This window comes from Saccopteryx bilineata, chromosome 4 (genome assembly GCF_036850765.1).
Source record: "Saccopteryx bilineata isolate mSacBil1 chromosome 4, mSacBil1_pri_phased_curated, whole genome shotgun sequence".
In the NCBI taxonomy this organism is placed as follows: domain Eukaryota; kingdom Metazoa; phylum Chordata; class Mammalia; order Chiroptera; family Emballonuridae; genus Saccopteryx; species Saccopteryx bilineata.
This window is the reverse complement of record NC_089493.1, coordinates 44,934,834-45,079,012: the sequence shown is the minus strand read 5'-3', so window position 1 is coordinate 45,079,012 and position 144,179 is coordinate 44,934,834. Positions and strand designations below refer to the sequence as shown.

At 42.3% G+C, this 144,179-nt stretch overlaps 2 protein-coding genes across 4 annotated transcripts; one reads left to right on the top strand and one right to left on the bottom strand.

Annotated features, from left to right (window-relative positions):
- Positions 1–33,651: 33,651 nt before the first annotated feature.
- Positions 33,652–51,735, top strand: LGALS3 (galectin 3). The gene is made up of 6 exons (XM_066276254.1): positions 33,652–33,788; positions 40,948–40,969; positions 42,934–43,278; positions 45,779–45,867; positions 49,594–49,759; positions 51,431–51,735. Exons 2-6 carry the CDS (start codon positions 40,952–40,954, stop codon positions 51,584–51,586), a joined length of 774 nt encoding a protein of 257 aa, XP_066132351.1. The 5' UTR covers positions 33,652–33,788; positions 40,948–40,951; the 3' UTR covers positions 51,587–51,735.
- A 5,640-nt stretch (positions 51,736–57,375) lies between these two features.
- On the bottom strand, positions 57,376–102,725 carry DLGAP5 (DLG associated protein 5). Of its 3 annotated transcripts, XM_066276629.1 has the most exons (20): positions 102,602–102,725; positions 100,517–100,752; positions 99,217–99,363; positions 94,745–94,935; positions 91,251–91,313; positions 89,697–89,781; positions 89,483–89,605; positions 87,756–87,826; positions 85,473–85,732; positions 83,126–83,253; positions 82,617–82,740; positions 80,690–80,775; positions 80,041–80,201; positions 74,877–74,969; positions 71,047–71,266; positions 66,467–66,659; positions 64,241–64,301; positions 63,208–63,454; positions 62,347–62,393; positions 57,376–57,773 (listed from the first exon to the last, which is right to left on the bottom strand). In XM_066276629.1, exons 2-20 carry the CDS (start codon positions 100,749–100,751, stop codon positions 57,639–57,641), a joined length of 2,670 nt encoding a protein of 889 aa, XP_066132726.1. In that variant the 5' UTR covers position 100,752; positions 102,602–102,725; the 3' UTR covers positions 57,376–57,638. The 3 variants fall into 3 exon arrangements, with proteins under 3 accessions (XP_066132726.1, XP_066132727.1, XP_066132728.1); XM_066276630.1 differs by lacking the exon at positions 99,217–99,363; XM_066276631.1 differs by lacking the exons at positions 99,217–99,363; positions 100,517–100,752; positions 102,602–102,725 and adding an exon at positions 96,117–96,253.
- Between the last annotated feature and the right edge of the window lie 41,454 nt (positions 102,726–144,179).

Sequence of the window (144,179 nt, the reverse complement as noted above, 5' to 3'; positions counted from 1 at the left end):
TATTTAAAACTCTTTTTCAAAACTATAATTAAAAACAGAAACATGCAGTTGTTAGCTACCAAATTAAAACACAATGGAAACCAATGGCACCTACACTTGTGCTGACAGATTTTTGAGCCAATCTTGAGATAAATTTCTTGAGCCCTCCCTCCTTTCCCTCTCTCTTTCTCATAAAAAAACTTTTTTTTTTAAATGAGAGGAGAGATAGAGAGACAGACTCCTGCATGCGCCCCGACTAGGATCCATCTGGCAACCCTGTCTGGGGCCAATGCTCAAATAACTGAGCTGTCCTCAGTGCCTGGGGCCGACACTCCAACCAGTTGAGCCACTGACTGCAAGAGAGGAACAGATAGAGAAGGGGGAGAGGAGAGGAAGGGGAAGAGGAGCAGATGGTTGCTTCTCATGTGTGCCGTGACCGAGGATCAAAACCAGAAGGATCCTCTACCCACTGAGCAAACCAACCAGGGCCAGAACTTTTTTTTTTTTCACTATTGATTTTAGCCAGAGAGGAAGGGAGACAGAGAGGGACAGGAACATCGATCTGCTCCTGTAGGTGCCCTGACCAGGAATCCAACTGGCAGCCTCTGCGCTTCAGGCAGATGCTCTAACCAATGAAGCTATCCAGCCATGACATCCTAACAGGACTTTTGTTTTTTAAAAGGGAGAGAGAGAGAAACATTCATTTGTTGTTCCACTTATTTATGCATTCACTGGTTGATTTTTTTAATAATCTGTTTTTTATTGATTTTAGAGAGAGAAAAGGTGACAGAGAGAGAGGGAGAGAGGGACAGAGAAAGAGAGAAACATCAATTTGTTGTTCCATTATTTATGCATTCATTGGTTGATTCTTATATGTACCCTGACCGGGGATCGAACCCGTAACCTTGGCATATCAGGATGACATTCTAACCAACTGAGCTACCTAACCACAGTTCCTAACAAAACTTTAAAGTATACATTTACTTCTGGTGAAATGCACAGTTCTTAAGTGTACAGACCATGAATATTCACACATACATTATACTACACTCCAATAACTACCATCGAGCTATAGACAATGTCCAGCACTCCAGAAAGTTCCCTTGTGGCCCTTTCAAGTCACTATTACCCCTGCCCCCAGCACTAATCTGACTCTAGACCCACAGACTAGTTAATCAGAAGCCACTGATTAGGAAAATTGTGGGTCTGCACAGAGGTGGATTAAGGTCAATTGAGGCCCCGGGCGTAGAAGAAAATATTGGGCCCCTTAAAAAAAAGAGAGAGAGACAGGAAAAATAAAAATAATGTTAACCATATTTTTAAATAAATAAAAACTATTATGTACTATTAATGTTAAAATTGCACATATGAAACTAAACTTGGTGTCATAAGAAAAAAATATAAAGTTGGGGATTTGCGGGGCCCTTCAGGAACTGGGGCCCAGGGTCTGCCCACTGTTAAATCCGCATCTGGGTCTGCGCTGGCCTTTTATGTCTCTTCCAAGAATGCAGCGCTCAGTAAACTGCCACACAGGCTTAGAAGATACATCTGGGCTCGGCGAGCTTTCACAAACCCATGTGTAAACTGACACATGGCTCTACTGCTTATAAAAAGTATTGCGTACCAGTATTTCATGTTTGTCCCCCCCCCTTTTTTTTTTTGAAAGAAGAGAGGCAGACAGACAGGAAAGGAAAGAGATGAGAAGCATCAACTCATAGTTGCAGCATCTTAGTTGTTCATTCATTGCTTCTCATATGTGCCTTGACTGGGGGACTCCAGTTGAGCCAGTGTCTCCTTGCTCAAGCCAGCAACCTTGGGCTTTAAAAAGCTAGTGACCTCTGGGCTCAAGCCAGTAGTGATAGGGCTGTGATCCCACGCTCAAGCCAAAGACCCCACACTCAAAGAGCCCACACTCAAGCTGGCGTCCTTGGTGTTTCAAACCTGGGCCCTCAACTTTTCAGGCCAATAGTCTATCCACTGCGCCATCACCTAGTCAGGTTTATGTCTGACTTTTATATCTAGGACAAGAACCTTGCCTGACCAGGCGGTGGTGCAGTGGATAGAGCATCGGACTGGGATGCAGGAGACCCAGGTTTGAGACCCCGAGGTCACCAGCTTGAGCCGGGCTCATCTGGTTTGAGCAAAGCTCACCAGCTTGGACCCTAGGTTGTTGGCTTGAGCAAGGGGTTACTCAGTCTGCTGAAGGCCCGCGATCAAGGCACATATGAGAGAGCAATCAATGAACAACTAAGGTGTCGCAATGAAAAACTGATGATTGATGCTTCTCATCTCTTTTCATTCCTGTCTGTCTGTCCCTGTCTATCCCTCTCTCTGTCTCTGTCTCTGTAAAAAAAAAAAAGAAAAGAAAAAGAACCTCAATAGTCTTAATGATAATTTGATTTGGAAATTTAAAGATGTTCTGTGTTCTGGTGTCAGGTAAATACTAGACTTATCAGGGTGATCACTTTGTAAGTTATATAGCATCTAACCCCTATGTTGTACACCTAAAACTAATATAATAAAGATAGAATTTTTAAAAATTCAACAGCTGTGAAAAATGCAATAAAATCTAGTATGCTTTTAAAAAATGTAAAGACAAGTTTTTAAAAAAATATTTGCGCCTAACCTGTGGTGGTGCAGTGGATAATGCATTGACCTGGAATGCTGAGGTTACCGGTTCAAAACCCCGGACTTGCCTGGTCAAGGCACATATGAGAAGCAACTACAGTACTGTACTACGAGTTGATGCTTCCCACTCCTTTCCCCTTTCTTTTTCTCTCCTCTCTCTAGAATCAATAAGTAAAATCTTTAAAAAATATTTGTTTACTCTTTGCAACTAAAGTAATAGAAGTAAATTAAATGCTGAGCTTGAGCCTGACCAGGCAGTGGTGCAATAGATAGAGCTTCGAACTGGGATGCAGAGGACCCAGGTTTGAAACTCCGAGGTCGCCGGCTTGAGTGTGGGCTCATCTGGTTTGAGTAAAGCTCACCAGCTTGAGCCCAAGGTTGCTGGCTTGAGGAAGGGGTCAGTTGGTCTGCTGTAGCCTCCCAGTCAAGGCACATGTGAGAAAGCAATCAGTGAACAACTAAGGTGCCACAATGAAGAATTGATGCTTCTCATCTCTCTCCTTTCCTGTCTGTCTGTCTCTCTGTCCCTCTCTCTGTCTCTGTCACACAAAAAAAAATTTTTAAAAAGTTGAGCTTGATATAAGGTTGCAATGGTTAGACTCATATTGATTATTTAAAATGCTGATATTCACCAAAATAGTAATTTTTTCTCATAAATTAACTTTATAATAAGTATATGCTAAATAAAATTTAACTTAAAATGTATACAAGTAAGTTATTTTTAAAAATATTTTAAAATTAGGGTTGATATAAGATTTGTCTGAAAAAGTTATACTACTAAACAAGTTTGCAACCCACATCCTAGGACATAATTTGTCTGGGCATGGAAGCTTCAAGTAGCTGTTTTTTTCTTTTTTTGACGTACAGTTTATCTCAGACTAACTCTTCTGGACTGCCCGTGGTCTTCCTGTTCTCTTCCTATTGGGTGTGAAGCACTTCCTCTATTTGGGGGAAAAATGGAAGCGAAGTAGTTAATACTCTGCCACCTTCCCCAGGAGAGCCCTTCCTTGTAAGTCTGGGTTGTGAGTGTGTGTGTGTGTGTGTGTGTGTGTTATTAACAGCATTGGGGGTTGTCATTCTTGTTCCTAAATGCAGGTGAAAAGCATTTTACTATTCTTTTAAAAAGAGAGAGAGAGAGAGAGAGACCATTTTCAAAGGTCATTTCCTGAAATAAATCGGGGAGGAAGGATGGGCCTGGGGGTGGTGAGTCATCAGAAGGCAGTGTGGGAGGATGTGGGACTCCTGCACGTAGTCTGGGGAAGCCCTGCTTAATCCCCAGATGACCAGGTCGGGGAGCTGAGCTGGACATCGGGATCTTCCGACATGAGGACCGGAGGGGCAGACATGTAGGATGGTGGTCAGGGAAGGTTGTTGGAAGACAGGTCCTGAAATGTCAGCTGGGGCCCCTCAGCTGCTGAGGTTCAGAAAGTTGCTTGAACTGTGTGAAGTTGGACTTAGGCTAGAACCAACCTAACACTTGGTTAGGTATCACACAGCACCGGCACACTGAACAGGGCCCTGAACTGGACCACGGAAACAGACAGGACTTCAAAAGTGGGAAGTGGGAGAAGAGAGTGGGAGCAGAAGGGACAACTCAGGGCAAAACCTGAGGCCCTGAGAGAAATCACAGGGCTACCGACCTGGATTCGACTTAAGCAATTGCTGAGTAGAAAGGCCAAGAAGCAGCCAAAAAGGTCTAACCAGAGTGAAGACTGAGGAGGAGGTTGTGAAGGAGGCTGCACAACCCACAGTCAGGCAAGGAAGGGAACCCAGTTTCACCCCCATTGGCTAAAGCTGGAGCGCATGACTGTTGCATCCAGCCCTGTAGACAGTGGGTATGTGGGAAGATGATTTTCTAGATAAAACCTAGACCAAGTCCCACTAGAGCTTCTAAGAAGGGATTAAGGAAGTGAGATCACAAGATGCCTGGGTCCACATGTGACATCACCAGTGACTTATTCTAAGCTTTGTTGTGGTTAACTGCGTCCCCACACTTGCTACCTTTGTTACCTTCTGTTTCTTTGTAGTTATCAGTTCACAGCAGTGTTTGTGGTCATCAAGATATCAGACTGGCCTGACCAGGTGGTGGCTCAGTGGATAGAGCGTCGGACTGGGATGCGGAAGGACCCAGGTTCGAGACCCCGAGGTCGCCAGCTTGAGCGTGGGCTCATCTGGCTTGAGCAAAGAGCTCACCAGCTTGGACCCAAGGTCACTGGCTCCAGCAGGGGGTTACTCAATCTGCTGAAGGCCCACGGTCAAGGCACATGTGAGAAAGCAATCAATGAACAACTAAGAAGTCGCAACGCGCAATGAGAAACTGATGATTGATGCTTCTCATCTCTCTTCGTTCCTGTCTGTCTGTCCCTGTCTATCTCTGCCTCTGTAAAAAAAAAAAAAAAAAAAGATATCAGACTGCGTCTGACCAGGTGATGGCACAGTGGATAGACATCAGACTGGGACGTGGAGGACCCAGGTTCAAGACCCTGAGGTTGCCAGCCTGAGCATGGGCTCATCTGGTTTGAGCAAAGCTCACCAGCTTGGACCCAAGGTCGCTGGCTCGAGCAAGGGGTTACTCGCTCTGCGGTAGCCCCACGGTCAAGGCACATATGAGAAAGCAATCAATGAAAAACTAAGGTGCCGCAACGAAAAACTGATGATTGATGCTTCTCATCTCTCTCCGTTCCTGTCTGTCTGTCCCTATCTATCCCTCTCTCTGACTCTGTAAAAGAAAAAAAAAGAAAAAGATATCAGACTGCCATGCCAGACCCATGGTGGTGCAGTGGATAGATAGATAATTGACCTGGAACGCTGTGGTTCCTGGTTCAAAACCTTGAGGTCGCTGGCTTGAGCATGGGGTCGCTGCCTTTGCTTGAGCCCCATGGTCAAGTCACATATGAGGAGCAATCAATGAACAACTAAAGTGAAGCAATTATGAGTTGGTGCTTCTCTCTCCTCTCTTTCTCTCTCTCTCTCTTTCAATCTCTCAAAATCAATTAGGAAGGAAGGAAGGAAGGAAAAAAGGGAGGGAGGGAGGGAGGTTGGAAGGAAGAAAAGGAAGAAAAGAAAAGAAAAAAAGAAATTAAACTGCTTGGTTTCATGTTCCAACTTTTCCACTTACTGTATAAACTTGGCCAACTTGTTAAATGTCCCGAGTTTCTAATTTTTTTCTCTGTGAAGTTGGAATAATAATAGGACTAACTTATGGAGTAAATATGATTAAATAAGATCATGCCTATAGCTCTGGCCAGATGGCTTGGTTGATTAGAGCATCATCCTGATACACAAAGGTTGTGGGTTCAATCCCTGGTCAGGTCACATACAGGAAGAAATCAGTGTTTCTCTCTCTCTCTCTCTCTCTCTCTCTCTCTCTCATGATAATGCATGTAAAGCCCTTGGCACAGCATTTGCTGTAGTGATGGTGAGGGTAGAAATAATTGTAGCAGTAGAACTAATGATGACAAACCAAACGGTGGTCATGTACTTGTTTCAGAGGAGGCAGAGTAGAAGAGAAGTTGGAAAATGGTGCCCTATTGGCGTGGGGCCCAGAGGAGTCTGAGAGGAAGAGCTTCCTACTGTGGTTAATCGCTCGGTACTTCATCATTTCAGGTTGGTCTCCACAAGCCTGCCCACAGCTCTGGACATCCTCCCTCCTTCTGTATCAAAACCATCTCAGTAGATTCTTTTTTCCTGCTGGGAACCTGGCTGACCCAGTACCTGATGGTATTGTGTGTCTTTCCATCAGTCTTTTGTGCTAGTCCTCAAACGACCCCTTCTCCCAACTTCCCTCCTTGGCTGTGGGTACCCGCATTCTCCAAACACCTGAGTGTGACTTTTAGTCATCTCTGAGTGGTTCTTTCCTCTCCCTGAGCCCCTACAATCCACACATCCTCTCATCCTGAGACCTTTACCCCATGGAATCCCTCCTCCCCCTCCTTTCCCTTCCCACAGAGTCTCCTTATCATTCAGATCCTTTTTACGTCCACTTGGGCTATAACAAGAGCATCCTAGACACCCAGCCTCCCAGTTCCTCTTCTGCATTTCTAACTCAGCCTACGGTTTGCCACCAGATTAATTTCCCTAAAGCTGGGACTTTCAAACTTTTTTGGTTATGACTCTCAATAAGAAATATATTTTACTACCCAACCCAGTACATACATAAAAAACTCACAAAGCAATGCTGCGCCTTGATATTGTTTTTATTTATGACCCATGAAATTGACTTTGTAACCCGCTAATGGATCGTAGCCCACAATTTGAAAACACTGTCCAATGTGGTTCTATAATTAAGTCTCTATCTTAGTGAAAGCTTTCAATAGTCCCCATCATTGACTGAATTAACTGCAAGTTATTTAACCAAGCATTAAAGGCTTCTATGGGATGAGCCCACTTTGTCTGTCTAACCATTTTGCTCCCTACCTCCATTCATGTCATTTAATTTCTCTGGGCCTTAGTGGTCTAATATATTAAATGGGAAAAATATTTCCCCAGCCTGAGAGCCGGAGGTATAACTGATGAATCATTTAGTTCCTTCAATAGGAGCTATTATTCTGGGATTATAAGTGCTCAATCTTCAATAACCAGACATTTCTCTGGTTTCCATACACCCCCATATATGTCTTTGTTCATGTTGCTCCCTTTAGTCATCTTCCTCTTTCTCCTTCTCGCTTCCTACATTGAAATCGCATTAAAAGCAGCAAGAGCAAAGGGCACAGGAAGAAAAGGTCAGGACATACGCAAAGAATACAATAGTCCATTAACTGTGGAGCCCTAGGGTGGTGTGTTACACGTAGGTGGGAAGAAAGATGAAACCAGAGAGGTGGGCTAAGCTGGTTCATGTCAAACTGAGACCCTCAAACTGAGATTTCTTCTTAATTTAGAGATCATCAGAGTCATTAATAGTTTCTGAGTAGGTGTGACATGATCAAAGGTGAGGTTTAAGATGGCTGATTTGCCTGGAGCTGGGGCCAGCAGAGGTTACTTCAATTGTAATATTGACATAGCCTGTATGCAGTTGGTATTGGGACCGGCCAGACCAGGGGTGGATCTTAGAAATCCAGGCAGGCAACATCTAGGAGGTTCAGCTTTGGCCACAGATAAGCATACTGGAGAGCAGAAGGAACATAGTGTCCAGATACAAGGGACAGACTTTGAGCAGAGGGCCAGGAAGGTGCCTGGCTTCTGCCAACTCTACAACGCAGCACAGGGAGACAGCCAGGAACTAGGGTTCTGGAGCAGAAGACATCCCTGGGAGGGCTGCTCAGAGCAAAGCTTCTGCTGGAAAAGAAAAAAGAACCAGCCCTTACTCAGGTCCTGTATGGCAGTGGTCCCCAACCTTCGGGCTGTGGACCGGTACCGGTCCGTGGGCCATTTGGTACCGGTCCGCAGAGAAAGAATAAATAACTTACATTATTTCCGTTTTATTTATATTTAAGTCTGAATGATGTTTTATTTTTTTAAAATGACCAGATTCCCTCTGTTACATCTGTCTAAGACTCAGTCTTGACACTTGTCTCAGTCACGTGATACATTTATCCGTCCCACTCTAAAGGCTGGTCCATGAAAATATTTTCTGACATTAAACCAGTCCGTGGCCCAAAAAAGGTTGGGGACCACTGCTGTATGGGACAGTTTTTTTTACCAAGCTCTTTCGCACGTTTGTCTGTTGGACTCCACAGCCTGAAGTCCGAAAGGCATCAGACTGCCGCCAAAGGCACTGAGGACTAGAAGCAAATTCTGTCTTCTCCTGGGACCCAAATGAGTGAAGTGCTCATACAGAGTAAGCCTAGATAAACTAAATAAATGTTTGTTGGATTGAATTGAAAGGGGATGGTGATCTCTATCACCCTACGGTTATCACTGCCTGTTTGTCCGTCTTCATTGGTGATACTTGGTGTCCTGAGCCTTACACTGTTTACCTGAAAAAGCCTGAATCCTAAAGATCAATGGTGGATTATATTGATACTCTGAATTCATTAACCTGAATGTATTTCTAGATGAAAGGCTGGAGGTGATGCTGTGTGAGCTGCCAAGGGAGAAACGAGAGTTCCTGTCGTAATGAGATTTGTATCACTACCCCTGTGCAAGGAGAGAACCCAGCAGTATTCTTATGTCTCTTGTCATGTGCTGTCTTCCAGATAGACCATAAACATCTTGGTCTCCCCGTACTCAAGGCGCTGGGCAGGTGGGTGGAGCCACTCAGGGAGTAGCCAGTGTGGGGAGGAGGCTGAGACTTGTGTTGGGGCTGCTGGAGTCTGCAGGGGTCCCACCAGAGTGCTGGCAGCCCCGCCACAGGTGGAGAAGCTGGCTGTCATCCCTTTGGAGCAGCACAGTCCTGGGGGTGAACAGAGGGCATCTGGCTGCCAGGAAAAGGGCACCAAACTGTTTCTCCTGGGCCACTCTCTATAAGCATGCATTTGTCAGAATCCATGGCTGCTAGTTACTCAGTAAACACTTACAAAAACCCTTCAGCCAGCAGGAAAACAGAAGGAAGGCAAGTCAACCCCACTTTGAAGCTCCTAGTACATGTTTTTCCTTTTTTTTTTTTTTTTTTTTTTTTTTTTTTACAGAGACAGAGAGAGGGATAGATAGGAACAGACAGACAGGAACGCAGAGAGATGAGAAGCATCAATCATCAGTTTTTTGTTGCAACACCTTAGTTGTTCATTGATTGCTTTCTCATATGTGCCTTTACCGTGGGCCTTCAGCAGACCGAGTAACCACTTGCTCGAGTCGCTCGAGCCAGCAACCTTGAGTCCAAGCTGGTGAGTTTTGCTCAAACCAGATGAGCCCACGCTCAAGCTGGCGACCTCGGGGCCTCGAATCTGGGTCCTCTGCATCCCAGTCCGATGCTCCATCCACTGCGCCACCGCCTGGTCAGGCTGTTTTTAAACGTACAAATGGCTAAACAAGATTTAAAAATCATAGTATATTTTAATGTTTGTGGTTTTTAAATTAATTAATTTAGAGAGAGAGAGAGAGGGAGGGAGAAAGAGGGACAAACAGGAAGAGAGAGAGAGATGAGAAGCATCAACTCATAATTGTGGCACCTTAGTTGTGTGATAAGGTGCCAAGGAATTGAAAAAATTGTTAACATTAGTATTTTAAAAGGAAGAGTCAGGCCCCTTACCCCTCCTTTCTGAAGAAAAAAACCCCCAATAGAAAGAGATTAAAGGGGCAAAAGTTAGTAATTAATCATAATTTACTTTAGTTCTCTAGAAAGATTTGATGGCACTTGCTAGACAGCAAAAAAGGTAAAACTTATCTGAAAACTTCCTCTTCTTCTCTTTCTTTTTTTTTTAAATTTTATTTATTTATTTTTTACAGAGACAGAGAGTGAGTCAGAGAGAGGGATAGACAGGGACAGACAGACAGGAACAGAGAAAGATGAGAAGCATCAATCATTAGTTTTTCATTGCACGTTGCAACACCTTAGTTGTTCATTGATTGCTCTCTCATATGTGCCTTGACCGTGGGCCTTCAGGAGACTGAGTAACCCCTTGCTGGAGCCAGCGACCTTGGGTTCAAGCTAGGGGGCTTTTTGCTCAAACCAGATGAGCCTGAGCTCAAGCTGGAGACCTTGGGGTCTTGAACCTGGGTTCTCTGCATTCCAGTCTGATGCTCTATCCACTGTGCCACCGCCTGGTCAGGCTTCTTCTCTTTCTTTAAGAGCCTTTAGGAGACAATGTTTACATATCTTAGAAATTCCTACACTGATTCTAACTCTTCCTCCCCTCCTAGAGTTCTGAGAGTGATTTATACCTCTAGACAAAGGGATCACGAGCCCACTCCCCTTGCTTGAAAAACCTGCATTCTGTAACATTTTATATGATTTCTAATAATCATCCCTTTTGAAATTCTTTATATGTGTAAGACTTGTGAACTAAGCAAGCGGGGACTAGCTTATTCGGTTTCCTAATAGGCCCCAACACTTTTTAGCAAAGGTAGTTTCATTTAACTTCTTTCCTTATCCTATGCTAAACATTTTGTAGCAACAGGGATGGGTGGTAGATCCTAGAAGATTTGGGAATGTCTTTACCGGGTATGTAAAACATTTATCACTACTGTGTTATCTTGTGGTCTTGATGTGTGGGAATGCTTTTTTCCTTTTTTTTTTTTTTTTTTTTTGTATTTTTCTGAAGTTGGAAATGGGGAGGCAGTCAGACAGACTCCCGCATGCGCCCCACCAGGATCCACCCGGCACGCTCACCAGGGGGCGATGCTCTGACCATCTGGGGCGTCGCTTTATTGCAACCAGAGCCACTCTAGTGCCTGAGGCAGAGGCCACAGAGCCATCCTCAGCGCCTGGGCCAACTTTGCTCCAATGGAGCCTTGGCTGCGGGAGGAGAAGAGAGACAGAGAGGAAGGAGTGGGGAAGGGGTGGAGAAGCAGATGGGTGCTTCTCCTGTGTGCCCTGGCAGGGAATCGAACCCAGGACTCCTGCACGCCAGGCCGACGCTCTACCACTGAGCCAACTGGCCAGGGCCGCTTTTTTCCTTTTAATAGATCCTATAGATAAATGTTGAGGATGACGTCAGAGTAATGGCGGAGTAGGAAGCGATACCGATAAATCTCCCCCAAAACTCAACAAGATCTTCAACCAGAAACAGAAAAACCTATACTTGGAGCTTCCAGATTCTTCGCAATACACCCAAAGGTATGATTGAGTGAAAAATTGGCTAAATATATAACCAAACCCCGAAGGAAATAGGGAGTAAGAAATGCTCCGCCTTCCTCACTAACCTAAACAGGGCGGCTTTTTCTGGTAACTGTGAATATAGAAACTGAGGCGGGCAAAGGGGGTGAATAGATCCAGGCCGCCGCAGCAAAAACGGCCGAACCAGGCTGTGGCTCAGAGATCCAAGCCGAGGAAAATCTGATCCTGTGGCAACCCGGGCAATACAAGCTAACACTCGCACCAAACCCAAACAAAGAAAGACAAGCGGAGCGGCCATTTTACCCGGTCTCCTGGTCGGTGCGCAGTTAGTGGAAGAGAGATTTCTTCCTAAGCCGCGGAAGTGGGTGCCTGTGTTGCCCCACGGAGAGGCAGGGTCAGAGGCCTTTCTGTGGGCTGAGGGCAGAGTCTCTGGGCAGCCCCAGCGCCCTGGGAAAGCCACGCACGGGAGGGAGTGAGAACTAATCCCAACGGTGGAGATTTTCCGTGCTGGAGGGTGTTTCACTCAGAGCGAAACGCGGCCGGCCTCATATCCTGGTTTGCGCGCGCAGATAAGGAGTGAGCGATTCCTCCGAGTGCCTCGGCAGTGCGTGCCCGTGTTATCGCACAGAGGGGCAGAGTCAGGGGCCTTTGTGTGGGCCAAAGCGGAATCTCGGGCCGCCCCAGCGCCTTGCAAAAGCCGCACACGGGGACGGAGCGAGACTCAATTCCAACGCTGCAACTTTTCCCTGCGGTTGGGGGTTTCACTCAGAGCGTGAGACTGCTGGCCGGATATCCTGGTTGCAGACAGTGAGTGAGAGTTTCCTCCAAGCGCCCCGGAAGTGGGCGCCCGCTTGTGTTACCGGATAGAGTGGCAGAGCCAGAGGTCTTCGAGTGGGCGGAAAGCTCGCCTGATTATGCTAGCAGCTCTGACTGACTGAGCCTTACCCAGAGCCCTGTGCTGAGTGGAAATAGAGTGGGGAGTTGCCAGCAATTTGAGCCTCTTACTATCCAGGCAGAGGCAGCAGCAACCCCATACCTGGACTATCAGGCTACTAATTGAGGAAGGAAAGACTAGGAGAAAGGCTCCAGGAACACGGACTCTCTCACTGTCGGAGCCTATAAATGCTAATGAGCCTCGACTCCCAACGAGAATAAAGCACAATACATGACATTGCCATAGAGACTTATCAACTGCAAACCTCTACCTGAGCGTGCCAAAGGGGCAGAACCCGGGGTACAGAGTCACCGACCAGGAAGAGGGAGAGAAAAGAAAAAGCAAGAAGATAACCTCTCAAAATCAAGAATAATCTGCAGACTTTATAACCTATCCCATTTTATTATATTTGTTCGTTTGTTTCTATTATCTTCATTCTTGAGACTTTTTTTTCCTCCTCCAATTTGGCCGATTAACTCTCTACCGGTCTTACTCTCTCCTCTCCCTGAACTACACTACCCATAAGTGTTACATCTCCCATTATCATTTCTCTTCTCTTCCTTTCTCTCTATGAGGGTTGCACTCCAAAACCCTTAACTCTCTCTCTCTCTCTCTCCTTTCTTTTTTCTTCTTTTAGTGGTTCCCTCTTTTTTTCTCTCTCTCTCTTTCTTTTCTCCCTCTATATTAGTTTCTTCCTTTCTCCTTTACATCTCCTCTCATTCAAACCTCAATAACAAACAAATTATCTTATCTGGGACTCAAACCTATGTTTGTGGCATTTTGGGGGGTTTTTACTTCACCTTTTTAACTCACTAGCAGTGCTCCCATCCCTGGCTCTCCATATTATCTAGTTCTTGTTCCACTAAATACAATAGTAAGTTTTTAATTTGTCCCCCCATTTTTCCATTTTCCTCTTATTCCTCTCATCATAACTCTTAGAAAACCAACACCTAAAAGCAAATCATTTTATTCTTGACCCAAATTTTTTCCTTATTTGCTTTTTGTGGGTCCATACGCTCTTTTTTTTTTTTTTTTTTTTTTTTTTTTTTTCTTTTTCTTTCTCTCTTTTTTGCCCCTTTATTATTTTTCCCCAATTCAGGCCCTCCATCACAGGCATTGTTTGTTATAACTCACAGTCCACCACAAGATTTTCTCAAGAAAGAGGGGAGAGGAGAGGAGAGGAAAAAAAAGAGGGGGGGAATAATTTCCTTTTTTAAAAAATTTTTATTTTATTTTATTTTTCTTTATTTCATTATTAATTTTTTTTAAAAAAAACAACTCTTTTCGATTTGTTATTTTTTTATTTTTTTTAACTTTTTATTCTTTATTAAATCTCATTAATACTATCAACAAAACCACCCTCAGATGCCATTAAGGAAGAGAAAATCGAATATCATGGATACAAAAGAAAGAGAGGTAACACAGCTAGATGAGGAAAAAATCTATGGAGAAAAAATTTAATATATTGGAAACCTTGGAGCTAAATGACAGAGAATTCAAGATAGAAATCCTAAAAATCCTCCGAGATATACAAGAAAACACAGAAAGGCAATATAGGGAGCTCAGAAAACAACTCCATGAACACAAAGAATATATGTCCAAGGCAATTGAAACTATAAAAACAAATCAAACAGAGATGAAAAACTCAATTCACGAGCTGAAAAACGAAGTAACAAGCTTAGCTAATAGAACAGGTCAGATAGAAGAGAGGATTAGTGAAATAGAAGAGAAGCAACTTGAGGCACAACAGAGAGAAGAAGAAAGAGACTCAAAAATTAAAAAAAATGAGATAGCCCTACAAGAATTATCTGACTCCATCAAAAAGAATAACATAAGAATAATAGGTATATCAGAGGGAGAAGAGAGAGAAAATGGAATGGAGAACATACTTAAACAAATAATTGATGAGAACTTCCCAAGCCTGTGGAAAGAACTAAAGCCTCAAGTTCAAGAAGCAAACAGAACTCCAAGTTTTCTTAACCCCAACAAACCTACTCCAAGGCATATCATAATGAAATTGACACAAACCAACAGCAAAGAAAAAATTCTCAAGGCAGCCAGGGAAAAGAAGAATACAACATATAAAGGAAGGCCCATTAGATTATCATCAGATTTCTCAGCAGAAACTCTACAAGCTAGAAGAGAGTGGACCCCAATATTTAAAGTCCTGAAAGAGAGGAACTTTCAGCCACAAATACTATACCCATCAAAGCTATCCTTCAAATACGAAGGAGAAATAAAAACATTCACAGATACAGAAAAGATGAGGGAATTTATCATCAGAAAACCCCCACTCCAGGAATTACTAAAGGGGGTTCTCCAATCAGATACAAAGATAAATGTTGTAAGCTTGTTAGTAATTGACTATTGTATCATGCTCCTCCTCCTTACTCACCCCAATCAGTACTTGATTTTGTATAAAAGTAGGCTCAGAACTGTATGAGGGCCTACATGATTTGGGACCTTGCCCCATGTAGCTAGCCGGCTACTTAATAAACTTCTCAAATTTTTTCTGTAACCTGCCTGGTGTCTCTATGTAACCCGTGGATTGCAGTACTTTATAACAGTTGTACACTGATTACTTTCTTATATGTGACTTGACCAGGGGTGGGGGGGAATGCAGCTGAGCCAGTGACCCCTTGTTCAAGCCAGTGACCATGGGGTCATGTCTATGATCCCGCACTCCAGCTGGTGGCCCTGTGTTCAAGCTGGTGAGTCCGTGCTCAAGCTGGATGAATCTGCACTCAAGTTGCGACCTCAGGGTTTTGAACCTGGGTCCTCGACGTCCCAGGCTGACGCTCTATCTATCCACTGCTCCACTACCTAGTCAGATAAATGTTTGTGTTTTTAAAATTAAAATTGCATGATGAATAGTGTTTTCTTTCCCTCTGTAAGTACAACTTGAATTCATAATTTTATTTGCAGAAGATACAAAAGTCCAAACTAAAGGCTCTTAATAAATATGGGGCCTGGATCTCTTGTCCCCCCACCCATCCCCAATCCCACCCCCCAAGGCCCCCCTCCCAGGCCCTGATGCACAAGAGACTGAACTACCTCTCATTATGGTTTTGTGCCGGGGTCCAGCCCCGGGGGGAATCCAGGAGTCCCACAGGAAGAGACGGCATTGGCGCAAATTGAGTGAGAGAGCCGAATTCTTTTTTTCTCTTTAGCATTTACTGCCAGGCATCTCTGCCAATGGCTGATCTAGCTTTATTTTTATACACACACATTAAGTTATAATCACATGGTATTCAGAATACATTGATTAATCATTGTTTTTGTTTCACTATGGTTACATATTTCTAGGTAACAGTTAAATTCATTTCTATAAGCTATAAATCAGGTGGTAAGTCATTCAAAGTACAGTTATACAATAACTTGAATAGTAATAACAATATTGGTACAAACTTCTAAAAGGTCAGTACTGATTAATAACTCTATCTTACCTAAGATTCTATTATCTAATCAAATTTTATTTATCTACTATATTCATACACTAGTTAAGTTCTAACTTTATTCTTCTCAGAGTGTTCCACCACCTGCAGGTCAGGTATGCAAGAAGAAAGGAATGTTTCTTTACCACACGAAAAGGCTAGGGAGGTAAAGTAATGAATTAAGTGAAGGCTGAAAGGTGCTTCTGTGTATAGTTACTGTTTCCTACCTATTCTTAAGTCATAATCTATTTTTTCTAACATGATTAATAAGAAGAAATTCTCCTACACACTTAACCCTTTTCAAGGGATATCATAACCAGCCTCTTATGTCTATGAGCCCAGGCAAAGGGGCTTACAGGCTTTTCTGTGGAACTCACACCCTCTGTCTCATTTCCAAAGAAATAACTATGAATCTGCAGGGAAAGCACGGTACTATTATCCCTGTGCCATAAATGATAGCTCACACCCAGAAAAGGGGGGATATAAGGCCAAATTAATTCAAAAGGTCAAAGGGGAAAGTATCTTTGTGCCTTTTCTCTGCGGTGACTTTGTCAACCAGCAGCCATTGGTCTTCTCTAATTGATTTGACTTTGTCAATCAGCAGTTTTGGATCTTCTTCTGCTGTGACCTTGTCAGCCAGCAGTTGTGGATCTTCTCCTGCTGTGACCTTGTTAGCCAGCAGTTGTTGATCGGCTCCTGACAGTTTTGATTAATGCCAGATGGTCCACTGCTTCCATTCGACCACAGAGGTTTCCTTTGACTTCGAATCAAGCCTGGCACTTTGATCTGCTCCAAGAGGCTACACCCAGGTGTGACTCTGTCCTTGTCTGAAAGCAGGTCTCCTGGGTTGTGAGAGCCTTTACTGCCTACTCAGCCAATAAACCATGCTACTTGGCTTGAGTTCTATCTTTGATTTCTCCACATGCACTAAAATTGTGAAAACGCCCTATTTCTAAATGCTTGGACACACTCACCTGTAGCTACAGGAAAAGAAAAGTTTCCTCAGAGAGTCTCGTTGGTGTAGGCATGTGACAAACGCCTCTAACCCCACTGAGCCAGCAATAGGAGGTGCCCTGATGTCCAAACACAGAAGCACATGATTTGATCTCATTGTAATAATAAGAGGAACTGCAAGCACCCTCGTTAAAAGAACAGCTAAAGGACACAACCCAAAAGATTAATGCATCTACTTTCTGAGATTCTGGTGTTCGGGAGCAACGTCAGAGGCACACATTTGTTTGGCACAGGCTTCTTTTCCAGCTCTGGGGAGGCCCACGCTGGGGGCTCCTACAGGGCCAACTTAACTCTGAGTCAAAACTGTGCTGGGTTCTCTTTATTTCAGACTTTGCCTTTAAGAATTTCAAACCAGTTTTGAAAGAATTGAGGAGTTGGAAATCAACCCTTACAATCTCCATGAAGAACAGGAGACCTTGTCCCTTCTACAAGTGGGAAATCTGAGCCCCCTGGGGCCTGTTCTGTGTCCTTGGGTGGTGGGCCTGATTTCTGTCCCAGAGTCCAGTGACAGCAGAAAATACAAAGAGGTGGTGAGGAACGAGGAATGATGCCGTTAGAGAGAGCAGTCTAAAGAACTCGGTAACCTGGCCCTGGCCGGATAGCTCAATTGATTAGAGCATTGTCCCAACATGTAGAAGCTGTGGGTTCGATCCCTGGTTGAGGCACATCCAAGAACAGACGGATGTTTCTGTCTCTCCCTCTCTCCCTCCTCTCTCTCTAAGAAAAAATAAGTAAATTAAATAAGTAAGTAAGTAAGTAAGTAAATAAATAAATAAATAACTTGGTAACCTGAAAAGTATTGATGTGTAAAAATGCCTACTCTTCTGAAAAAGCAGATAATCAGATAAGAAAGAGCAGAAGGAGTAACATAGAATCTATGACATCATTAAAGGAATAAAAATATTTTTTCATATCAATCTCATCTTAATTACAAAGAAATACAAATATGACGATGTAGCTGCCACTGTTGTGGTTCTTGGCAAACAGCTATGTAATTTTGTTGTCTCACAGGATGTAGCAAAGGCAAACATTTTTTTTCTTTTTTTTTTTTTACATGGACAGAGAGAGTGTCCGAGAGAGGAATAGACAGGGACAGACAGGAACGGAGAGAGAAGAGAAGCATCAATCATCAGTTTTTTGTTGCGAGACCTTAGTTGTTCATTGATTGCTTTCTCATATGTGCCTTGACCGCGGGCCTTCAGCAGACCAAGTAACCCCTTGCTCGAGCCAGCAACCTTGGGTCCAAGCTGGTGAACTTTTGGTCAAACCAGATGAGCCCACGCTCAAGCTGGCAACCTCGGGGTCTCGAACCTGAGTCCTCTACATCTCAGTCTGATGTTCTATCCACTGTGCCACCACCTGGTCAGGCATGGGGCAAACATTTTGTAAATATTTTAATCCCAAAGGAAAAAGGGACACAAATGGAAGGATCATTTTTTTCCCCCAGACCTGATCATATTTACATTTGAAAAACTAGGGCACCATTAAATATATTTATTTTAGAAAGTTTCTGCCCACCAGAGAAATGCTAAAAAACAGAGCTAGTTATTCTGTGTTTATCTTGGTGTTTGTTCTTGAAAGAAGAGAAAATTATGAAGTACCACATCCATCATTAATGACTGAGCTTTGGAAATCCTCAGTCACATGACTTTTAGTATGTATTTCTAAAGGAAATAATAACTGTTGCCTTCCTTTTCTTTGCTTTTAAGAGTGAAATTTCTGATGTAGACTTTATATGAGTTCTGGTAAATTTGAACTGGTGACCCCAGCATTCCAGGTCAATGCTTTATCCACTGCGCCACCACAGGTCAGAGTAAATTTGATCATAAGATCTTCATCTACTAGCAAGAACATTGGTCCTAGTGACCCTTTGTCATACTTAAGAAAAAAAGATGCCATTCAGCAACTTATACACTTTATCCAGCATATATTCATTCAGTATCTGGTGTTCTACTGGGCACTGGGGATAAAATAGTAATCCCTAAAATCAGGGCCTTGTGAACAGTATGGAGATTCCTCAGAAAATTAAAAATAGAGTAGCCAGCCTTGGCTGGCTAGCTCAGTGGTAGAGTGTCTATCCAGCATGTGGAAATGCCAGGTTAAATTCCCGGCCAGGGCCCACAGGAGAATCACCCATCTGTTTCTCCACCCTTCCTCCTCTACTTTCTCTCTATCTCTCTCTTCCCCTCCTGCAGCCAAGGCTCCATTGGAGCAAAGCTGGCCTGGGTGCTGAGGATGGCTCCATGACCTCTGCCTCAGGTGCTAGAATGGCTCCGGTTGCAAGGGAGCAACGCCCCAGATGGGCAGAGCATCGCCCCTTGGTGGGCATGCCAGGTGGATCCCAGTCAGAGCATGCTGAAGTCTGTCTCTCCGCCTCCCTGCTTCTCAATTCAGAAAAATACACACAAATAAATAAATAAATAAATAAATAAAAATACAGTTACCATGTGACCCAGCAAATCTGCCTCTGGGTATTTATCAAAAACACCAATTCTAAAACCTATAGGTACCCCTGTGTTTGTTGCATTATTATTTAATATAGTCAAAATATGGAAGCAAACTAGCTGTCCATTAACAGATGAATGGATAGTGAAGATGTGATATATATAAAATGTGCGTGTGTATGTGTGTATATATATACATACATATATATATAATGGATGTTACTCAACAATAAAAACGAATAAAATGTGACAACATGGATGGACCTAGAGGATATTATGCTAAGTGAAATAAGAGAAAGACAAATTACCATATGATTTTGCTTATATGTGGAAACTAAAAAAAAATAAACAAACAAAATGGAAACAGACCCATATAGAGAGAGAACAAGTTGATGGTTGCCTAAAAGGAGGTGTGTGGGGGTTTGGGTGAAAAAAAAAGGAAGCCTTGAACTAGTGATAAAGAACCACATCAATAGATGTAAAATTACACTCAGTGATAAATGCTTATTTTTTCAAAGAAGAAATCCTCCCCATTCTAGTTCATCCTTTCTTGCTTCCTGGTGCACCAGCTGCTTCCCTCTCCAACTTCAACCTCCTCCGGTTCACTTGATCCTTCCTCCATGTCAGCAACGTGCTCTGGTTCCCCCCACACCTTAACCCTGCCTCCAAACATCTTGAAAGAACAGTTTTAGATTCTTCACCTTCTTTTCAGGCAGGAGACCATATAAACTAGTTCCCACCCACACCACACTACTGGAAGCGCTGCCTCAATATTGGCAACAAGGACCTCCCGTTACTGAATCCTCACTGCAGCCTTCTCTGTTGCCCTCCACCTCTCCACAGGCTCTAACGCCCCTGACCACCTCCACCTGCTAATCTCAGACAGCGCTCCTCCCTTTCCTCTCACCGCTGACAGGAGGGTGCTCCCAGGGTTCCACTCTCTGCCTTCTCTGTCTCCTCTCCGTTCTGGGAGATGGCATTCACTTTCCTGGCTCAGTGACTCTGTAATCACAGCCATATTTTCATCACAACCTGTATTCTCGGATGACCTGTTGGATTTCAGATCTGAGGAAAGACAAAACAAAATTCATGGTTTTTCCTCCACTCTTCTGTTCTCTGTCACAATCAGTAACATCATTTTCCATTCAGGCATCCAAGTCAGAAGTCTCCCCCTGGGCTGTGACCACACTTTTTCCCTCTTTCAGGCATTCTGTCTGCCATTGAATCCTGCTAGAGCCAACCCCTAAAATGTCTATCCCAGCAAGGGATAGCAAATAGGTTTCATCTAATGCACTGACGCTAACAAGTAGTGTGGAGAAGGATTCTGAGGCAGCATCTGACCTCACCAAATAAAAGTACTGTGATCAGTGATCTCTTCTGCTTTGGGTGGTGGTACACATGCCACGTATTTGCCATCCAGCTCTAAACCTTCCCCAGTGAACAAACAGAGCTCACCCCTTCCCTTCTCTGTGCCATCGGTCTGTATACTCCGTTAGAGTATACAACAAACTCTCGTGGGTGGTCTCCTTTCAGTCTCTCTCTTCCCCAATTCATCATTCATCCAGTCCTTGCTTTATCCCCTAAAACAAAGATCTATCTACTCATGTCTGTCTTGAACAGCTCCCTCATACTAGGGTAAAGCATATGGCATTAAAGGCCATTCGACCCTGACTTCAGCACACAGACCCATACAACGTGGGCGCTGTGTGCTCCCAGACCAGGCAGTAGAGCAGGGGTCCCCAAACTACCGCCCCACAGGCCGCATGCAGCCTCCTGAGGCCATTTATCCAGTCCCCGCTGCACTTCCGGAAGGGGCACCTCTTTCATTGGTGGTCAGTGAGAGGAGCATAGTTCCCATTGAAATACTGCCCAGTTTGTTGATTTAAATTTACTTGTTCTTTTTTTTAATTTTATTTATTTATTTATTTTTCTGAAGCTGGAAACGGGGAGAGACAGACTCCCACATGCGCCCGACCGGGATCCACCCGGCACACCCACCAGGGGCAACGCTCTGCCCACCAGGGGGCGATGCTCTGCCCCTCCAGGGCGTTGCTCTGCCACGACCAGAGCCACTCTAGCGCCTGGGGCAGAGGCCAAGGAGCCATCCCCAGCACCCGGGCCATCTTTGCTCCAATGGAGCCTTGGCTGCGGGAGGGGAAGAGAGAGACAGAGAGGAAGGAGGGGGTGGGGGGTGGAAAAGCAAATGGGCGCTTCTCCTATGTGCCCTGGCCAGGAATCGAACCCGGGTCCCCCGCACGCCAGGCCGACGCTCTACCGCTGAGCCAACCGGCCAGGGCCTTACTTGTTCTTTATTTTAAATATTGTATTTGTTCCCCTTTTATTTTTTTACTTTAAAATAAGATATGTGCAGCCTGACTGGTGGTGGCGCAGTGGATCAAGCATTGACCTGTAACACTAAGGTCGCTAGTTCAAAACCCTGGGCTTGGCCTGACCTGTGGTGGCGCAGTGGATAAAGCGTCAACCTGGAAACACTGAGGTTGCTGATTCAAAATCCTGGCTTGCCTGGTCAAGGCACATATGGGAGTTGATGCTTCCTGTTCCTCCCCCTTCTCTCTCTCTCTCTCTCTCTCTCCCCCCCCTCTCTAAAATGATAAATAAAAAAAATTAAAAACCCTGGGCTTGCCTGGTCAAGGCACATATGAGAGTTGATGCATCCTGCTCCTCCCCCTCTTCTCTTTCTCTCTCTCTCTCTCATCTCTAAAATGAATAAATAAATAAAAATAATTAAAAAAAATAAGATATGTGCAGTGTGCATAGGGATTTGTTCATAGTTTTTTTTATAGTCCGGCCCTCCAACGGTCTGAGGGACAGTGAACTGGCCCCCTGTGTAAAAAGTTTGGGGACCCCTGCAGTAGAGCATCACAGTTCACAGCACGCACTCAAGTCCTCTCTGTCTCGTTTCCAATACCAATTCTGCCACTTACAACTTGTGTGGCCCAAATCAGATTATTTCAGTCTCTGTGCCTCTGTTTCTTCATCAGCAAAATGAGGAGAATACTCATAACAGCTCATAGGGTTATTGTGAGCATCAAAGAGCTAAAGGATAAAACAAATGCCTAGAAGAGCTCCTGGCATGCAATAAACCCAATGTAAATGTTCGCTCCAGATTGCTACCATCCCTGATACACTAACCCCAACTGAGTAAGTCAGGCTGCTGCCCTGCCCTGCCCTGCCTCTCCCCGCCCCCCGGAAGAATATACTGTTCCTTTCTCTATCCTCCCGCAGTATGTGTCACACCCCTCGGCCCCAGCACTTACCACACTGTCCTGGAGTTGGTACTTTATGTCTGTGTCTGACTCAATAGTTGGGGGCTCCTTGAGGGCAGGGAACTTGTCTTACTTACTTTTATATCCTCCATTTCTACCATGGTGTAGATAATAAATAATAAATCATCATTCATCTCCTAGAATACTGTCCCAGGTAAATTTTCTCTTGATCTGTTACCAAGTATAATACATCAGGAATCAATTGTCTGGCCCTGACTTTTTCTTTGCCCCCAAGAACGGCTTTTATTAACTTAAATGTTATAATGCTCATTCTCATCTCAATAACTGTGCCCTGCACTTTTCCTGGCCTAATTCCAACCCCACCGCTTTTAAGCTAGATTTAGAACAATAAAGCAGAAGTCCACTATTTGACTGTAAGACCCTTGCCCTTTACGCCTGACGGAACAATGGGCATGAGGTCTGAGGGTCCCGTGAGGCAGAATATGACTGTGATTAACAACAATTACAAGGGTCTTAGAGAGCTTTGACTGATCACTTGGAATAGAAAGAACCAACCCTCTTTTGCAAAATACCTACCACTCTGCTGCCCATACTCTGGGTATGATTTAGAATGTGCTTTTGTGGTAAACAGACTGCGGTTTATAAAAAACAGCCAGGCATAACAACATACCCCTTAGCTTCTCTGCAAGGTTTATGACCTTGGCGCTGCCCTTGTCGATTCAGAGCATAGGGCTTGCCCTTCGAAAGTGCAGAGAGGGGGAATCTCCCTCCACGTTCTCCTATTTTCTGCACAAGACAGATCCCCACGTTTGTTTCGCAGAGACATTTATAGCCGCTGAGTAGCAGATGCATTGAAAATATGCACCGCACGTTGCCGATGTACAGATCTGGAAGGCTCTCTGCGCAGGAACCTGTCAGTCCTGCTCCACCCCGCCTTGCCACAGCACGGGGTGCCCGCAGTTCTGTTTGCATTGAGAGCGCTGGGCTCCACCGAGGCGGAGGAGAGAGATGCTTATCAGTAGCTAGCAGCAGCCTGACTTCCTCCTCTGCCTTTCCTATTCTACCACACTGGCAAGTTGGAAAGACTTAGAAAAGACGTGCTCAGAGAATAGTTTTGACTACTCCAGTTTTAGTAAAACACTGGGGGCAATCCATAGAAAGGAAAGCTGTGTGTTCAGAGAATGGAGATTATGATTTTAGGGGAGAAAAAAGAAGATAGAATCTGCTAAGGGAGAGGTGGTAAGCAGAATGAGTACTGGTTGATAATACAGCAAAGTGGAGGCCAGACCAGGACGGTTTGTTAGGGATGAAGACCAGGAAATCATGGATCTGAGCAAGCCAGCACCGACAGTGGACAGGCAGCTTAGTAGAGACAGGGCAGCCCAATGCAAAGTTCCCAGAAAAGCCTTCCAGGGAGCAGGGTGCCTCTCAGGCCCCAGAGCCATGGGTGGGCGGTGGGGGATTCAGTGGGGAAATTTTGGAGCATGAGTCAAATAGCAGTAGCTATGGCAACAACACTGAAAGCTAGTTCTCTCTGGTTGAAGTCTGCCGCAGCACAGACAGAAGAGCCAGCCTTCCACAAGTCACGTGGACCTCACTGAGGCGGGGAGGGCCAGAGGTCTGCACTAGGGCTCCCTGCTGGCGGGCGACCAGCTTCAGCAAGCCTAAGCAGAAAAACGCAGGGCGTGGGTGGGGCAAGAGTGATATATAAAATCCAAATGCAGCCAGGCCTCTGAAAGGGCCTGGAACCAGGGGTTGAAATATTTCAGAACTCCTTGCATGTCTCATCTCTCCTCTCCACACAGAGTCTTTTTCTTTTTTTCCCCTTTTTTCCATTCAGATTCTTGATTCATCTCTGCAGACAGCTTTCTCTGTTCATCACTTTGTGGGGCAGAACATTGCCTGCAGTTGCCAAGTTTACCTGGCACAGACACGACCACACATACCAACTGACTGACGTTCTCTCGGGGGCCCAACTTTAAGCTCCCTGGTGAAAGAACCTAAAAGTTCAGCTTGTTTGGGGAGCTCATCCTGATTTTATCAACTCCAGCTGGGGCGAGAGGTCATGAAGTGCCAGCATGGCTGGCAGGAACCACCCCTGTGAGGATGGCACGGAGGAGAATTCTGAGACAGGTGGGCAGGAGAAATGTCCCAAACGTGTCTATTCTGTCACTTGTCTCTGTGGCCTCTCTCAGTGGTGTTCTTGTTGTTCTCTCCTTCCTGAGATCTTTGCATGGTGACCCCTTTCTCATTATTTAGGTAGGTCGCAACTCCAGTATCACCGCTTGGAGAGATGTTCCCTGAGCACACCAGCTAAAATAACAATCATCCCCTCCACCCACATTCTCTCTCTGTATTGTGTCACTCCAAAATCTATGTGTTGAAGTCCTAAAGCCTAGTATCTCAGGATGTGACTGTATTTGAAGATAAGATCTTTAAAGAGGTAAGTAAGTTAAAATCAGGTATTAGAGTGGGCCCCAATCCAATATGACTGGTATTATTATAAGAAGAGGAAATTTGGCCTGACCAGGCAGTGGTGCAGTGGATAGAGCGTCGGACTGGGATGCAGAGCACCCAAGTTCGAGACCCCAAGGTCGCCAGCTTGAGCTCATCTGGTTTGAGCAAAAGCCCACCAACTTGAACCCAAGGCCACTGGCTCCAGCAAGGGGTTGCTCAGTCTGCTGAAGGCCCACGGTCAGGGCACATGTGGGAAAGCAATCAATGAACTAAGGTGTTGCAACGTGCAATGAAAAACTAATGATTGATGTTTCTCATCTCTCTCTGTTCTTGTCTGTCTGTCCCTGTCTATCCCTCTCTCTGACTCACTCTCTGTCTCTGTAAAAAATAAAAATAAATTAAAAAAAATAAAAATAAAAATAAAAAAGAAGAGGAAATTTGGACAAAGACATGTATGGGGGTCCTGCTGGCTTCCTCATCCAAGAACAGAGGAGGGTCTCCCTCCAAGGAAGTTATGGCCTCCAATGTACCGCTGAGGGCTCTAGTTGCAATGTGGCAGGGCACCTTTCAACCCAGCATTTGGCAGGCCACTGCCACCGACCCCATTTCCTTTGTTGAGCAGGTTTTGATGAATCTGTTCATTTGGTAAGCTGAAAGGCAAAGGTTTTATGAGATTGTTGACGTCTATGTTAGGACTCCCACCAAGCACCTCTGAAATGGAGAGCATATGTGCAGATAATCGGAAGTGGACACAGCAGACAGGTCCAGCATTTTGCTATGCATTTGGAAATTGCTCTGTCTTCAAAGTGTCTCTTTCAGGCTGTCACACAAGTTCCACATGTTTCCAGCTCAGAATCCAGTTGTTGGCATCCAACAGACCAAATGTCCCAAAGCTTGACTCAACTTCTCACTTGTCACCTGGAAATACTGACTCTTCGTGGATCCAGACAAAACTGCCAAACTTGCCCTCAGTTCCCCAGGGTCCAAATGTGAAAACTGGAAAGATCTGTTTGGTTTCCCTTTTCTGGCTCTTCTGTATCCTTTTGCCTATAAGACTTACTACCAATATAGTATTTTTGTTAATGTGTCATAATAGCTTCTTCTTTTGTGAGATATCCCTTCTTATGTGGCCACATCGGGCTAGCATCTGGTTAGTTTCTCATCTCTTGTTCCAGGTTCACTACATTTCCCATAGTTCCATTCTCTCTCTAGCCTACCTTTCCAGTCCTATTTTCCTACTTTTAAAAATTGGCTCTTCTGCCTGACCAGGCGGTGGCACAGTGGATAGAGCATCGGACTGGGATGCAGAGAACCCAGGTTTGAGACCCTGAGGTCGCCAGCTTGAGCGTGGGCTCATCTGGTTTGAGCAAAAGCCCACCAGCTTGAACCCAAGGTTGCTGGCTCCAGCAATGGGTTACTCGGTCTGCTGAAGGCCCGAGGTCAAAGCACATATGAGAAAGCAATCAATGAACAACTAAGGTGTTGCAACGTGCAATGAAAAACTAATGATTGATGCTTCTCATCTCTCTCCGTTCCTGTCTGTCTGTCCTTGTCTTTTCCTCTCTCTGACTGACTCTCTGTCTCTGTTTTTTAAAAAAAGGCTCTTCTTTCTTCTCTAATTTATTTTTTCTTTCTGCTTTTCACTCACCCTAGAAAATCCTCTCTTTTCTTTCAACTCCATCCCCCACTCGCTCCTGGGAACCCTCATCCAAGGCCCTCTGGACCTTCCGGCATGCTAGCTGCTTCCTCAAACTTTTCCTGCTCCTCCTGGAAAGATGCCTCTCCAGAGTCCTGAGTTTTTATCAGAGTCCCCAAATCTCTGTTGTAAGTAGAAATCAGCCAACCCATCGTCTGAGGGCTAGTGCTGGGCTTAGCCTTTATGTTAAATAGCACAGTGATCCATACAGAAAATTTACTCAGTGATATTTTTATCATTTTTATGAGATTGCTTTTTACATTTATCTTTGAAGAGTTTATATAGGCTTCAGGTTGGGTACTTATGAGCCATTCTTTGCCTGGGTACACATTTAAATTCCCACACACACCCAATCACAGCAAAATGCTCTGTTAGCTTGAAAGGGCATGAAGTTGATACCAGAGGGTACATGAGATGTGCAAGTAAGGAAGGGAAGCCAAAAAAATGTCTGACGACATTATTAGGTATAAGTGAGCCCAGGTGTAAGAGCACAAGAGTGTGAGCTTTATGTATCCCCCCAACTCACCAAAGATTACCAGAAAGAAAGGTAAGCGAGTGACTCATCCCTTATCTTTAAAACAGCCCATTGGCTATCCCTTTTTCTTATTTACCAGCAACTAATTCTCTACAGGTAGTGGTGCCACACCTGCCTATGTGACCTCATGACTCAAAGTCTTAAGATTTATAACATTTTCTTAAGAGACAAAGGCCATGCCTGTGGGTGACTCCTTTCAACACCCACAGGTTAGTCATTTATTGTAGATGATCCATTCGAATAAACTGATTGCTAGAGAAGAGGTTATGTTTTCACAATTAGTCTCCAGCCACACAGTGACTTCCATATGCAAACACAGACCGGACAAGGATGCAGAATAGTACTGGTCACTAAGGCACTTTCAATTTGTCCTAGAGGATGCCAAGACACCTGCTCAGTTTCATCAAGTGAGTCCTTCATGTGCCCATTTCCCCCATGATGAAAACTGGATGAAATAATTTATCTTTCCACAATTTATCAGTTACCTGGTTACTTAGGGAGTACAGGAATTGTTTAAGAACCAGATTATACCTGGTTTTCTTCCTAGTTCGCATAAGTCAATCCCTGCAAAGAGTCTTTGTTCAGCTTTCTTCTAGATGAGTTATAAAAGTCAGGATCTCTGGATTCTGTTCTTAGACATGGATGAACCTGGATAAGTAAATCACTTTCCCTGACATAAAAATGAGATGGTAATACCCATTTCTTTCTTCCAACAAAAAGAATTGAGGAAATTAAAAAAAAGAGTATACATGATATGAATTTCCTGTGCAAAATTTATTAAAGAGGTGGCTGATGATTGCTTCATAATGAAGTTTGAAACCAGGTCTATTTATACAAACTAACTGGTCAATCTTGAGTCAGTTCCTTGGGGAATAAATATTAAAACTTTTTCTTTGCATTTTACAAACATTCATTGAACCCAATCATTGAAACGAAAATAATGTATTGATTGATTTTAGAGAAAGAGAAATGGGAAGAGAGAGAGATAGAAATATCAACTTGTTGTTCCACTTATTTATGCATTCATTGGTTGAGTCCTGTATGTGTCTTGACTGGGAATCAAACCATTGGTTGAGTCCTGTATGTGTCTTGACTGGGAATCGAACCTGCAACCTTAGCATATTGGGATGACGCTCTAACCAAATGAGCGACCTGGCAAAAGCCTCACTGAATTCTTCACTCTTAAATGTTTAAGCATTTATAAGGAACCATTAAATAGTTAACTAGAGGGGAAAGCATTAAAAATGACAAAATCAAACAGCCACAGATTTTTCTTCAGTTTCCACACAATATGAATTTATTCATTTAGCAAATACTGAATGCCTACCATATACCACGTGGATCCTTTGTGATCAGGGAGGGGAGTGGAAGGAAGGCAAAAGAAACTACCAATAAACAGTAGACATAAGAAACAAGTAGAGTCTGTAGCATGAGGGAAATTGATAAAATTTATGGAAAAATAGAAACATTCGAGCAAGGTAAAGGGGAATCAGGAGCATAAGGAACTGGGGAAGGTTGGAGCTGCAATTTCAAACAGGGTGGTAACATAATACACTCATATACACTCGTGGAGAAGGTGACATTTGAGCAAAGGAAATGAGAGAGTTAGTAGATAATGGGAGAAGAGAGGTCCAGGTACAGGAAACAGCCTGTACAAGCATGTAAGCGGGCAGTGAGTCTTGTGTGCAAGGAAGACTGGCTAGGGGGACCTTGTGGCCAGGGTGGGGTGACTGAGGGGGAGGGTTATAAAAGGGAAGGTCCAAATTTAAATGCTTGATTCCTTCTAGTTTCTTAGTAGGATTACAAATATTGATCGACTTATGACCTATGCAACTTACGACTATTTGACTTTACGACTACAATCGCTAGCCACAACTGCTCCACATCTGGCAGCACAAGCGTTGCCCAGCTGGGCATAGGACAGTGCGGATCAGCTTCCGGCAGCACTACCATCTCCGCGTGCACCATTTCAACTGTTAATCCAGACTCAGTACAGCAACTTGTGTTTTGTGTCTTGGATATTTTTCATCAATCCCCTCCCAAGAGGTCTACCAAGAGGAAATTGTCTTTGCAAATATTAAACCAGTTGTACTGGTAATGCAGTGTTTTACTTAAACCCGACGAATGTAAAAATAAGAAACAAAATGGTGTAGAAATGATACAAATGGCATAAAATGAACAAAGAAAATTATAATAAAATATGACTTAAAGATTTTTATAACATCATTTCACAGTACTGTACATATAGCCTACTCAACTTATGACCAAATCATGTTACAACCGGTCTGTCAGAACCACTCGTGGTTGTAAATTTGAGCACTAGCTGTATAGCTTTATGTATCATGTGCCCATTTTTCTCTGACATCACAGGGTCCCAAGTAGCTAACATGATAAAGCTACTGGGGTTACTTTGTATAATTTGTAAGTTCAAAAGAACACTGTGGTCCATCATAAACCATACATTTAAAAAACATTCATATATCTTATTTTTAAGAGTTACTTATAGATAGATGGATCATTAGATATAAACCTGTATATCTAAATATATATATAGTTTTTCTAGTAAAATGTAATTGGTTTTTCATTAATTTCCACCCTTCAGTCACATTGCTTCAGTGAGATTATACCACAATACCACATTTCCAGTTTCCATTTTAATTTATTGAGTAAAGTCCTTGCCCAAAACATAGAACACGTATAACTGTATCACCATGTCACATCACAACAACCAGTGGGCCTGTTCTTCCATGAGCACAGTCCCTCTCCTAGCCTCTCCCCTGCTCAGTGTGACCCTTGCCCCATGGCCTAAGTGGACCCCTCTCATTGCTAACAAGACCAGGTGCTGGTCCTGGTCAGCAGCAGCATCTGCCCGCGCCCTTGGGGAATGTCCACTACCTACTTGAAGAACTCCCAGTGACACTGCCAATGGTTCTCCCTGGTGAGGATGTTAATGTCTCTTTATCCCAGGAATCTGCTCTGGAAATCTGCAAAGAGCCAGCACTGCCCTGGGATGGGTGCAGAAGTGGGTAGAATGGCCGCCTCACCTGAGGGCTGTCTATTGTCACTTGGGCCTCCACTCAGCTTCTCTCAAAGCTCTAACAAAGACAATCCCGCCCTTCTGCCCGTGGAGTTCCCGCCCAGCAACAGAGGCTGGATTGACCTTGTCTGGCATCCCCACCGCAGTCCTTCGTCTTTCCTGGGTTCTCTAGCACCCAATCCCTTCCTCCTCTAGCCAAAAGTCCAAAAGCTCCCAGACAGGTCAGGTGCACACAGAGGCTTTCTCACACATGCTATCAGCCAGACAGAGTCCCAGTGTGAGCCAGGAAACTGTTCTCAGAATTGAAAGAACGACTCCTCTGTTCTCTCAGAGGTAAGTCCACTTTGTGGCCAATTATTCTTTCCATTTCTGAATGATTCGTTCTGACTTCTAAATCTACCAAAATTGGTGGCCTGTTGTGGGTGGCATTTTTTCTTCTTCTTCCCTCTTTCCTTCCTTCCTTCCTTCCTTTCCCTTCCCTCCCTCCCTCCCTCCCTCCCTCCCTCCCTCCCTCCCTCCCTCCCTTCTTTCCAGTTTTGTTCTTTGCCTCACCCTGTTGGACGGCAAATATTCCATTTTCAAACACTGACTTCTCAGATCCTGACATACTTTCAACTTGATCTGTGCTGTGATCTTGGTCATATCTAATTTTCAGTTTTCTCATCTTTAAAACAGAGATAAAAATATCTGCCATGTATATGTATGTAAAGCATTAAGCATAGAGCAAGGCACATAATAAGTGCTCAATGAATATATGTTATTATAATCTTTTTTTCGTTGTTTTATGTATATAGTGAAATTGTGACAACAGTAAAGTTAGTTAACACATCCATCACTTTATAAAGTTACCTTTTTGTGTGTGTGTGTGGTGAGAACATTTAAGGTCTGCTCTTTATTCTCCATTCAAATCCTTTGATCATTTTTTAATTGGACTATTTTTTCCATTGTGTTGTATGGGTCTCATATATTTCAGAGATTAAACTCTTACAAATATATGGTTTGCGAGTATTTCTTCCCATCCTGTAGGTCACCTTTTTCATTTTGTTGTTTCTTTTGTTATTGTGGGGGAGGAACAAAATTTCCTCTACCCTCAATGTTCTTCTGGCTGATCTAATAATGAAATATTATTAGACATATGAATAGACATGAGACAGATTAGCAAGAGAAAATAACCAAATTTAATCACACATATGCATGGGAACCCCACATAAATGAGCAAGTCAGACCCCACCTACACGAGAGGTTCAGAGACAGGAAGGGGGACTGAGGTGTGCTAGAGATGAGGTAACACACCGTGGGGACTTCAAAGAGTCATTGCAGGATGATAAGGTTTACATGGATGGACCTTGATAACATTATACTGAGTGAAATAAGTAAATCAGAAAAAACTAAGAACTATATGATTCCATACATAGCTGGGACATAAAAATGAGACTCAGGGACATGGACAAGAGTGAAGTGGTTACGGGGGGCGGGGGGGCACAAAGAAAACCAGATAGAAGGTGACGGAAGACAATTGGACTTTGGGTGATGGGTATGCAACATAATCAAATGTCAAAATAACCTGGAGATGTTTTCTCTGAACCTGGGTCCTCGGCATCCCAGTCCGATGCTCTATCTACTGCGCCACTGCCTGGTCAGGCATTTTCTTTGAACATATGTACTCTGACTTATCAATGTCAACCCAATAAAATTAATAATAATACAAAAAATTAAAAAAAAAAAAGAAGTGCCGGTTTTTAGTTAATAAACAGGCAGTTCGGGGGTGTGGTCCCCCGAGCCTGCAGCTAAAGTTGCCTTTAGCTCAAACTGCTAACCACAGAGGCACATCTTGGGGTGACTTGTTCTGGACCCCCCACCCTGTGTTGCTGTTTAGTTTGATGTAGTCTCACTTGTTTATTATTGCTTTTGTTGCTTGTGCTTTGTCGTTATAAAAACAAACAAAAAAGCCTGACCGGGTGGTGGCGCAGTGGATAGAGCATCGAACTGGGATGCAGAAGACCCAGGTTCGAGACCCCGAGGTCACCAGCTTGAGCGAGGGCTCATCTGGTTTGAGCAAAAGCTCACCAGCTTGAGCCCAAGGTCTCTGGCTAGATCAAGGGATTACTCGGTCTGCTGAAGGCCCGCGGTCAAGGCACAAATGAGAAAGCAATCAATGAACAATTAAGGTGTTGCAACGCGCAAAGAAAAACTAATGATTGATGCTTCTCATCTCTCCGTTTCCTGTCTGTCTGTCCCTGTCTATCCCTCTCTTTGATTCTCTGTCTCTGTAAACAACAACAACAAACAAACAAACCAAAAAAACCATGGACAAGACTAGAGTCAAGGAGCTTTTCTCTTGTTTTCTTCTAGGAATTTTATGTTCTCAAGTCTTACATTGAAAGCTTTAATTCATTTCAAGTTAATTGTCTGAACTTAAAAAAAACCCATCTTGGACAACCTTAACCATTTCACTCAGCTATTACCCAGTTAAATGATACCGAATACCAAATGCAATCTCTCTTGCAAGCACTGATACTTGTTGTAACAACCTTTACTAGAGGGATAGCTTTTATTCCCACATTTGCCAATGGTACTTTTTAAAAAAAAATTTAAATTTTTTTATTTATTGCTTTTAGCCAGAAAGGAAGAGAGAGAGAGAGAGAGAGAGAGAGAAACATCAATCTGTTCTTGCTTGTGCCCTGATAGGGAATTGAACCCGCAACCTCTGAGCTTCCAGTCAATGCTTTAACTAGGGGAGTTATACGACCAGGGGTCCCCAAACTTTTTACACAGGGGGCCAGTTCACTGTCCCTCAGACCGTTGGTGGGCCGCCACATACAGTGCTCCTCTCACTGACCACCAATGAAAAAGGTGCCCCTTCCGGAAGTGCGGTGGGGGCCAGATAAATGACCTCAGGAGACCGTAGTTTGGAGACCCCTGGAGGGCATCAATGGTGCTTTTGTATTTAACTTTTCCCTCCTTCATCAGGACTCTCTCCAATCTTTGTGAAAACAGATAGTCAGATTTTCTAGGAAGTGATTTATTATTTCATTCATTCATTCCTGAAGCAAATATTTTCCTAGAACCTACTACATACCAGACACTAGTTACTAGTTACTTGCTGAGGATGCAACAGGGAGCACACAGCAGAAGGAGTTAGCTCTCAGCCTGAGAGGGGCGTGCCCACGTCACTCGGAAAGTGAAGCCTACGTCTCAGAAAACTGCACGGGGCCCCTCCCGCACGCGAGTCGCTGTGCATTTGTTGGGAAGGGTTTGATGCAGAGAGAAAAGTTACTGTCAGTAAAGTAAACGCAGAAGGGATGAGAGTGCCTGCAATTCAGGCAGAAAATACGTAAGTGAACAACACCGTTAAAGCAAGCAAGCAAGCAAAACTCCCCAAAAGCAGCAAGCACACACTCCGAGCTTCGCAGAGTCTCTTCCTCTCTGTGGGAGTTAGGTGAGGATGGTGAGCGTGGCCACCTTCCAGGTCCCGGGGGCTGCGAGGTGGCTGCCCTCTGGGCCTCACCCCTCTGCTGGGTCCGGAGCGTGTCCTCTGCGCCCGGCGGGGCGGGGGCTCACCCAGCCTGTTCCGCAGGGAGAGGCCGGTGGGCAGGGGTGGCGGCCCCGCCCTGGGAGGGGCGGGCCAGGCCGCGCGTATTTGAGGCGTGGAGCTGCCTCCTCGTTAGGGACACACCGACCCTGCCAGGAGCTACACCCGGAGTTAGCGAGCGAGTCCTCAGGCGTGGGGTGAGTGGCGCGGCTGTCCGGGACCGGGACGGGGACGGGGACGGGGACCCGTCCTGCTGACGGCTGGGGTCGGGCACTGCTCGGGGCGCGGCCCCTTTGAGGGCTCGGGTGGGTGCCTGGGGAGGGGCTTGGCTTGCCGTGCCGGGCGCTAGACGGTGAGAGGAGGGCGCGGACGGCTGGAGAGCCCCGAGCCGGGAGGGAGGGGGCATCTTCTGGGCACTGGTCCATAGTTTTTGATCCCTCGAGAGAGCGCAGTGGGGAGTTAGCAACGTCTCACTAAGACTCACGTACCCCTCCTGGGGGTGAACGGGTGTGTCCGCGTACGCCGGGCGTGGGCACAGGGCACCCTCTGGGGCGACTTGGAGGCTGAGCCACGCGTCCCGCCCTCCCGTCATTAGACCACCTCGAAATCAGCTGGGTCCACCTGCAAGAGAGTGGTGGACTCAAGCTTGGTGTTAGGAACCAGATCCCCTAACCCAGCACACGGGGCGTACTGCCCAGGATCTGTCTAGGGTGGCACCCGGGACCCATGACTTGGCTGCCCCGGTACTCGATTTTACTGTGCGGTGCGAATGAGTTCGTCTGCCAAAGCCCAGCAGCGTCGGGGGTACAGCTTCTCTCTGGATGCTGATCCCACAGAAAATGATGCCGTCCCAAGGCCTGAATGGGCATGTGTCTAGCTTGGCAAAGACCGAAACTCCTAAGCTTTTGCAAATCAGCGACTCATCGCTGATCAGATTAGTTCATTGGAACATGAACTATCTCAAGGCTGTGCTGAGGCTGTGTGGGGTGTGGCCGGATAATGGTCTGAGTGTGCAGAGCCCTAGCTGAAGTTGGTGTGTGTGTGTGTGTATGTCTCTGTGTGTTGAAAACATGTTTGAGGATTTATTCTGAATAATCAGTTATGCAAATAAAAACTCTAAAACCCATCCACTGAGGATTAGGAGCTCAATAGCAGGGACTCGGGGACACATAATTGAGGCTGTGACTTAGGTTTCAGGCCAGCCCCTTAAAGTGAGGGAGTCCTGTTCCAGACTATGGAATATTGGTAAAGTGACTCCTGGGAGTTGGGTTGCTGAGCGATGAGGACAGCTGGACTTCAGTGACCCAGTCTGTTACTAGTATTCTGGGAAAGATATGAAAGGCAGGCTGTTAATTCTGAAAAAAAAAAAAAAAAAGAAAGAAGGAAAGAAAAAAATGACAGCAATAAAAATTGACCACTTGGGCACAAAGCATAAGAAAAAAAAATTTCACCAACTTCCAAGGTTCTGACTGATTTGCTTCAAATTTATAAAATTTCTCGTCCACACGTAGGAAATCCTGTTTCCATAAAAGTTACAATATAATAATAAAAATGTATTTTTCCACAATGATCTTCTTTCCCGACATGGACTTTGAATCCCATTTCTAGAGTAGAGTCTCTCATTGCTTTGATGGTTGTGCCTCATCCTTGCCCTTCAGGAGATGGCTTCCTGGATTCATAATGTTGGGGCGTTACCCTTAGAACCAGCACTTCTCATTGTGGGGAGGAATTTGTGGTCCTTGAATGTTTGTGAGACTCATGGTAACTGACCTAAAGCACAGCCTCTCTTTCCTGTGATGGTTTGGGACACAGACTGCTGCTGAGGACAGCTAGTAACATTTTCTCTGGTGCCTGCACTGGCTCTTCTCATTAAATTTTGATTGGTAAGCCTGCCGGAATAGTGCTTGCTGTAGGCTTACAATTTGCTGCTGACTAAGTATCACATGTTCTCGCTTGACTGACGTTCAGCTTTTCCATAGGGGAAAAATCTGTAACTGAGAGGATCAAAGTAACTTTACCTTCCTCAATGCTGAGGAAGTATGATGAGAAAGAAATCCTAATAAAGAACCAGTTTCCTTTATTCCAATTTGTTGTCACTGAATTTGGCTTTGGAAAGTGGACTTTCTGTAAGTCCTGCTCTGTGTTTGAGCAAGGGCTGGAAGTAGATCCCTGGCTCGTGTTCTTTGGAGAGGAGGACTGTGGGCAGTGCCTTGGGGTTCTGAGGAAATACATTCATGATCTACTTCCCTTACGGCTTGTGTGAAGGTCCCGGCCCTCTGTGAGCAAATATCAGAGGTGCTTTTGGGAGCCTGAGCAACTGAATTAATTGCTAGGTGATCCTAAATAACATAGTAGTGAGTATACCATGCATTATTAAAGGGGAAAGCTACAATTAACAGATGATTAAACTAGTCAACCTTCGAACTCATGTTTAAACTCCTTATTCCAAAAGCAAACTGAACTATAGTACTTCCTGTAGGTTTTTCCAAATGTGAAGACCCAGGTAGTATTTCCTATATTTTTTTGTTTTTAATGTAGTTTTTCTTTTCTCTTCTTTTCTTAAAAATTTCCATGGATTTGAGAGAGAGAAGAAGGGGGGTGGGGGGATAAAAAAGAGGAAGAAAAAGAGAGAGAAGCATCAATTTGTTGTTCCACTTAATTGTGCACTCATTGTTTGCTTCTCATACCTGCCCTGACCAGGGATAGAATCCACGATCTTGTCGTGCTGGGAAGTTGTCTGTACACTGAGCCACCCAGCCAGGGCCTAGCATTTCTTTTCTGACTCTTCAAAACTCTCTGGTTCTAGGAATGCCAGAATAGAGTTCACATATTTACAGATTCTGTAGAGCGGGAAGATTTTTTTACATTTGGCTATCTATGTATAAACTACTCTTCTAAAAAAAAGATAAATATAAAAAAATAAATAAATAGAATTTCCAGGAAAGTAAGGAAGATATTTATCTAAATAGATTTTTTTGCTGTTGTTGTTGCCTTTATTTATTTATTTACTTATTTTTAAGTTGCTAACTTTGGTTTTAAAAGAGCATTGGTTATACCCCTTTTCAAAAAAGAGATCTGGCCTGACCAGGTGGTGGATAGAACGTCGGACTGGGATGCAGAGGACCCAGGCTCGAGACCCCAAGGTCGCAAGCTTGAGCACGGGCTCATCTGGTTTGAGCAAAGCTTGGACCCAAGGTCGCTGGATCGAGCAAGGGGTTACTCGGTCTGCTGAAGGCCCACGGTCAAGGCACATATGAGAAAGCAATCAATGAGCAACTAAGGTGTTGCAAAGAAAAACTGATGATTGATGCTTCTCATCTCTCTCCGTTCCTGTCTGTCTGTCCCTTTCTATCCCTCTCTCTGACTCTCTCTCTCTGTCTCTAAAAAAAAAAAAAAGAGAGAGAGAGAGAGATCTGATGGTAAGGAGTTGACAGAATCAAAACAGCACACACCCAGTTTTTGGAAAAGTACATGTCATTAGTTTAAATGTGTTTACAATTAGCCAAGTGACTGTAAAAATTGGCATTCTTGTGTTCAATATCACTGTACTGGGTGAATGAGTCCCCAGCTAGCTTTCTGACAAAAACATGATCTCTTTTTAAATTTGTTTGCTATCTCAGCATGTTATATAGTTCTGAATGAATAAGCTAGATTGTTTTTAAATAAAGAAATTAACACTTTCAAAGAAATATACTTTAAAATTTCAAAATGTGAGGTTCTATATGAGTGTAAAATGAGCCTGAATTAGGAGTCCAAGTTGCTTGGACCCTGGTCTTTGGTCTGTTATGGATAGAATGACTTTGGGCCACCATGTTAGCTCTCTAAGCCTGTTTCCTCACCTCCAAAGTGGGAATATTAACTTTTCTCATAAGATTATTATCAGGATCAAAATAGGTAAGGTTTGTGAAAGTGCTTTATAAACTGTGAGGCGCCACACGCAAAGCACCACTCAAACGCCCCAGGGTGTAATTATTCTGATCAGCTTGTCTAATGTGTCACAACGCCATCCAAACTGTCATCCCAGGTGCTGCTGTGTGAAACACAGTGGAAATAAAGTGAAATCTGCTTTGTTTCTCAAATTGTTTTGTTCATGTTGAGAAATAAACTGAATACGCTTGAGCAGAGACTTTGAAAAGAATAAAGGTTAAATTTTGGAAATGCTGTCTTTATGTGAGCTTCCGGGTATAATCAGCCTTTAAACACATCTTAGTTTGATTGGAGTTATGATAATAAGACACTTTATGGGGTTAATGGCACAGATTTTAGCTAGTTTTGACCATGGAAACCACCTCTGTTTTTTACCGACCTGTGTCCGTACATGTAGGGATACACATGCTAATTAGCCTAGACTAGGCTAGACCAGTGGTTCTCACCTAGGCAGACTTGCCTTTTTTACTTCCCCCACTGATATTTGGCAATGTCTGAAGACACTTTTGGTTGTCACAACTGGTGGGGGGAGGGTTGGCGTTTGTGCTACTGACTGTGCATTGAAGCCAGGGAAACTTGCTAAACATCCTATTAAACTTAAATGGCCAATTGAGACAAACAGTTCTGAGACCGTTCTTCCACCACTGATTAAGACTAGGGTGACAGGTATTGGGGAAAAATATTCATTTAGCCTTCTGAGCTTTCTGGACAGCCTTGGTGACCTTGTCAGCTCCAGCTACCTTCTTGTCTACTGCTTTAATGACACACAGCAACTGTCTGTCTCATGTCACAAACAGCAAAACAGCCCAGAGGAGGATAGTCAGAGAAGCTCTCAACACGCGTGGACTTGCTAGGAACCATATAGACGATGGCAGCATCACCAGGCTTTAAGAACTTTGGGCTATCTTCCAGCTTTTCCCCCAGAACAATAATCAATCTTCTTCTCTGGCTCAGCAAATTTGCAAGCACTGTGAGCTGTGTGACAATCCAGCACAGGTGAATAGACAGCACTGATTGGTCTGGATGGTTCAGGATAATCATCTGAGCTGTGAAGCCGGCAGCTTCCATTGGTGGGTTACTTTTGCTGTCACCAGCCACATTGCCACGACAAACATCTTTGACAGATAACTTCTTGAAATTGAAACCCACATTGTCCCCAGGAAGAGCTATGGTGCATTTCAACAGGACAAGCCCCCCAAAACAAAGCATTCAACCTGGAATGTCAGTGGTACTGAGGTTAGGAATAAGGCCCTACACAATCGGGCTCTTTAAAAGGAGTAAAAACACTTTTAAGGTTATTGTTGGGTCTTTGGTATGTGCCCAGGAGTGAAAGAAGAGTTTATACAATCAAAGGAACTAAGCCCTTCGACTACCATGAAGTTCAAGATTGTCTTCTACTGGTATCTGAAGAGAGAGAGGCTTTATTTTCTTGACATAAGAAATGTCCTTTCTTTTTCTTTTCTGTACCAACTCTTCTCTTGGGTTCCTCCTGCGGTAGCAGCAGTTTTCTGGGCAGTGGCCGCCGTTTGGGAAAGGAAGCACAAGCAGAGGAGCACCCAACTTTTGCTTTAAAAGGTTAACTACTATAGGGATACAATGAATGCCCGGAGAGCCACCGTGACTGCCCCGTCAGATTACCAGCAGCTTCCCACCTTGGAAGACGGACACTATGATAGCCTATGTTTGAGAATGCCCAGATTAAGAGAGAGATGTGCAAGAAATACAGATATCTGATGTATGTGAATGAAGCTCACGTGAAGTCCTAGGAGGAGTTCTGTCTGTTTGAGTTTTTACCCCCCAAAATCTAATATTTTACATTTTTAGGACCTATCAAGTAGTCACCATTTGTTGTATCCCTTGGGGCAATGTCATTTCCTAAAATAATTGAGTAAATATCACAAGTGGGTAACTCAAGGAAAATGCGATTCTGGTTGTTTAAAGCCCGGATAATTTTGACCATAGTGCATGTGATCCTGAGCTGAGCGAATTCACCCAGACCTCAGGGTCCGAAGCTGCTCTCTTTCCCTCAATGCCTGCCAACAGGCAGCAAGCACCCTGGCAGTTACGGGGAGCAGGGGAGAGCAGGAATGATGTCTCAAGGCCATCCCTACCCAGCCCAAAATGTTTGCCCTACCCCAAAATATTTATATTCCTCCACACTGCCTAATGTTTTTGGTTTTGTTTTGTTTTTGAGATACACATACCATACAGGAAGGGAGAAAGATGAGAAGCATCAACTCACAGTTGTAGCACTTTAGTTGCTCACTGATTGTTTCTCATATGTACCTTGACCAAGGGCTCCAGCCGAGCCAGGGACCCCTTGCTCAAGCCAGTGACCTTGGGCTCAAGTCAGCGACCTCAAGCTGGCAACCTCGCACTCAAGCGTCGAGCCTGCGCCCAAGCCAGTGACATGGGAGTTTTGAACCTAGGACCTCAGCATCCCAGGTTGACACTCTATCCACTGTGTCACCACTCGTCAGGCTGCCTAACTTTTTTTTTTTTAACTTTAATTTGTTATACTGCCAAATATTTTATTTGGAGTAACAAGTATCTTTTTTTTTTTTTTTAAGCAGGCACTTTGTGCCTGCCTTTCTTCTTCATTGTTCCAGCTCACCGCTCCTTCAAGGCTTAGCTCAAACACCTTCCCTCTTAGAAGTAATTCTGGTTGTGACATAGCACACAGTTTGGCTCACGGCATGATTATCTGTGATCCTGTTGGCCTGTGGACCCTTTGACCAGACAGATCTTGGTCTATCCATCTTCACACCCAGACAGGAGCCTGCCCCATGCCTGTGCAGAGCAGGCATAAATGTGTGCAAGTGAAGGAATAAATCATCGGCAGCAACTATGTCTGAGGGGCATTGTATTTCAGATCTCAGTGAGAATCAACCAACTCTGCTTTCCCCCTACAACCCAGAAGGGGAGATGGGGCTGTCAGTGAGAACAGGGGAGGGGAGGGGCGGGGTTGAGTCATAGGCAATATTAACACGCAGGACCCTGGTAAAAGGTGTGGGAAAGAACACAGGAAGGAAGGTGAAGGAAGACCAAAGGTAAACCAGGACTGTGTACACTCGTTACCTGGGAAAGGGGCAGAACATTTCCTTCCTCAATCTTCTCTCTCCTGCATTATAGGGCCTGTTCCTCCCAGGATTCAGAACACAGGCTAGTGTGATTAAAGTTATGGATTAAATAGCGTTTGGTAATCTAGCTGGAGTGTACCTCCACCCTTTCATGAGACTTTTTTTTATGGCTCTGCACTATTGATTTAAACGTATTTTGGAAATAGATTGACTTGTACTGGAAGAATGCCTGTAAATTGACCAGAACTACACAATGTGATGTTAAATTTAAATGGAAAACTTGTGAAATCTTTTCGGATCAAATATGATAACCTATGTTCTGTTTGTTTGTTCTTTTTCCCCCTCTTAGGAAAATGGCCGACAGTTTTTCGGTAAGTGTTTTATGTCTGTTTTCTTGCATTCTAATTCCATGTAAGTGGAGAGTTTTGCGTTTTTTAACATCAGATTTTCCCTTCTAACTCTCACACCATGTGTCTTCCTCTGGCCTCATCTGTCCATTGAGGGCTTGTTGGCTGAAGTCTGGCTTTTCCAGCAACAGATTCTGGAAGAAAGCCAGGTAGAGAGAGGCCTAGGCCTTACTAAGAAGTCCCCCTTACCAAAAGGCCTGGGACAGAGGCCGGTGGACTGCATGGTCCAGAGCTGAGAAAAAGCTGAAGAGAGGGAAGTGTGGTATAGTCCAAGCCTCCTGAGTTTTGTGATTGTTTTTCTCATGTCAATTAGAAAATATGTGCTTTTACATCAAGGCTGGGTAGATCTGGTTTTAGCAAATTATGGAAATGGAACCCTCCAACATGTGAGACGATGGCAGACACACACTGATAAAGCATATATAACCCCAAAGTCTAACTTTAGTCCTTGGAACTCAAAACTACTTAATAAGTGGAAAAAATGTTTACAGATATTGTTATCAGAAAGGGGATCTGGCCCAGAGCTGGTCTGCCTAGGGCCGGCAGGTAGTGTGTGGGTTCTTGACTTCGTGCAGGAAAGATTTCACAGCATGAGTCCAGCTGATTTTGTGAGTACATGTATTTTTTTTTTCTGAAGCTGGAAACGGGGAGGCAGTCAGACAGACTCCTGCATGCGCCCTACCAGGATCCACCCGGCACGCCCACCAGGGGGCGATGCTTTGCCCCTCCGGGGCGTCGCTCTGTTGCGACCAGAGTCACTCTAGCGCCTGGGGCAGAGGCCAAGGAGCCATCCCCAGCGCCCGGGCCATCTTTTGCTCCAATGGAGCCTTGGCTGAGGGAGGGGAAGAGAGAGACAGAGAGGAAGGAGAGGGGGAGGGGTGGAGAAGCAGATGGGCGCCTCTCCTGTGTGCCCTGGTCAGGAATCGAACCTGGGACATCCGCACACCAGGCCGATGCTCTACCACTGAGCCAACCGGCCAGGGTCACAAATACATGTATTAAGCTGAAGACAGTGGTACAAGGAAGGACTTAGGATGGAAGAAGCAATAGGAGGGAGCCGAGGCGGGACTGCTCTGGCTCCCTGGAAAGTCTAAGGAAAGAGGGCCTTGGAGGCAGGTTCAAGGGGTTAGCCCGGGAGGAGCTGCCACTGCCCACTGCTCTCCTGTTTGTAAGTCTGTGGGGGCCCTTAGAGCTCCGGGGAAAGAGAGAGGCCAGGAAAGAGAGCCCCTGGGAGGAAGGAAAGCCCAGAGGGAGAGCTCTGGGTCCTCCAATCTAAGCGTTGTTAAGGGTGGAGATCTTGGAGGCGGTCCCAGGGGAGGACCTTAATAGACGACCCATCAGCTCTCCAGGTGTGTCCTTCTAGGGGGCCAACAGTCAGTGCGGCTGGTCCTGAGGTCAGCTGCTACATCACTTGTCTGGTTTTGCTGCTTTTCTGGAGCCGAGACACAACTGAGACCTAGATGTTCTTAATGTGGGTCAGAACCTCATTGTCCTGGGGGCTTAATGCTTAAGAACTCTTCTCTGCCCCCCCCCCATATTCCTTCCTCCTTGCAGGGGGTCTAACCCGCATGACTAGCAGCATGCCAGGGAAGGAAGGTCAAGGGCAGGTCCAAACTGGATGGCCAGCAATATGAAAGGACAGGGGGTCTGACCTGCATGACCAGCAACCTGCTAGTGGGGGAAAGGTCCCCCTGGGGGGAGGTTCTGGTCTTCCCAGTTTTTCCATTCCTTAGGCACCCGGGGCTTTCCACCCTGGTGACCTTGTCTCTGACCTTGCTCTGCTCCTGTCTATTTAACTGCCTACCACAATACAAATTCTATACCTTCACCATAACCCTCCACTTCTTAGGTTGCATATTCCTGTTTTCCTGAAACTTCTGTTGTTTTGAATGTTTTTCATCCAGGAGTTGTTTATCTCTTTTTTCCAGCTTAACGATGCCTTATCTGGGTCTGGGAACCCAAACCCTCAAGGATGGCCTGGGCAGTGGGGAAACCAGCCTGCGGGAGCAGGGGGCTACCCAGGGGCCTCCTATCCTGGGGCTTACCCGGGACAGGCACCTCCTGCAGCCTACCCGGGACAGGCACCTCCTGCGGCCTATCCCGGACCGGCACCACCTGGCGCCTATCCTGGACCAGCACCTCCTGGCGCCTACCCTGGTCCTACAGCACCTGCTTATCCTGGACCAACTGCACCAGGAGCCTACCCCGGACAGCCGAGTGCGCCTGGGGCCTACCCTGGGGCCGGCCCCGCTGGTGGCCCCACTGGACCACTGGTAAGAAGGAGTTAGTCAGTTCGTGAACTTGATGGTGAGCAGGGCAAAGCTAATGGAGAGCACAGCAGTTGTCTAGGGCTGTGGTGCCGTCACTTAGCAGCGCTCTGGCCGGGGCTGGTTCTGGGCACTGACCTGCAAAGGGCTTCAGGGAGGCCTGCACCTTTAACTCACTGCTTACATCCACTTTTCAGGGGCCAGCCACAGTGTATCTTGGTCCAACAGAAGAAATAGTTATTGGTATTGTGTTTAGTATGTGTACTGTTGGTATAAAGAGAAACAAATGTGTCTTTTATTCGGGTGGGGGGGGGGGAGAAAGAGAAAGGGAGAGAGATGAGCAGCATTAACTTGTAGTTGCATCACTTTAGTTGTTCCTTGATTGCTTTCTTATATGTGCCTTGACTGGGGGGCCCCAGCCGAGCCAGTGACCCCTTGCTCAAGCCAGTGACCTTTGGGCTTGAGCCAACTACCATGGGATCATTTCAATCATCCCACACTAAAGTCGGTGACCTCGCACTCAAGCTAGTGAGCCTGTGCTCAAGCTGGATGAGCCCGCGCTCAAGCCGATGACCTTGGGATTTTTGAACTTGGAACCTCAGCATCCCAGGTTGATGCTCTATCCATTGGGACACCACTGGTCAGGCATTAATGCATGTTTTGAAGGCATTTGTAAAGCAGCTTTAATATAAATCAAGTTAAGAGCATAGTAGTGGGAGAAAGTTTTTTGTTATTTTTTGTTTTTTTACAGAGACAGAGTGAGAGTCAGAGAGGGACAGATAGGGACAGACAGACAGGAACGCAGAGAGATGACACACATCAATCATCTGTTTTTTGTTGTGGCACTTAGTTGTTTATTGATTGCTTTCTCATATGTGCCTTGACCGGGGCCTACAGCAGACCGAGTAACCCCTTGCTCGAGCCAGTGACTTTGGGTCCAAGCTGGTGAGCCTTGCTCTAACCAGTTGAATCCGCGCTCAAGCTGGTGACCTCAGGGTCTAGAACCTGGGTCCTCCACATCCCAGTCTGACGCTCTATCCACTGCACCACAGCTGGTCAGGCAAGAGAAAGTCTTTGCTATTGTTATTAATAATCACTGAGCAGATAACATGTGCCAGCAGTTTGCTCCTACATGGATGAGCTCATTGGCCCCATAGCCATGCTATGGGATTGGTTATTCCTACTTTACACATGAGGAAATGAGGCAAGAGAGTTCTATAGCTTGCCTAGGATCATAGAACATGTGGGGCAGCCAAGGAAATGTAGTTTTGAAAAACCTACTAAAGATAATTTTGTGATTTAAAGATTGAATTTTTATTTATATTAAAACACATTTTAGTAGATAAATTCTAAGCACAAGACCTTAACTCTGCAGAACTCCAGACACATCTCCGACACAGATCCTTCCCGCTAGACTTGTAGTCTAGCTGGGAAATAAGCAGAAGAGGAAAGAGTTCAATTCGAGCTGGGTCAGACCCTTTCAGGAGAATGTAGAAGACGGCAAAGGTCACATCTGCTCTGCTTTTATGTCAGCTTAGAGGAAAGCACAGAGGAAGCATTGGGGGTGGGTGGCATTGGGCAGGGCCTAGGCTGCAGATGGTTAGTCCCCTGCAGGTAGAGGGGACATGGAGACTATGGAAAGGAAGAGGCAGATGGGAAAGAGATTGCAGAGGAAGACCTCAAAATCTGTTGGTTGAGTCTTACGAATCAGAGATGGCTGGCTTTTCAAGACAGAATAACTAGGGCACCAGCCAAGGGCCAGCCCTAACTGGGAACTCAGGAAGGGGACTGATGGGGAGAGGGCAGGAGAGACAATTCCCGTGGATATGTGTTGAACTTGCAGCACCAGCAGCAAACCCAGCAGGAGGAAGAATGGGACCACTGCAGATCAGGGCTGGATGGTAGTTGAACCCAGGAGGGAATAAAGAAGAGGCCATCAGTGGAGCTTTGGGAATAAAGTGCCTTGAATATACATATTTTCAGAATGAACTAGGAAATGTATTAACTAGAAGGTGTTCATCCCACAAGTACCGAGTATCTGCCGCATACTGAGCACTCTGCTGGTGCTGTGAGTGGAACATAGGAGAACCCAGAAGCCTGAAAATGGGATGTGATAAAGTATGTTATGTGGCAAGTGTCTTAAGAAGGACACAGAGATGTTAATGTTGACTGCAACATCTAGTTTAAGCCCTTTGAAAATATAGTCTAAGTGAATGAATTATAGATTGGGATGTAGTAAGAAAAGCTACAGTGCTCCAAAGGGACTATATTCTGTCATTGCCACCAATTAACTGATGGCTTTAATCTTGACTATTAGCTGGGCATGTAGGGAGCCTCATCTCTCCAGGCCCTGGGCAAGGTGGCCGAGAGTCTGGACAGATGGCTTCAATTAGGGTTATGTGTTATTCACACATATTAATAGTGATTGAACTTTAGCAACATTTTTTTCTTTCTATCCCCAAGAAAAAATGAGTCTTCACTGATACGCATGTTTTTTCACCCCCAGCCTGTGCCTTATGAACTGGCTTTCCATGGAGGAGTCATGCCTCGCATGCTGGTGACAATTCTGGGCACCATGAAGCCCAATGCAAACAGGTAAAGAGCAGAATTTAAAAGTCTAACGTATTTGTTGACTGGTTTTTGAATAAAGGCTGATCTATTTTGAAACTTAATAGAATTTTCTACATCTACACATTTAGGATCTTGACTGTACCATATTATGGGGTTGTTCAATATACATTGCCACCAAGGGGACAAGGTTTCCCTCGCCAAATCTTGTTTTTCTCCCAGAACCTGAATAAAGCAGAGTTCTACATTGTGAGGACAAAGAGGAAGAGCAGAAAAACCCAATTCTGTTGGTTCTTCCCAACGGTGAAATCCTTAGTATTTTTTTAAATTTATTTATTCATTTTAGAGAAGAAAGATAGCCAGAGAGAGAGAGAGAGAGAGAGAGAGAGAAGGGGGGAGGAACAAGAAGCATCAACTCCCATATGTGCCTTGACCAGGTAAGCCTAGGGTTTTGAACCAGCAACCTCAGCATTTCCAGGTCGACGCTTTATCCACTGCGCCACCACAGGTCAGGCGAAATCCTTAGTATTGAAGGCAAGTAGAGCCTTTGTAATATGCTAGGCCATCCATCCACCTCTGAACCATGTATGTCTAAAACTGAGCATGTGCTTTATGTCTAGACACCCATCAAAATGAGGATCCCAAACCAAATCTCCCACTGGACATAGCAGTGAGTTGATCTGAGAGCCTGAATATTATCCCACTGTGTCCTCCTCCTCACACAAGTCTCCCTGCTGCTGTGCAGGTCTCAGCGCAGTCTCAGGGTTCCCAAGCACAGCTGTCACTCCTGTCTCCACACTGAGTGCAACTACAGAGTCACAGATGCCCACAGTATTCGCTTGGTTGACAGATGATAAGCGGCAGGATGGGGAACCCTAGTCTTCTGAGTAATCACTATTTACTTAAAAGGTTTGAAAAGATTTTTAAAAGTTCAAGACTCCATCAAAACAAGTCAACCTTTGCCACTGGGGCTGGTGTGATTGAGGGGAGCTAGGATGGAGTAAGACTTTGGACTACCTTGGGGAAATCCATGCTGAGCTATGGCTGTCTTGGGATGGCTGGCTCTGATTAACACCACTGGTTATACTTGTATATAGTAAAACCAACCGGCTAAGGATCTCCTGAAGCCATCCAGTGTGCCAATCCCTGAGGTTAGGGGCACCATTAAAGCTCCTGCAGCCATTAATTAACGTGTCTCTGGGTCGAATAGACAGAATACAAAAGATACAAATTCAAGCTATGGACATAGATTTAGTCAAAGGTCTACACATAGCCTCTGTGAGTGACTGTCACCTTGCTCCTGGTGAATCAATGGGAGCCACCTCCTCTGTTACCAGGAGCTAGACTGGCTTCTGATCTGATCATTTTTCATTCAAATAGCCCATTCACTCCATCCTCTGGTTCTACCCCATAGTCGCCACACTAAGGCAACTTTTCATTCCACACAGCCTGTGCAGCTTCTCTAAACACAGTACTTCCCTGCACAATAAAGCTGGTCTCACAGCACATTACAAAACCTATCTATCCTCTGGTTATGTTCTCAATCGTCTTTCCTTCCAACATAAGAGAACACAGTACACCTTATTCTGTGCACACAGCACTTACAGTTTGTTAATATCGGCTCCCCTCCTCCAACACCTACCTCACAGACCCACTCTGGTATCCCTGCCTTTATTTAGGGTGATTGTACTAGAAACTTTAGCTCCAGTATACTAGAGATGTAGACTGAAACTGTGGAAGATCAAAACTAATATTGGTTGAAATGGTCAAGGTGATAGTAACCTGAAAAAGTTGTTGCTTGGCTCTGCAAATCCTGGGTAAATAATTAGGAGAAAAAAACATGCTTAAGGTGGTAGAGATGACAGTATCTTCCTTTTCCCTGAAGAGGAAATACAGCCATTGGATATTTACTCAGATACAATTTCTATTGGCATTTGACTATTTTGGTCCTGTCGCCGTGAACATATTTGTGGTTGGGACTGTTATTGGGTGAATCTAAATATCTAGGGAATTACTGGTAGTAGGTCAGGAGTAGAGATTTTGCTTTAAAACAAGGGCACCACTGGTGGGAATGCAGACTGGTGCAGCCACTGTGGAAAACAGTATGGCATTTCCTCAAAAAGTTAAAAATGGAACTGCCTTTTGACCCAGCTATCCCACTTCTAGGAATAGGTCCTAAGAACCCTAAAACACTGTTTCAAAAGAAGATATGCACCCCCATGTTCATTGCAGCATTGTTTGCAATAGCCATGATCTGGAAACAGCCCAAGTGTCCATCAGTAGATGAGTGGATAAAAAAGCTCTGGTACATTTACACAATGGAACATTTTGTGGCCATAAAAAGAAGGAAACCTTACCTTTTGTTTGACAGTATAGATGGACCTGGAGATTATTATGCTAAGTGTATAAAGCCAGGCAGAGAAAGACAAATACCATATGACCTCACATATATGTGTAATTTAATGAACACAGTAAACCAAGGAACAAAATAGAAACAGGGGCAGCATTACAGGGAACAGATGGACAGCTGTCAGAGGGAAGTGGGGAGATGGGACTAGGTCAAAGAAGGCGAGGAGAGGAGTCAGAAACATATATACAGAATACACATGTACAGACAACAGGGTAGCAATAGGGGAGGGAAGAGGGGTGGGTGTAGGGGGAGGGGCCAAAGGGGGAAATGGGGGTGGGAAGAGACTTTGCATGGGGCATGGGGGGCACAATGCAGTGTGTAGAGGGTGTTATATTGAGTGGGACACTTGAAACCATGTCAACACAATAAATTAAAAATTAAAAAAAAAAAAAGAGCATGAGCTGATGCTGCTGTTCGCTCTATGGCAGTGGTCCCCAACCCCCGGGCCGCGGATCCCGGTACGGGTCCGTGGGCCATTTGGTACTGGTCCACAGAGAAAGAATAAATAACTTACATTATTTCCGTTTTATTTATATTTAAGTCTGAACGATGTTTTATTTTTTAAAAATGACCAGATTCCCTCTGTTACATCCGTCTAAGACTCACTTTTGGTCCGTGGCCCAAAAAAGGTTGGGGACCACTGCTCTATGGCACACTTTAAGAAACTGGAGGTTAGGGTTAGTACTTGAACAGTCAGAGGACTTGCCTTTGCGTGAACATCCAAGGAGGAGGAACGGGATCAAAAGTTAATGCACTAGCATTAATTCCACTTCACATCATGGAAAGTTCAACATATTTGTTGTCATGGTTTCACAACTTAGCAACAGCATACTGAACGGTATATTAGCTACTTAGTTGCATTCTTTCTGTTTTAGGACTAGGTTTTTGGTTAACTAGGAGGAAGCCAGGAATTTGATCCCTTATTTACATGACTGGCTTGCAGTCAATAAGTATTCAAGGCAACCTGGCAGGGCAGGAAGGAGGTAACCGTGATCATCCACAGCATAAAGCAGATCTTGCCCTCAAAGTGGCCTCGACACTCTTTAAGGAAACCTTGCAGGGTTTTCATGAGTAGAGGTGGTAAGAAGGAATTGCAGTTGAAGAGAGCAATGTGACCAAAGATGACAAGTCAAAACAATTCTACATATATTGTCTTACTTTTAGATACTCGGGTTGTACATCAATTACTTGGCTTAGTATACAGTTTGAACCCATTCGCCGGTTTGTTTTGTTTAGAAAATGTTCCTGTATTTTTTAAAATGACTTGCTCTTTAGAAAATCGTATGTTCTTCTAAATACATAACTTGAATCATTTCGCTAACTCTGGTCCTTGGTTTAAACAGACTTGCTTTGGATTTTAAGAGAGGGAATGATGTCGCCTTCCACTTTAACCCACGCTTCAATGAGGACAACAAGAGAGTCATTGTCTGCAATTCAAAGCTGAATAATAACTGGGGACAGGAGGAAAGACAGATAGCTTTCCCATTTGAAAGTGGTAAACCATTCAAAGTAAGTTATTGCTACTATTCTATATTGATCATGCACATTGCTCATGGGGAAAATCACTCTAACACCACAATGCACTTGGAATGAATTTTCATCAGCTGTCCTGGGACACCTGTGCAGCTCCTCCCCATCCCAAAGGACCAGGAGCAGCAGGCTAGAGCCTGGCCATACTCCCCAACTTCATTCTGTTACCTCCGCTGAATTTAAGTTTTCTGGAAATGAGAAAAAGAACATCTTTAATAAAAAAGGCAGAAAGTCTCAGGTGGACTGAGCCTTAGTTCCTTCAGAAAACATAATGTCATGGCAATCAAAACTAGAAAAAAATTTAAATTAATTTAAAAAGAGATTACAGTTTACATTTAATAAATTTTCAGGGATACAACATAGTTAAAATTTTTAATTCTAAAATCAATACATGCTTATGAAGAAAAATGTATAGATTTTTTTTTTCAGGAACAGAGAGAGTCAGAGAGAGGGATAGATAGGGACAGACAGGAACGGAGAGAGATGAGAAGCATCAATCATCAGTTTTTTGTTGCGACACCTTAGTTGTTCATTGATTGCTTTCTCATATGTGCCTTGACTGCGGGCCTTCAGCAGACCAAGTAACCCCTTGCTGGAGCCAGTGACCTTGGGTCCAAGCTGGTGAGCTTTTTGCTCAAGCCAGATAAGCCCATGCTCAAGCTGGCGACCTCAGGGTCTCGAACCTGGGTCCTCTGCATCCCAGTCTGACGCACTATCCACTGAGCCACCGCCTGGTCAGGCGTAGATTTTTAAATTAACTAAAGTCTTTCATCCTTTACATCCCGAAAGTTGCAACATGATGAGTACCTTTCCACTAGCTTCTATGATATATACAGCACACTTTGTTTTTAAACAGTTCTTCACCAAGTATTTAATAAATACAATATTAGGTTAGGATTGACTGACTGTCCAGTGGGCGATATAGCAGCTAGACTATAATAAATTCAACGGCAGAGACAAATAGGGACCATTTTCTACAGTTGATGGGCATCTCTCAGTATCAGACCATTGTTATTTAACACTTTTTCTTTGTTTAGAAATGTGATAATTCAACCAGTACTCTATTGATGAAAATTTGGAACTGTTACAAATAAAACCTGAAAAGGTTTTATTTAGTTTACTAAAATACTGTAGTAACTATTCTTATAAATCTTTACTTTCTAAAACAATAATTTTATTTAAAGAATATACATTTTAAAATTTTAGATATTGCCAAAGTGCTACTTCCAAAAGGATTTAAGGATTAACACATCCTCTATTAGAAGGCTGTTTGCCTGCTCTTGCCAAAACGAGTTATAATCCAGCCCTATAACGTTTGCCACTCTATTAAGGAATTCCTACTGTAGTGTTTATTTTTACTTTCAGCTGCTTTGCTAGGCCATACAAAAAAAACTTGAAACTTTATGTAGACACATATGTTTATAGATGTTATTTCTTTGTGGCTTCAACTATAATCTTCTAAATATTTTTTCATTTTGTTTGCTTAAATCTTTGGTCTGGAGTTTATTTTTGCTGTAAATTTACTTTTTCTGGACTTTAATCAGTTCCACAAATGATCATAAAGATGAACTGTGGATACCCTGAGGTCAGGACAGACTGGTTTTGAAATGAAAGGGCATTTTTAACAGTTTCGTGTCTCTGCCATTTCAGATACAAGTACTGGTTGAATCTGACCACTTCAAGGTTGCGGTCAATGATGCTCACTTGCTGCAGTACAATCACCGGATGAAAAACCTCAAGGAAATCAACGCAGTGGGAATTTCTGGTGACATCAGTCTCACCAGTGCTTCCTACACTATGATATAATCTTAAAGGGGCAGATGTTCTTTATAAAAATGGAATTGAATGTAAGCCTTACCCATTTACATGTCTCATGTTCACTGTAAGTGAAAAATTTTACCTTTATTCAACAATGTCCTTGTAAATCATCTATTTAGTAAATATTCTGACAATTACCTGTTTATGTCATTTAATTGGGGCAGTTTATTCTTGATAATGAAGAATGGACTCAATGGTAAAAGAAATATGTAGCAATATTAATATTGGATTAGTCTCCCAAAGTTTTCTATACTTCCTAAAATACATATAAATATTTTTAAGGCAATAGGAGTAAATACTATCCTTGGTTTTCCCAAGTTTCATTAAAAAAAAAGGAAATCACTCTCCTATTTTCTTAAGAAAATAAAATATATTCAGGAAATGAGAAAAGTAGGAAGGATTTATCTACAGATGATCTATGACCCATAGGCAATTACTGTTAGCAATCCTGGTATATTTCTTTTGATTCCTTTTAAATCCTATTGTCTCGCCAACTAAATGGGAGATGATATTTTCAAACAACAGCACAGATAAGGGCCTAATATCCAAAATATACAAAGAACTCATAAAAATAACAAACAAGCAAACAATCTAATAAACAATGGGAATAGGACATGAACAGACACTTCTCTCAGGAATAAATACAAATGGCCAACAGATATATGAAAAGATGCTCATCTTCATTAGCTATTAGAAAAATGCAAATCAAAACTACAATGAGATACCACCTCATACCTGTTAGATTAGCTATTATCAACAAGACAGGTAATAGCAAATGTTGGAGAGGTTGTGGAGAAAAAGGAACCCTCATCCACTGTTGGTGGGAATGTAAAGTAGTACAACCACTATGGAAGAAAGTATGGTGGTTCTTCAAAAAATTAAAAATAGAACTACCATATGACCCAGCAATCCCTCTACTGGGAATATAACCCCATAACTCAAAAACACTGGTACATAAAGACACATGCAGCCCCATGTTCACTATAGCATTGTTCATGGTGGCCAAAACATGGAAACAACCAAAAAGCCCTTCAACAGATGACTGGATAAAGAAGATGTGGTACATATATACTATGGAATACTACTCAGCCATAAGAAATGATGACATCAGATCATTTGCAACATGGATGGACCTTGATAACATTATACGGAGTGAAATAAGTAAATCAGAAAAAACTAAGAACTATATAATTCCATACATAGGTGGGACATAAAAATGAGACTCAGGGACATGGACAAGAGTGTGGTGGTTACCAGGGGTGGGGAGAAGGAGGGGCACAAAAAAACCAGATAGGATGTGAGGGCGATCTGGCTGCGACATCTGTCACCCCACTGATCGCCAGGGTTGATTCGGCTGATCTGGCTGGCTAGGCGGGTGTCCCCTTCCTCCCTCACCGCTCCAAGTGCGTCCCTCCCGAAGCTGCGCGCTGGGTCTAAGAGGACGACCTTCCACCATAGAGGAGAGGACCGTTCTTCGGTCAAGGATATACGAGTAGCTGTACTCCCCTGCTAGAACCTGCAAACAAGTCTCAAGCTCCAAAAAAACCACATAGAAGGTGATGGAAGACTATATGACTTTGGGAGATGGGTAGGCAACATAATCAAATGTCAAAATAACCTGGAGATGTTTTCTCTGAACCTGTGTACCTTCATTGATTAGTGTCACCCCATTAAAATTAATTTAAAAAAGAAAAGAAAAGCCACGGGTGCAGTGAAGTACTCCTTGGTGGTTGGACTGGGAACGCAAGAAACCTTCAGTAAGGGGGGTTGAGCTTCCTTCGGGAGCCACACCATAGTGAGGATAGGAAGTCGCACCTCTAAGATAACAACTAGAGACAAAGATGGTACCAAGGAAAAAAAAGGGGGGGGGGGAAGAAACCTCCCAATGTTCCATCAGGCCGAATGCCCACTTACTGGGATGATAGTCCTCGAATGACTGGGAAAAAGAAGCAATGAATGAAATCAATCTAGGAGAGCCAAGATGTGGCTCTGTTGAGGCCTAAATTAAGTTCTTGCATGCAATATTGAAAATGCTGGTTCTAATATTGAACTAAATAAAATAGTTTCATTCCTGTATTCAAAAAAAAAAAAAATCCTATTGTCTCTTTCTAAACTCGACGTGACTGCTTTCAAATCAGTCTTGGATGCCAGTGTGAGGCTATCTCCCCATAGGTTTTCTTGTTTTTTATAAAACCTCCAGATTTGTAGGAGGGGACGTAGTTTTTCTATTAGATATATAACCAGCCTCAAAAATTTAATAGTTCCCATCACCAACATTCTTAACAATGCCTTTCTGACCTTCCTATTATTAACAAACTTAAAGAATAAAATTTCAAAACTAGGATGTAGCCCTGGCCGGTGGTAAGGTAGGTAGATAGAGCATCATCCTGGAGTACCGAGGTCACTGGCTCAATCCTGGAGTTGCCAGGTCAATCCCAAGGGCACTGGCTTGAGAAACAATGAATGGGTACCCAACTAAATGGAACAACTTGATGCTTCTCTTTCTCTTCCCTCTCAAATCAAGGTGTGGGGGGAGACCTAGGATGTAGGTACATCATTTTAAAAAAGACCAAATTATTTTTCTATTATACAATCTTCTCAAATTGGTAATTATCACAGGTTGGGTTCCCCAGAAAGCAAAGTGATTAGCATACAAGAGGTTGGCCCTGGCCAGTTGGCTCAGTGGTAGAGCGACAGCCCAGAGTGTGGAAGTCCTGGGCTTGATTCCTGGTCAGGGCACACAGGAGAAGAGACCATCTGCTTCTCCAACCCCCCCCCTCCCTCTTTCTCTCTCTCCTCCACTCTCCTGCAGCCATGGCTCAGTTAGCACTTCAGCCCTGGGCACTGAGGATGGCTCCATGGAGCTTCTGCCTAAGCACTAAAAATAGCTCAGTTGTAAGCATGGCCTCAGATGGGCTGAGCATCGACCCCAGATGGGGGTTGCTGGGTAGATCCCTGTCAGGGCACATGCAGGAGTCTATCTCCTCTCTTCTCACTTGGAAAAAAAAAGAATATAAGGCTTATGAGAGAATGCTCTTGCAATCAAAACTATGGGGACAAGAAAGTACACAATTGGACAGAGAAATTGAGCATTAATACCTCAGCCTACCTTACAGGGGGTCTAAAGCTGAGATGACCCTTTCGAGTAGTCAGGAGGGGGACAAGCCCTTATATCCTCACTTCAGTCTATGAATACAGGCCACCAGGAAACAGGGCATGAGTTTGGGTCAAGTGGCTCTCTTCACCCAATTCTCACATGGGATGATGGCTGGGGGTCATCTGCACTTGCAGCAGCTGGAGGAGTAAGTTCGTCAGGCCTTTCATTTGAGCAGTACCTCCCAGTGTATTACAAAAAATAATTCCTTACCCTAACATTCTGGTGTTGATTGTTCTACTCCTATGACTCAGTGGAAGACCATAAGCTTCGGAGAAAAGGACACTTGGTTTATACAAAATTACTTAAACCCTCTGAGCCTTGGTTCCTTTGTCTATAAAATGGGTGGTTATGACACATCTTTCCATAGGGTTAGTGTGCTCACTGACTAAACATTGCTTGCAAAGCTGCTATTATATAGTAGGTCCTCAATAAATGAAAATCCCCTTTTGATTTTAGAAAGGGTTTTGTTCTACCCAAGCAGTTTTCATTTTGTCTTTAAAGATTTTCCTAATACCTCATAATTCTGGAATCCAATAGCCAAGAACACTATATCTAGTTGTAGAGGAGAGGGATGTCTGCTTACATAAAATCTATTCCCCATGTGCTAATAATTGTGGCTTTATTCAGGTATGATCCCCAATTCAGCAGGGAATCACTAGTGTAAGCCGATCCCTTGCTGACTCTTACTGATCTACAGATGGACATGGGGCATCAGTTGGCCTAACCAGACCATAGGGAAGGACATAGCTCTGATATTTTGGCCTTAGTAGGACTCAGCCTCAGAGAAGAGCCAAGGATGACAGAATGAACTATGAACAGACTGTTGGACCTTGATGCCATTGAGCTGTTGATTTTAAGTGCCTAGAATCACCCTGAAGGCTTGAGAAATAATGAATTTCATTATTGCTAAGCCAGTTGGAATTCATTTTACTATTACACAACAGCCAAAAGCTTCATAAGTGATTCAATAGTACATATTATTAAACCTACCCTCCCCCCAAAATCATCTGTACTGACATTGTCTTATTCTCATCTACCTTATTTTAGTATGTTGCATACATTCTAAGTCTTGATTACTTTGTACCAACCTCTTTTACATATTCACGGCCCTGAGAAAACCCTAAATTTTATATATACTTCTTTGTTCTGCACGTCTTGCTTGAATTGTCCATTAACAGGCTGTTAATGAATAAAAGCTACTTTCACCTTTTGGTAAGATTTCAGGCATTTAGAGAACAGTCTTCTAAGTCAGCCCCTCACCCAGCCTCCCAACTGCTCCCATGGATTTAATAAATACTGTCTTTTCCACACGCCTGACACTCCCTCCTGTGACAACAGAAGTGCATGTGCTTTCTTTTCTCGTTTGAAAACCCCTAACCTTAGGGAAGGTTATCCATAGAATTCCTGCTTTTTGGTCAACTCATCTGAAGGCAGAAATAAGGGACCCGGGTCTGGTTCCAAGCTTTAGCTATTCTGAATTTTCTTGGTGCTCTGTCAGTCTGACAGTCCCATCTTCTACAAACATATAGGTAAGAGTTTAATAAAAGAAGATATTCCAAACATAGTCAGTGATCGACATAAATCTCTTCAAAGGAAGACGGCATTTCCTTCAAAACCTGTCAGTCATGTTAAGGGGAAAATGAAAAGGCAAGGATTTAATGGGCATCTTTTTAACCATTTGAAACAGCCACACATAAACTGACATCAGAATCCAGAAGGCTCATCTAAATAAAATCAGTATATGATGGAAAATACAATATGTAAACCTGTTAGACATCGACAAAGAAGTTCAAACTAAAAATAAAGTGTGAAAGGATACAAATATTTCTGTCAAAGTTTAGTATTATATTTTGATTAAGCTGAAGAATATTCATAAGCTCTGAGTGTTCTTATTTATTTATTTATTGGTATTTTCTGCAGTGAGCAGGGAGGCAGAGAGATTCCTGCATGAGCCCGGCTGGGATACATCTGGCATGCCCACCAGGGGGCGATGCTCTCCTGTAACCAGAGCCATTCTAGTGTCTGAAGCGGAGGCCATGGAGCCATCCTCAGCACCCAGGCCAACTTTGCTCCAATGGAGCCTTGGTTGCAGGAAGGGAAGAGAGAGAGAGAAAGGGAGAAAGGAAAGGGGGAAGGGTGGAGAAGCAGATGGGCCGTTCTCCTGCGTGACCTGACTAGGAATTGAACCTGGGACTTCCACACACCAAGTCAATGCTCTATCACTGAGCCAACCAGCCAGGGCCAGTGTTCTTAGCTTTAAGCTTACACATTTTAGCCTGACCAGGTGGTGGTGCAGAGGATAGAGCATCGGACTGGGATGCGGAGGACCCAGGTTCAAGATCCCAAGGTTGCCAGCTTGAGTGCAGGCTCATCTGGTTTGAGCAAAGCTCACCAGCTTGGACCCAAGGTCTCTGGCTCAAGCAAGGGGTTACTCAGTCTGCTGAAGGCCCACGGTCAAGGCACATATGAGAAAGCAATCAATGAACAACTAAGATGTCGTAACGAAAAACTAATGATTAATGCTTCTCATCTCTCTCCATTCCTGCCTGTGTGTCCCTATCTATCCCTCTCTCTGACTCTCTCTCTGTCCCTGTAAAAAAATAAAATAAAAAAGAGAGGCAAGCCACAGTACATTTTTATTTGGCATGGCTATTGTACAAAATATCCCGCTTCCCTTGAGAAACAAGATCATATCTAAAACACACTTTGATGGGGGGAAAAAACAACACACACTGATAAACAATGAATATTAAGATATTACAGAACACTATAAAAATGGATTAAAAATATGAACAGAAATACAGTCTTCAACCTTCCGGTATTCTAAGAATTTACCACAGCATTGATAACATGAAAGAAAAATGTTTGGAATTATTATTAAATTCAAACTTCTTCCGGCTGTTCCCCACCGAGGGGCCTCAGAGGTGAGAAGGCAATCAGGTTCCCACCGAAGGAAATGTGCTTGGCGCGCTCTCCCCTCTGCACGGAAGTGATCAGCTGGCTGCAGCTCAGGCCTGGCTGGAGAGTAAACTCAGTCACTGAGGGAACCGTTAAGAATGTCACCAATCGACTTTGATATTGCAAGTTAACAGTAACTTAATAACATATAAACATTTCCCACATAAAAACTATTAATAACAATGATTGTGTAACTTTCCAGCAGTTCTAATTTCAAATATCTAGTTTTTAATTGAAAAGGTATATTAAAAATATACACCTAAAATTGTGATTTGTAATATATAAAAGCACTGCACATTACTTAGGAATCCTGCAGCACAGGCAGGATGAATAAAATTGAAGCCGCATCCTAAATTACATATGCAGATTTCACAACCTTATTCTAATCATACAGCAGCAGTGAATAGGCCTTTCACTAGAATGTGATCCTGCTAGGATCCTTTTTCTTTCTCCCTCAAATCCTATTTTGTGTTCAAATGATGCTACAAAGTAATATTTTGGTCAAAACTAGACAGATGAGCCCTGGCCAGTTGGCTCAGCGGTAGAGCGTCGGCCTGGCGTGCGGGGGACCCAGGTTCGATTCCCGGCCAGGGCACATAGGAGAAGCGCCCATTTGCTTCTCCACCCCCTCTCCTTCTTCTCTGTCTCTCTCTTCCCCTCCCGCAGCTGAGGCTCCATTGGAGCAAAGATGGCCCGGGCGCTGGGGATGGCTCCTTGGCCTCTGCCCCAGGCGCTAGAGTGGCTCTGGTCGTGGCAGAGCGACGCCCCAGAGGGGCAGAGCATCGCCCCCTGATGGGCGTGCTGGGTGGATCCCGGTCGGGCACATGCGGGAGTCTGTCTCTCCCCGTTTCCAGCTTCAGAAAAATGCAAAAACAAAACAAAACAAAACAAAAAACCCAAAACAAAACTAGACAGAAGAACCTGTAAAATATTTTAAAATATAATTTCTAATATTTATGAAAGTAGAAAAGAATTCAAAGGTGACTAAATTATAAGGCACCAAAATTTATGGACAAGACAATGTATAAGATAATTGTGTACTCTGACATTTTTGGATGGAATGTTCTGTAAATATCTATTAAGTCCACCTGATCTAATGTATCATATAAGTCTGATGTGGGTTTTTTTCTTCTCCTTTTACTTTTCTTAGCATTTATTTTAATCTGAATTAACACCTAGGCCACAGGTTTTTGTTTCTTTAGTTTCTACTTGGTATCTTCTTCTGTGCAACCTCCTCTTCTGGCTTAGGGACAATATCTTTTTCAGTAAGGATCACTCAATGTGGCAGGGAGAGCTCACGTATGGGTTAATATGCCCATGAGCACTATCAGCTTTGCTTCATATCTCAGGAGCTTTGTTCACCTGGATGTGTGTTCAATGACCGGAGAATCTACATCTAACCCCTTGAGTTCAGCATTACTCTGCATTTTTAAGCATGTGCAGCAAAAATTCAGCACTATTTTTGGGCCACTGTCCTGTATCCAGCCCACTGTTTGGTTCACTTACCAAATTCACCACTGTAACAACGGAATGCCATACATTACTTCTGAAAGTGACATCCTTTAGGTACTTTGTGGCTTTTGGGATATGCATACTTTTGATGGCCTGGGCAGTTTTGCAAGTGTTCAAAGTGAACACAAAGATCTGAACCTCTTGATTTGCATGATTTTGTGGGTGGGGTTGTCTGGGTCAAGTGAATAATGATCCATTTTCAGAAGTCACCTCTGACCACTTTCAGGAAGAGTAGTCCAATGTCTCTTAATTGATTTTTTGTCCAAACAATCTATCCACTGCTGTAAAGGCGTGTTAATGTCCCCTACAATACAGTTACGTGTTGCTTTCATTTTCTCTTGTTAAATCCACTAATATTACATATATATTTATAAATGTTCTATCTTCCACTAGATTGAACCCTCTATGATTATAGAGCCCTTTCTGTCTTTTATTATAGTCTTTGTTTTAAAGTCTAGTTTTTCTGATATGACACCAGCTTTCTTTTCCATTTCCATTTCCATTTCCATGGAATATTGTTTTCCATCCCTTCACATTCACTCTGTGTCCTTACTTCTGAAGTCTCTTGTATGGCAGCATTTAGAAAGGCCTTGTTTGTTTGTTTTTTTGTTTGTTTTAAATCGATTCAGCCACTCTGTCTTTTGACTGGCAAACTTGGTTCACTTACATTTACAGTTGTTATTGATAAGTGTGTACTTACTGCCATTGTACTGTTTTCAGGCTGTTTTTGTAAATTTCTCTCTGTTCTTTTTCTTTCTTTCTTGTGGTTTGATAGCTTTCTTTAGTGTTGTGTTTAGATTCCTTTCTCATTTTTTGTGTGCTAACTATAAGTTTTTTCTTTGTGGTTACTATGAGGTTCAGATAAAACAACCTATGTATATAACAGTCTCTTTTAAGTTGATAGCAACTTAAATCTGAATATATTCCAAAGCTTTACACTGTTGCTCCACACACCATAGGTTTTGTTTTTGATAACACATTTGACATCTTTTTATTTACTGCTTCCCTTTACTAATTATAGTACTTTTAGTCAATTTTATAAACTTTTGTCATTTAACCTTCATACTTGCTTTATAAAGGAATGATCCACTACATTTATTATATATTTTTATTTTTCAGTGAGATTTTTACTTTCCCATTTTCTTGTTATTTAGTGCCTTTTCTTTTCAGTTTAGAAAAGTTCTTTTAACATTTCCTGTAAGGCGATTTAGTGGTGATGAACTCCTTTAGCTTTTGTTTACCTGAAAAACTTAATCTCATCTCCAATTCTGAATGATAATTCTGTTGGATAGAGAATTCTTGGTTGGATATTTTTTTCCTTTTAGCACTTTGAATATGTCTTGTCACTCTTCTCTGGCTTGTAAAGTTTCTGCTGAATTCTCTTTTAAGATTCTCTCTTTATCCTTAACTTCTACCATTCTTCTTCCCTTTTCCAAGTGAGAGGAGGGAAGATAGAGAGACAGACTCCCACATGTTCCCCGGCCAGAATCCACCTGACAACCGATCTGGGGCTGAGGCTCTGCTCATTTGGGGCCATGCTCACAACTGAGCTATTTTTAATGCCTGAGGAGGAGGCTCCATGGAGCCATCCTCAGCGCCCAGGGCCGATGTGCTAAAGCCAATCAAGCCATGTCTGAGGGAGGGGAATAAAGAGAGAAAAGGGGTAGTAGGAAGAGTGAGGAAGCAGATGGTTACTTCTCCCGTGTGCCCTGACTGGGAATTGAACCCAGCACATCTACATGCCAGGCTGATGCTCTACCACTGAGCCACCTGGCCAGGGCCTCCGCTATTTTAATTATAATGTGTCTTGGTGTGGTTCTCTTTGGGTTCATTTTCTTTGGAACTCTCTGGGCTTCGCAGACCTGGATGCCTGTTCCCTGTCCCAGGTTAGGGAAGTTTACAGCTATTATTTCTTCAAATCATTTCTCTGGTCCCCTCTCTCCTTCTTCCTTCTGGGATCCTTACAATGCAAATGTTGTTCTGCTCGATGTTGTCCCAGAGATCACTAAAGGTATCTTTACAAAACTTCTTTTACATTATGCTGTTCTGGTGTGTTCCACTGCTTTGTCTTCTAGCTCCTTGATTTGTGCTTCATTTTCATCTAGTCTGCTGCTGAACCCCTCTAGTATATTTTTCATTTCAGTTATAACTTCTTTTGGACTACATATCTCCTTGTGGAAGTTCTCACTGAATTCTTCCATTCTTCTCCCAAGTTTGTGAGCATCTTTATGATAATTACTTTGAACTTTATAAGGAAAGTTGCCTAGCTCTGCTTCATTAATGTCCCTGAGCCATTTGGCAGTGAGCCTTGGAAAATTTCAAGGTAAGGCTGTAAATCAGAGTTTTTGACCCTTGCTATGCATTAAAAACCACCTGATGGTCCTACTACAGATGACTGAAATAAAAATAGCTGGTTGTAGGGCTGTAAACCAATGCTATAAACACTTAATAGGCACTTTCTCATTTGTGCCAGTGAATATAAATCATATAGTTCTGCCTACAGAGGAATTTACAGTTAATAAGGGGAATAGATTCCTAAAATTATGTTAAGAATATGTTATATTCATATTATTCTCTAAATAAGGGATTAAACGTGTACATTGTATACACTGTATGTCTATGTGCACCTGTGCCTAAATAAGTTAACATGGGAGTAATGAGAGCTTTTATAGGAAGGCTTCATAGAAGGTTCATGTTTGAACTGGACTAGAGGCAAGAGGTCACCACAGGTAAAGCCTAGGGAGCTTCCAAATAAATATAGTGATCTAAAAGGAATAGAATGAAAATAACCAATGATGACTAAAGGTAAGACAGAAATTATCTCCCCAGCTACATGCTTCAGATGGGCAGAAACTTTGCTTTATATTTTTTCTTATATCACTTAGAAATACCTAACATAATCCAAGCCACATATCATTTAAGTATTCAGTTTGTCATAGCAAATTTGATACATAAATCATATAGGGAAATAAATCATTTTCTTGCCATTCTATGAAATGAACAAATAGATTTCACAGTAAAGAAAACAATGACAAAATATAAAGTTTAAACTTTGTACACAAATTAAAAATTAATCATATCTAGTATATAAAGAAACTTCAAATTTAGTTGAAAAACTTACTGAATCAAGAAGAGGGCACTCAGAAGTAAGGCTTTTATTATCAAATACTGCAAAACAAAAAAAAGTTATTTTTAACTTTTTAAAGAATATTCTTACATTCAGAGGTTAGAAATAAATAAAGCATTATGAAATATGAAAAGTTCCATATTACCAAATGCTAAGACAAAAATATAGGTTATGTTACACTATAACATTTTTTTAATGTGTTTAAATTTCTTATCCTTAATTTCAGTATAAAAAGTCTTTATAAAACAAATATGATGCTTATATGATATATTGTATTAAAAGTACCCTCAAGTGGTTAGCAGAACATATTTGGAGTGTATTAAATGTCTGGACAAAATAATCTTCATTTTGCCTTAGGACCCCAAAAGAACAGCCCATAGAATATCAGATGAAAATAGTAGGTGAAGCTATCAGACAACATATTATAACAAAATTACAACTCATTTCCTATTGCAGAACAATCACAACAATGTAGGTAAGAATAAGTATTAGGGAGCAAAAATAGGACATTTTAAAGAAAGGTCTGAGGTATGTTGAAAGAAGAGCTAAAAAAACTTGAGGAAATTTTTCTGAGTTTTTACAGTGAGGATCCATTAAGTGTAATGTAAAATGTTACTTATATCTAATGCGGATTAGCATCTGTTGTTGATTTTTAATAGGTCTACCTCAAAAGGTTTGGGTTGAAGAATGGGGTACTATCACAAACTAATTCTCATAATATATTTACTGTGACTGTTCAATTTTTCATCCTTTATTCTTAGAAACTGGTACCCAGCAGTATTTACAATAATCCATGTATCAGTGCAATTTCATTTATTTAACAAAGCCTCATTAAACATATTAAAAAGACCTCACCTGACTGGAGAACGTTAGGCTCTTCTTCCTGTGACGTGTTATTTTGTGACGGTATATTTTTTTCAGGGCTACTCATCAAAACATCCTGTGTTGTAATTGAAGAATTTAGTTCCATGCCTTCCACAACATCTGAAGTTTCTTCCTCTCTGTTAGTATTAATATCATATGCCACTTCGCCAGCAGGTAGAAGCAAATTCATTCTTTCACTGGGTAAACAATCCATCTCAAAGTTTATTTTACTCATATCCTAGAAGTAAGAATGATTATTATATTTAATTACCAAGCATTGAAACAATTAGAAAAAGTCTTGTTGCTATTAATGATAAAAACAGAAGGATGACATTCTGAACACAGGCTAAAGAACACTGTAAATCCTACTAGCTTGCTTCTTAAACAATTAGTTCGGATAATATGAGCAATAGCGTGACTGAAGGAAAGTTTCTCAGGAAGTGTTTGGACTCACTTCAGAGACCAGCAAACACATTCTGTGACTGCCAGACAGGTCCTTTTTAAAGGCTTTTTGAGCCATAGCCTCTACCACAACTACTCAACTCTATTCTGCTGCAAAAGCAACCAGATATAATACATAAATAAATAAATGTGGCTGTCATAATACAATAATTTACAAAAATAACTCTTGATGTGATTACAAAATGGCACTATGGTCTCAAACAAGCTTAAGGCTTTTAAAAAGTGTGTGTGGGGGGTAATGCCCATGCATCTTATGGAGCGAATGTTCATTTTTTTTAGCTGCTGCTGGCTCCCTGACAACTAGAAGAGTATTTGAACATTAAAGTCTCTTCTCATTTGTTAATAACAGTGCTAATGGTTAATACTGCTGTTGAGTTTACATTGTTGAAATATCACTGTGGTATATTTTATTAAATATTTTTACACACCATTTGTTTCACAATATTTTTTTTCTTATTTTCCTCCTTATGGTCAGGTGCATCTTATGGAGTGAAAAATATGGTATATAATAATATAAATAGACAACAGACTAGGCTATCTAGTATACTAGAACAGAACTTACATGGTTTACTTCAATTAAATCTTGTAATCGAGGACACTGAGCATCTTCTATTATGCTGCTCCTGAAAAAAAAAAAAAAGCATTGTACTCAGATAATCCAATATTTTGCTCTTTTATGTTTGAGACTATCCTTTATGGTCAAAGACAGAGACTGGTCCAAGATCAGGTCTGACCCAAACATATTAATTTGGGACTATAGATACTACAGGATGGTCTTACCAAACAAATTCATTCTTTCCCAGAAAGCTTACAAGCCTGTTTCAGTGCTGGTTAGCTCACCAGCAATTCTTTGAACCTCAGCCAAATTCAGAGCTACGTGCTAAAGAAAATGGATTTCTGGGGGGATCGAGGGGGGTGATGCAACAAATCAATTATTGTATAGCGGGAGTTGGCAACATTACATGTTATAGCATATATAGCATATAATCCTGATGTTCTTAACTTGTATTTTATTAAAAATATGTCTCAACCTCTTCCAAGTTGTGGGCTTTTTTTTTAAAAATATATTCAATTTTTCAAGTTTTTAGCTCCACTTTGCCTTCATTGCATGAAGTTGTTTGTAAGATAGTCTCTTTCAGGACTATTTTTGGGAATTAAGTAAAAAGATTTTAAAGACTGCCTGTAATATCACTTAAATACAATTATGGATCTTCTTAGTACAAGATAATATGCTACATGATATACAAAGTAGAATAATTTGCATTTTAAAAATGACAATAAATTGGTATTTTATATAATCCACAGATTTCTAGAACATCTGAAATATCTGAGTCCACACAAAGGCTAAATATAGCTTGGTTTATACCAAAAATTAAAAATTCTAAAACTTGTTCCATGAACTATATAAGAATAATAACTTCCATTTGTTACCCTCACAAGATTTTCTTTATATTTATGACAGCCTTGAGTGCTGACTGAGTACTCAATGTTGTTCCAGTTCCAAATTAACAATAAATCCAATAGTCCTCTTTGCTCCAGACGATCTTTTTATTTCCTACTTATTATTATTATTATTATTATTTTCCCTACTTATTTTTTTAATTCGGTGAGAGGAGAAGTGGCAGAAACAGACTCCTGCATGCACCCCACCCCAACTGGGATCCACCCGGTAAGCCCACTAGGGGGCGATGCTCTGCCCATCTGGGGCCCTTGCTCTGTTTCTCAGCAAAGAAGCTCTTAGCATCTGAGGCAGAGGCCATGGAGCCATCCTCAGTGCCTGGGGCCAGCTCCCTTTAATCAGCCATGGTTGTAGGAGGGGAAGAGAAAGAGAAAGAGAGAGAGAGAGAGAGAGAGAGAGAGAGAGAAGGGGAAGGGGGAAGGGGGAAGGGGGAAGGGTAGAGAAGCAGATGGTGGCTTTTCCTGTGTGCCCTGACCAGAAATTGAACCTGGGACATCCATACGCCGTGTCAACACTCTACCAGTGAGCACACTGGCCAGGGCCTATTTCCTACTTATTTTAAAGTACCTTTTTCCTACCAGATTTCTGGTATATTTATTCTGGAATATTCCACAGACAAGGACTATATAGGTCATTTTGATGTCATATGTGCAGAGGCAATAGAAAGAATGCAAGCAGCATCCAATTTCACTGATGATAAGGTGAATTTGGGCAAGTTACTAACTTTTCCAGTTTTCTCACTTGAAAAATAGTGCCTCCCAGGGTTGCTGTGAGGACAAAATGAAATGACACATGCTAGGAACCTAGAGCCACGTCTAGCTCGTAGTTATCGTTCAGACACATTAGCCCCCTTTTCTTAGGCTCTGCCTAAGAGACAGCACCTCCAGGCGCTCTCGTAAAGGCTGGTACAAAGTGTCTACTCACGACGACCCTGTGGGGAGACATCACCACACTGTTTGGAGGGATGAAACTGAAATAAAGTCACATTAACTTGTCCCAAAGCTTCCTATCTAATATGTCACACACAGATTTGAGCTCAGATCGGTCAAGCACCAAAGCTGCAGTCTGTTAAGTACCAAAGGACACTAATGCTTTCTTTTCTTCTCAGTTCTGCAGAATTCTTTGCTTATCAAAATATAACCATTCAGCAATCTGAAATCCTAAGCCTTAGTTTTCTCATTTATAAACTAGAACTACTATCTATATATTACAAGATCATTGTGAAATTCAATTAAAAATACGTATCTTGAATATTTACCAGGTTAACAACCTGAAATAGTATTTAGTGCCAGCATCTATTAAACTTTTAATAACACATGAAAGAACTACCTGTTTCCAGGAATATTTGAAAGCAAAGTCTTCCCATCAGCACACTCCCTTCCGGTACTGTGAGGAGCGGGACCCCTTGGAGTCGCAGGTTGTCTTGGGGGGCCCAGGTCAGCCCTGCCGTCAGACACAGCTTTGCTGACAGACTTAGGTGTCCTAAGTCTTTGAGAAAGATGTTCAGAAGAGACAGAAAGTCCTAGAAGACGAGAGAAATCACCTCAATATCAAAAGTTCTTTCATTTACTTTTCATTCTACCTATGAAAACAGTGCAAATTCTTCCTATTCCCCTACCAACTACCCTCTTTCTCCTGGAAAATGTTTGTTAAAGTCAAATGCCCAGGACCTTCAGTGAAAGACAGTACTGACCACACACATCGCACTCTGCTCCCTCTCCACACGCCACACTGTAAGCGGTAAGAGAGAATCTTAAAGGTAGAATGCTACAAAGACCAAGGAAACTAAGAGACGTTAACCAAACAATTTTGGAAGCTGTAATGTATTAATAGATGAGTGGGTAGAATTTTAAATGGTAGACTCAAGAAAATAAATTCTGAGCAACCAGTCAGAAAGATGAGAATTAACCCACTTTACGCCACAGCACCCTCCAAAGAATTGCTGCCTCAAGCATCTCTGGAAGTGGAGACGAAGATGGAGCTAAAAACAAGAACCTGCATCAGTTACTTCAAAGAATGATCAGAGCCAGGTTTCCTTCTTTATTCCGCACAGCTGGGCAATGGTCCTCACCCCCTCCCACCACCAAAGTCAGAAAACCGGAGGCTTATGTCCCCTCAAAAGAGAAGCAGAGCCTGACCAGGTGTTGACGCAGTGGATAGAGCGTCGATAGAGTGTCGGACTGGGATGCAGAAGACCCCGAGGTCACCAGCTTGAGCGAGGGCTCATCTGGTTTGAGCAAAAGCTCACCAGCTTGGACCCAAAGTCGCTGGCTCGAGCAAGGGGTTACTCAGTCAGCTGAAGGCCCACAGTCAAGGCACATATGAGAAAGCAATCAGTGAACAACTAAGGTGTCGCAACAAGAAACTGATGACTGATGCTTCTCATCTCTCTGCGTTCCTGTCTGTCTGTCCCTATCTATCCCTCTCTGACTCTCTCTCTCTCTGTCTCTGGGGGAAAAACTAAAAAAAGAGAAGCAGAGATTCTCTGGTTCAGGAGATCAAAGGTAAGGTTGAAAGATGAGTACTATATGGAAAACAATGGGATTAAGTGCGTGTTTACAAATAAATTGTTGAGACATCATGTGTTTCCCTCACACATGGCTCCTGAAAGACTGGCAGCCAGAATTACACCCTCCAGGCAATAGACAGAAAGAATGTTCTCTGAGGATTGTGGTCCAGGAGTGAGAAAAAACAAAAACAGTGAAATGCAGGTTCCCAGCATAAGGGTGCCGCTAAACCACCCACAGTGAAGACGCTACCCACAGGCTGCCATGAGGAGCAGATCTGCTCGGAACCACCAGCAGGCAGGGAATAGTTACTAGACACTTAATGAGACAAACAAACCAAAACCAAACAGATTAAAGTATCTCAGAACAAATACTGACAATATGGGGGAAGGAAACATAAAAGCTATCATTAATGCCCTGGGAAAGATAAGACAGTGCTGGTATGAAACAAGCACAGACTGATAAAATGAAACATTTGAAGAATGAGAACGAGCTATCAGGAATTAGAAACATGGTAGGTAGCTAACATGAAGTTGAGGAGATCCAGAAAGCAGAAGAAAATAAGTACAGGAAAAAGTGGTAAAAGTAGTCTATTTACAAGAGAAAAATATGGCCCTCTGCCTCAGGCACTAGAATGGCCCTGGTTGCAACAGAGCAACGCTCCAGATGGGCAGAGCATCGCCCCCTGGTGGGCATGCCGGGTGGATCCCGGTCGGGCACATGTGGGAGTCTGACTGCCTCCCCGTTTCCAACTTCAGAAAAATACAAAAAAAAAAAAAAAAAAAAGAGAAAGAGAGAAAAATATGTATTTCTGAAAGAAAGACCAGAGAGAACAAAGGTGAGTAAATCAAAGGAGTAATTTAGGAAAAAACCTACACTTATTTAGAGAGGGCCATAAAGTTATGACTGAGAGACTCTATGAAGAATTACTAATCGCCATGTAATACACCAGAAACTAATATAATATTGTATGTCAACCATAATTGAAACAAACCCAAACTGCACCAGGTGTGACACCTCAACTGAGCTGATACACTTACATGTTCATGTAAATATTAGAGAGAAGCTAAGCTTTATTTTCAGAAAACTTCCTAGTGGGCACAGTTAAGAGGCAGAAAATAGCTCTTCAGTTGATTAGTACCCAAAGAGGCTGTGGCCCCTTTCTTCTTGAAAATAATTATCTAGCTCTTAAAGCACTGATGGAAGTATCTACTAAGATGTAAGGAATAGATTATTTCAACTGCGACCTCTCATCCTACGGTTTATAAGTAAATTCAATAAGATAAATGAATTCAGTCGTGGCTAGTGAGTGTGCAGGGATAGAGCATCATTCTGGAGTGCCAAGGTAGCCGGTTCAACCCTGAGGTCCCCGGCTGGACCCTGGGGTTGTTGGCTCAACCCCTGGTCAGGGCATGTACTAGAAGCAATTAAAAAGTACACGATTAGGTGGAACAATGAGTTGTTGCTTTCTCTCTCTCTTTCCCTCCTTTCCCCTCCTTCTCTCCTCTCTCAAACAAATATATAAATTCAATCTAATAAAAATAGCCTGTGGCCTGACCAGGCGGTGGCACAGTGGATAGAGCATCAGACTGGGATGCGGAAGACCCAGGTTCGAGACCCCGAGGTCGCCAGCTTGAGCGTGGGCTCATCTGGTTTGAGCAAAAACTCACCAGCTTGGACCCAAGGTCGCTGGCTCAAGCAAGGGGTTGCTCGGTCTGCTGAAGGCCCACGGCCAAGGCACATATGAGAAAGCAATCAATGAACAACTAAGGTGTCGCAATGCTCAACGAAAAACTAATAATTGATGCTTCTCATCTCTCCGTTCCTGTCTGTCTGTCCCTATCTATCCCTCTCTCTGACTCTCTCTGTCTCTGTAAAAAAATAAAATAAAATAATTAAAAAAAAATAGCCTGTGAAAAACTGTTATCGAAAAATACAACTAGAGTTAGATTATAGAAAAAATTATTTCTTGAAATACTAAACATTGGTTTCACTGAAATATTTTAAAATAAGGAAATCGGGCCTGACCAGGCGGTGGCGCAGTGGATAGAGCGTCGGACTGGGATGCCGAGGACCCAGGTTCGAGACCCCGAGGTGGCCAGCTTGAGCGTGGGCTCATCTGGTTTGAGCAAAAAGCTCACCAGCTTGGACCCAAGGTCACTGGCTCGAGCAAGGGGTTACTCAGTCTGCTGAAGGCCCACGGTTAAGGCACATATGAGAAAGCAATCAATGAACAACTAAAGTGTTGGAATGTGCAACAAAAAACTGATGATTGATGCTTCTCATCTCTCCATTTCTGTCTGTCTGCCCCTGTCTATCCCTCTCTCTGACTCTCTCTCTGTCTCTGTAAAGAAAAAAAAAAAAAAAATAAATAAAAAAAATAAAAAAAAAAAAAAAAAAAAAAAATAAAATAAGGAAATCGGTATACCTGCTATATATCTCCAAAAGATCAAAGTTTTAATAAAATTAATATAAAACTAAAACAACCCTCTGTTTCATTTTAAAGCACAGCAAAAGAGGTGTTATCATTTAATGACTAAGTGTCCTTTGCATCTTAAATTCTAATTCAATTTCTTTTTGTTAATTCATATTTATTTATAATATTATTTAATAAAGTTTATTGACGGTAAGAAAAATTTGTATTTTTGTTTTATTCCATAAGTGGACAGAACTTTCCGGTAGACCTTATATTTTAGTTAAGTGAGAGGCAGGGAGGCAGAAAGACAGACTCCCACATGCACCCCAACTAGGATGCACCCAGCAAGCCCCCTACTGGGCAATGCTTTGCCCATCTGGGGTCGTTGCTCCCTTGCTCAAAAACCAAGCCATCTTAGCACCTGCGGCAAGGCCATGGACCTATCCTCAGCACTCGGGGCCAACTTGATCGAACCATTTGAGCCATGGTTGTGGGAGGAGAAGCAAGAGAGAAAGAAAGAGATAAAGAGAGAGAAGATAAGGAGTAAGGGTGGAGAAGCAGATGGGTGCTTCTCCTGTGTGCTCTGGCCAGGAATCAAACCGAGGGCTTCCACACATCGGGCAGAGGTGCTACCACTGAGCCAACCAGCTAGGGCCTAATCTACCTTATAACTAACCTGAAGATAATCACCTAATTTCTTATGTCCCATCATGTCCCTTATCTTGGGATCCGGTAACCTCCCTCACAGGATTGTGGGGTAAAGTGGAAAAAAGAGATGTGAAATCACTTAGAAAACATAAAAGTGATTTCAGAAGCTATGTCCCACTTAAAGGAGTCTAAACATACCCTCCAAATGGGATTTGCATGTGTTTGTGAGCATGCGGTCTACCTTCCAGAAATCCCTTCAGGGGAAAACTACTTTTCACTTCCTACAGAACCTCCCATCCAAGCGAAATGTCTAAGTGGTCTCAGCAGAAAAAACCAACCTGGAAATGATTTAACAGGACTTTCAACTCTGAAAAATCCAGCATCAAACACGATTTTATCAACTTCCTTTGGCACAGCAGAGGCCGTGGCTGCAGCATGCTCTTCCTGCTCCATTCTCTCTCTCGCTGCCTTTTTTATGGCAGCGAGGCGGCTTCTGGCTGCCATCCTTCCACCATCGCCCTGTTTTGGTTTACTTGGTATACCCGAGGCAACTTTTTTCTGCAAAAAGAAATGATGGGATTTATTAAAGCTACTCATTACCACCTTATAAGAAAACTAAAGCATATATAAATTATTTCTCACACTTATCATATACTTAGCAGGTTCTTAGCAGGTGCTAGAGACGCTGGGGGTGAAAAGGTGAAGACCAAAGTTCCTGCTCTCAAGGAGTTCATAACTCCAAAGCGGAAGAGCTAGATAAGGATGTGAAGGAGAACAAATGTCCTGTCAGAGACAAATTCAGAGGGCTGTAGAAGGACATAAGGATAACACCTAAATCAATCTTTAAAGGCATCAAGAAGGCTTACAGAAGGAAGTAGCACCTAAGCTGAAATCCCAGTTAGTCAGGCTAAGAAATGAGATGAGGAAAGGCTAGACAGAGGCGATACCACGCTTGCAAACCCAGAAGCGAAAGAAAGCACAGGTGACTGGCAAGAGATCAGCAACAGCTAGATGATAAAATCCCTTACACATAACCATTTCACTGAGCCACATTTACACAGAGGGCAAAGGAACAGGGATTACTGACGGTTTTAACCAGGAGATGAAGATCACTGCATTTGTAGTTTAGAAAAGTCACCAGGCTACAGCCTGGAGAACAGACTGGAGGATTACAAGCCAGTGAGAAAGGAGACTATCACAAAGGTATTGAGAAAAAATCACGGTAATTATATTGAGGTAGAAATGGAAAAAAGTGAAGAAATACTTAAGAAGCTCAACTGAGAGAATTGAGCATATTAGAATGGTGTGGGCTGGAGAGAGTTCAACAGAGACAGGAAAGAACAAAGAACATCCCCAAGTGTCTATCTTGGACAGCTGGTGGGTGGCACCACCACTTTCTGGGACAGGGCAACATCTGTGTGTGTGGAGGTGATTTCAGTTGGCGATATATTGGTTTTCAAGTATACTGAGTCAGGATATACAGAACTTAGCAGTAAATGTGGTCTGAAAGAGATCTGGGAATCATCACAGGGTGGGCAGGACTGCACTGGAAGAGTATGGAAGGAGAGAAGAGAGTTGAGGTAGAAATTCTGAATATGACAAACATGGAAGCAATAAATAAAAAGTAGAAACTGGCAAACATAACTGTCAAATGGGCACAGAGGTAGGAAGAAAATCAGTAGAATATAATTTTAAGGAAGAGCAGTAAGGCCCTAGCTGGTTGACTCAGTGGTAGAATGTCGGCCTGGCGTGTGGATGTACCAGGTTCGATTCCCAGCCAGGGCACACAGGAGAAGTGCTCATCTGCTTTTCGACCCTTCCCCCTGTCCTGTCTCCCTATCTTTCTCTTCCCCTCCCTCAGCCAAGGCTCCATTGGAGCAAAGTTGGCCAGGGCGCTGAGGATGGCTCCATGGCCTCCACCTCAGGCACTAGAATGGCTCCAGTTGCAACGGAACAACACCCCAGGTGGGCAGAGCATTGCCCCCTAGTGGGCATCCCAGGTGGGCACATGCAGGAGTCTAGTCTGTCTGCCTCCCCACTTTTCACTTCAGAAAGATACAAAAAAAAAAAAAAAAAAAAACAACAAAAAAACCCAAAAAACCCCCAGTAAGCTATATTTAATACTGCAGAGGGATTACTTTATAATTAAGTGGCTAATAACTTCAGCAACGACTAGATCAATAACCTTGGTGATATCCGTTCTAGAGGCATAGAGACAGGTAGAGCTGAATTGGAGCAAGTTGGAGAAATAAGTGGGAACCCAAATAAAGACAGAGTATAGACAACTTTTTCAGGACACTTGTCTGTGATTGGGAAGAAAAGTGGGAACAGGGGATAAAGATAACTAGAGGAAGGTGTGGATTACTAGTTTTTTTCATGGAAAAATATAAGATCCTAAACATGTCTAAACTCTGACTGGAAAGAGGGGAAGACAGAAACCAAGGCTGCCTGACAGACTAAGAGGTCAGTGAGTAAGTAGGAGGGAATGGGATCGAAGTACATACATAAGATTAGTTCGATTTGATTTGATAATCTTAACAGTGGCCTATAAAATAAAGTAGGAGGAGAGAGACATCTGTTGGTATGGGGCAGAATTACAAGGTTCTGATATAATGCTGTTATCTACATCGCTGATATTAATGTTTCCATGACTCAATAAAGATTTGAAATCATTCAATTTCATTACTGTTTTCAGGGTCCTTGTCATGAGACTTCACTACTACAATCTTTATAATAAGGTTCTTTCAATACTCTAACATCTCTAACAGATTGAAAACAGAGTTTTATTTGGATTACTTAGCATAATGAAGAACTAAACTAAAAACCTGATTTTATAACCATAGGCATTTTTCTAAAATCTAGAAGAAAAACTGGCAATGCTCTAAAGTGGTTTGAGAAATATCCATTTGAACCCAAAACTTTGAGTTAAGACATCACTAGAAAAAATTCACTACAAATAGATTAAGAATGGAATCTATCATGTTAATAAAGAAAATTTTACAAAGAAAAATTTTATAAGATGAACTTTATGGAAGAAGGTAGATATTCTAAAGATCTATTTTTCCTCTTTGCTATTTATTTGTTTGGTTTTTTTTTTTTAAAGACCAGGCAAGCCCAGGGTTTTGAACCGGCGACCTCAGCATTCCCAGGTCGACACTTTATCCACTGTGCCACCACAGGTCAAGCCTCATTTACTCTTATTGCTCGCAGTTCCTCTTTGCTATTTAAAAAATTCTTCTCATTTTGAAATATACCTCACATAAAATAGAGAGCATAGTCTACTGGTTAAAAACATAGATTTTGGGCCCTGGCTAGTGGCTTGGTGGATACAGCATCAGCCTGGTATATTGACATCCCAGGTTTGATTCCCGGTCAGGACACACAGAAGAAGTGACCCTCTGCTTTTCCTCCACTCCCTCTCTCCCTTCTCTCCCTCTTCCTCTCCTACAGTCAGTGGCTTGGTTCGAGCATGGCTGCAGGTGTTGAGGATAGCTACATTGGAGTTTATCAGTCTCAGGCACTAAAAATAGCTCAGTACTTGAGCATAGTCCCTAGATAGTATTGCCGGGTAGATCCCAGTTGGGGCTCATGTAGGAGTCTGCCTCACTAGCTCCCCTTCTCTCATCTAAAAACAAACAAACAAATAGATTCTGGAATGAGAAAGTGTGGCCTGAAACCCAGCTCCACCCAGGATGAGTGATTTCATCCTTCTCAGCCACAGATTTCTCAACTGTGAAATGGGGATCATAGCACCTACCTCACTGTGGTGAATATTAAATGGGTTAATACATGAAGGTACTAGAAATAATATTTGGTACATACTAAGTATATATAAATGATCTACTGCTATTTCTAGCAGAAAAAAAAAAAGATATACAAGTATAAAGAATAAAACATATATGAACATATCCATACTTAGCAACTTAAAAGCTCCCAGGCTGCCCCAATTCAATCACAGATTCTCCTTTTCTCCCTCCAGAAATAAGCATTCTGAAAATTATGTTGATCATTTCATTATTCTTTCTTCAAAGACAATCAAGACATTGTAAGTGATTTATAGAACTTATTTTGTAAAATGATGAAATTTCTGAAACTAAATGTTTTTAAAGCTTAAAAAATAAAAATTTCTTGGAGTAGAGGAGTCTGTATTAGAACATTACAAACTTACCCGAAAAACGTTTTGGCTTGTATTATTATTATTTTGCCACCCAGATTCCTCAAGTTTGGTCAGATTGCTAAACTTTTGGTTTACATCTTCAATCTGTTAATAAAGTACAAGTTCATCAGTTTAATGCTAACCATATTAATATTACAAACTAATAAGCTGAGACTTAAAAAAAATTGAGTGACTCGGACTGGTGACATAAAAAATTAGACTAAGGCATTTGCAATTTAGCATTCGAGACCCCGAGGTGACCAGCTTGAGCGCGGGCTCATCTGGTTTGAGCAAAAATTCACCAGCTTGGACCCAAGGTCGCTGGCTTGAGCAAGGGGTTACTCGGTTTGCTGAAGGTCCGCGGTCAAGGCACATATGAGAAAGCAATCAATGAACAACTAAGGTGTCGCAATGCGCAACAAAAAACTAATGATTGATGCATCCCATCTCTTCGTTCCTGTCTGTCTGTCCCTGTCTATCCCTCTCCCTGACTCTCTCTCTCTCTTTCTCTGTAAAAAACAAAACAAGAATTTTTATGGTAAAACTGTTCATTGTTATTTTTGGTCTTGCAAATCTCCAAAATCTACATGAAGGATGTCACATATAATAATTCTCCTTGGCCCTGGCCGGTTGGCTCAGCGGTAGAGCGTCGGCCTGGTGTGCGGGGGACCGGGGTTCGATTCCAGGCCAGGGGACATAGGAGAAGCGCCCATTTGCTTCTCCACCCCCCACCCCACCCCCTTCCTCTCTGTCTCTCTCTTCCCCTCATGCAGCCGAGGCTCCATTGGAGCAAAGATGGCCCAGGCGCTGGGGATGGCTCCTTGGCCTCTGCCCCAGGCGCTAGAGTGGCTCTGGTCGTGGCAGAGCATCGCCCCCTGGTGGGCAGAGCATCGCCCATGGTGGGCGTGCCGGGTGGATCCTGGTCGGGCGCATGCAGGAGTCTGTCTGACTGTCTCTCCCCGTTTCCAGCTTCAGAAAAATACAAAATAAATAAATAAATAAATAAATAAATCTCCTAGCCTGACCAGGTGTGGCACAGTGGATAGAGCGTCGGACTGGGATGCAGAGGACTCAGGTTTGAGACCCCGAGGTCGCCAGCTTGAGCGAGGGCTCATCTGGTTTGAGCAAAAGCTAGCCAGTTTGTTCCCAAGGTCGCTGGCTTGAGCAAGGGGTTACTCGGTCCGCTGTAGGCCCCCGGTCAAGGCACATATGAGAAAGCAATCATTGGACAACTAACATGTCACAAGGAAAAACTGACGATTGATGCTTCTTATCTCTCTGCGTTCCTGTCTGTCTGTCTCTATCTATCCCTCTCTCTGACTCTCTGTCTCTGTAAAAAAAAATAAAATAACTCTCCTAAATTATTATTTTTAAATTCTCTATTAGACAATTTCTCAGAACTTTTTTTTTAGACACTGTATTCAATTTTCAGAGAGGAGAGAGAGAAAGAGAAGGAGAGAGGGAAGGGGGAGGAACAAGAAGCATCAACTCCCATATGTGCCTTGATCAGGCAAGCCCAGGGTTTCAAACAAGTAACCTCAGTATTCCAGACTGACACCCCATCCCACTGTGCCACCACAGGTCAGGCCTAAATTATTTTTGATCACTAAAATGATAGGAGATATTCTAAATTACACAATGTGAACACAGTACCTGTCTTTTTTTAAACTGTTTATTCTCCTACTGATGGATATATCAATTGCTTCCCAGTTTTGGCAATGTAGAAAGAGCTGCTGTCTGACCTGTGGTGGCGCAGTGGATAAAGCATCAACCTAGAATGCTGAGGTCACCAGTTTGAAACCCTGGGCTTGACTGACGAAGGCACATATGAGATCCAACTACTACGCAATGATGCTTCCAGCTCCTCCCTCACCTTTTCTCTCCCTTCCTCCCTCCCTCCCTCCCTCTCTCTCTCTCTCCTCTCTTTAAAATCAATAAATAAAAGAAAAAAGACAAAAAGCTGCTATAAACATCTCTGCACACATTTTTATGTGGACATGTATGGTTATAACTCTTTTGGGTAAATACTAAGAAGTGTAACTGCTGAATCCTATGGTAAGAGTATGTTTACTTTTTTTTTTTTTTGTATTTTTCTGAAGCTGGAAACAGGGAGGCAGTCAGAAAGACTCCCGCATGCGCCCGACCCATGCGCCCGACTGGGACCCACCCGGCACGCCCACCAGGGGGCGGTGCTCTGCCCATCTGGGGTGTCACTCTGTTGTGACCAGAGCCAGTCTAGCGCCTGAGGCAAAGGTCATGGAGCTATCCCCAGCGCCTGGGCCATCCTTGCTCCAATGGAGCCTTGGCTGCGGGAGGGGAAGAGAGAGACAGAGAGGAAGGAGAGGGGGAGGGGTGAAGAAGCAGATGGGCACTTCTCCTGTGTGCCCTGGCCGGGAATCGAACCTGGGACTTCCGCACGCCAGGCTGACACTCTACCACTGAGCAAACCAGCCAGGGCCTGTTCACTTTTTTAAGAAACTTCCCAACTGCTTTCCAAGGTGGCTGTACCACTTTGCATTCTCACTAGCAATGAATGAGACTTCCTGTTGCTCCCATCCTCACCAAACTATGGTGCTATCAGTGGTTTAGATTTTTGCCATTCTAATAAAGATATAGTGGCATCTCGTTGTAGTTAAACCGGCAATTCCCTCTTGACATATGATTTCATAGGCTGACTTGCTGTGTATTCCTTCTTTGGTAAAGTATCTGCTCAGGCCTTTTGCCTGTTTTTGAATCAAGTTGTCTGTTTTCTTACTTTTGAGTTTTAAGAGGTCTTGGTATATATTGGAGAACAAGCCCTTTATCAAATGTGTCTTTTGTAAATATTTTCTCCCAACCTGTAGGTTGCTTCTCATTCTCTTGACAGTCTCATTTTAAAAGATTCAAATAATGTACTAGAAGGATGGGAATGTATGATCTCCATTCTTTTGGTATTTCTAGTCTCTTCCAAAGTGGTAACCACTGTCAACAGTTTGGTAAACACGCTCCGAGTCCCCTTACTATGCCTTTATACACACAGGTACTCACGATCTCTCTCTCAAAAATGTAAACGTCACAAAGACTCAGGATTACATTTATGACTGATTCATTTTCAACAAAAGTGCCAATGCAATTCAATAAGGATACTGTTTCAACAAACAGTACTGGGAAAATTGGATATGCACAAGAAAAACGATAAATTTAGACTCTTACCTACACCATATACAAAAACAAACTCCAAGTGTATCATAGACCTACCTAACTGTAAGAGCTAAAACTGTAATACTTTTAGAAGAAAACATAAGAGAACATCTTTGTGACCTGTGGTTAGGACAAAAACAGTTCCCAACTATGATGCCAATGTCACAATAAAAGAAAAAAAAAACTGATAAATTGAACTTTATCAAAATTAAAAATGTTTGTATTTCAAAAGACATAATTAATAAAATTAGAACATAAGCCACAAACTGGGAGAACAGATTTGCAAATAATATTTCTGATAAAGGACTTGTATCCAGAATATATTTATATAAAGAACACTTATAACTCAATAATAAAAAGACAAACCCAATTTTAAAAATGGGCATAAGATTCGAATAGACATGCCACCAAAGAAGACATAGGAATGGCTAATAACACATAAAAAGATGCTTCACATCATTACTCTCTAGGGAACTGAAAATCCAAACTCAGTAAGACACTTTACAGCCAACAGAATGGGTATACTAGAAAAGGCAGACAACTAGTACTGGAAAGGTATGAAGAAATAGGAACACTCATACAATGTTGGTGGGAATGTAAAATGGTGTAATTACTTCAAAAAACAGTTGGGCAATTTTTTAAAAAGTTAAACATTAATTTACCATATGATCCAAAAGAATCTAGGTATGTACCCAAGAGAAATAAAAATATAAGCCTGCACCAAGATTTGTATGTGAATATTCATAGGTCATTTATATTTACCTAATACTGGAAACAAACTAAAAGTCCACAACTGGTGAATAAAGAGTGATATGTCCATACAAGTACTACTACTACTCAGCAATGAAAACTCAGCAAAGCTACAACATGGAAGAACCTAAAAAACATGCTAAATTAGTCAGATACAAAAGACCACATATTGTATCATTCTATTTAATAGGAAATGTGCAGAAAAGCAAAGCTGCAGAGATAGTACGGAGATTAGTGGTTGCTTGGGACTGGGAGTGCAAACAGGCAGGAGAGGTCTTTCTGTGGTGACGAACTGCTCTAAATTTGGATTGTGGTGATGGATGTACAATTGTAAATTTTACTAAAAATCACTGAATTGCACACTTAGAAGAGGCAAACTTTATGATATGTAGATTACACCTCAATACAGCTCTTTAAAAACAAAAAGAAAGGCCCCAGAAGCCAACTGCAGAGGTTCCCACTGGCCAGAGCTGGGAAGTGAGTATCAGTAAAGATATCAAGTGTAAACAATGCAAACACAGCCAATACTTTTAAATTCATGATACTAAAAAATGAAATTTAATGGTCATCATCAAAAGATCCTAGTGAACCAACTCATTATTATGAAAACTGGCAAATATATTAAAACTGGTTATAAAGTAATGCTTACATTATTATGACTAATGATTGTTGGCTATTAGTTATTAAGAGTGTTTTATATGCTTATTTCTGAAATAAGCTCAAAAAGCTAGAAAGTGCCATCTTCTCTACACTTTTACTGGTCATCTTCCTAGTAATTCCCTAAAATATGCTTTTACATTAGACTGGAATTATATGCTGTGTCTGACTCACTAATAAAACTATAAAACTCCTCTGGGACAGTGAATGTGCCTCATTAACAACCGCTTGTATAATGCCTGGCACATAATAGGGACTTGATAATGACTAGATGAACTGAACTACTTAAGGCTAGATTTATTCATCTTCTCACATGTATAATCTTTATAGACTATTCAACACTTGACTACAATCTCAATTTGCAACCCATACAGAAATCATCCTGACAAGATGGGGGAGAATGGGACCTCAGTCACAAAGTGCAGAGAAGTGCTTACAGTTTAAAGGTGCTATGGAGTATCTCATCTACTATTATAGGTACCTAAGCAGCTACTATTACCTCCATTTTACTACTGTTACCTCATTTAAAGGGAAATTTTAAAAAGACCAGATTCGAAAGATAGTGTATTCAAAATACCTGACCACATACCTGAAAACTAACCATATCCCAAAAGCCATCCAGGTCAGTACAGGTTGTCTCCTTTGTACCTCGTTTATATTCACAATCATCCACTAGTCCCTCGAATTGTTTGAACCTTTCTTTCATTAGGAGTCTCGTTTGGCCAACTGCTATGCGAATAAGATCTTTAGCTAAAGGAAATATGAAGTTTTTAAAAGTTAAAGGACAAAACTGGACCTTGATTGTAAGCCAAATGATAAGAAGACCTCATCCCAAATATCCTAGGGCTTACAGAACCAAATTCTTACCATAAAGCAAAAGAAAAAATTTCTACTACAAAATGTTGTTATACAAATACTGAGCATTAACGACCTACTTTAATTACCACTAAAAATCAGCAATATTCATTCTCCTATATACTGTTACATAGCAAACAGCATTGTACCATTCCTTGTATTTTATATTTCAACCTCAGAAAACTCATTGTTACATCAATAGTTAAAAAAGGCTTCACAGTGACGGCATACAAATGATCTTTCTCTAAACAGCTTCTCTAAATAAGTACTTGCCATTTTGAATAACAAAGTTGGACAACATTAGATTTTTAAATTTCAGATCAATGTAACCACATTAAGACAAACAAAGCTAAAATGTAAGAAATATATAAATGTTTCCTCACCATCATCTGGAATGTCTAGTTCAAGTTTCTTGTCCCAATTGAGGCAGTGAGAAGTTAATTTCTCGGTTTCTGACTGGAGAATATTTCTAAAATTATGACATATATTTCAGTTTTACAAATGTTTCTTACACTAATATCTAAATATTAGCATTATGATACACAATATTAATTTCCCAAAGCTGATGCTCAATTATTTTGTGTGCTAGGATATGTTTAAACCCCTAAAATGTGAGTGGATATCCTATGTATGTCCATCTTTCTGCACCTAAAACTTATGTGGACAGTTAATGCCAAGAGCCCACTTTTCAAGCTAATCTTTCTAGTTTTTTCTGTTCTTCTTTTTCAGAGGCTGAACAGAAAGAAACAGACATTTATTTCTGTTATTAGTTCTCTGTTACTATGTATGGCATTAAGATCAATGAAACTGCCAAGAGTAAGTTGAAGATAAAAACTTTTAATACCTCCCCAACATACAATATATATATATATTTGGCAATGCCCAAAGGCACTTTTGATTGTCACTACCTAGAAGAGTGCTACTGGCGAGGGAGGCTAAAAAACATCTTACAGTGCAGAAGACCCCTCACCCACAAAGAGAATTATTACCCAATCCAAAATGTCAATAGTGCCAAGGTTGAGAAATCCAGGCCTAAGGTAAATTTAACGTTTTTTTACAAAGAGCATTCTAGCCAGAGAAACTGAGGACAGTTTTGTGTAGAAGAAAAATTTAGCTGTTTATATCTAGGGGCATAAAAGAGAATGAGTTAACTGATGACAAAGGCTTAGATCTGACCGTCTTTAGTTGGAGTGTCTGAAGGCGTTGTCACCATCCCAGTTGAACAACACAATGGACTAGGTAATCTATAAAATCCCTTACAATTCTAAAACCTATGTTCTAAAAACAATTGAAATGGCCTTCAAAATATATTTAAAAATACCCATTCATCATACAGCAAATGGATATTAAAACTATAGCAAGATAATGTTTCTTATCTATTTGATTGGCAAAGCTCAAAGAAATTGTTAACATTGCAACTGAAAAAGTATCAGAATTTTCCTGCCACATTTACTCAAGAATAAAAGTATGTAACAACTTCCTGTGTGATGTTTAGTGCACATCACAGCCCTCTGATTTGTTTCCAAGGCACTGAAGTGACATGATTGACGTTACCCAAACAGAATGTTAACTTTCACTCTTCACAGTTGGAGAAACCTAATTAAGATTTAGCGTGTCTGAGCCTCCTACCAACTCCCATTATCCATCTTTTATGAAGTAAACATTTACTTGGTTTCTTTGTGGGAGGGGAAAAAGGTGGAAAAAAAGGATACTCCCATAACTTTACTAGAGAAAGTATCAATTAAGATTCATAAAGTATTTACATATGAAAGAACTGAAAAGCATACAAAGTAGTTCTTTGAAGCCTAGATTGTAATAGTAACAGAGTGAACCAAATGTACATAACCAGCAGCAGGGACCTACTTATTAAATAAATTGTGGTATATCCATATAATTGGCTACTGTGTGGCCATTACAAAAACACACACAACATGAGAAAGCTCTTCAAGTACTAAAATAGAATGTCTCCTACATGAAAATTAAATAAAAATAGAATAGTATGCTATTGATTATATTTTAAAAATATTTTTATGTTTGCTTACATATGCATTATCTACATATACATTCTCTATCTCTGGAAATATTCAGATGAAATGAATAATGCTTGAATGGAAGCTTAGAACTACTATGGGGTTAGGAGACTGAGTTGGGAAAGACTTCTTACTTGCACCTTTTTCTACCTTTTGAAAATCACACAAAGTCAGTTTCCCCCAAACTCATCTATTATATTAAGGTTAAGATAGTTTAATTTTGGTTTTAAATGTCCAGATATTAATACAAAATCCTTACACACGGAACAAATGGACAAACCTGAAATACGGCACATTGTGCTGTGGCTGGGCTAGCTGACCTTCACTTATTTCAGGTGATGGGACTTCTTTTATTGGAAGGCCACTTGAATTTTTAGTAGTTTCATTTTTATTTAAGACATTTTCTATAAATTAAAGAAAATATCACATGTAAATTTCAAAGCAGCAACTCCTAAAATGACATCCCCCACAACAAGGCAACATTTTTTAAATCCCTCAATTTTTTTCCATGTTGAATTCCAAAATTTTATTTCTGCTTCAACAATTTCACTCCACATACCTCTCAAGTGTCTTTCAACATTTTCATCTCTTCAAATTCATATTTACGTCCCCTCTTCTCAGTCAGTCTCGCTCCCGCCAGCTGTCCCTCTACAGATCTCTCCCCAGGCTTTCCCATCTCCTCTGACACTAAGGTCACTCCCTGAACTATCGGTGAAGAGGGCTCTAAAACAATTCCCTAGTAAATCAGAAGCCAGCAAAGTAAGTAAAAATTTAATTGAAACATCATACCTTTATTCCAAACTGTTAGAGAATCCGGAGGATATTGTAATTTATTTGAATCCTGATGTACTGTCTTGGCAGAGGAAATTGTACGTTTTTGTGCCAAAGTTTCTTTTGTTGAGTCTTGAGTTTTATCACTAAACACAACAGAAAAAACATACTTTGTGAAACATGAACCCCATATATCTGATAAAAGGATTTCAAAATTATGTTCCTTTTTAAAAACCTGGGATAAAACAGAATTTAATTTCTATTTTTTATAATGTGCCTATTTTATAGGGGAAAAATCTTAAACACCGGAGCAGGAAGGTCCATCTTTATTAATGATTATGAGACCCAAAGACTCTTAAGATCCCTTAATAAAACATAAGCACTACCTGACCAGACAGTGGCACAATGGATAGGGCATCAAACCAGGACGCTGAGGATCCAGGTTTGAAACCGAGAGATCGCCGGCTTCAGCACAGGCTCATATGGTTTGAGCAAGGCTCATCAGCTTGAGCCTAAGGTCGCTGGCTAGAGCAAGGGGTCCCTCGGTCTGCTGTAGTCCCCCAGTCAAGGCACATATGAGAAAGCAATCAATGAACAACTAAGGTGCTGCAATGAAGAATTGATGCTGCTCATCTCTCTCCCTTCCTGTCTGTCTGTCCCTATCTGTCCCTCTCTCTATCTGTCTTTGTCACAAAAACAAAACAAAAATAAACACTTAGTAGTCTCAGATGTTTCTGAGAAGTTTCTAGTAAATTTGCTGCCAGCCAATCTTTTTTTTTTTTTTTTTGTATTTTTCTGAAGCTGGAAACGGGGAGAGACAGTCAGACTCCCACATGCGCCCGGCTGGGATCCACCCGGCACGCCCACCAGGGCCGAAGCTCTGCCCACCAGGGGGCGATGCTCTGCCCCTCCGGGGCGTCGCTCTGCCGCGACCAGAGCCACTCTAGCGCCTGGGGCAGAGGCCAAGGAGCCATCCCCAGTGCCCGGTCCATCCTTGCTCCAATGGAGCCTTGGCTGCGGGAGGGGAAGAGAGAGACAGAGAGGAAGGAGGGGGGGGGGGTGGAGAAGCAAATGGGTGCTTCTCCTATGTGCCCTGGCCGGGAATTGAACCCAGGTTCCCCGCATGCCAGGCCGATGCTCTACTGCTGAGCCAACTGGCCAGGGCCGTTACCAGCCAATCTTAGCAAAACAACCTTGTTCTTTCTTTTAAAAGACGCCAACTAATTTTCTTTCAAACCTCCCCATACACACTTTAAGTTAGTAATTTTTGTCTTTAGAGATAGTTTTTCTAAAGTAATACTCAGGGGAAAAAAACAACCCAAATACCCAAACTATGTCTGGATTACAGTACTATAGCAATTTCTTCTTTCTAAAACTTTATTTCTAAGTTTTATAGTAAAGTCACTCATTAAAAGCAAAACCCCCCACAAATTATACCATAAAAATAATGATAATAACACATGCGAAATAGCAAAGATGTCAAATACATTATTGTAGCCTTTCACCCTGGAGAGCTGGCTCAGTGGATACTGTCAGCCCGGCATGTGGACATCCGAGGTTCAATCCCCAGTCAAGGCACACAAGAGAAGGGACCATCTGCTTCTCTTCCCCTCCCTCCCCTCCCCATTCTCTCCCTTTTCCCCTCTTGCATCCAGTGGCGCAATTGGTTCAAACATCAGCCCTAGGTGCTAAGGATAGCTCGGTTGATTTGAGCATCGGCCTCAGACAGGGGTTGCCAGGTGTGTCCCAATCAGGGTGCATGCATGAGTCTATCTCTCTATCTTCCCTCCTGTCACTTAAAAAAATAAAAATAAAATAAATAATATGTAACTGCATTATTATAGCCTTTTGAAGATTTTTTTTTTAAAGTTCAAATTTTGGCCCTGGCTGGTTGGCTCATTGGTAGAGGTCAGCCCAGAATGTGGAAGTCCCAGGTTTGATTTCCGGTCAGGGCACACAGAAGCGCCCATCCGCTTCTCCACCCTCCCCCTCTCTATCTCTCTCTTCCCCTCCTGCAGCCAAGGCTCCATTGGAACAAAGTTGTCCCAAGCACTGAGGACGGCTCCATGGCCTCTGCCTCAGGCGCTAGTAAGGCTCTGATTGCAGTAGAGCAACACCCCAGAGGGGCAGAGCATCACCCCCTGGTGGGCATGCCAGGGTGGATCCTGGTGGGAGTCTGTCTGCCCCCCCTTCTCACTTTGGAAAAATACAAAAAAAAAACCAACCCAAAAAACCCCCCAAATGTCAATGATTCATAATTAACATCATTTACTAACTAATAAATTTAACAAGCACAGGACAAAGCAAAGAAAAGCATTTGTTATCCATCTTAGCAAGGAATTCATTATTCATATTACACTCTTACACTTCTCTTTTCATAGAAGTCCAGGTGTAGCTGGGTGTCAAGAAAGCATTGGCACTTCTGGGAGTCATGGGTGTAACTTGATAGATCTTCAGACCTTCTAGTGGCTGAAACGTAAAATCTTTAGGTGCGAAGGAATTCTTTCCTTTAGTTTTTGCAGAATTTGTCTTAGGCAAATTTTCAATTTTTGGTAAGACTCCACCATTTGTTGCACTGGTTTGCAAATCCAAATTATTTTCCTTATCAACTTGAAAAGAAATTACCTAGATGTGAATAAGCAAAATAGAGTGAGAATTTCTCTTCTGGGGATATATTTGACCAATTTTCATAGGCCTGAAAATGTTCAAGTTGAGATGTATGTGCCATGTGCATAATCTCAGAGACAGGAGTAAATGGAATCAGAACAGCTATACCAAACCATTGCTATGATCCAGAAGGAGAGAACCAATCCTTGTTAAAAGAATTAAGTAATAGGTTTTAGGTATTACAACAAATTAAAATAGATGAAAACTCAGGTGTAAAAGTTTTCTCATCTAACAAACACACATCTTTTTACTTAAATCATGTTGATAATTAAAATGGTTTGAGAATCATAAATCCAAAATTTACTGGGTGACTACTATTGTCAAGGACCAAAATCCTTTATCACATGAGCAAAAATATTTTTTCACTATGACACCGTAAGATTAACCATATAAAATGTAAAGCATATTTTCTTTTATCAAGTCATTTTAATTGTTACTTGAGTTTTTTTTACTGATATAATTAGCATCTAAATTAAACTAATGTACAGCATGACTCGATATGTGTGTATATTATAAAACAATCTGCACACAATCATAATTTTTTTTTCTTATGATGAGAACTTTTAAGATCTATTCTATAACTTTCAAATATATAAGGTAGTATGGTTAACTATAGTCACCATGCTGTACATTACATTCCTAGGGCTTACTTAGTTTATAACTGGAAGTTAGTACCTTTCACCAGCCTCACCTATTTCATTCATCCATTTAAACATAATTTTTAGAGGTTTCTATGTTTCTGATTTTTAATGCGATATGAATTGAAACCAGATTATTTCAACCTGGACAAAAGTTTAAGGGTAACACTGTCTCTGAGGCCAGAATGAGAATGAAAGTAAAAACGAGTGACATACAGATCACATGTCATAGAAATGTACCCTTGAAACCTATTCAGGGGTTGGCAAAAATAGGTTTACAGTTAGGAGTATATGAAAGTTTATTCTTGTATTGTTATTTAATAATTATTGTATTATTTTCCAAATGAACAACTGTGAACCTACTTTTGCCCTACCCCATATAATCTCATTAACCAATGTTGTTTCAATAAATTTAATTAAAAAAAAATAGTGATAAACCATAAGAAGAAAATCAATCTCAAGGGAGGCGCTCTGATGGACAGCTGCAGGTCTGTGAAGATTCACGCTACACTGCCCCGAGGATCCATTCCATTTTCAGCAAGAATCTAGTCAGGTTTCTTATACTTAGGCATAACTTTTTCTTTATAAGGTTTGCAACTGTAGCATGGATCATAAATCAAGGGCTTGGGTTGAGTCTTCAAAGCGGTGGCTCTTTTTTGAAGACTCTACTAGGCCCGATGATAGATGTTACCAGAAATGGTTAATTCTTTTTTTTTTTTTTTAAGATTTTATTTATTGATTTTAGAGAGAAAATGGAAAGAGAGAGAAAGGTAAGGAGTGGAGGAGCAGGAAATACCAACTCTTGGTTGCTTCTCTTATGTGCTTTGACCAGGCAAGTCCAGGGTTTTGAACTGGCAGCCTCAGCGTTCCAGGTCAGTGCTTTATACACTGCGCAACCTCAGGTCAGGCAAAGTTATTTAACTCTTAATACTAGTCTATGTTGGTATTACATGTTAGAGATGAAAAAACAAACTCATAACTTGTCCAAGGTGATGTAACTAGTTGGAAACAGAGACAGTACTCAGGCCTAATTAAATCCAAAGTCAATGCATTTTACCAGGCCCCATCAAAGCTAATTCTCATCAGAAGATTTCTGGCAGCTGTGTTTTTATTATTTTTTCTATCTCCTGTTAAACAAATTGTTTTCTCTACCTATAAAGCTCTGAGTTAAAATACCTGAAAAACAACACTAAATCCTCTTATACTTTAAGATTCAAGAGTTTCTAACACACATGCAGACTAACCCCCTGAGCAGTTCGTTCTGTATGGGTATAATTTCAGCTTGTGGAAAGTTACCATAAGATCTCCAAAGTACCTAGAAATGGCAGATGTTTATACACTACCTTGTCAGGTTTAGTTTCTGCATTTTTGGCAGGTCTTCCTTGATTTGTTGCCTTTTTTTCTGCTTCATTATCTAAAATAAAAATAAGTCATCCATTTTGACTAGACAGAAAATGCTGCACTAAGTTCTTTAGGAAAGGAAAAAAAAACCCCACAACAATAGGAACGTATGTCTTAAAAGAATTTTATGATTAAAAGTCTTATAAAATAAGATAAGCCCTATGCCAAAGTTGCAGGTTTGATACCCAGTCAGAGCACATACAAGAACCAGTGAATGAGTGCACAGATGAGTGGAACAACAGATCAGTGTTTCTCTCTCTGCCTTCTATTCTTTCTAAAGTCAATAAAAGTAAAAAATTTGGCCCTGGCCGGTTGGCTCAGTGGCAGAGCGTCAGCCTGGCATGCAGAGGTCCCGGGTTCGATTTCTGGCCAGGGCACACAGGAGAAGCGCCCATCTGCTTCTGCATACCTCCCCCTCTCCTTCCTCTCTGTCTCTCTCTTCCCCTCCCGCAGCCGAGGCTCCATTGGAGCAAGGATGACCCGGGCGCTGGGGATGGCTCCTTGGCCTCTGCCCCAGGTGCTGGAGTGGCTCTGGTCGCAAAAGAGCGGCGCCCCGGAGGGGCAGAGCATCGCCCCCTGGTGGGCAGAGCGTTGCCCCCTGGTGGGCGTGCCGGGTGGATCCCAGTCGGGCGCATGCGGGAGTCTGTCTGACTGTCTCTCCCCGTTTCCTGCTTCAGAAAAATACAAATAAATAAATAAATAAATAAAAGTAAAAAATTTAAATAAAATAAAAACAGATTAAATTTCCTACCAGCCTGACCAGGCGGTGGCGCAGTGGATAGAGCGTCGGACTGGGATGCGGAAGTACCCAGGTTCGAGACTCCGAGGTCCCGCGCGGGCTCATCTGGCTTGAGCAAAGAGCTCGCCAGCTTAGACCCAAGGTCGCTGGCTCCAGCAAGGGGTTACTCGGTCTGCTGAAGGCCCACGGTCAAGGCACATGTGAGAAAGCAATCAATGAACAACTAAGAAGTCGCAACGCACAACGAGAAACTGATGATTGATGCTTCTCATCTCTCTCTGTTCCTGTCTGTCTGTCCCTGTCTATCTCTGCCTCTGTAAAAAAAAAAAAAAAAAAAAAAAAAAAAAAAATTTCCTACCAAGTATAGGTGATGTTTTCAAAAAAGAAAGGCATTAAAGTACTTTACCTTTTGCCTATGAATATCAAATATATATTATAAAAAATTACAAAAATAAAGAAAAGCACAAAAACAATAAAAATTACCCAAGATTACATTACTCAATAATAATTCCTGTTGACACTTCAGGGTACATTTTCCAATTTTTTCCTACATTCACATATTCGCATACATATTTTAGAACTGTGTTCACATTGTTCAGGCTTTGACCTGTTTTTCTTTCCCACTTAATGTATCATGAACCATGTCATTAAGTGTTTGTTCACATTGTTCTTAAATGGTTACACTGCATTCCAAATGGATGGACTGTAATGTATTGGGGCTATTAATTTTTCACTTTGAAGCACTGCTTACTTCAATTCAGGTACCCCAATGTTTTGAGCGCCCACCGCTAATCGGATGTCAGGGCACAGAATCTATCTTTAGGAAACTGGAATCCCCCCTTTCCTCTGCTTTTACTCAAGGGAGTACATGATGAAAACCTCATGGACCAAAACATTCTAGTTCAGTCATTGATCAAGAAAACTTCTTACCAGGAGTAGCTCTTGTCCCAGGCTTTTTCGTTGTAGTCGATAAGACTGCTCTCTCAATCTGCTTTGCTGCTCGAGTCGCTGCTCGAGTCATTCTTACTGAATTGGTCATTTCAGGTTGTTCAGCTGTAGAAAAAACATTCAAATCAAATGCTTTTTTAAATTATTAAACTACTGTTCTGGAAACATAAGAGTTTATAACTGCTAATATTCCTACCTTTTTTCTCTTTGTCCAACATTTTCTTTTCAGAAGCTTGTCTTTGACCAGGTTGATATGCTCGAATATCATTCCCATTATCAATCTATTTAAAAGATTAGGTGCTATGTGATTTAATTAGGTAAGGAAGCAAACCACACTTCTAATCTGTAAATTGACCACTCATCTGAAATCTGACCATTGTAAATAACCCGGCAAAAAACCCACTATCCCAAATAAAATCCAATAAAGAAACAAGGTTTTCATTATATAAATTTTCTTACAAATTTTTTTAGAATCCTAGAATTTAGAAAATACTATAACCAAAGCTATTAAAAAGAGCTGAACAGAAGCATCTGAGAGTCCTTAAACATACCAGGCATGTTTTCACTTCAAGACTTTTGAGTTGTCTAGAAAATTCTTCTCTTGAATAGAAAACTCTTTGCCTTAGTTCACTCTTCTATTTCCTTAAAGACCATTCAAGCCCTGGCCGGTGGGCTCAGTGGTAGAATGTCAGCCTGGCGTGCAGGAGTCCCGGGTTTGATTCCCGGCCAGGGCACACAGGAGAAGCGCCCATCTGCTTCTCCACCCCTCCCCCTCTCCTTCCTTTCTGTCTCTCTCTTCCCCTCCCACAGCCAAGGCTCCACTGGAGCAAGGTTGGCCCGGGCGCTGAGGATAGCTCTATGGCCTCTGCCTCAGACGTTGGAATGGCTCTGGTTGCAATAGAGCGACGCCCCAGATGGGCAGAGCATCGCCCCCTGGTGGGCATGCCGGGTCGATCCTGGTCGGGCGCATGCAGGAGTATGACTGCCTCCCCATTTCCAGCTTCAGAAAAATACAAAACAAACAAACAAACAAAAAAAAAACCATTCAAAATGTACCACCTCAGTGAGGCCCAATCAAAATTCCATCTATTTCAATACTCCCCATCTCCTTTCTTTTTTTTTTTTTAATCTCTTCCATGATACTTATCACCATCTGACATAATATATATTTATTTTTTATTGCCTATCTCAGGTGAAAAAAAGGGAATTATTTTGTTCTCTATTATATTCTAGAGGAACATGGTAGAGACTCAAATTTTTTGGATACCTGAAACTTTCTCACCTGACAAACAGGCATACTACTTACCCTTTGCCTAGTTTAGTTTATTTAAGTAATCCTCCTACTAACTTTATCTGTAATAGTGATTAAGAACATATTTTATAACATATAACCCATAATTTATAATACCCACCCTATTACTTTATACTCCTGTCTGCATTCTATGGTGACATAGAATGCATAATAGATCAATAAACTAACAAACAAAAGACTATGTCACAAAGACAAAGTTAAGTATAAATCTCATAAGGGGTGTCTGTCTGGGTAAAGACTATTTGAAATTAATAGTTTCTTAGCATTTAGGCCAAACTGCTCAATCTCATCATACTAATCACAGTGATTTTGGCACTATTAACTCTAGTAAAATAATCACTATACTTAAAGCTGATAGATTAAAAATAAATGTACTTATTCTGAGAAAATATAGAACAATTAGTCATTTTAGTAACAATTATCTACTATCAACTATACCTTAGTCGGCTTCATTTGGTCTTTGGCCTTCGATCTTGTCATCCGTACAAAAGATGGAACAGCCTTAAAACAGTCAAAAGATACCTTTTTTAAAAAATTAACTTGCAAAATTTACCTGCATTTCTCATAAAATAAACTTCCCACTTTAAAGTTAAACTTTATTTGTATTTTTTTTTGGCAAAAAGATACTTGCTAACTTAAATTACTATTTTTTCTGGTTCTAGCTTGATTTAAATTATCTTTAAATTAATAGCTTCAAAACATTCATATTTCTCAGTGAAAGAGAATAAATTTAAGCCATATTTTCCAGGTAGTAGGAGTCCTCAGTAATATGAGTAGCTGGGCATATTTAGAAGGGGCTAGATTAACAGACTAGAGTTTTAGAATCTCTTCTTCTTTATTTATGAAGACACTGCACAGCTTATTTTCCTAGCTTTGACAATTTGCTTTCAAATCTCATGCTTATGCACTTGTCCACTGGCAGTAAGAAAAAGGAGACCCAATAGCAAAATATGAAAAAGATCAAGCAAGAAAAGGATTGAGAGTGGTCAGGTATTTACCAACTCTGTAAAATTCCTTAAGAAACATAATTATACTTCTCTTCAGATGAGAAGCCATTTTATTTACCAAATCTCACTGAAACCTATGCTAAAAAAATTAGGTTTTTCGCTAAAGTGCATCAAGTGAGCAAAATTCAGCAATGGCTATTGTCTAAGTAAAATATAAAACAATTATTGGTGAATCTTTTTATTTAACACAATGATGTGCCTTTTTCTCCTCCTACATATAATGCTTTGTAAATAGTTGTTTACAGTTTAAACCAGTTTAGACAGTTTACTTTTTACAGTTTTACTATAAAAAGTAGTCAATCTTTTTATACCTACCGCCCACTTTTGTATGTTAGTAGTAAAATTTTCTAACCGCCCACCGGTTCCACAGTAATGGTGATTTATAAAGTAGGGAAGTAACTTTACTTCAAAAATTTTATAAAGTAGAGTTACAGCAAGTTAAAACATATAATAATAATTACTTCCCAAGTACTTTATGTCAGATTTTCACTAAGTTTGGCAGAATAAATCTTTATAAAACAACTTACTATAATTAACTATATCTTTTTATTTATACTTTGGTTGCTCCGCTACCACCCACCATGAAAGCTGGAACGTCCACTAGTGGGTGGTAGGGACCAGGTTGACTACCACTGGTTTAGACCAATGATTGGTACCTTACATACTCTTGAAAAAACGTTAAATCTAATTCCTTCTAAGTGGTCTTCTTTGATGTTCTTCCAAATATAAACAATCTTTACCTCTTCTAATATACAGTGTGTCCGTAAAGTCACGGTGCACTTTTGACTGGTCACAGGAAAGCAACAAAAGATGATAGAAATGTGAAATCTGCACCAAATAAAAGGAAAACCCTCCCAGTTTCTGTAGGATGATGTGGCAGCATGTGCGCATGCGCAGATGATGATGTAACACCGTGTATACAGTGGAGCAGCCCACAGCCATGCCAGTTGAGATGTGGATGGTACAGAGGAAAGTTCACTGTGTTCTGTGGCTCGCTAAATTCAAATCCGTGACCAAAGTGCAACGTGAATATCGGCGCGTTTATAACAAAGCGCCACCACATAGGAATAACATTACTCGGTGGGATAAGCAGTTGAAGGAAATGGCATTTTGGTGGAGAAACCCCGTTCTGGTAGGCCATCAGTCAGTGACGAGTCTGTAGAGGCTATACAGGATAGCTACCTAAGGAGCCCTAAAAAATCTGTGCATGAGCCCACATCAAACTGCACTGAATAGGTATAAAACTGGGAGTTTTCTTTTTATTTGGTGCAGATTTCACATTTCTATCGTCTTTTGTTGCGTTCCTGTGACCGGTCAAAAGTGCACCATGACTTTACGGACACACTGTACATAGAATATTTATTTATCTATTATCTATCTTTCCACATTGGTATCTTATATATTATCCTAAGGTAACACACAGAATAAAGAAAAATCTGTTAAATCAATCAATGAGATTTATGAAGCAAAGAAAACCAGGCAATATATTGGGCCTTTATGTTACTCAATTCTTATTTAAATCTGGAATGAGTATATAGTCAACATCTTTTAAACACATTATTTAAAATGAGATCTTTTATACATACTTTAAAATAGCAAATCTCCAGTGACTAATTTACAAACCAAACTTCCTCTGTTCAAACTTCATCTTTCTTGACTCATTGACCATTCTTTAGATCACCTTTCTTCAGCTCTGTCTTCCATTTCAGTTCCCCTGCCACTCGGCCAGTCCTCAGCCTATCACTGGCTGCCCTGCTGGTGTTCTTTATACCTCACTCTTTCCTAATTTCATATATCCTTACTGGAATGGTCTCATTTAGTCTTATAGCGAAAACACCCATCCATACTCCCAATATCATATCCTAAATCCATACCTTAGCATGTATCTCCACATTTTATACCACTGCTTGTTATCTAGATGGCCAAACTGGTTTAAAAAGGGGGTGGTGGGGTACTAAAATGTACCCACTTAATCATGCTTTTTTTGCCTTCCTCTTTTTTTTCTTAGAGAGACAGAGAGAGAAACAGAGACAGGAAGGGAGAGAGATGAGAAGCATCAATTCTTTGTTGCGGCTCCTTAGTTGTTCATTGATTGCTTTCTCATATGTACCTTGACCAGGGGGTTACAGCAGACTGAGTGACCCCTTGCTCAAGCCAGCGACCTTGGGCTCAAGCTGGCAAGTCTTGCTTAAACCAGATGAGTCCACACTCAAGCTGGCGACCTCGGGGTCTCGAACCTAGGTCCTCCGCATCCTAGTCCACTGCACTACCGCCTGGTCAGGCTTGCTTTCCTCATTTTTAAGCAGCAGAATTTATACCATTTTCCAAACTAATATAATCAGAATCATCTTATCTCGGATTCTTAAGTTTTTCTTTACCCCTCACTATCTACTTAGGCATCTATAAACTTGTCTCTAAAGGTATCTTTCACCTATTTCTTCCTTTTAAACAAACTGCCCAGTTCACTAATCTTGTCTCACTTATTTTCACAATAGTATTAAAATTGGTCTTCTTATCCATAAATATTTTCCTTTCCAGACTGTAATCTCCATGCCAGGGTAATCTTCCTGCATTATTAATTTGATAATGCTACATTTAAAAAGCGTCCCTTGATTCTCTGACATGTCCCACAGGATAAATGCCAAGTCCTTTGTCAAAGAATTTACTGTTCAGCCTGACTACTTGCTTTCCTAGTTTTATCCTATCTCAATACACCTGTAGTTACATTGAGAGGCCTGATTTTCACCTTCTAAGCTACTATTGATTGCCTTTAGTTAAGTAAATAAAGGGACTAAGGGGAACTGGTAATTTTAGTCATTTAATCTCTTAGAAGAATTGTTTCTCAGCCTTTTGGCTAAAATCAAGTGTAATCTCTTAAAGAAAAAGGCACTATTCTTCTATATCTAGTTAGGCTACTAAATTTACCTTTATTGGCTCAGCTTTCATAGTATTCTGGTGTGAAAGAAGAAATGAAGGCATTTCATGTCTATAAAGACCCACTTTAAACACTCGTGTAGCTTTCTCTCTCTGCTCTTTCAATTTTTGAAGTTGCTTTTCTTCTTTGTATTTCTGGAGCATTTGTTTTCGTTGATCACATAGATGAGTTTTCACTGACTCTAAGCAGGAAAAACAAACACACACAGCATCATATAAAACATTTCAGATGGAAAGCTATGCAAATGTCTAAAAAATTATTTTATCTCACTTCAAACAGCTACTAAGAAATGTGTTGAGAAACTTCTTGCTAATTTCCTAGCATTCCAACCACAATTTATTTCAACCCTTATTCTTTTAAAATTTCTATTCCTTTTGCCTTCACTTGTTCAAATATTTATTAACTGTTTGCTAAGTACTAAACATGTATTATTGCCCTTTTCAGTTAATTAAATTCTATGATGCCTGACCAGGCGGTGGCGCAGTGGATAGAGCGTCGGACTGGGATGCCGAGGACCCAGGTTCGAGACCCCGAGGTTGCCAGCTTGAGCACGGGCTCATCTGGTTTGAGCAAAAGCTCACCAGCTTGGACCCAAGGTTGCTGGCTCAAGGGGGCACATGTGAGAAAGCAATCAATGAACAACTAAGGTGCTGCAACTATGAATTGATGTTTCTCATCTCTCTCCCTTCCTGTCTGTCTGTCCCTCTCTCTGACTCTGTCTCAGAAAACAACAAAAACAAACAACCCCCCCCCCAAAACACTAAACTCTATGACAGTCTGCACAGACTGTCTCACCTTACCATCTGTAGTCACGCCCTTGTGTTGTCTGCTCCCTCACTGAATAGGGCTGACCCATGTAACCAAACCAGTACTGTGGAAATGCAGTGTGACTTCCAAGACTAAGATCACAAAAGACAGTCCTACTTCTTTTTTTTTTTTTAAAGACAGTCCTACTTTTGCCTAGCTCTCACTTGGATCACTTGCTCTGAGGGAAGCCAGTGGCCCTGTGGAGGCTGAAAGAGTCAGGTGGCCCTATGCAGGTGTCTACATGACTAAGAACTAAGGCTGCCTGCCAAAAACTAGCATCAACTTGCCAGTCAGGTGAGTTATCTTAGAAGCAGATCCTCCAGTCTCAGCCACACCTAAATTCCTGACCCAAAGAAACTATGTGAAATAATAAATGTTTTTTGTTGTTTTAACCTATTAGGTTTTGGGGTAACTAAATACATTTTTCTTTTGATATAAAAGGTACTTGTCAGTTTCTGTAGCTCCCACCTATTAATTAAACTGGTTTGGAAAAATATGAGCAGCTACTATCTGGCAGACATTTTTAGGCAGTAAGAATAAGGACGAGAGCCTTACCAGTGGTGGTGCAGTGAATCAGGTGTGGACCTGGAACACTGCAGTCGCCAGCTCCAAGACCAGGCTTGGTCAGGGCACATAGAAGCAACTACTACGAGTTGATGCTTCCTGCTCCTGAACTCCCTTTTCTCTCTCCCTCTCCTATTCTCTCTCTCCTCTCTCTAAAATCAATAAATCACATCTTTAAAAAAAAGAAAGAATAAGTAAGAGAATTTCTGTTCTTGAGGACTCACAGTATTGTGGGGAGTGTAAGTTTCAGTTAGGGTTAGCATGGAATAAATAGTAGAATACACACAGTGGAGTCAGCACAAACCTGTCTGGGGAGATCAGAACAGGTTTCTCAGAAGAGAAACTACAGTACCTGAGAAGGGTTCTGAAGAATGGGTGCACGTTAGCCCACTGGGTAACGATTAACCCATGTATGCCTCGTGTTCTGTTATTGGAATGGTAGTGATGTGGAAGTTATTTATATCCTGCTGCTCAAGGTCATCACGGAGTTCTGATTTTTCACACGACAGCCTCGGGAGGGTACATGTTATTATGTGGTGCAGTTAGTCACTGCTACAGATACTGGTGTGCTGGGAGCCTATCGAAAAGTGATGTGAGCTTGACCAGGCAGGGGCGCAGTGGATAGAGCATCGGACTGGGAAGAAGGACCCAGGTTCAAAACCCTGAGGTCACCGGCTAGAGTGCTGGTTCATTCAGCTTGAGTGCAGGGTCGCTGGCTTGAGCCCAAAGGTTGATGGCTTAAAGCCCAAGATCACTGGCTTGAGCAAGGGGTCACTTGCTCTGTAGTAGCTCTGCCCCCTCACCCCAGTCAAGGCACATAAGAGAAAGCAATCAATGAACAACTAAGGTGCCACAACAAAGAATTAATGCTTCTTATCTCTCCCCTTTCCTTTCTGATTGCCCCTATCCATCCTTCTATCTCTCTGTCAACACACAAAAAAGAAGTGATGTGAATTTTCAGAAAATTTTTGAAACACTAAATTTCAAAAATTTCAACCTCTGGCATAAAGGAGTTAAAAACAATCCAGGGGCCTGAGCAGGTGGTGGTGCAGTGGACAGAGCGTCGGACTGGGACATGGAGACCCAGGTTTGAAACCCTGAGGTCTCCAGCTTGAGCGTGGACTCATCTGGTTTGAACAAGGCTTGCCAGCTTGAGCCCAAGGTCGCTGGCTCGAGCAAGGGGTCATTCACACACACAAAAACAACAATCCAGGGCTATAGTTGCATAATTCAGGAAATTTACTTTAAAAAAAAGAGCATATATTTAAATGGGTGAATTTTATGGTATGTAAATTATACCTCAAGAAAGTTGTTTTAAAAAGATAATCTAGACAGAGAACAAAACGTACTAAAAAGCTCAGATGATGACGTTGTCAATCATTAATAAACCCCCGTATCCTCAACTTCTGTGATTGTCCCCTCCATCTGATCTGACTGAAACCTGGCTCTCTCCTGAAGATCCTTCTTGTCCTCGCAAGTGTTTGACTATCTTTTTCTCCCACGCTGGTAATATCACCAGGCCTAAGGAGAGGAGGTCTCATTGCTGCTTCCCACTATTTCTTCCTCTTCACTAAAGACCCAGCTTCACGTTTCCTGTCATCAGATCAAACTATCAAATACCAATCTGGCTTTCACTTCCTGAACTCCACTCCACTAGTGACCACCACGATAAAGTTCAAATTCTCACTTCTAATATTACTTGGCCTAACAAGAAGCACTGACACAATTAATCAAGCTTTCCTCTTTGACATGCTTGTTTCATTTGTTTTCTAAAGATAACCATACTCTTCCGGCTGAACTCTACTTGCATTGCTCCTCAGTTCTTTGCTAGTTTCCCCACTTGTCATCACCTCCAAATATTGGGAGTGTTCACTTCTCTTCTCTCCTTTTTCCACACCAAAACTCTAGATAGTCATATCCAGTCTTATAGTTTCAAACACCATGTATAAGTTGGTGTTGACAACTCCAGAATTTATATCTCCAGCTCAGAATTCTCCTCTGAATTCATCTTGTATTTCCAACTACCTTTGAACAACTCTTCTTCCATAGCCATCTCAAGTTTAACACACCCAAAACTGAACTCTTAATCTTACCATCCCCCACCCCTCAAAACTGTTCCTTGCTCAGTCTTTTACAATTTAGTAAATGGCCACTCCATATTTTCAGCTGCTCAAGCCAAAAACCTTGGAATCATCCTGACTCTTCTTTATCAACCCGCATCCACTCCATTAGGAAATCCTATTGGTTCAAACTTCAAAATATATCCAGAATGCAACCAGCTATCTCTGCTGCTACCACTCTGATCAACTATCAGCTATTATAATAATTAAACTATTGCAGTAGTCTCCTAACTGGTCTCCCTGAGGCCATGCTTGTCACCTGCAACCTATTCTTAACACAACAACCAAAGTGATACTGCACTTTGAAAACATGAATCAGATTACCTACATTTCCATTAATGCATTAATGGTGTCGTCTCATTTCATTCAGAGTAAAAGCCAATGTCCTTATAATGATGGCCCTTAGGGCTCTACCAGAGCTAGCCCCCCTTAACACACCAGGCCCACTCCTACCCCTAGACCTTTGCAAATGGCAAATAAACAAAAGATATTTTAATAGTGTATTAACATGGCTAAACTTCCATTTGAGAAATTCTGGTCAAGAACTGGAATATCTGAGAGGGCAAGAGTAGAAGCAAGGCCCTGGCCAGTTGGCTCAGCGGTAGAGCGTCGGTCTGGCGTGCAGGGGACCCAGGTTCGATTTCCGGCCAGGGCACATAGGAGAAGCACCCATTTGCTTCTCCACCCCCCCCCCTCCTTCCTCTCTATCTCTCTCTTCCCCTCCCGCAGCCAAGGCTCCATTGGAGCAAAGATGGCCAAGGCGCTGGGGATGGCTCCTTGGCCTCTGCCCCAGGTGCTAGAGTGGCTTTGGTCGAAGCAGAGCGACGCCCCGGAGGGGCAGAGCATGCCCCCTGGTGGGCCAGGTGGATCCCGGTCGGGCTAATGCAGGAGTCTGTCTGACTGTCTCTCCCCATTTCCAGCTTCAGAAAAAAAAAAAGAAAAAAAAAAAGAGTAGAAGCAAGGAGCCTGACCTGTGGTGGCGCAGTGGATAAAGCGTCGACCTGGAAATGCTGAGGTTGCTGGTTCGAAACCCTGGGCTTGCCTGGTCAAGGCACATATGGGAGTTGGTGCTTCCAGCTCCTCCCCCCCTTCTCTCTCTCTGTCTCTCCCTCTCCTTTCTAAAAAAAAAAAAAATGAATAAATAAAAATTCAAAAATAAAAATAAAAGAGTAGAAGCAAGGAGCCAACCAGCAAGGAGAAGCAGTAACATCACATCTTCTCAGGCAAAAATGTCTGGCTCTTCCTTGAAAAGTCATTTTAAATAAATATTATTTTATGGCCCAGTTTTTATTTCCTTCTACCTCATAAGAGATGCCATTCTCTACTCTCCCCAACAACCAACCCGTTTCCTTTGACCTTCAAACACACTGATCACCTCATCTCAAAAACAAAAACGAAACCTACAACACGTTTATCCAATTTTTTCTCACTTTCCTTTAGAATCACAAAAATAATAAATCTGAAAGAAATATTTTAGCCCAATCCCCTCTTTTACAGACTCAATGAAACTCAATTACGTTGAATGTCTTGTACCTGCCACAACCCACACCGATCCTGGACAATGACTAAACTAAAGCAGTGAACACCTGAACAACTTCACATCTCATTTCTATCTCTATAAAACATCTAAAAAGACTTTTCTCTCTTTCTGTCATTTCTTCACCATTTATCCTTGCTTTATTTTACTGTAATCTGGCTCCTAATGCCTGTTATACAGTATACAGATACAACTAAATAGGAGCCTAGTGATTCCTGGTTAAATGCAAAAACCACTTCCCAGTTCTCTTTCTTCTCTATAGTATCCCTTGAGTTCTAAGACACTACTTTTATTATTTTTATTTTTTGCTAAGATCATTTCTGTATCAGATGGTTTTATCCCTTTTGGCAAACTGCAAAGAAGGATTCCTTGCCCTTCTAAGAAATGTTTTTACTGGCAAAGTATCCCTACTTCATTGATTTTTCAATCAGTTCGATTTTTATGTCCCTTATTAATTTATCTTGTCAACACTTATCTTACCCAAACTCCAGAAGTAAGAATTCCTATAAGGCAATATAAAAAATAAGGTGTTATACTCCTTATGTGACTGGCTCTAGCCATGCTAAAATAGCTTAAGCCTAGCCTTTGCCTTAAATAGACAGTAGAAAACATTAAGTTATTCAAAATGGTATTAAAAAACTCCATTCTTCTGGTCAAGATTTTTTAAACCTGTTATTAAACCAACTTTTTTTTATTTTTCAAAGCACTTAATATTACAGTAAACCTTTACTTACTTGGTTTGACACTGGCCTTTTCTGGAACAAACATTTGAGCTGTCCCATCTAATTCAGGAAGTCTACCTTCTGTGGTTGGAATGTTGACATCTTTCAAACCAAACTGTCTATTTCGTTCATATTCTTTATGTCGGTGCTCTTTCTGAGATAATGATTTCCTATGAGCAATTTTAGTTCTAATCATATCAGTACTAAAATCCTTTCTGTGTCGACTGGCAAAATGTGATGAAGACATCCTGTCAGGGAAAAGAGAGACAGACCAACTTACATGAATTTTCATTTTATTATTAAGAAAATTGAGATACTAGGCCCAGTTGGTTAGAGCATCATCCCAATACACCAAGGCTGCGTGCACGTTTGATCCCAGGTCAGGTACATACAAGAATCAAACAATGAATGCATGAATAAGTGGAACAAAAAACTGATGTTTTTTTTTTCTCTCTCTCTCTTTCTCTCACACAAATCAATAATAAATAAATAAATAAAATTAAGATTCCAGCTCACCTCCAGTCCCAGCCTCAGAAATAAAACACTGAAATACAAAGATGTAATAAATATGTGACACTAAAGAGTGGGAAAGAGGTTATCAAAAGATAAGACACTACAGCCTATTCTGGGGTTGTAAATAGGACCTTGCTAGACCAACAAAGTGAAGCTCAGGAAGCTGCTGTCAATAATATACAGAATAATTTCTCAGCTTCCCCTGGTGATGAATGCAGGCGACTTGACTATTTTTCTCAAGCCAAAAAAACAAAACAAACAAAAACCACAAGAGATACCTATTAGATAAGTCAGGATGACAAATAGGCATTGAATATATAAGATTAAGAAAAAGAAGGGTTGGAATAATTACCATGGTGACACATAGAAGGGTAATCAAATCAGTGTGTAATAAAATTCCTTTCGGTCATGTAAAAAAATTATATAGTTTACTTGGCATATACTCTTTTTATAGAAAGACCTTTGAGAACGTATTCAAGCAACACAATAGAGAAAGATTAAAAAAAAGACAACGTCATGGGTTTTAAGAAACCGTGATCGAACTGATGAAAAGAATAAAGTGGAAAGCCTAAGAGGGTTACCTATGGATCTGGTATAGGGAACAACTGCCAAACTTGAGAAAAAGGACTGCGTTTCCAGAGAAAATTCTTGCCAGCAAAAGAAAAGGGGGGAAAAGAGGTAGAGTTTGCCATTAGGAAGTTTAAAAAGTTGTAAGCACACTATATTCTTCAATAATAACAAATGAGAAAGTCCACTGGAAAATTCCAAATAAAAGAAAAATCTGCACAAGAAATGCACAAATTAAAATGTGATATGATTTTTAAGCAATCAACAGAGTATAAAAAATGTGAATTTGTCTGACCTGGATGCTAATAAATTTTCCTTTACGAGTCCAGGGGAAGGGACCAAGGACTGTGCTTTTCATGAAGAACCCTCCCCCATTTGATTTGCCACCTCCCACAAATATTGATTTGCTAAACAATGAAAAAAAAACATGTATTATTTATTTTGAAATACAACATAGCACTATACACAGAAGACAGAGAGAACACTAATACTAAAGGCATATTTATCACCTAAACCCTGACGGGCAGTTAAGTATTATGGCCATTTACAAACGAGGCAAATCAACCGCCCACGTGAGTACAGCTAAAAGGTGTAGCGGGGGTTCCTAGCTAGGCAAACTGGCTCTTCACTTACATCTGAGTTTCTTCCGGCTTTCAAGTCTAGAATGCTTTATTCTTGCTTGCCTACAGGTTTTCAACCCGGGCGTTTACAGTTGTCACAGAATTTGGGAGGAGCTACTTAAATGTAGTATCAGAGCCGTGAATGCTACGTATCGATCCTCTCCAAAGGCCACTTACGCCCCATCAGTGAAATGCTGACTGCTACACAGATCAAGGCAACAAACACTTATCTTCTGGAGGACTGTGTCATCAGCTTCCGATAGTTCCGGTAACAGGGTCTTAGTAAGCCCTCCCCCGAGCGGCGTCCCGCTCACAGCTGCTGGTCCTCGGATCCTTCCAGACCTTCTAGAAGGAAGCGGGCCAGCGCACTCCCTCCAGCTCTCCAGCACCCACCTACCTGAAACAGCTTCTAGCGTGAGACTTCAAACTAAAAGCAAAGGAATTCTTTCGGTCTGGAAGACCACCGCCGCCTTTCAAGCAAGAACGCCTACCACCCGAGCCTCAGCCAAATTCAAACTTCCCACAACAAGCCTCTGATTGGAGAGATTTTAACCAGTACTTCCGGGAAACGTGCCCGCCTCTTCCCTTCGACGAGACTTGCGATTGGTTTTTGCCTTTGCGATATTTGAATTGATTGAAAGGTGAACGGACAGTTCAGATGGGTGTGACAGAAATCAATGGGCGGGTCCCTGCCGCGATATTGACGAGAGCAGAGCAATGGGTCTCTGCGGTCCGACAAGGGGCGGGAACCTGGGCAGGTGAGGTCGCTTTGTTCCTGCACCCGCCCGGGACCTCCCAGGGTGGTCCTGCGTCTATCGGAGCAGGAACAGAGGACCTCAGACAAAGAAAGCGCTCAGTTTGCAGGACTTTTAGATGTCCATATTTAGTTACATATCCAGCAGAGCTTATTGAAATGTTTTTCTATTTAACGTTAAAGAAAGGCGTCCCACACCAAATTTTAACTTATGTCAATTAGTGTCACTTTTCAACATGGCCCGTTTTTCTTTCCCCCCATCCATTTTTTTATTATTGAGGTGAAATTTAAATACAGTGTGTTGGGCAGATAAAATATATTATGTTCACTTTGTTAAAGATGGTGCTGCCCACTTGTAGGCCCATTGCCCAGGTGATCATATTAGTTGCCCTTCTTGCTTGGTATGGGCATGATTATATTAATGTGTGTTGGGGGCAGGCTGTGAGCAGGCAGGATCCTTGTAGCCTGGGGTTTGGTTTTAGAACTAAGCCTTTCCCACTCTTTTTGATGTGGGGTGGTGCACTCTCATGAGGAATCCCATTATGTCTCAGATAAGTGACTTTATATCAGAGACTTTCTTGTTTGTATATTGGATTAAAGGTTTTGATTTATACACTATGAAGTGGGGCAGACTGGGAGCCTGCTCTCTCTCGGTTCCTGAGATTAACATTAGAGAGGAGAGCAGAGAAAGGCCACATGGAGGAGGCCAGGAGAAGCAGCTAAGATGGCAGAGTGCTGAAGGAGAAGCCAGTTTGTGCAGAGAGAGGGAGATGGGGAACAGAGGTGAATAAGGCTGGTGAGGTAGAAACCTTTGATCCTAGGCAACTTGGATAAGTCAGTGGCTTTGGGAGCCCTGAATGGAAAAGGAAGTGTTTTCTCACTTTGTGTATGTAAGCTAGGATTAAAGCTAATGGCCCACCAGTTCTTGGCTCTGTTGTTTCATTACCATCTGTCGGAATCCAACGCGAACCTGCATGGGACTGGAGGCTGTGATGGTGGCCGTGGCTACTGGCATTACATTTGGCATAGTCTGCCGCAGGATTTGATACAAATGAGTACAGAGCCGCCACTACCTTTGAGCGGTGGAGTAGAGGACTGGCTGCTGTTATCATTCCCTATGTCTGTCCTTTTGGGGGCCGTAGGCTGGCTGACTTACAGCCCTGCGTGAGGAAACCAAGAGCTCTGTGGAAGAGGCTGCCTGGGACCTGCAAACCAATCAGTGGAAGGAGCTGGAGCAAACGTGGGAGAAAGAGATGCCGACCCTGGAGCTGGAGCAAGCACCAGAGGAGGCCAACCAGGTTTGTGACATTCCCTTGGAAATGGAGCAGCCATTAGTATGTTAATATGTGTTGAGGGAGGGCTTTCACGCCAAAAGGTTTTAAAAGGAAGAGAGATCACATTGTTCCAGGAGAAGAGTGATTGCTTTCTAGGAGGAGGGCAGAGAGCAGGGAGGAGAGCAGAGAAAGGCCACGTGGAGGAGAGGGGAGGCAGCCAAGATGGAGGAGTACTGAAGAAGCCAGTTTGTGCAGAGAGAAGGAGATGGGAAACAGAGGTGAATAAGGCTAATGAGCTAGAAACCTTTGATTCTATGAAAGTTGGATAAGTCAGTAGCTTTGTGAGCACTGAATGAGTGGGTTTTGGAGCCCAGTGTGTGTTTTTATTTGCCAACCCAGTGCAAGGTAGGATTAAAGGTGATTGTAAGGTATTTTTCCCCGCTGAGAAGGAAGGAAGGGGGCGGAGCCTCGAAGTGTGGAATAATAAAAGGTTTTATTGAGTACAGAGCGCGCTTCCTGCCCAACGAGGTTCCCTGGCCCTGAGGAAAGATGGAGGCCAGGGAAGTCTCAAGGGGTGACCCATGTGGGAGATATTTAAAGGGTCCTAGGGTGGTCGAGCTAATATGACATGGTGAAATTTCACTGGCTGGCAGACAGTCGCTTTTTTTCAAAGGGTTCCTGGGAAGTTTTTTTGTCATGCTTGGTTGTGGGCGGTCCTAGCTAAAGTTTCCAGGAAGGCCTGAGTCCCCCCCATGAGCATCCCCCATTATCCACTGACCTTACATTCTGACTTTTTGTGTTAAATAGAATAGGGGCGCCGTTTATTCGTCTGGCTACTTCCTGCTGATTAGGGGCATCATGGGGAGGGGGAGATCAGAAGGTGGTGGTTTTGAGGGGTGTCAGGAGGAACATCTGTTTGGCCATGAATTGAGAAACTTTGCTGATGTGGTCCTGTAAGGACTTTTAAAAAAGAGGAGTAATAGGGGGATCTGCAGGGTCCAGCCTTTTGGTGAGCTAGAGATGGATGGAGTTCAGTGGTTCCGACTGCCAGTAGTCCTGTATGGAGGCAAGCTTGAGGCAAAACTGCATGTCAGGAGTGGCGTAAAAAAGGGGAAAGGAAGGGGTCCCATCCATTCCCATAACTGAGACCTGTGAGGGAACTAGAGGTCAAGAGTGTGATGGCAAAACAGAGAAGGTAGCCCCCATGTCCACAAGAAATGAGATGGACTTACCCACTTGTTGCAGCATACCCTGGGTTCTTCAAGTCCAGGCTGTGTCCTAGAAGTTTGAGCAATGCGCGCACCTGGCTGGATTGGCCTCCCATTCAGGTGGCTTGTCCTCCACGTAGAAGCGCTGAGGAAAAGCCTGTTGCCCAAAGGGGCAATTGCTCCACCAGTGACTGGGCTGTTTGCAGTCAGGGCAAGGCTCAGTGGGCAGCCGTGGGCAGGGGCCCTGCCTGGACCAGTGGTCCTGCTTGCCACTCTTAAAGCAAGCATCTGGTGAGGATTTTCTTTGCAGCCCAGACTTGGCCAGGCACTTCCTGTGCCTTGCCCCTGTTGTTCTACTGGCCTCAGTGCTGCCACAGGAGTTTGGCGTCGGAGCGTTACCTTCTGCTGCATGTGGGCCTGGCGAACAGCCTTGGCCTGTTTCTACTAGTTGGGACCATTAAAAACTTTAAATGGCCTGACCAGGCGGTGGCGCAGTGGATAGAGCGTCCGACTGGGATGCAGAGGACCCAGGTTCGAGACCCCAAGGTAGCCAGCTTGAGCGCGGGCTCATCTGGTTTGAGCAAAGCTCACCAGCTTGGACCCAAGGTCACTGGCTTGAGCAAGGGGTTACTTGGTCTGCTGAAGACTCGCGGTCAAGGCACATATGAGAAAGCAATCAATGAACAACTAAGGTGTTGCAATGCGCAACGGAAAACTAATGATTGATGCTTCTCATCTCTCCGTTTCTGTCTGTCTGTCCCTGTCTATCCCTCTCTCTGACTCTCTCTGTCTCTGTAAATAAATAAAGAAAAACATTAAAAAAAACCACACACACAAAAACTTTAAATGCCGTGTTCACAGGTCTCAGATAGGGACTTGGGGGTTGGGAATAAGAGGAGGAGGGCTCGTGCGGAGCCCAGCACCCAGATCCCACAGGAAATGCAGGAGCCAAAGGCAGGACAGGGCCAGAACTTCCTGCAAGAAAATTGGGGTTGGGCCTTGGGGTCCTGTAAACCGGTGTAAGAACCAATGCTAGGCTGAGAATGGCTGATAGAGAAGAGACTTAAGAACACAGTGGAGGCCCAGGCCGGTTGGCTCAGTGGTAGAGCATCTGACTGGCGTGCAGGAGTCCTGGGTTCGATTCCCAGCCAGGGCACACAGGAGAAGCACCCATCTGCTTCTCCACCCCTCCCCCTCTCCTTCCTCTCTGTCTCTCTCTTCCCCTCCCACAGCCAAGGCTGCATTTGAAGCAAAGATGGCCTGGGCGCTGAGGATGGCTCTATGGCCTCTGTCTCAGGTGCTGGAATGGCTCTGGATGCAACAGAGTAACGGCCCAGATGGGCGGAGCATCGTCCCCTGGTAGGCATGCTGGTGGATCCCAGTCGGGCGCATGCGGGAGTCTGTCTGACTGCCTCCCTGTTTCCAACTTCGGAAAAATACAAAAAAAAAAAGGAAAAAAAAAAGAAAGAACACAGTGGAAAAGGGAAGGGGCCCCTGACCAGCAGGGGAGGAGAAAGAGAGTGGTAGTGGTGAATAAGAAACAGAATTTTGCAAAGGGGGGGAGGGCACTCTCGAAGGAAGAGACCCGAGTGGAAAGAGGGACCAGAGAGAAGTCCTGAGAGAGAGGGGCGACCCCAGGGGTCAGGCAGGCGGGGGAGAGAGTTGGGAGTTCGTGGAGAAGGAAAGATCAGGAGTGGAGGTTTTAGGTGAGGTTTTTCTGGCCAGAAAAAGGCCTATGCAGTGGAACAGGCGGCACAGAGATTAAGGACAGGCGCACAAATAACTAGAAGCCGTGAATGTAAGAGATCTTCAATCAGTTCCCAGCTTTTTTGGCAATAAAGTGGTGAGGGGGCCCCAGTGGCCCTCCCCTGCCCCACCCCCTGCAGCAGCTCTCCTCCCCCTCTCCCCTTCACTCTCCTCTCTCCCCCCCTGGGGGGTGGGATCGGTGGGGTGGGGGCTGCGGGGGGGAAGCTGGCCCTGCAGGGGGCCTCGGCGATGCAGGGTTGGTCCCCTGCAGGGCCCGTGGGTCCTCGGGGGCCCGGAAACTGGTGTGTTTTTTTTAACAACAAAATAAATAAATAAATAAATAAAATAAAGTGGTGAGGGTGTTAAAACCGAAAGTCCCTTCAGGAGGCTAATTCAGTGGGTTCTGTGGCCTGGCCACAGCGGAGAAGAACAGTTTCTTCTTCTTTAAGGAGGGAGATTCCTATGCCCCCATGGCTGCCCTCAGTCCTCAGAGTGGTCAGATTTGAGCATCAGCATCCCAAAACCCAGGTCTGGCCACGGATGGAAAAGGTAAAGTGGATGTGCTCAGGATGTCTCCATGAGCACAAGCACTTGGAACGGAAAGACTTCCCTGACATAGCTACGGTTTCGAACAGGGAGTCTTGGCAGAAAGAACTGAGGGGAAGGCTGGAGGCAGGGGACTTACTGCACCGTGCGCCGAAGTGGGTGGAAGGTCGGAGATCCTGGTTCTTTCTCAGAGGGATGGGAAGAGGAGCGGTCCTTGCGGACTTCAAACTCATCCCGGGTTTTGGCACGAAAATGTAAGGTATTTTTCCCTGCCGAGAAGGAAGGAAGGGGGCCGGAGCTTTGAAGTGTGAAATAATAAAAGGCTTTATTGAGTACAGAGTGCTTCCCTCCCAACAAGGTTCCCTGGCCCCAAGGAAAGATGGAGGCCAGGGAAGTCGCAAGGAGTGACCTATGTGGGAGATATTTAAAGGGTCCCTAGGGTGGTCAAGCTAATATGACATGGTGAAATTTCACTGGCTGGCAGATGGTCGCTTTTTTTCCAAAGGCTCCTGGGAAGTTTTTTTTTGGTGTGCTTGGTTGTGGGCAGTCCTAGCTAAAGTTTCCAGGAAGGCCTGAGTTCCCCATATGACCATCAACCATTATCCACCGACCTTACAGTGATAACTCACCAGTTTTTGGCTCCGTTGTTCCATTACCGTCTGTCCAAATCTAATGCAAACCTGCACTGGCCAGGCGGCTGTGATGGTGGCGTGGCTACTGGCTTTACAAGCGGGTTTACATAGAGACACCAAATCCAGGTGAATTTTGAAAGGTTTTATTAAAGGAGGAGATTTATTAAATATGCCGGCCACATATGACTGACACAGGGCATTTGCAGACCCAAATCATGCGCACCAAATACATCTCAGAGGTTGGTTATATACCCTTTGATCACATACAGGTTGGGGGGGGGCATGATAGCATGACACAATCATTAACAAGATTATAACATTTATCTAGGGGATTTACAAAAAACATTAAAACTTTCAAGGTAATACAATCAAAGACATTCATAAACCTTTTAGTGTCTATCTCTCCTCCTTTGCCTAGAGCAGGGGTCCCCAAACTTTTTACACAAGGGGCCAGTTCACTGTCCCTCAGACCGTTGGAGGGCCGGACTATAAAAAAAACTATGAACAAATCCCTATGCATACTGCACATATCTTATTTTAAAGTAAAAAAAAAAAAAAAAAAAACAGGAACAAATACAATATTTAAAATAAAGAACAAGTAAATTTAAATCAACAAACTGACCAGTATTTCAATGGGAACTATGGACCTGCTTTTGGCTAATGAGATGGTCAATGTGCTCCTCTCACTGACCACCAATGAAAGAGGTGCCCCTTCCGGAAGTGTGGCGGGGGGCCGGATAAATGGCCTCAGGGGGCCGCATGTGGCCCGCGGGCTGTAATTTGGGGACCCCTGGCCTAGAGGTACACGTTAATCTTAGGATTCCAGGAAGGGAGGGAAAGCCAAAATCAGTGTAGGGTGGTATGTAAATTTTGCCTCTTATTGAATAGGAAAGGAAGTTCTTCAGATAACTTTAATACTTTCGGAGAACTTAAAACCAAATGACCCTAGTCGTCCTTGTAAGTCAGGAGATTTCTATATCCTTTTCCCTCCATTTTCCAAAGAAAGGACAGAACAGAAAGCATGACTTTTCCTCTTTAAAATGGCATTGCCAATATTAAGTTTTACAGTTCTCTGGCACCTTACCACAGTAGAAAGGACATTGCATTGAATGATCAATCCATTTAGCAACAAGGATGAGACTGGCAGTCTTGGTTGTTGTAATGTAACCAGCGAGTTCCACAAAGACATCAAGTCCAGATGAATTTTTGAGGAGTTTTTTAATTAGCTGTCTAGCTCCGCAGAGCACAATCCCAAATCATGTAGTCCCTAATACAGTTGTGAGCCTGCTTTTATACAAAATCAGGTGCTGGTTGGGGTGATGTAAGAATGAAACGAACCCTGGCCGGTTAGCTCAGTGGTAGAGCGTCAGCCTGGTGTGCAGGAGTCCCGGGTTTGATTCCCGGCCAGGGCACACAGGAGAAGCGCCCATCTGCTTCTCCACCCCTCCCCCTCTCCTTCCTCTCTGTCTCTCTCTTCCCCTCCCACAGCCAAGGCTCCATTGGAGCAAAGTTGGCCCGGGGCGCTGAGGATGGCTCCATGGCCTCTGCCTCAGGTGCTAGAATGGCTCTGGTTGCAATAGAGCAATGCCCCAGATGGGCAGAGCATCGCCCCCTGGTGAACAGAGCGTCAGTCCCTGGTGGGCGTGCCGGGTGGATCCCGGTCAGGCGCATGCGGGAGTCTGTCTTACTGCCTCCCCATTTCCAACTTCAGAAAAATACAAAAAAAGAATGAGACGGCACTCGAACTCCAGGTGTGCAGGTTTTATTAGAGGAGAAAGACCTGCTGGGGCACTTCTCCGAAAGAAGGGCCCCCAAAACAAACTGAGGTAAAACTTTATAGGGTTGGGAATAGCCTCGAGCAAGGTTGTGCTGGTATGTTCGACTTTCTAGAATACTCCTCTTTTGGGCAATTGACCAGCTTCCTGGAATTCCTTTGTCCCAGGGGCGATTGTCTGGTAATTAAGGGTGGGGTCAGGCAGCCAAGCAGAACAGCCAAAGGGCAGTTGTAATTGTTACATCCCAGGAGACAGACCATAGCAAACCCAAAGTGAATTTTATAAGTTTTATTGCAAACCTGCACAGGGACTGCAGGCAACCCACGCAAGGGAACACTGCAGCCCCGAGCTTCTAAAATGGCTCCTTTTTATAGGGTGGCTATCTAGGCTGAGCAAGTAAGCAACGTTTACAAGAGTGGGAGAGGTGCGATTAGCTGACCTTGTTCTTGGCTAAGTCTCTAGGGTAGGGCTTCCTTGATCTGGGTACATAGAGTTCAGAGGAAAATATTGCTACATTTCTAATGGTTGTTTATCTTTTTTCCTCTAGCTATGTACTGGATGTACTCAGTTTCCATGGCTGGTGGTCTGCACCGCTTGTCCTAAGATGTCACATTCCCCTATTTTCTTCTTACTAGTTCAAATCATTGAACTTTGGTATTGCTTATCCGAACTGGGTATAATCTGGTAGGGCTGAGCTAAGACTATATATAAGTCTTATAGTATCTACTCTTTCTCGAAAAAATGCTGTGGTGCAACCGCAACAAACTGGAACTGGACCCTAAACTGATGTAATCAATTTGGGTTTTATACACTGGCTAGTGATCAGCCTACTACACCTCTCACAATGGTCAGTGATGAGCTCAGGGGGAGAGGGGGTATTTATAGGTGAAACCTACAAGGTTACAATGTTTTCAGCACCTTTGTACAATATCTTTGCAAAAGTACACAAGTACATACTGTTCTAAGATAATAAACTACCTTCCTGCAATATCTGCAGGGTTGATACACAAGAAACGCATCCTGCCTTTACTAGCAAGATTAGATTTGCTGAGGCTCATGAGAATTTTCTACTTTAGCTGTAGCTATAAACTAATTGGGTCAGGGGTCCTCCTTAGTATGTGCTGGCACGCTGATAGTGTGCCCTTAGTACTACAAGCTTTACGGCTTGAATTCTCTTTTGTGCATACTGCATGAGGCAGTTGATAATACATGAACCAATGGTGACCCCCCTACTATAAGCAAAACGAGGGGTCCGATAAGAGCAGTAAGTAACGTAGTGAGCTAAGGGGATGAAGAGAATAAATTCTTATACTAATTTCTTTCTGCCTTGCATTTTTCTTCTCTGTACTAACTTCCTACAACTTGCACAAACCTTCTGCAACTTATATAAACCTTTAATTTTTATGAACTTTCTTATCTATTCAGAAATAACTGGCTTTATAATAACTTACTTTCTCCCTTTTTCGTTCTAAAGTATTTCTATACCTTATACCAGGGGTCCCCAAACTTTTTACACAGGGGGCCAGTTCACTGTCCCTCATACCGTTGGAGGGCCGGACTATAAAAAAAAATTATGAACAAATCCCTATGCATACTGCACATATCTTATTTTAAAGTAAAAAAAAAAAAAGAAAAACAGGAACAAATACAATATTTAAAATAAAGAACAAGTAAATTTAAATCAACAAACTGACCAGTATTTCAATGGGAACTATGGACCTGCTTTTGGCTAATGAGATGGTCAATGTGCTCCTCTCACCACCAATGAAAGAGGTGCCCCTTCCAGAAGTGCGGCGGGGGCCAGATAAATGGCCTCAGGGGGCCGCATGTGGCCCGCGGGCCGTAGTTTGGGGACCCCTGCCTTATACCTTTTATTACTGAAACTACAATTTCCTTTCAGTCAAAACTCTTAATTTAAAAAATCTTAACCTTTACCTTTAGTGACAACTAAGCTGGCAATAAGTAATTTTCTTTAAAATTACTCCTCTTGGAGGTGTCCTCTCTCTAAGTACCTAGTATTTATAGGTTAAGTGTAAGTACACATATATTTTTTTATTACCTTGTAGCTTCCCTTCTAACTAAGGGACTTATAGTAGTACATGTATTAACTTTTAAGACAACTTGTTCTGGCTTTCCTTTGACCTTAGTTCCCCTCCCTCCCTAAAGTTTAATTAAAAGGAGGACCTTAGTATCTTCTCTAGGCATTAGCCATGTGTGGACTAGTCAACTTCTGGTTTGTGGCTGAAGCAAGACATGCTGTCCTTCTCAGGGGCAGCTTACAAGGGTTGGCGGGGTCAGTCTCCGCTGTCTACAAGGGTGTCTCTGCTGGGACTGCAAGCTTCAGCCGGCTGCAGTGGACCCAGGCGGGCATGCCTTCTACCTTGGCAGTAGTGGGAGTGGTCAGGATCATGGTGTGTGGACCCGTTTCTGTGGGAGTCAGTCCTTGGGTGGTGCACTTCTTTACCTAGACTGAGTCTGCAGGCTGGAAGGGATGTATTAGGTCTTCTGGCAGTGCTGGAATCACCTCTTGAACAGTCTTTTGGACAGCCTACTGAGTAATCTGTAGACCCTGTAAGACTCCCTAAACTTTTTTTTTTTTTTTTTGGTTTTTTTTTTTTCCCTGCATTTTTCTGAAGCTGGAAATGGAGAGAGACAGTCAGACAGACTCCCGCATGCGCCCGACCGGGATCCACCCCACAAGCCCAACAGGGGCGACGCTCTGCCCACCAGGGGGCGATGCTCTGCCCCTCTGGGGTGTCGCTCTGCCACGACCAGAGCCACTCTAGCACCTGGGGCAGAGGCCAAGGAGCCATCCCCAGCGCCTGGGCCATCTTTGCTCCAATGGAGCCTTGGCTGTGGGAGGGGAAGAGAGAGACAGAGAGGAAGGAGGGGGTGGGGGTGGAGAAGCAAATGGGCACTTCTCCTGTGTGCCCTGGCCAGGAATCGAACCCGGGTCCCCCGCACGCCAGGCCGACGCTCTACCGCTGAGCCAACCGGCCAGGGCCGACTCCCTAAACTTTTTACATAGGGGGCCAGTTCACTGTCCCTCAGACTATTGGAGGGCCACTACATACAGTACTCTAGTATACTGACTACTAATGAAAGAGGTGCCCCTCCGGAAGTGCGAAGTGAGGCAGGGGCCAGATAAATGGCCTCAGGGGGCCGTAGTTTGGGGACACCTGCTGTAAGTACTTAAGGAAGGAGCGGTTATTAAATTTAGTTGTTTTATTTCCTCTCTGAGTTTTGGTAGGAAGGGAGGGAGTCTCCTAAACATTATCTTAAAAGGAGTGAATTCTTCCCTGTAGGGGGTGTACCTCGCCCTACGGAGGGCTAAGGGGAGTAAGGTGGGCTACTTTCTACCGGTTTAAAACAAGTTTAAAGTTTCCTTTAAGATCCAATTTATGTTTTCTACCTGTCAATTACTTTAGTAAAATCTATTTCTAAACGTTCACCTGGGAAAATTCTCTCTCTGTTTCTCTTTATAATTTCTTTACTTTGCTTAATATTTATTTGGGTACAGACTAAACACTTAGAAATTATGCTTTCTCTATTAGATTCTAAGTCTGACTTTTCTAATTGGTTGTAAAAAAAAACCCCAAAAACCTTTGGCAACCTGGGTTCTAGAAAAGTTACTAAAATTTCCTAAAACCCCACTGGTTTTAGGGCTACCTTATTGGTAGCATCATCAGCTGCTTGCTTGGTTTTTCTTGAGAGTTTCCATGGAGTCCTCCTCTCTAGGTGGCCTGGACAGTGAATGATGACCACTACTTCAGGAGAGCAGTCTCCTGAATTCTCCGGGGTGAGAGTTTGAGCCTCACCTTTGCTGGTTCTTAAGCCTTCTCCTGATGGCCCCTCTTCAACTGTGCCTGTCTTAGGTTGTTCCTGCCTTCAGGAATCTTACCCATCTTTGGCTAACCAGCCATTTTAGGGGCCAGAGTTATTTATGGCCATGAGAGTGAGGGAGGAGCAACATCCCTTCCAAAATGCTTAGTTTTAGCAGCCGATGTTTCTATCTAATGAAAAACTTATAATACATTTCTTTTCTAATTCCTAGAGCTGAATGCTATGTAAAGGCTAAGTTGACTGCCGTAGTATCTTCTGGCTCCTGTAAGTCTAGGGGTGTATAGACTCTGTAAGCTTTCTATAGTCTAAGAAAGCTGTGGGGGTCTTCTGAGGATCCTGAATAACTTCTGACACCTTAGATAAACTTAAGGTTGTTTTTCTGATCTAGGCTAGCAGAAACTGGTGGAAAGTGTCTAAAAATTTTTTCACTTGCTTGGGTGGTGGGGTCCTGCTTAGGCTAGGCAATTAGAAACATTTTCTTAAGGTGGTCTCAGTTGTTGTAAGTGGGGCAGCCTATGTACAGTACAGATTCCTAACAGTCTGTTCAGGCTTGAGGCTCCTCTGAGAAAAGGGGGTTCTGAGTGTTCTAATTCTGTAAGCTACTTGGAAAAAAGAATTTAAACTATTTCTTATTTTCTCCTTCCTTGACTATCAGCTGTAATTGAACTATTGTTCTTATGCTACCTTAAATCAGCACCCTGCCCTTTAACTTGGTTGGAACTACGAGGGCTCTAATCTATGACATTTCCATAGGAAATATTAAGTAAAACCCGAGCAGTTTCACCTCTGTACTTTTCCTAATGTACTTATTTACTTAGCTGATTAACAATTGCAGTTTGATAGGGTGGTAAATCAGGTGGAGGTTCAGGATTATGTCTCTAGAGTTCTCTTTTCTACCTATTATGTTAAGAATTCTTCTATTAAGCTAATCAATAGTAATATTTGTCACTCTGGGTTTTGTGACCTAACATTGAACAATTAACAATTACTGAATTATTACATATCTCCTAATATTTAAACTAAAATTTTAACATTACAGGCTATGAAATAGCAAATGAAAAGGAGAATTAACAAAAGACTGTTGAAATAACATATACATTTCTAACATAGAAAATGGTTTTTTTTTAAAAATTTTTTTCTTTGAAAATGTTTTTTTTACAACAACAGATCCTTGGAACAAAAAGGAAGTCTGTATTTGACAGACTATACAATTCTATATGCTTTATTATTAGTACAAATTTAGTACGATTCACAATAACAGATTATAAACTACTATCCCGAATGAACTACTGATTTTCAGAGAAAAATAAGGAATGGTCAAAATGTAGTTACTATTTTGTGGCTTCCCAGCTGGCAAAGAGATGCTAACCCTCTTTTTGACCTATAGAGCTTTACAACATTAAGTCATTATAAGGGTCAGGGTAGCAAACTAAAAAAATACAATTTTATAAACTTATTTTCTTAACAGTGGGGTATTCTAGTTTACTTAAGGTCCTCAATTTCCTCAGGGACATAGTAACCCTATAATTCTCTGAGGACCTTTTTCTTATAATTCTTGACTATTATGGCTAAAGCAGTGGGTTTAGAAGGGGCCGTATTCCCTAAATCTTCTCCTCGGGTCTGGCTCCAGGTAGGAGGCGGGGATTCCCCGGACTCAAAGCAGAGGAAGGCAGGGGGCTGTAGCAAGGTGATGATAGCCTCTAGCTTACTGTACTGTTATCTTTTGCCTGACCAAGCAGTGGCTCAGCCCTTGAGCTAAGAAAGAGGTTTCTTTGTTATATCCACTATAAGGGAATCAGTCAGGGTGCCTGGGATTCCCGGTGCCCAAGGGGGAGGGGCAGGTGCCCGAAACTGTGAGGGGAGCCTGCCGCTTCTTCTTCTTCTTTTTTTCCTTTTTTCTGCTGCTTCTCCTGCAGCCAGCTGCAGCCTGGCTGCCTTTTCTTTCTCTACCTCTGCTGCTGTACTGGGCTGCATACTGACCGTGCCACCTGCCTGCGGGTGGGTGCTGGTGATAGTACGCTAGACTCTCTCTGTTTTCTATGGGTCTAGCAATCCTTGGTTTGGCCAGTCTGCTCTTAAGTTGGCCATTTTAATTTACAGAGAGTTCTCAATGTATCTTCTTAATATTAATTCTTACCCTTTATTTTCTAAATGGGTAAAATTTCTTTGGGTCAGTAGGTGAATATCTGAATATCTGAAACTAGTTTCTACTCTATACTTCCTCCAGCACTCTCTTAGGTCTTTAGTTAGTTCCTATAATTTTTGGGCTTGTTTATGAATTTCCCTTAATATAGTTCTTAAAAAATTTTCTTAACATAACCTGGTCTTCCCGTAGCTATGTCAATCCACACATCTATATATGGCATCTGGTCAGGGTGCGGGACCTGATAGACATTTGCCCTGACAGCAAAGAGTGTGGGTAAATTGAAAGTGCCCTCCAAGGGCTACCTTACACTAAAGGTTGGCCATTCTAGTACACAAAGAGTCCGCAACATGGTGGAATCAACAGGAGTCCCATAGTCTTGTGCCCTGCGAGAGAAATCAGAAAAGTTATCAAGCAAGCACTGAAGAGGCATTAGGGCAGCAGATTGCCCCTGACCCATGGCCCTTGACTCTCGAAGGAATCCTGTGAGGAAGCAACAGTCAAAGCAGACAAACAAACCAAATATGCACACAAAACAAACAAAACTTCTAAACCAAAACCAAAGGAAGAAGGCAGCATCCTGCGTTCCCCAACCGACCGGGTGGGGAGAAATCAGGTAGCATCCCGCCTGCTCCACTACACCCTTTTCTAACCAGAGCTCTGTTTCCAAATATTCAAAGAGGAAGCTTCCTTACCAAACAGTCTCGAGACTCCAAATGTTCCAAATCAGCCAAATTCAGTTTTGAAACGGCAACTGCCGGAGGCTGGCCAGCTACCAACATCTGCTGCAGCCCACTCCGTGAGGAGGGGTCTTACACGGCCAATCTCGCTGGGGCCTCCATATGTTACATCCCAGGAGACAGACCACAGCAAAACCAAAGTGAATTTTATAAGTTTTATTGCAAACCTGCGCAGGGACTGCAGGCAACCCACGCAAGGGAACACTGCAGCCCCGAGCTTCTAAAATGGCTCCTTTTTATAGGGTGGCTGTCTAGGCTGAGCAAGTAAGCAACGTTTACAAGGGCGGGAGAGGTGCGATTAGCTGACCTTGTTCTTAGCTACGTCTCTAGGGTAGGGCTTCCTTGATCTGGGTACATAGAGTTCTGTGGAAAATATTGCTACATTTCTAACGGTTGTTTATCTTTTTTCCTCTAGCTATGTACTGGATGTACTCAGTTTCCATGGCTGGTGGCCTGCACCGCTTGTCCTAAGATGTCACAGTAATTCATGTGTCTATCAGGTGAGTAAAAAGGGGCTTGTGATCCCTTTGTCTAGAGGTATACAGTACTCTCATCATGACTTTAGGGTGAATCTGAGTAAAGGAATTCTTGAATAAGGTACATAAACATTGTTTTCTAAATGTTTTCAGATAAGTTCTATCTTCTTTGCTCTGTGTGGCAAGTGGCCCTAGACATTCTTTCAGAGAATTTTAGGAATTAGCTAAACCAGTGGTCCCCAACCCCCCGGGCCGCAGACCGGTACTGGTCTGTGGGCCATTTGGTACTGGTCCGCAGAGAAAGAATAAATAACTTACATTATTTCCTTTTTATTTATATTTAAGTCTGAATGATGTTTTATTTTTTTAAAGTGACCAGATTCCCACTGTTAGATCCGTCTAAGACTCACTCTTGACGCTTGTCTTGATCACGTGATACATTTATCCGTCCCAACCTTAAGGCCGGTTCGTGAAAATATTTTCTGACATTAAACCGGTCCGTGGCCCAAAAAAGGTTGGGGACCATTGAGCTAAACTACGACTAGATGACCCAGTTGCCCTTGTAAGCCAAGAAGCTCCTGTATTCTTCTCTTTCCTTTCTCCACAGAAAGGGGGGGGGGTAAGAGGCCTGATGTTTCCTCTTTAAAATGGCGTTGCTAATGCTAAGTTTTACAGTTCCTTGGCACCTTATCACGTGGTGAGAACAATTTCAGTAGAATGCTGGTAGCAGGACTCATAATGCCATGAATTAGAGATTCATTGGGAATTACTGAAACAGGCTGAGTGTAAGTGAGCAATCAGTTTCTAGTGATGAAACAGACTCTGAAGATTAATGACTTGTACAAGATCCCACAGCTGGCCCTGGCCGGTTGGCTCAGTAGTAGAGCGTCGGCCTGGCATGCGGGGGACCCGGGTTCGATTCCCGGCCAGGGCACATAGGAGAAGCGCCCATTTGCTTCTCCACCCCCCCTCCTTCCTCTCTCTCTCTTCCCCTCCCGCAGCCAAGGCTCCATTGGAGCAAAGATGGCCCAGGCGCTGGGGATGGCTCCTTGGCCTCTGCCCCAGGCGCTAGAGTGGCTCTGGTCGCGATAGAGCGACCCCACCGGAGGGGCAGCATCGCCCCCTGGTGGGCATGCCGGGTGGATCCCGGTCCGGCGCATGTGGGAGTCTGTCTGACTGTCTCCCCCCATTTCTAGCTTCAGAAAAATACAAAATAAAAATAAGATCCCACAGCTAATTAAGCAGCAGAGGCAGGACTCAAATCTAGGTATTTTCATCTTCCTAGCTAAAAATATTGTTTCAATGTTTACTTGAAAATGGAAAGGAGTGGTATAGGCTTTGGAGTCAAATAAATGTGGTTTAAAATTGTCACCTTACTGGGGGCAAGTTTTCTGCACTTCTCTGAATATCCATTTCCTTATCTACCTCTTAGGAATGTTGGGAGAATTAAATGAAATAATTAGTTCCAGTTCTGTTTCCTACCAAGATGCTGACAAAGTGAAACTACTGGCTGCCTCCCACCAGATCAGCTTCCGAGGAGCTACAAAGGGAGAAGATACCAAGTTAGTGTAACATTCAGGAATGTGAGCAGTCTTTTGTTGGGTTTGCCCTGCAGTTATTAACTGATTAACCTGTCTGGTCTCTTCTTTCCACCCTTAGGCCTATTGTAATTTAATTTAGGACATCTCAGCATGTTTTTCTCTCACTTTTCTACTGTGGCTCTTAGGGGGAAAATTTTTTTTTTAAGAAAAATTCGATTTGCATGTGTAGTTCACATTCCATTTCTATTGGAAAATGCTGTCAGAGTTTATAAGAAATTTGCTGTTCGAAATATCAGTGAGAAGGGAACATCTCACTCCTATTCAAAAGTTCAGAGCACAGGGAACAGCCTCTATTTCCAGCCTAGAACTTCAGATAAGAGGTGTGAGGGTGAAAAATAACTTTCCTTTGCCTGGCCTATGGTGGCACAGTGGATAAAATGTTGACCTGGAACGCTGAGGTCGCCAGTTCAAAACCCTGAGCTTCTCTGGTCAAGGCACATATGGGAGTTGATGCTTCCTGCTCCTCCCCCTTGCTCTCTCTCTCCCCTCTACAATGAATAAAGAAAATCTTTAAAAAAGTAATAACTTGTCTTCCACTTTTCTAAGTTCTTCTGGCTGGACTAATACTTAAATCTAGACAGATTAACAGGAGAAAGTATCCAAAACTGATTACAGGTATACATGCAGGGGTGTCATTAGCATGTGAGACCCCAGGATGCAGGAGGTCGTTGAAATTTATAAACCATTCTGGACTAAAGAGATGGGGATAGGGATCTGGGATTTCAAAGGGAAAGGAGGCGATTCACAGGTAGAAAGAGCAAATGGGATAAACAAGCTCCTGATGGACCACCCAGAAATAGTGAGACACAGAGGGAAGTTTAACAGAAAGACTTTGCTAAATTTCTCACTGTTTGCCACATTTAGTTTATATTGTGCTAAGTTGATGCTCCCTTCCTATAAGCAGTTTTTCCTATCTGTAAAGCCAAGAGCCGCCATCATGGCCATTCACATACAGATTCGCATTGGATTCGGACAGTCGGTAAAGAAACAACGGAGCCCAAAACTGATAGGCCATTTTCTTTCATTCTAGCTTGCACCCGGCGGGCAAGTAAAAACACACACTGGGCTCCAAAACCCACTCACATTCAGTGCTCACAAAGCCACTGACTTATCCGAGTTTCCTAGAATCAAAGGTTTCTAGCTCACCAGCCTTATTCTCCTCAGTTCCCCATCTCCTTCCTCCTTCCTTATCCCAGATACAAAGTCTGCACAAACTGGCATCTCACTCAGCACTCCGCCATCTTGGCTGCTTCTCCTGGCCACATGGCCTCTTTCTGCTCTCTGCTCTGCTCCCTCTGCTCTCTCATGCTAATCATCCCAGGAACCAAGAGCGCAAGCTCCCTCTCTGTCCCCATTTTATAGTGTAGAAATCCAAACCCTTAATCCATTATACATAATAGGGAAGTCTCTAATACAAAGTCACTTCCCTGAGGCATGATAGGATTGTACCACCTCACACCAAAAAGGGTGGGACAGGCTTAATCCCAAAACCAAGGCTACAAGGATTATGCCTGCCCACAGCCCACCCCCAACACATTAATATCACCTGGGCGACGGCCTCCACATGGGCAGCACTATTTTTAACAAAGTGAGCATAATACATTTTATCTGCCCAACACCTAGAATCAAAGGTTTCTAGCTCACCAGCCTTATTCTCCTCAGTTCCCCATCTCCTTCCTTCACCAGCATCAAACTGCACAAACTGGCCTTTCACTCAGCACTCCACCATCTTGGCTGCTTCTCCTGGCCACATGGCCTCTTTCTGCTCTCTGCTCTGCTCCCTCTGCTCTCTCATGCTAATCATCCAGGAACCAAGAGCGCAAGCTCCCGCTCTGTCCCCATTTTATAGTGTAGAAATCCAAACCCTTAATCCAATATACAAAATAGGGAAGTCTCTAATACAAAGTCACTTCTCTGAGGCATGATTGGATTGTACCACCCCACATCAAAAAAGGGTGGGAAAGGCTTAATCCCAAAACCAAGCCCCAGGCTACAAGGAGTCTGCCTGCCCACAGAGACACACATTAATATCACCTGGGCAACGGCCTCCACGTGGGCAGTGCCACTTTAACAAAGTGAGCATAATACATATTTTATCTGCCCAACACTATCTGAATTCCTTTATGTAGGTAAAGGGGCGAGTAAGAGCGTCTTTGTGGGTCTTTTGTTTCTGAATAATCAGTTTAAAATCAATATCCCCAAAGGCCTATTTTGGGCTAACAAAACGTTGGTCTCCTTAAGGTTTTAAATTGTAGTTTCCAAGGAAACAGGTGATCAGACTAGTATTCTTTTTTTTTTTTTTTTTTTTTTTGTATTTTTCTGAAGCTGGAAATGAGGAGAGACAGTCAGATAGACTCCCGAATGCGCCAAACCGGGATCCACCCGGCACGCCCACCAGGGGGCGACGCTCTGCCGCGACCAGAGCCACTCTAGCGCCTGGGGCAGAGGCCAAGGAGCCATCCCCAGCGCCTGGGCCATCTTTGCTCCAATGGAGCCTTGGCTGCGGGAGGGGAAGAGAAAGACAGAGAGGAAGGGGGGGTGGAGAAGCAAATGGGCACTTCTCCTATGTGCCCTGGCCGGGAATCGAACCTGGGTCCCCCGCATGCCAGGCCGACGCTCTACCGCTGAGCCAACCGGCCAGGGCTTTTTTTTTTTTTTTTTTTTTTAATACTTTATTTATTGATTTTACAGAGACAGGAGAGAAAGGGGAGCATGGAATGGGAAGTATGAACTCATAGTTGCTTCATGTTTGTTGTTCATTGCTTGCTTGTTGTATGTGCCTTGACTAGGGAAGCCCAGGGTTTCGAACCAGCAACCTTGGCATTCCAGGCCAAAGGTTTATCTGCTGCGCCACCATAGGCCAGGCTAGACTAGTATTCTTAACAGAACTGGAAAAAATTCTCAACAGGAGGAGGCCAAGGAGCATGTTCACAGCATTTCTCCTCCCGCAGCCTGTACAGCCCCTCTCTGCTGGAGTGATGGCTGCTCTTTCTCCAGTGACGCCTCCGAGGCTGCTTTGCTCTTGTAGCCTCCAGTGCCAAGATTACAGAGAAACTCAACTGTAAATTGCCCCTGCTTCATGACAGCACCAATCCAGAGCCTGTGCTCACTTCTCCTGGTGGCTTCTTAGGCCCACATCCTGAGGTAGGGCGCTGCAAAGTCTCTGGTGCCCAGACTCCCCAGGACACGGGACAGAGGACTCATGCTCCCCCATGCAGCAGCAAGTAAATAACTAGACTTTGTTTATACACCTGTGCTCCTGGGGGTCTTCACCTCATGAAACAAAAATTTGAACTTCCACAGTGAAAGTTTTTTAAAAGAAAGGGTGTATTAGGTCAGTGATAGCAAAAGAGAGAGAGAGAAAGAGAGAGCGAGGTAGAGAACCGGTCTTGGGGCATGGAATCTAAACCACCAGCAGCATGGCTGGGTAGGAAAGACAAACATGTCCGTCATCCCAGAGTTTTGCAAGCTTTTTGTCCATTAGGTAGGGGAAAGAAAGATGTAAGCTATTCTTCAAGGATTTATAGCATCTGTAGACAAAGGGGATGGGAGAAGGTGAAGCAAAACTAGTTCTGGGACAGGCACAGCAGAGTCCCCAAGGAAGAAGTGTCTGCTCCTGTGGGTTAGCTGTGAGAAGCACATTGGAAGTTCACATGTAAATGAGAAGTGGAGGGACCTGGAGTTCTATGGTGCCTGGCTATTCTCTCTTTTGGATCCTCCCAGAAATAGCTACCTGGAAATTAATCCTAAATTCCAACAGCTATACAGGAATGTGAGCAGTCTTTTGTCAGAGTTGGTTCACAGCTATTAACAGGCTGACTGCTCTATTTCTCTCGCTCTCCTCCGCTGTAATTTTTTTTTTCCTCCACTGTAATTTAATTTAGAACATCTCAGATCAGGGGTCTCAAACTCAACTCAGCATGTGGGCTGCAGAGCAAGATCACAGCCGTTCGGCGGCCGCACTAGGTCTACAAAAGGCAACTGTTACGCAACACTTTTCTCACTGCAATTGAAAACAAAAAAAAATCAGTACAACAAGCACAATCGTACATACAGTTTACTCAGTGTCACAAAACGACCAGAAACTGTAGTTCGCATCACAACTGCTGTTAACTAAGCTAATATCTAGCTAGGATGTTAGAGAAATGAAAAATACAAGTAGTGCCCCTAGGCTTACTTAATTTTATCCAAAATATTTTGAACTTCGTGGATTAGTCTGCGGGCCGCACAAAATTGTTCGGCGGGCCGCATGCGGCCCGTGGGCCGCGAGTTTGAGACCCCTGTCTCAGATGTTTTTATTGTCAATTTGATGGCCTTTATCTGTAGAACTGTTACGGAAGAAGCCGGGGTTTGTGTTGCCCAGCACCACTGAGTCAAGGAACCAGGATCCAAGTGGTATAAAAAGTGTTTTATTTAGATTGCCAGCAACCCAAGAAAGCAGGAGAATCATGTCCAAAAGAATTGCCTCCTTACTCTCCTGGTGCTGACTGTTTTTGTAGGGCTCAGGGGCTGTTAGTAATGGTGCAACGGACAAAGTCCGTGCAGTTAGTCACACAGACAACGGGGAGGGGAGAGATGGGTCTGTTGGAGAGTGTCTCCCTGGAGCCTCCTTCTGACACTGGCACAGGTCTATCCTGCGTCTATCGGGCGTCCTTGATGTTGCTCCAGGACGGCCGGGGTCTGACGCCTCTGGGAGTCTTCCACAAGAGAACTCCCTGTATTTCTTAGGCAACAAAGTAAAGATTAAGGTTTGTGAAACTAAGCTTCTAGTTATCTACAGTGCTCTTACTCCTTAACCTCTGTGACTCAGCCCTTACATGTATTATTGTAATTTAACCCTTTACAGAATGGGCCTTATCTTTGACCAATTTTTTTACAATGAAAAGGAGAACAAAAATAAACTGAAGAAAACAATTTCATAAATAAAAGAAACATTTTACTCATATGCAACAATAATATACTATAATATGATAAATGCATAATAAAAACATTTGTAATATTTTATATTGTAATTATGCCTTACATGCCTATTAATTTTTAATAATAATTGTAAGAAAATATTATCTAAATGAATACTCTTCCATTGAATGAATATTTTTTGTCAATATATCATCTTGTAACAATATATTGGAACTATCTGAACAAGAAATATCCTTTATATTGAATTTTATGTGAATTGTGTTTACCTATGATTGAATATTCAATGAGAAAGAAATAATCGTGAGTCTACAATATTGTATGTGCCGTGTCATGTTTCAGTAAGAAGTACACAAAGCCATTTGCGCGCTCGGTATATCCCGCGCTCTCTCAAGGTCTCCCATGTGAAGCACATGCATCTCATAATAGCGTCTCACCACACTGTACTGATCCTTGATGAACCATCATGTCAAATACAAAGACATCACATCACACACAATGGACCAACTCTGTATTGATCGAATACAGACATTTACAGATTAGTCTTCCAATATCAAAAAGGAGAGCATGTAGGAGGACACTTCTTGAGGGAGGATGGAACTTACAAAAGAAGGACCCTCCTCCCTAAAGGAGGACAATTGGTCACCTTAAGAAAGAGCATCTTTAAAACACAGAAAACAAGATTTTTTTTTTAAATTTTATTTATTTATTTTTTACAGAGACAGAGAGTGAGTCAGAGAGAGGGATAGACAGGGACAAACAGACAGGAACGGAGAGAGATGAGAAGCATCAATCATTAGTTTTTCATTGCGCGTTGCAACACCTTAGTTGTTCATTGATTGCTTTCTCACATGTGCCTTGACCGCGGGCCTTCAGCAACCCCTTGCTGGAGCCAGCGACCTTGGGTCCAAGCTGGTGAGCCTCGCTCAAACCAGATGAGCCCGCACTCAAGCTGGCGACCTCGGGGTCTCGAACCTGGGTCCTTCCGCATCCCAGTCCGATGCTCTATCCACTGCGCCACCACCAGGTCAGGCAGAAAACAAAATTTTTAAAGGAGAATCCAATATCTGTAATTCCTTCATCCTTTAACTGCAATGGAGAATTTTGAGCCCTTTCACCCTTCTTTCAGCTTTAACTGTTAAAGGCAAATGGATTGATTAATGAATTAATTTGCCACCCAGTCTGCACTCTCTGCTTTGCCGGCAACAGGGCTGGTCCAGAGAACAGAAGCATGCTTCCAGGATTTCATCCTAACTTTCCCCCTTTGTGGTCATCTAATAGTAACTACCAGTTTTACAGTGCTCACTAGAGGCCAGCTTTTATGCTAAGCTCTTTTTTTTGGACAGACACAGAGAGAGAGACAGACAGACAGACAGAGAGGGACAGATAGGAATGACAGGAAGAGAGAGAGGTAAAAAGCAATTCTTTGTTGCAGCACCTTAGTTGTTCACTGCTTGCGTTCTCATATGTGCCTTGATGGGGGGCTACACAGCAGAGTGAGTAACCCCTTGCTCAAACCAGCGACCTTGGGCTCAAGCCAGTGACTGGAGTCACATCTATGATCCCCTGCTCAAGCCAGCGACCCCGAACTCAAGCTGGTGAGCCTGCGCTCAAGCTGGATGAGCTCAAGCTGGTGAAGTTGGAGTTTCAAACCTGAGTCCTCCGTGTCCCAGTCCAACACTTTATCCACTGTGCCAGCACCCGGTCAATCTATACCAGGGGTAGTCAACCTTTTTATACCTACCGCCCACTTTTGTATCTCTGTTAGTATTATTAACTAATTTTCTAACCTTCCACTGGTTCTACAGTAATGGTGATTTATAAAGTAGGGATGTAACTTTACTTTATAAAATTTATGAAGCAGAGTTACAGCAAATTAAAGTATATAATAATAATTACTTACCAAGTACTTTATGTCGGATTTTTGTTAAGTTTGGCAGAACAAATCTTTATAAAACAACTTACTATAGTTAAATCTATTTTTTTATTTATACTTTGGTTGCTCTGCTACCATCCACCATGAAAGCTGGAACGCCCACTAGTGGGCGGTAGGGACCAGGTTGACTTCCACTGATCTATACTAAGCTCTTATGTGGGGTATTTAATTCTCACAATAACCTTATGAAGTAGGTGTGGGGTGGTCGGCAATGGGGACAGTCACATGAGGAACCCAGACCCAGGAACTAGGCTAGAACCGCCCACATCCAGGCATGCCAAAAGAAACTTCCCAGGGCCCTGGCCGGTTGGCTCAGTGGTAGAGCGTCGGCCTGGCGTGCAGAAGTCCCAGGTTCGATTCCCGGCCAGGGCACACAGGAGAAGCGCCCATTTGCTTCTCCACCCCTCCCCCTCTCCTTCCTGTCTGTCTCTCTTCCCCTCCCGCAGCGAGGCTCCATTGGAGCAAAGATGGCCCAGGTGCTGGGGATGGCTCCTTGGCCTCTGCCCCAGGCGCTAGATTGGTTCTGGTTGCGGCAGAGCGAGGCCCCGGAGGGGCCGAGCATCGCCCCCTGGTGGGCAGAGCGTCGCCCCTGGTGGGCGTGCCGGGTGGATCCCGGTCCCGTGCATGCGGGAGTCTGTCTGACTGTCTCTCCCCGTTTCCAGCTTCAGAAAAATACAAAAAAAAAAAAAAAGAAAGAAAGAAAAAAAGAAACTTCCCAGGAGTCCTTTGGAAAAAAGCGACTGTCCATCAGCCAGTGAGATTTCACCATGTCATATTAGCTCGACCACCCTAGACGAGACTCTTTCAATATCTCCCACATGGGTCACTCTATGTGACTTCCCTAGCCTCTGTCCTTGGGACTAGGGAACCTTGTCGGGTGGGATGCGCTCTGTACTGAATAAAGCCTTTTATTATTCCACACTTCGTGGCTCCGGCCCCTTCCTTCTTCCTCCGCAGGGAAAAATACCTTACAGTAGGTATTGATGTTATTCCCGTCAATGAAGTTTAAAACAGAAATTGAGCAGCTCCAGCGCTAGGGCCCAGGTTGGGTGGACTCTAAAACAGCTCTCCATTATTTATATTATAAATTTTTTTGGAATCAGTCAGTGATTCCCTCTGCTTTTTTTTTTTGGTAATCCAATTTAAGATTTCATGACTCCGTTTCAAGATAAATAAGGTGACTAATCATCCTCCTTTAGGGAGGACAGTCCTTTTGTAAGTTTCATCTCCCTCAAAAAGTGTCCTCCTACATGTCCTACTTTCTGATATTGGAAGACTAATCTGTAAATGTCCGTATTCGATTGATGCAGAGTCGATCCATTGTGTGTTACGTGACATATTTGTATTTGACATGATGGTTCATTAAGGATCAGTAGAGTGCAGCGAGATGTGATTATGAGACGCATGCACTCCACACCAGCGACCTTCAAAGAGCATGCGATATACCGAGTGCGCAAATGGCTTTGTGTACTTGAAACATGACACGACACATACGACATTGTAGACTCACGATTATTTCTTTCTCAGTGAATATTCAATCATAGACAGATAAGCACAATTCACATTTTATTATTTCATTATCTATTTAATAATTTACAAATATGTATAATTTTATTTAGGGAAAAAATATTTATTTTCCTGAAATTCAAGTTCTAAAGTGGAAATCTAACCTCAAACCGTACCATTAATAATGCATTTTGATTAAACAGTTGCATAAAGCAGATGTTTTTTGTGGGGTTTTTTTTGGTATTTTTCTGAAGCTAGAAACCAGGAGAGACAGTCAGACAGACTCCCGTATGCGCCGGACCGGGATCCACCCGGCACGCCCACCAGGGGGCGATGCTCTGCCCCTCGGGCGTCGCTCTGTTGCGACCAGAGCCACTCTAACGCCTGGGGCAGAGGCCAAGGAGCCATCCCCAGCGCCCGGGCCATCTTTGCTCCATTGGAGCCTCGGCTGCGTGAGGGGAAGAGAGAGACAGAGAAGAAGGAGAGGGGGAGGGGTGGAGAAGCAAATGGGCGCTTCTCCTGTGTGCCCTGGCCGGAAATCGAACCCGGGACTTCTGCACGCCAGGCTGATGCTCTACCGCTGAGCCAACCAGCCAGGGCCAACCAGATGTTTTTAAATTAGAAAATGATAAAAACCCTCAAATATCACTCCAAATTAGTGGTTTTGTTTGATATTTAGTTTTGTTGTTGTTGTTGTTGTTGTTCTTTTCTGAAGCTGGAAACGGGAGAGACAGTCAGACAGACTCCGAGTGCGCCCGAATGGGATCCACCCGGCATGCCCACCAGGGGGCGATGCTCTGCCCCTCGGGCGTCGCTCTGCCGCAACCAGAACCACTCTAGCGCCTGGGGCAGAGGCCAAGGAGCCATCCCCAGCGCCCGGGCCATCTTTGCTCCATTGGAGCCTTGGCTGCGGGAAGGGAAGAGAGAGACAGAGAGGAAGGAGGGGTGGGGTGGAGAAGCAAATGGGTGCTTCTCCTATGTGCCCTGGCCGGGAATCGAACCCAGGTCCCCCGCACGCCAGGCCGACGCTCCACCACTGAGCCAACCGGCCAGGGCCAACCAGATGTTTTTAAATTAGAAAATGATAAAAATCGTCGAATATCACTCCAAATTAGTGGTTTTGTTTGATATTTAGTTTTGTTAATTTAGCTTCCGGAAAATTTACCTACCATGATGTAATGTTTTTAGTTTCTAATGTGTTTGCATCGTTTGTGTAGCTCTATATTTTATTTTTAATTTTAAATTTCATTTAAAGGATGGAAAAACCAAAAAAGAGAAAATGCCATTTCAATGATAAATTGGAAAAGGAATTTCCATTCCTCATATCAAAGAAAGGTACCATTGTTTTCTGCAATATTTGCAGCAGAGAATTTTGTATTGCAGTTGGGATCAGAGCAGCGATAACAGAATACTTGACCACCTACAAACATAAGCAATCATTAGATGCATCAGCTTCCAGTTGTAAAGTAACAAGTTTTTTTTAAAACTTCAAATTATTTTGAAGATGAAAAACAGTTGGCTGCAATGGAGGGAACATTTGCACTTCATACCATAATTCACAATCAAAGTTTTTGTAGTATGATTGTACAACTAAATTATTCAAAAATTTCACAAAGCAAAGTTTTCATGTACCAGGACAAAATGCTAGGCTATTTTGAAATCAGTATTTAAAAATTACTGTGACAAAATACTTACAGAGGACTTGGAAACTGCAGCATTTGTAATGACTTTATCTGATGCATTAAATCATAATGAAATTAAATTGTATCCAATAATAGTAAGAGATTTTAATGTTACCAAGGGCATTCAAGTAAAATTTTTAATTTTATAATCCATTGAGGGTGAAATTTCTGAAATTTTGTCAAACCATCTATACAGAGTAATAAATGAAAACAATTTGAAATCCAAAGTTGTCGCACTAACAGCTGATAATACAAATACAAATTTTGGTGGGCAAAGACGCAAAGGGGTGAATAATGTGTATGTAAAATTATAAGAGTGGCCCTGCCCGGTTGGCTCAGTGGTAGAGCATTGGCCAGGCGTGCAGGAGTTCCAGGTTCGATTCCCGGCCAGGGCACACAGGAGAAGCACCCATCTGCTTCTCCACCCCTCCCCCTCTCTTTCCTCCCTGTCTCTCTCTCTTCCCCTCCCGCAGCCAAGGCTCCATTGGAGCAAAGTTGGCCCAGGCGCTGAGTATAGCTCTATAGCCTCTGTCTCAGGCGCTAGAATGGCTCTGGTTGCAACGGAGCAATGCCCCAGATGGGCAGAGCATCGCCCCCTGGTGGGCATGCCGGGTGGATCCTGGTCAGGCGCATGTAGGAGTCTGTCTGACTGCCTCCCCGTTTCCAGCTTCGGAAAAATACAAAAAAAAAAAAAAAAAAGATTTTAAAATTACAAGAGTTACTCCAAAAGAAAATACTAGGAATAAGTTGTAATGCACATATTTTATCAAATGCAATCAACACAGCATCATGTGCCATGCCAATTGATGTAGAAGTAATAATAACTACAATTTATTTACATTTTAGTCGTTTTACTATTCGTGTTGCTACTTTAAAACAATGTTGTGATGAAGCAAATGTTGAATACAAAAAACTTGTAGAATATTCAAAAGTTAGATAGCTTGCTTTAACTCCTGCTATAGAGCGTGTTCTACAATTATTTGAGCCTCTTCGTTCATATAATATTTTTAAAGTTTAGACAAATGTCCTAAAATCCTGGAATCGTTTATCAATAATAAAATATCTGAGATATTAATGTATTTTATACATAATCAAGGATCTATTTTTCACAAAACAATTCAGCTACTGAAGTTAGTGTTATTTTGAATGACTTCATCCTTCAATATAAATCTCATTTTGAAGAAAAATTTCTTCCTTTAATTATAAAAAGAAAATTGTCAGACTTAGAGGAATCAAATCTGGGCATAACAGAAAAGTTTATCAAAGAAGTGCAGAATTTTTATCAGACAGGTTTTCAATATACCGAAGAATGGTCTGAAACAAACATCACAGGAAATAACAGTTTTCAATGGTGTTTTTTACTTCATTGCAAGTATATTGGACAGATACTGAATCTTGTCTTGAGTTTTTATGTAAAGAAATGCCAGACATCAAAATAGATGACAATTGTCTCTTTGAAGATATTAGAAGACTGAATGTATATTTAAATTCTGAAAACAATACAGTGGGAAAATAAACACGTTGAAATTGATAAAAGATGAGTGGAAATATTCATCCATTTCAAAAAAGAACATATTGCATGTGAAAATTTATTCTTGTTCAATTTACATTGTGCTGCCCTGGAACTAATGCAGCAGTTGAAAGAGTTTTTTCAATTGCTAATGATTTTTGGACAAATGAGAACTTGAGATTGAATGTTGATACTCTAGCTGCAGCACTTACTGTAAAATTCAATATGAAGGATATTTCTTGTTTAGATATTTCCAATATATTGTTACAAGATGATACATTGACAAAAAATATTCATTCAATGGAAAAGTACTCATTTAGATAATATGTATTTAGATAATATGTATATTATCTAAATGAGTACTTTTTTCTTACAATTATTATTAAAAATTAATAGGCCTGTAAGCATAATTACAATAAATATTACAAATGTTTTTGTTATGCATTTATCATTATAGTGTATTAGTGTTGCAATGAATAAAATATTTCTTTTATTTACGATATTGTTTTCTTCAATTTATTTTCGTCCTCCTTTTCATTGTAAAAAAGTTGGTCACCTTATCTTTCTTTATATGCTTGATAAACTTTAATGCCTAGTAGTTCCAGAGACTGTGTAAACCTAACCTTGGATTCGTGGGCTACCACGATGAACGTAAAGTTCTATGGAAAGAATGTGGGCTTGCGCCCCACACACCTGGGTTTGAATCCCAATCGTGCCACTTTCTATATCCATAGGTTAAAGACCACAAATGACCTCAAGTCCTTTCTGAGCCTCAGTTTGATAACAATATCTTCCTTGTGGATTTTAAGATAAATTATATAAAAGTGTCTGGCAAATAATAGATTTTCCATATATGGTACTTGAAAATACTAACAATGACAACAATAACAATAATAACAATGTCATTGAATCTACCAAGAGAAACTAAGTACATTTTTTATTAAAATACTGAGAAATAAAAGGCAGAAGGTATTACTCTAAAAAATCAGTAATAATGACAAAATTGATCATTAGTTGGTCACGGCTATAAACTGGAAGAATCCTTCTAGAAAGCAAATATAAAAGATGTTTCCCAATCAGTCTTATGTGTGTAAAGGGTGGTTAAATTTTCACTTAATTCATAACTCTGTATGCCATTGCTTTGGGTCAGCATTCACCACCTCTCATCTCCCCTCTCAAATCCCTCCCACCATCCCAAGGTTCGTTTTGAAATTTAAAGAGTGTAGAATTCATTCAGACTTTCCTTACCCACTTATTGCTGCTCTCTTCCACAAATCATTAAAAGCTGTTTATGATTCTGCTTTCAGAAACTGTATGAGAAAATATAGCAGTTACAGAATAAATATGCTGATTAACATTTTTATTACAGAGAGGCTTTCAAGAATTAAAGTGACAACTATTTCATTTTTATGGTGCTGTAAATTCATAAAATATGATTTAAAAGTCTTTTAAAAATTTTCTGTACACACCTCCAAAATCATCTCTGAATATGTGTAAATAGAGTTGACAGATTACAATTATTTAAAAATTATGCACGCACACATGTTGACAAAGCCTGGAAGGAACCGTGTGATATAGCAAGAGTGTGTGAGACTTTCTTGTGTTTTAATATCTACCAGCGTTATACAATAAATAGCTTAAAATTTCCTGTAGGCCCTGGCCTGTTGGCTCAGTGGTAGAGCGTTGGCCTGGCGTGCATGAGTCCCGGGTTCGATTCCCAGCCAGGGCACACAGGAGAAGTGCCCATCTGCTTCTCCACCTCTCCCCCTCTCCTTCCTCTCTGTCTCTCTCTCTTCCCCTCCAGCAGCCAAGGCTCCATTGGAGCAAAGTTGGCCTGGGCGCTGAGGATGTTTCCATGGCCTCTGCCTCAGGCGCTAGAATGGTTCTGGTCGTGAAAGAGCAACGCTCCAGATGGGCAGAGCATCGCCCCCTGGTGGGCATGCCGGGTGGATCCCGGTCGGGCGCATGCGGGAGTCTGTCTGACTGTCTCTCCCTGTTTCCTGCTTCAGAAAAATGAAAAGAAAAAAAAAAAAAGAAAGAAAAAAAGAAAAGAAAAATACAAAAAAAAAATAAATTCCTGCAAATAGCTGAATCTTAATATATGTCCCTGAGGATCTAATTAAATGTTAGATTTTTCAGTTATTTACCAAACACATCTTTCTTTCAAAGAAAATGTTTTAATTGCTGCATAATTCGTTTTATATATTATAAACCCATCATTCTCTTCTTAATTGCTATTGGAGCTATTTTTTAAATTATTATTAATTTTATTTTTAGAGAGAGAGGGGAAAGAGAGAAGGAGGTGGGGAGGAGCAGAAAGCATCAACTCCCATATGTGCCTTGACCAGACGAGCCCAGGGTTTTGAATCGGCGACGTCAACTTTTCCAAGGCAACACTTTATCTGCTGCGCCACCACAGGTCAGGCGATTGGAGCTATTTTTAAGTTTTCTATTATAAATAATTCTTTAACACCTTTTAAAATGTCAATTTTTTTTTTTGTGACAGAGACAGACAGAGAGAGGGACAGATAGGACAGACGGACAGGAAGGGAGAGAGATGAGAAGCATCAATTCTTCGTTGCAGCCCCTTAGTGGTTCCTTGATTGCTTTCTCATATGTGCCTTGACCCGGGAGCTACAGCAGACCGAGTGACCTGTTGTTCAAACCAGCGACCTCGGTGTTTCGAGCCTGGGTCCTCCATGTCCCAGTCTGATTCTCTTTCCACTGTGCCACCGCCTGGTCAGGCTAATATGTCAATTTTTGTTCAAACATTTTTATAACACAAAATTATTACTTTACTTTCCTACTCTTTATAATAAGAAAAGGGAGTGACATGAATTTTTAAAACATTTTTTAAAAACCAAAAGAGTTAAAAAAAATACGTTAAAAAATACCTGTTAAAAGGTGAAAAATGTTTACATTTACACCCCCACTTGTCACTCCCCACCACTGCCATCTCCGTATCAGTGAGCTCCTTTTCAGTGTGTACAAGTTTCTTTTCTTTTTTTAATTTAGAAATTAAATTTAATGGGGTGATATTGGTCAGTAAGAGTATATGGGTTTAAGGCACATGTCTCTAGCATTTGAACTGTTGATTGTGTTGCGTGCCCGTCATCCAACGTCAAAATCATTTTCCCTCACCGTATATTTATCCCTCTTCACACCTCTCTCCCTGATCCATGTGTCCAAGTTTCTGATCATTTCTTAGGAGACAATCCCAGATGGGGAATTCCTGAGTCATTAGACATCTAATAATTTAGAAATTGTAGAAACATTCAAGGAAATTATTGGTGGCAAAACTGAAAAAATTCAATATATATAAAATTGATATATATGAAACATTTGCACAAAAGAAGACTGATAAAAAGAAAACCAAGAACGTGGGGAAATGCTTATAATAAATATGTTAGATGGAAGTTTGCTATCTAAATGATAGAGATCTGGCCTGACCAGGCGGTGGCGCAGTGGATAGAGCGTCGGGCTGGGATGCCGAGGACCCAGGTTTGAGACCCCGAGGTGGCCAGCTTGAGCGTGGACTTATTTGGTTTAAGCAAAAGCTCACCAACTTGAGCCTAGGGTCGCTAGCTCGAGCAAGGGGTTACTCGGTCTGCTGAAGGCCCGTGGTCAAGGCGCATATGAGAAAGCAATCAATGAACAACTAAGGTGTTGCAATGCGCAACGAAAAACTAATGACTGATGCTTCTCATCTCTCCGTTCCTGTCTGTCTGTCCCTGTCTATCCCTCTCTCTGACTCTCTCTCTGTCTCTGAAAAAACAAAACAAAAAAACAAAAAACAAAACAAAAAAAACGATAGAGATTTTATTTTTTTTAATTTTTTTAAAATTTTTATTTTATTTTATTTATTCATTTTAGAGAGGAGAGAGAGGGGGAGAGAGAGAGAGAGAGAGAAGGGGGGAGGAGCTGGAAGCATCAACTCCCATATGTGCCTTGACCAGGCAAGCCCAGGGTTTCAAACTGGCGACCTCAGCATTTCCAGGTCGACGCTTTATCCACTGCGCCACCACAGGTCAGGCCAAATAGAGATCTGATAATAAATATTTTGGGCAATAACTAGCATCCAATGTATAAATAAATATTTTTCAGAAGAGAAAAAGGAGAGTTAGAAATGGAGGAATTTGCTCAGTGTGTGAAGGATTTACAATGGTGCATGTGCTACGTCCATGTGCTGAATGACTTTCATATCTAATACTTTGTTGTATTTAGGATTTTTTTTTTTGTTACATGAGGTTTAGATTTCATAACTAAATATACAGTGTGATGTATATTTGTTTGTTTGTTTTTTTGTGGCAGAGACAGAGTCAGAGAGAGGGACAGATAGGGACAGACAGACAGAAAGGGAGAGAGATGAGAAACATCAATTCTTCATTGCGGCTCCTTAGTTGTTCATTGATTGCTTTCTCATATGTGCCTTGACCGGGGGGGGGGGGGGGGGGGGGGGGCTACAGCAGACTGAGTGAACCCTTGCTCGAGCCAGTAACCTTGGGCTCAAGCTGGTGAGCCTTGCTCAAACCAGATGAGCCCACGCTAAAGCTGGCAACCTCGGGGTCTCGAACCTGGGTCCTTCACATCCCAGTCTGACGCTCCATCCACTGTGCCACCGCCTGGCCAGGCCAGTGTGATGTATATTGACAGAGAATGTACTGTATAGGAAGTGTTATTCAATTTAACAAAATGCTGGAATATATTCTTAAAAGTGGTTTTACTGGCTCAAAGAATCTATTATTTTTGTAACAGATAATGAATTTTTTTTTTTCTGAAGCTGGAAACAGGGAGAGACAGTCAGACAGACTCCCGCATGCGCCCGACCGGGATCCACCCGGCACTCCCACCAGGGGGCAACGCTCTGCCCACCAGGGGGCGATGCTCTGCCCATCCTGGGCGTCGCCATGTTGCAACCAGAGCCACTCTAGCACCTGGGGCAGAGGCCACAGAGCCATCCCCAGCGCCCGGGCCATCTTTGCTCCAATGGAGCCTTGGCTGCGGGAGGGGAAGAGAGAGACAGAGAGGAAGGCGCGGCGGAGGGGTGGAGAAGCAAATGGGCGCTTCTCCTATGTGCCCTGGCCGGGAATCGAACCCGGGTCCTCCGCACGCTAGGCCGACGCTCTACCGCTGAGCCAACCGGTCAGGGCTTGATAATGAAATTTTTAAAGGAAAGACTGCATGCTCATTTATACTGCTTTGTCACTCATTAATTTTGTTAGTGTTTCTTTCCTTCTAGTTGTTATTCAAGTGTTTCTTTTTGGGTAAATAATTAGTTCATCTGTATAAGGCTAAAGAGATTTGATTTTTAGTATGGATTTTTTATTTAATAACTTTTATATATTTCTTTTTTTTGTTTTTATGGTTTCTTTTCATATTTTTATCTTTGTTGTTTTCCTTTTTTTTGGCCTTTTGGTGTGAATTTTTTAGCAAGTGTTCATAATATTGTGAGAAAGTTAATAGTCAAGTTTTAGAGTAAAAGTCTAATGTCACATGTATATTTTAATGAGTTCTTTATTAAATATCTTATTAATATTAATACAGTAAAATAGTTGTATTAATTTATTTTTAATTAATCTAATTTCTGTTATAAAATTCAAATTCTCCCTTCCCTTCCTAACTTTTCTTTTCTCCCCAGTCCCTAATTCATTTCCCAGAAATCACCCATTAAGAGTTTCTGCTTTTAGCTTAATATCATGTTTCTACATTTCAAGTGCTATCAAATTAATACAGAATGTATTAATATCCCACTATGAAAGATTAAGAATTCTTATGATCTAACTACCCTTCTACTTCTTTTATATTTAATTTTATATTTATTTTTATTACTTATATTTAATTTTTTTCTAATCATTGCTTCATTGACTTTAAATAATTCACTTAAAAGTTTAATTCTTAAGAATCATTTATTTATTTATTTTTGTTGTTGTTATTCCACTTATTTATTTATTTATTTTAGTTTATTCATTTTAGAGATATGAGAGAGAGAGAGAGAAAGAGAAGGGGTGGAGCAGGAAGCATCAATTCCCATATGTGCCTTGACCAGGCAAGCCCAGGGTTTTGAACTGGTGACCACAGCATTCCAGGTCAATGCTTTATCCACTGTGCCACCACAGGTCAGGCCCAGGAAGCATCTTTAATGAACTACACTGATGGGAGCTCATCTTAGCTTCTTAGAAAGACCCTAGCTTGCTTTTGGTGCCCTGAGATGCAATTTCTTCTCTTTTGATTTTTTTCAGGAAATTCAAACCCATTTGCTTTCTATTTCCCAGGCAGTCCTTCAAATTCCTGCTACATGGATGATACTCTAATTGGTTTCTACTGATATGGCTTTCTACTTTTAAGAAATATCTGTGTTAGAATTTCAGTGAAAGGGTGTGAAATTATGTGTCACAGTCTACACCTTGATCTGAAGCTTTGTCTAAAAAAGATTCTTAATAATTAACTTTCCACTTAGAAGAATAAAACATCCATTTTCTTCTTTCTTCTCTTTTGTGTTAATTGCATGTACACACAAATCATTTAATTTCTTATTAATTTACACTTTTACTTGATTTTTCATTAAAATTTTTCAGTGCTTATGTTCTCTTTTCTCTGCATCCATAAAATGTAAAATACTGGAAAGACCTACTTAAATGCTGTATCTCTAGTGAGCATTCAAAATTTTCAGTGCATACTTTAGGAGGTATTACTGTTATGTAGTCAATATAGAATGGTATAGCTCCAAAGGGAATTACAGCAATTTGTACTTAGAATACAGTATAATAATAAACAACATCAGTAATTTAAAAGGTTCAAATAAATTATTTACATGTAATTTTTTCTTATACTTTTATGCATCACCAATTTCAAGGCATTTTATAACAGTGGATGATATTTTCAGGGTCTTTTTTTTTCTCTCATTTTTCTTTTTTTGGTAAGTGAGAGGAGGGAAGATAGAGAGACAGACTCCCACGTGTACTCCGACAGGGATTCACATGGCAACCCCAGTCTGATGCTGATGCTCTGCCCATCTAGGGCCCATGCCGGCACCTGAGCTATTTTTTAGTGCTTGAGGGAGAGGCTTGGTGGAGCCATCCTCAGTCCCTGGGCAATGTGCTCCAGTCAATCGAGCCATGGCTGCAGGAGGGGAAGAGAGAGAGAGCATGAGAGAAGGGGGAGGGGGAGGGGAGAAGAAGCAGATGGTTGCTTCTCCTGTGTGTCGTAACTGGGAATTGAACCTGGGACATCCACATGCCAGGCCAACTCACTACCACTGAGCCAACTGGCTAGGGCTTATTTTTTTTTTCTTAATATGCTAAATACACAAGCAGAAAGTAATGTATTCAATTTAACTATAAATATATGTTAAGTCATTATATACTTGATCTTAAATTTTCCTTTTGAAAAGTAAATATAAAAAATATTTTATATTTACTATTCTAGTAAAAACAGTAATATATGTACTTTGTTAGCCAAATCAGAATTACCACTTTTCATTTGGGAAATGGACTCACTTGAGCCTTTCTTTAGAACAGGGGTAGTCAACCTTTTTATACCTACCACCCACTTTTGTATCTCTGTTAGTAGTAAGATTTTCTAACTTCTCACCTGTTCCACAGTAATGGTGATTTATAAAGTAGGGAAGTAACTTTACTTTATAAACTTTATAAAGCAGAGTTACAACAAGTTAAAGCATATAATAATAATTACTTGCCAAGTACTTTATGTTGGATTTTCACTAAGTTTGGCAGAATAAATCTTTATAAAACAACTTACTATAGTTAAATCTATCTTTTTATTTATACTTTGGTTGCTCCTCTACCGCCCACCATGAAAGCTGGAACGCCCACTAGTGGGCGGTAGGGACCAGGTTGACTACCACTGAAGAACCAAGTAGTAGTACAGCAGGTCACCACATGGTGGCATCCAAGAGCCCCAAACCAGCATCACTCAGCTGTATGAGGCACATGTCCAAAATTTTAGGCACACAGCTACCTTGTAAGTAGAAACAGGTAATAAATAGATGAACCTAACTCCCCACAGATTTTTCGTTCAAATTGAAGCAATAAATTCACTCATTTCTCAGGGCAGTTTGAGTTTCAGTTTTCTGTCATTGGCAGCAGAATCCTAACTGATGCAATAAAAGTCACAGAGGAATAACGTTTCTTTCCCATTCCCAGCCTCCAGTCTCATCTCCTAGAGATAATCACTGCACATTTCTTTCAGACACTTGTTTGCACATATATGTATAATGTATGCCTTTTCTTGAAAACACAATTGTATTTACATAAGCTTCTCCCAATTGCTCTTTTTTTCTTTTTATTGAATTGATTGGGGTGACACTAGTTAAAAAAATCATACAGGTTTCAGGTGAACAATTCTACAACACATCATCTGCACACTGTATTGGGTGTTCACCAGCTCACCACTTGCTCCTTTTATTTTTCAGTTTTTAAAAAATTTGTGGGGGTAATATTGAGTAATAAAATTATATAGTTTTCAAGTGTACAACTCTATAATACATCATCTGTATATTATATTGTGTGTTCACCACTACAAGTCAAGTCTCCCTCCATCACCATTTATTCCCCCTTTACCTTCTTCTACCTCCCCCCACACCTCTACTTGCTCTTTTTAAACTAATATTGTGGACATCTTCATTTGTCTGGGTATAGTATTCTGTAGCATCAAACTAAGGCACTTCGATTTCATCTTTTATTGATAGAAATTATTTTTCCTCAATTTTTACTATGATAAACAATACATACATCTTTGTGTGTTTATGCAACTCTAACAGAAAAAAAAAATCCTAGAAATGGAATTGCTTTTTATTGTTCTTTCTTTTGTAAATGAAATTTCTCTTTAAAAAGAAATGTACATTTCAAATTTTGCCTTCCAGTATCATTACACTAATTCCCACTCTTCTCAAAACACATGAGAATATATCTCCTCAACATTGCTAACGCTGTGTTTTGTCAAATTTTGCTAATAGGATGATGTAAAGTAGTATTTGGTTTTGTTTTGTTTTCTTGATTTGCATTTAACGAGTATATACACACACATGGAGAAACCCATATGTATGTAGACTTTATAAACAATAAATTCATGCCTGACCTGTGGTGGCGCAGTGGATAAAGCGTCGACCTGGAAATGCTGAGGTCGCCGGTTCGAAACCCTGGGCTTGCCTGGTCAAGGCACATATGGGAGTTGATGCTTCCTGCTCCTCCCCCACTTCTCTCTCTCTGTCTCTCCTCTCTGTCTCTCCCTCTCCTCTCTAAAATGAATAAAAATAAATAAATTAAAAACAATAAATTCATTAACTATTTTCCTATAAGTTCGCCATTCATATTTTTTGCTGATTTTTTAATTGGGTCATTTGTCTTTTTGTTATTGATCTGTCTTTATATATTAAGAGAATAGACCCTTCTCTCTTACATGTTTTGAATATATTTTTCCAAGTTTATCGTTTGTCCTTCACCATTGATTTCTTTTCTTTTCTTTTAAGCATAGCATTTCAAGAATACAGAAAACAGCCCTGGCTGGTTGGCTCAGTGGTAGAGCGTTGGCCTGGCGTGCAGGAGTCCCGGGTTCAATTCCCAGCCAGGGCACACAGGAGAAGCGCCTATCTGCTTCTCCACCCCTCCCCCTCTCCTTCCTCTCTGTCTCTCTCTTCCCCTCCTGCAGCTAAGGCTCCATTGGAGCAAAGTTTGCAGGGCGCTGAGGATGGCTCTATGGCCTCTGCCGCAGGCACTAGAATGGCTCTGGATGCAGACCAGCCAGCCCAGAGCTGAGCATTGCCCCCTGAGCATTTTCATTCCAGACCAGCCAGCCCAGAGCTGAGCATCGCCCCCTGGTGGGCATGCCGGGTGGATCCTGGTTGGGCGCATGCGGGAGTCTGTTTGACTGCCTGCCCTTTTCCAACTTCAGAAAAATACAGAAAACAGGAGAGAATAATATAATGAGGACATATCAGCCTACCATGAAATTTTAAAGTGTTATCATTTTCAATATTTTCTTCACCTTTTTAATATAAAAGAATAAAATGTTAAAGATATGATTGAAGCACCTTTTACGTTTTCACTGATCCCGTTCTCCTCCACCTCTCCCCAGAGGACGACCTTAAAGGTGATGTACGTCTCTCTTTCTTTTCTAATTGATTGATTTTTAGAGAGACAAGAGAGGAAGCGGGGAGAGAAAGAGAGAGAAATGTTCATTTTCATTTGTTGTTCAATTTAGTTGTGCATTCACTGGTGGCTTACCATATGTGCCCTGACCAGGGACTGAACCCACAATCTTTTTTTTTTTTTTTTTTTTTTAGAGAGGAGAGACAGAGAGAGAGAAGGAGGGGGAGGAGCTGGAAGCATCAACTCCCATATGTGCCTTGACCAGGCAAGCCCAGGGTTTCGAACCGGCGACCTCAGCATTTCCAGGTAGATGCTTTATCCACTGTGCCACCACAGGTCAGGCAGAACCCACAATCTTGATGTTTCAAGACAACGCTCTAATCAACTGAGCTAACCAACCAGGGCGTCATCTCTTTTTGCAGACCTTTATATATACGTGAAAATCCCCTCACATGCACCAAAGGCTTAAATATTTTCCTGTCTTTCAGATAAAAATAAAGATAGTAATAACAAATTGAATATTAACAGTTCCCAAGTAAGTCTCACCAGGATCTGCAAGCATCTTTCTAGGAGGTTAATCTCATGTTATTATAAAAGGAAGGCTTATAAAGGTCCCATGAGAAGCCTTTCATAAACTGTGCCAGCCTTCTGATTAATTTTGCTAATGAAGAACAGAGAACAATCTGCCCATCAAACTTGCTTCAAATGAGGGCATTGAGTTATAATCAGATATGTATTATAGATTATACTATAATTTATTTTGACCCTAGAAGGTTATTTTTTAAAGGCCATAAAATATCTCTTTTTGCATTTTGAAGCATATATTAGTTGGGATCAAAACTGATGGTCATGGGGGTGTTGAGATCTGTTTGGACATATGAAAAAGGAAGAAATTTCTTAAGCAGAGTGATGAAACCAATGCCATATCTGAACAATTTTTTTTTTTTTTTTGTATTTTTCTGAAGCTGGAAACAGGGAGAGACAGTCAGACAGACTCCCGCATGCGCCACCGGGATCCACCCGGCACGCCCACCAGGGGCGATGCTCTGCCCATCAGGGGGCGATGCTCTGCCCCTCCGGGGCGTCGCTCTGCCGCGACCAGAGCCACTCTAGCGCCTGAGGCAGAGGCCACAGAGCCATCCCAGCGCCGGGGCCATCTTTGCTGCAATGGAGCCTTGGCTGTGGGAGAGGAAGAGAGACAGAGAGGAAGGAGGGGGGGGGGATGGAGAAGCAAATGGGCGCTTCTCCTATGTGCCCTGGCCGGGAATCGAACCCGGGTTCCCCACACGCCAGGCTGACGCTCTACCGCTGAGCCAACCGGCCAGGGCCATATCTGAACAATTTTTGCAGAAAGAATTTAAAGGCAGTTGAAAAAATATTTGAATAATCGTTAGTCTTTGGTATTCTGAAACTTCTACCTCATTGTTTATTTTTAAAAGAACCCAAATTAGGCTTCATGTAAACAAGGGAGTCTTGTGTGATTTTTGACAAGCACCTTAAACAGTATACTTCTATGGCTTTATACATTTTTCAGAGAACTATGTTTCTTTTAAAGATATGTATAATATAATTTTGCAAAATTATGAAGTGTGTGTAAATTACATCATACTATGCATATCATTATTAAATTCTTTATGGTTATTCAGCATGACTTCAAAATTTATCAATGTTGCTACATGTAGTTTGAGTTTATTCATTTTAATGACCAAATAGTATTCCTTTTGATAAACTTATTTCCTATTTTTAAAGTAGTAAACATCTAGATTATTCCTCTTTTTTCTTATAGTGAAAATAATGCTGCATTGAACATATTTCCTTGTGCACATGTCTGAGACTTTCTCTAGTGCATCTATTTACAAGTGAGACTGTCGGGTTATGAGTCCTGCACACTTCTGTATTGGATGTTGCCAAATTGTTCTTCAAAATGGTTGTATTATACGATTTATACTTTCTCCAGCAGTAAATGAGGGTTCCTGTTTACTCATATTCATTCTCTCTCTAGTGTTGTTTTGGAGTTGTGTGATTTTTATGTGTGTGTGTGTGTGACAAAAGACGTGGAGGAGAGAGAGAGGGAAACAGAGAGAGGGACAGATAGGGGCAGACACACAGGAAGAGAGAGAGAGACGAGAAGCATCAATTCTTTGTTGCAGCTTCTTAGTTGTTCATTGATTGCTTTCTCATGTGTGCCTTGACCCAGGAGCTACAGCAGAGTGAGTGACCCCTTGCTCAAGCTAGCAACTTTAGGCTTCAAGCCAGCAACCTTTGGGCTCAAGCCAGCAACCATGGGGTCATGTTTATGATCCCACATTCAAGCCAGCAACTCCGCGCTCAAGCCGGCAACCTCAGGGTTTTGAACCTAGGTCCACAGAGTCCCAGTCTGATGCTCTATCCACTGTGCCACTGCCTGGTCAGGCTGGAGTTAAATGATTTTTATAGTAGTATAATTTGTCAAGCTATTGTTTTATGGTCCTTAGCCTGTGTGTGTTGTGTATGTGTGTGTGTTGTCATGTTTAGAGGTATTTTTTTCTGTCATGTTTAGTTCTGGTAGTAAATAATTACTCTATCTTAATTCAGAAATATAGTTTTGTTTCTCATTCTGTTTGTAAAGATGAAATTAAAAAAGAATAGTGCTAATAGTCCAGAAATCTGGTAATCCTGCAGCATGAGTCTATCCAGTTGTACAACACTTTGCCTGCCAAATAGTCAGAGGGGCTAACAGTAAACTTAAATTCAGAAAATCGGGTTTGGAAAACTGTGCTAAACACTATGTAATAGCCAGACATTTTCCATTGAAAGGTTTTGCTCACTGCACAGAACTGGGTTATCTAATGCAGTTTTAATAACTGTATCAGGTCCAAGGTGAATAGTTAGTTATTCTGGAGGGTTCTAGTACTGACCTTTCTTTCCCCCTATCTTTCTTGTCCTACTTCTTTTGAATAATGCTCCCTTTCTCTTCCTTATCAGGTCAATCTTAGAGTTTCAGGAAAGTCCTACATGTAACAAAGTTCAAGCTAAAAATTTTTGCAGTGTAAGCTTATCCAAGACATTAAACTCGCTCATGCCATCCCAAGTAAAAATAAATGAAAGTTCTGAACCTGTAGGATAACCAGATGTGACATCTGCTGAGCTCTCCTATATAAATAAGCAATGAATTACAGAGTGAACAAGACATGGAGCAGGTATGGTAAATCAGGAATGGCTTTTTGACATAAACCGATGATATTTTTACTTCTTCCAGAACAATCAAAGGTATTTTCTTATTTTACACATTCAATCTTTTCTTGCGAAGCATATTGTTTCATCATAGTATAAAATCTAGCAACTGTTTATTACACTATCTCTAAATGTGTGTGTGAAGGGGAAGAGATTTTTTCTTTCATCATCTAAATGTCCCTAAATAAAGAATTTTTGCCTCCAGATGTATATTTTCCCAAATTATGTGGGAAATTTCCCTTGAAGAGAAGCCCCGCTACTTAAGAAAAGTTTAAATCCTGCATAAGGAAAGTCATTTTGTTTTTCAATATTTCATGGTTTTCAGAAGGTGACAAAATCTTTACACCCTTTTGGCCAGATCTGGGTT

Coding starts and splice junctions, on each gene's coding strand:
- DLGAP5 (XM_066276629.1), bottom strand. CDS start 100,751: ATGTCTTCATCACATTTTGCCAGTCGACACAGAAAGGATTTTAGTACT. Junction 91,314..94,744: donor TGAAAGCTGAGCCAATAAAG/GTAAATTTAGTA, acceptor GACTGTTTTAAG/GCTGTTCCATCTTTTGTACG. Junction 64,302..66,466: donor TCAAATATTCCTGGAAACAG/GTAGTTCTTTCA, acceptor TTTTTTTTTCAG/GAGCAGCATAATAGAAGATG.
- LGALS3 (XM_066276254.1), top strand. Junction 45,868..49,593: donor ATGAAGCCCAATGCAAACAG/GTAAAGAGCAGA, acceptor TGGTTTAAACAG/ACTTGCTTTGGATTTTAAGA. Junction 49,760..51,430: donor AAAGTGGTAAACCATTCAAA/GTAAGTTATTGC, acceptor CTGCCATTTCAG/ATACAAGTACTGGTTGAATC.